At 37.9% G+C, this 144,179-nt stretch overlaps 8 protein-coding genes and 2 long non-coding RNA genes across 17 annotated transcripts; 7 read left to right on the top strand and 3 right to left on the bottom strand.

Annotated features, from left to right (window-relative positions):
- Positions 1 to 26,316: 26,316 nt before the first annotated feature.
- LOC144710998 (uncharacterized) lies at positions 26,317 to 44,944 on the top strand. The gene is made up of 14 exons (XM_078584889.1): positions 26,317 to 26,589; positions 28,865 to 28,955; positions 29,036 to 29,120; positions 29,285 to 29,369; positions 29,925 to 29,994; positions 31,448 to 31,517; positions 32,412 to 32,457; positions 32,533 to 32,782; positions 41,805 to 42,010; positions 42,098 to 42,172; positions 43,470 to 43,539; positions 43,634 to 43,714; positions 44,416 to 44,495; positions 44,584 to 44,944. Exons 1-14 carry the CDS (start codon positions 26,474 to 26,476, stop codon positions 44,660 to 44,662), a joined length of 1,404 nt encoding a protein of 467 aa, XP_078441015.1. The 5' UTR covers positions 26,317 to 26,473; the 3' UTR covers positions 44,663 to 44,944.
- Positions 44,945 to 55,015: 10,071 nt separating this feature from the next.
- On the top strand, positions 55,016 to 56,135 carry LOC144711227 (uncharacterized). The gene is made up of 2 exons (XR_013583504.1): positions 55,016 to 55,181; positions 55,846 to 56,135. It is a non-coding gene; the product is annotated as an uncharacterized LOC144711227 (long non-coding RNA).
- A 23-nt stretch (positions 56,136 to 56,158) lies between these two features.
- On the bottom strand, positions 56,159 to 65,015 carry LOC144711226 (nicotinamidase 1-like). 2 transcript variants are annotated; one of them, XR_013583503.1, is made up of 7 exons: positions 64,635 to 65,015; positions 64,460 to 64,557; positions 64,320 to 64,371; positions 57,265 to 59,792; positions 56,668 to 56,801; positions 56,426 to 56,575; positions 56,159 to 56,316 (listed from the first exon to the last, which is right to left on the bottom strand). XR_013583503.1 is itself a non-coding variant. In XM_078585157.1 (6 exons), exons 3-6 carry the CDS (start codon positions 64,360 to 64,362, stop codon positions 56,236 to 56,238), a joined length of 408 nt encoding a protein of 135 aa, XP_078441283.1. In that variant the 5' UTR covers positions 64,363 to 64,371; positions 64,460 to 64,557; positions 64,635 to 65,009; the 3' UTR covers positions 56,159 to 56,235. The 2 variants fall into 2 exon arrangements, 1 of the variants encoding a protein (XP_078441283.1); XM_078585157.1 differs by lacking the exon at positions 57,265 to 59,792 and having other exon boundaries at positions 64,635 to 65,009.
- A 5,503-nt stretch (positions 65,016 to 70,518) lies between these two features.
- LOC144711017 (uncharacterized) lies at positions 70,519 to 76,404 on the top strand. Its single transcript, XM_078584911.1, has 6 exons — positions 70,519 to 70,962; positions 71,070 to 71,187; positions 72,145 to 72,512; positions 74,499 to 74,615; positions 75,442 to 75,540; positions 76,106 to 76,404. The coding sequence occupies exons 1-6, from the start codon at positions 70,556 to 70,558 to the stop codon at positions 76,233 to 76,235; spliced, it is 1,239 nt and encodes a 412-aa protein (XP_078441037.1). The 5' UTR covers positions 70,519 to 70,555; the 3' UTR covers positions 76,236 to 76,404.
- Positions 76,405 to 77,859: 1,455 nt separating this feature from the next.
- On the bottom strand, positions 77,860 to 80,719 carry LOC144711018 (uncharacterized). Its single transcript, XM_078584912.1, has 4 exons — positions 80,489 to 80,719; positions 79,348 to 79,423; positions 78,225 to 78,397; positions 77,860 to 78,122 (listed from the first exon to the last, which is right to left on the bottom strand). Exons 1-4 carry the CDS (start codon positions 80,593 to 80,595, stop codon positions 78,038 to 78,040), a joined length of 441 nt encoding a protein of 146 aa, XP_078441038.1. The 5' UTR covers positions 80,596 to 80,719; the 3' UTR covers positions 77,860 to 78,037.
- A 15,344-nt stretch (positions 80,720 to 96,063) lies between these two features.
- LOC144711071 (protein PLANT CADMIUM RESISTANCE 2-like) lies at positions 96,064 to 97,581 on the top strand. Its single transcript, XM_078584994.1, has 4 exons — positions 96,064 to 96,221; positions 96,385 to 96,456; positions 96,871 to 97,083; positions 97,396 to 97,581. The coding sequence occupies exons 1-4, from the start codon at positions 96,101 to 96,103 to the stop codon at positions 97,473 to 97,475; spliced, it is 486 nt and encodes a 161-aa protein (XP_078441120.1). The 5' UTR covers positions 96,064 to 96,100; the 3' UTR covers positions 97,476 to 97,581.
- Positions 97,582 to 108,889: 11,308 nt separating this feature from the next.
- LOC144711152 (GDT1-like protein 5) lies at positions 108,890 to 114,368 on the bottom strand. The gene is made up of 12 exons (XM_078585076.1): positions 114,205 to 114,368; positions 113,704 to 113,772; positions 112,635 to 112,694; positions 112,485 to 112,532; positions 110,894 to 110,982; positions 110,761 to 110,797; positions 110,614 to 110,661; positions 110,125 to 110,193; positions 109,974 to 110,018; positions 109,830 to 109,891; positions 109,232 to 109,304; positions 108,890 to 109,133 (listed from the first exon to the last, which is right to left on the bottom strand). Exons 1-12 carry the CDS (start codon positions 114,223 to 114,225, stop codon positions 109,062 to 109,064), a joined length of 693 nt encoding a protein of 230 aa, XP_078441202.1. The 5' UTR covers positions 114,226 to 114,368; the 3' UTR covers positions 108,890 to 109,061.
- A 1,155-nt stretch (positions 114,369 to 115,523) lies between these two features.
- On the top strand, positions 115,524 to 117,005 carry LOC144711290 (uncharacterized). Its single transcript, XR_013583514.1, has 3 exons — positions 115,524 to 115,923; positions 116,529 to 116,631; positions 116,754 to 117,005. It is a non-coding gene; the product is annotated as an uncharacterized LOC144711290 (long non-coding RNA).
- A 7,480-nt stretch (positions 117,006 to 124,485) lies between these two features.
- Positions 124,486 to 131,283, top strand: LOC144711019 (putative metallophosphoesterase At3g03305). 7 transcript variants are annotated; one of them, XM_078584918.1, is made up of 8 exons: positions 124,510 to 124,564; positions 124,650 to 124,683; positions 125,490 to 125,779; positions 127,249 to 127,490; positions 127,975 to 129,441; positions 129,534 to 129,640; positions 130,232 to 130,732; positions 131,150 to 131,283. In XM_078584918.1, coding segments are annotated over exons 3-7 (2,097 nt in total). In that variant the 5' UTR covers positions 124,510 to 124,564; positions 124,650 to 124,683; positions 125,490 to 125,499; the 3' UTR covers positions 130,233 to 130,732; positions 131,150 to 131,283. The 7 variants fall into 7 exon arrangements, with proteins under 7 accessions (XP_078441046.1, XP_078441044.1, XP_078441043.1 ...); XM_078584920.1 differs by lacking the exon at positions 124,650 to 124,683 and having other exon boundaries at positions 124,486 to 124,564; XM_078584917.1 differs by having other exon boundaries at positions 124,532 to 124,683.
- Positions 131,284 to 139,053: 7,770 nt separating this feature from the next.
- LOC144711204 (thaumatin-like protein) lies at positions 139,054 to 142,647 on the top strand. The gene is made up of 2 exons (XM_078585135.1): positions 139,054 to 139,210; positions 141,814 to 142,647. Exons 1-2 carry the CDS (start codon positions 139,168 to 139,170, stop codon positions 142,506 to 142,508), a joined length of 738 nt encoding a protein of 245 aa, XP_078441261.1. The 5' UTR covers positions 139,054 to 139,167; the 3' UTR covers positions 142,509 to 142,647.
- The last annotated feature ends 1,532 nt before the right edge of the window (positions 142,648 to 144,179 follow it).

The following is a 144,179-nucleotide window of genomic DNA, read 5'->3' as shown; positions in this document are numbered from 1 at the left end:
CACATCTGCCCTTGGAATGTAAGGAACTAGGAGGGGTGTGTAGAGGCCCATGTTTTACTTCGCCTACTTGGCTGACACAATACTCTACACACGGATCCAGCTTGAGCCACATCGTGTTTCAAGGTGGGCCATGATAAGCTAGAAATAAGGGGTGACTTATCCAATTTTATTCCCTTATTGTTGTTGGTTTCAGCTTATACAATAAAATTTATAGAACTCTAACTCGAGATGTATAATGATAAAGTATAGGGATCGTCCAAGGGAAGGTAGTAAGGTAATTCAATTATTCATCCACTTGAATGATCTGACCCTAATTAGGGTTAATTTAATCTTGAATGAAGATCAAATTCCCTAATTATATGAAGAATTTAGAAAGGAGGGTAGAGGAGATGGGAATAATAGAAGAATTAAGGATCTCTAAATTGACTTCTTGGATCCAATGTAAAGGATCATATGAGTCAAGTAGAGGGGTTAAGAAGAATATTTAATGTTAATTTTTTTTGGTGGAACTGGACATCCAAACTAACTCACTACTTTTTTATCAACTTAATCTATTCTTACATACAAATTAATCATTTTATTTATTTATTTATTTTGTTCTTAGTGTGCAAATGGAACAGTTAGCTCAATTCAATAATCACAGTTCTTAATCCTAGTAAGGGGCTTTTACATGCGGCTCAAGCCAAGCGATTAAGAATTTTAGACTCAGATCAAGAAGAACACTAAAAAAATTCACTAAAAAATAATCTCAAATACACAAAAATTCAAATTCAAACACAATGAAGTAAAAAATAACAAATGCAGTTGATCTAGGTTGGTTCTACTCTCTGTCTTGCAGCTGTGAAAGAGATCCCTCCAGAATGACCTCCTCTACTCGAATTTCTGTTTTTATACTTAGGTTGAATGGTTAATATTATCATTTTACCCCTAATATAATTAATTATTTTTTATCCATAGATATAGGCTTGATCTAAATGATCCAACCAAATAGATAGAAAGAGGATTTCGAGACAAGCAAACCCATAAAATTTGAGTTCAATCTAACTTCAGGATTAAGAGTAATTAATACATGAATATTGACCAATCCTAGCCGGCAGATCAATATTTCATTTATTCAATGAATTATCAAAAAACTAACTTTGTGTCAATTTCTGATTGGCCAGTGAACTTAGTACAAAGGGTTGGCGACTCCTCACTTGGTGTTCCACGTACCCCCATTTGGAAATACTAAAATAACAAAACATGTGGCCATTTGCACTTACTTGTACATTTTTACCGACGACAGGCACTCAGGTGTCACCACATCACCTCCCATGTGTGCATATCTGTATTCACAACAAGGGTGGTGCACTTAACGCCCTCAAGCGATGCTGCTGCCAACTTCACAAAAGCCGTCGAATTTCCTTCCGACCGACGAGATTTTTCAACATGGTGCTGCTAACTCAATTTCTTGACTTTTTGCGCCAAAGTTCCTGCTATTATTCCCACACACAAACCGGTGCCACCCAAAAGTAATTAGAAATATGCCACTCCACCTCTCTCTCCTCCATATTTCCCTAAAAAAACCAGAGAAAATCCATATTAATTCTATCAGACCTTACAATTATTTTTATTGGACATTTACACCTGCAACGTGCGACCAAGAGCTGTTTTAAAGGTGTATTTGCAACCAAACTTTTTAAAAAAGTCCCTCCAACTTTAGAAGTTTCTTTAAACTCCTATTTTCCTTATAATCATATCAATTTTCTCTTTAAAAATTCATTTCTTTCTCAAATAAATTCCCCAAAAATTTAATAAAATGCTAGAAAAATCTAGAAAATTTAGTATTCCATTCCCACATTAATTAAAATTAAACATATTTTTTAAACCTGTCATTTCCATTTAAATAGAGTTATTCCAAGATTAAATACATTCCATAAAATCCTTAAATTAACAGAAAATTAGAATAAAATCAGAATTCACATGGAATAGTAATTAACATGTAAATATATGATAATAACCAAACTCTTTAAATGGATAAAATCGTGCAAATTACTTGAATTAAACAATGAATGCACGGTGTTATCAGGACAATAGAGCTGATTTTCTACAACTAATATGATATTGTCTTGTCTGAAGTGTCTATTGAGACTACTAGTGTGACGCTCCCATACCAAGAAATCTCATAGAGATGTTAGCGGATGCATAGCCGTCGACCAAGGAAGAGGTAGCCCTCGTTCAAGCGGTAATATTTGTATTTCAAATTAGGGCAGCCGGATAGAGCTTGTATAATGGGAGAGAAACCAGGTCATTAAAAATATCTTTCCTTTCCTTGCTCGAAACAAGTCACATTCGTGCTCATAGTGGTCAATGGATGACTTCTACGACTCAAATCATTACCCACCCTGTTCTCAATTCCCTTGTGCTTTAGGATGAATGTCGGACTGTATATACTTGACCAAACGGGTGTGACTCATATTCAACTTTTCTTGCAAATGAAGGTGTTGTAGGGCTAAATGGTCAGAGTATAGTACAAACTCCTAAGACAATAGATAACATTGCCAATGGCTTAAGGACTTGAAAGGGGCTTATAACTTATTATAAGTGGAATACTTTAGCTTGGTGTCATTAAAATTCTCACTGAATTATGCAACAATATGGTCTCTTCTCCTGGCTGTTTATATCTCCAATCCCCAACTTAGAGATATCACATGCAACCTCAAAGACTTGTTGGAAGTCTGGGAGTTTGAGGATGGGCACACAAGTCATCTTTTCTTTGATATCCTCAAAGGCCTTCCATGTGGCCTTTTGTCCACTCAAATTTATGCCCCTTCATACATCAATAAGTGGCACCATGATGGTGCTGAAATGAGCGACAAAACAACAATAGAATGCGAACAAACCATAAATACTATGGACTTCATACAAGTTCTTGGGAGTCAACTAGTTTAGACCTTAAAACACAAGAGCAACATTTCTGAAGATGGGCATATAACTTCTCTGCCCTAAGAGTCTTAGAAATTCTACAGAGATGCACGAGATGATTGACTTTTGACTTATTATAAACAAAATAAAGTCAAAGTATACAATGACAAAGTCCTCGATCTACGACCAAAGCACATGATTCATCAATCTATGGAAATTGCTAGGGGTGTTGGACAATCCAAAGTGCATTACTCTCCATCCACACAAGCCATAGTAGATCTTGAATGCAGTCTTCCACTCATCCCTAAGTCGGATCCTGACTTGATGATTGCCACTTATCAGATCAATTTTAAGAATATGGTATATCTCTCTTACGCCGTTTGCTTTGATAAGTCCTGGGGAGGACTGTATCATTCGTGCCATCCCCGAAGATCACTTGGTCCCTAAGTGGAAAGCTAGGGAATTGGCGCTTGATAACGTCGACATCCTCCCATGTAGCCTCAAAATTTGGTAAGCTTTTCCACTTGACCAGAACTTGCATTCTGTTCCGCGTAATTCTGTAGGATAAAACACACTCCGGGAATACCTGCCATTCCAAATCGTTAGAGAGGTTAGTAGGAATACCCATTGCTTGTTGACTGTCGCCAATAGCACGACGCGGCTTGGAGACGTGGAAAACTGGGTGTAATTTGGCTCCTTCAAGTGATTGTAATTTATAAGCCACTCGTCATATTTTCTTTAGGATTTTATACGGTCCAAAATACTTGGGTGACAGTTTCTCTTACGGACATTTAGCTAGGGATCGCATACGGTAAGGTCGAATCCTTAGATAAACTAGTTCTCCTTCTTCAAGCTGTACATCCCTTCTTTTTTTATCAGCTTGACCCTTCATGTATAGTTGACCTTTGGCCAATTGAGTTTTGAGAGAATCCAGAATTCGATCTCTCTCTCTTTTAAGAGATTGTCCAAAGAATCCAAGGGTGTTGTAGGGGTGCCATAGCGCAGCAATGGAGGCGGGTCTCAACCGTAAACTGCCTTAAAAGGGGTCATTTTAATTGCTGTATGATAGGAACTGTTATAACTTTACTCTGACCAAGATACCCACTTGTACCATTGCTTAGTATGGTCTGAACAAAAACATCGTAAGTAACATTCAAGTCCTCTGTTGGTAGCTTAAGTTTGTCCATCAGTCTCCGGATGATATGAGGAACTGAGGCGTAGAGTCGTTCCATGTAGTCTGTGGAACTCTTTCCAAAATGAACTGATAAACACACCGCCTCTGTCTGATATAATAGAACGTGGCACTCCATGCAACCGCACAATCTCCTTGACGAAAGTGAGCACTATATCTTGCGATGTAAATGGATGTTTAATAGCTACAAAATGAGCGTACTTACTTAGTCTATCAATGATTACCAATATACGATTGTATCCACTTGAAGTGGGTAACCCTTCTATAAAATCCATGGCGATATCTTCCCATATTTGGTCCGGTAGAGGTAGAGGTTGAAGCAACCCTACAGGGCTCAGTGTAGAATACTTATGTGTTTGACAGATATGACAAGCATAAACATATGACTTAATTCTCTTCTTCATTCCCTGCCAGTAGAATTGTTTTAGAATTCTTTTATAGTTTTCATGAATCACCCATGTCCTCCCACCTTGGAATCATGCATTTCCCTCATAATCGATGATATTAATGTTGAAGAACTTGTGATGACTAACCTTCCCTTATGGTACAAAAGATTGTGACGGATAGTATAATGCGGGTACCTTTTGGGAGCGCTGTTGACTGAGGTAATAATTCCCGATAGATACTCATCTTCTGCAATTTCCTTCTCTAGTTTGCATATGTCTAACTAGTGTGTTACCGACAAATTACTCAGCGCTAAAGCTAGCATGGAACGAGAGAGTGCATCTGCTACAACATTGTTCTTTTCTGCCTTATATCTGATTTCGAAGTTGTATCCAATCAGCTTTGAAACCCACTTGTGATATTGCTGAGGAATCCCCTTCTGGTCAATCAAAAACTTCAAGGCACACTGATCGGTTAGGATGTAGAACTTCTGAAAATAAAGGTAGTGCTTCCATTTCTGAATTTACCACACAACTGCTATGAGTTCTCTTTCATACGTCGACTTTCCCTGAGCGGTCTTGGATAATGCCTTACTAAAGAAAGCGATGGGATGTGAGTCTTGTTTAAGCATTGCCCCCACCCCAAAGCCTGATGCGTACGTTTCTACTAGGAAAGGTTTAGAAAAATTAGGGAGTTGTAGTACTTGTGTAGAAGCCATCGCGTGTTTCAAGGATTGAAATGCAGTGTATGTTTCTTGGTTCCATGTAAAGGCGTTCTTCTTTAACAGGGCTGTAAGCGGTTGGGCCTTGATCGCATAATGTTGGACAAACCTCCGGTAATAATTAGTCAGACCCAAAAAACCCTCTTAGTTGCTTGATGTTGCTCGGACATAATTGTTTTAATATGCTCTTCATGCTCAGTCTGATTCTTGCTGTAAATTAAGATGTCATCAAAGAAAACTAACACATAATGCCTCAGATATGGTTTGCAAACCGTGTTCATTAAGCCCTGGAAGGTGGCCGGAGCTGTAGATAATCCAAAAGGCATAACAAGAAATTTGAAGTGCCCTTGGTGAGTCCTGAATGCTGTCTTAAAGATATCATCTTCATGCATACGAATTTGATAGTATCCCGATTTTAAGTCCAGTTTGGAAAAAAATGTTGCTCCATGTAATTCTTCCAAAAGTTCATCTACAATGGGGATTGGGAAGCGATTAGGAACTGTGATTCTATTCAAGGCTCTATAGTCGATGCAAATTCTCCATCCCCCATCCCTCTTCCTGACCAACAGGACAGGACTCAAAAATGGACTGGTCGATGGTTGGATCACTTGGGTATCCAACAATTCTTGTATTATCTTTTCCATCTCATTCTTGTGGAGGTAAGACTACCTGTAGGGTCTGATGTTGATTGGAGATGACCCAGGCAGTAGATGTATTTGATGATCACAGTCTCTCTTAGGAGACAGGGTGATGCTAGGATTGTATACAGAAGGATAAAGAACCTTGAATTTATCAATAACTGGGGTAAGTTCGAGAGAAAGTACCGTGGATGTGTCGGGATTACTGATGCCATGCAGCCTTCTAAATTGTCGTTTGCTCCTAAAGATATCTTGAGGTGACAGAGGTCCCAGAAAATCTTGGGGCTTAAACTCCGGGTCAGCTTGAAGTACATACAGTCTATCTTGCCACAGGATTTTTAGTGTGAGCAACTTGTAGTTGGAATAAAACCAGTCGAGCGTCTTTAACCACATCACTCCCAGGATTATGTGATAACGTCCAAGGTGAAGAGGTAAGAAATCTTGAATAATGTCCATACTCTGGAGGTGAAGAGGAACGTTTAAGCAGACCCCTTGAGACGAACTTAGGTATCCATCCCCCATCATAACGTCGAATTGAGGGCCTGCATAGACTGGCAGGTTTAAGTGAGGAAGTATGGCTGAGTTAACGAAGTTATGGGTGGCGCCCCCATTGATCAAAACCATCACTCAAACTCCATTCATCATACCCCACATTTTAAGTGAACCAACGGAAGGTAGACCGGTAGCAGGTCTTAGATTTGTTCTGGCTAGGAACAATGCTCCTTGGGTAATCGGATCTTCGTCAGTTTGCATAGGGTCTTCATCAGGCTCTTCTGTGGGGAAGGGTTGATTGTCCCCATCTTGTACCAATATGAGGTTCAAATTCTTGAGACACCTGTGACCTGGAGTAAAATTTTCCTTGCAATAGTAGTAGAGACCCTTGTCTTTTCTTTGATGGTACTCTGTGTCTGTGATCTCCACATTTTGCCGGCGACTACTCCGTTCGGTAGGTGGAGTGTAATTTTGTCCTTGGGTTACTGAAGAGTGGCCTGTCCTGTGAGTAGGAGGTGGCTTAGTGTAGCTTGAGTGGGACTATGCGTCCTCCCCGTTGGCCTGAAGCTAGTAGGTTGGCCGGCTCCCATTGGTGCAAAGTTGGTCACATAGGGTGGAGGAGTTTGCCATGCCCGATATAGGATGCCCAGGTCTGATTCTGCACGATAGGGCCGATAACGTAGAACTTCAGTTCGGATTTCAGCTCTTAACCCTCTAAGGTAAGCACTTTGCTTAATTTCAGGAGTTATCATAGGTAGTTGAATGATACTGGCTTCAAACTCTGAACAGTAATCTTGTACCAACTCTCTTGATGAATCTCAAATAATTTCTGGTGCAGTACGTATGGAGACAATGTGTAGCGTCCATCGAAGAAATCTTTGAAATCTGCCCAAGAAATCATGCCAAAGTTTTCTTCTGTATGTATGAACCATGTGAGTGCAGCGTCGTCCAGATGCAAGGCAACCAAATGCAGTTTATCAGAATCAGCCATGGGGTGTAGCCTGAAGAACCTCTCCACACTCTTAAGCCAGGCGTCGGGTTGATACCCACTGAAGACGGGTAAGTCCCCTCGTTTAAAATGGCAGTCTAACTCCATGCTGATGGAAATATATGTGGCCGGCAAGCCAATCACACATTCCACATCTCGTTCCATATTCATTAATAGAACATATTCATTATAGTGCACGTGTGATGCGTATAATGAAGTCCATGAATACATGATCAGACTTAGTGAATTATGATGAGATCATAGTACGGAGATCACTCGTCTTTAAGCATGTGTTCTAAACATTTCTATTCAAAGGATACACGAGAAGGACATCGAAGTATCCGGATAGAATAGCACTATCTAGCCTCACTCATATGATGAGTATGGCCGGTCCCGTAGCCATTAGTGTGGCGACACTTAGGATAGATAGTGGGTGCTCTTTAATGAAAGAGTTCACTGAATTGATCTGTACGAATCCTTGAATGGTATTTTACCGAACTGTCAATCAGGTAGATTCACATCACGGTTGTGTAAGTGGTCCTTAGACCTGAGACACCAAAGACGTCTTGTGGACGGACGGTTGTACTTTGGCTATGGCCAACGAGTCTCTAATCATGGGATTCTAAACGGTCTTAGTTCGGGTGCATCAAGAAGTACACGAAGGCGATTGAGTGGTCAAGATGGGATCGTCCACCCTCGGTATAAGAGGTGACAGCTCAAGGAAGACGATGCAACGAAGTCCTTGGCCAAGGCAGTAAAATATCGGAGAAGAGTTCTCCGATGATTTTCGAATGCATCAGTACTAACTCGGATGACCGATTAGGGTTTGACAGTTGACCATACCCTAAGTCGTCCAAGGAGCGCCAAGTGGATGAGGGATTATACATACACGGTAACCGATGATGAACAGGTTCCATGAGTGAGTCGATACACACTCCTTTGTATCTTCTAGGACACGAGGTGTAGCTTGGCACCCCACATGTCGGAGTCTCGACCTATCGATTGGGTTAAATCGATCAGACATTAATTAATCTATATGATGATATAGTTAATTAATTTGGAAGGCCAATAAATATTATTAGGCCACTAGAGTCGTTAACTAGACTGATACATGGGCCTAGAGGGTCACACGCAAATGGTCTTTTGGACGTTGGAAGATATACTTAAGTTTTGGGGGTTTTTATGAAAAATACCCACTTAGTATAAATAGGGGAAGGCCCTGAATGAAATTCACCCATGCCAGAATTGTTCAGGGGCCTTTACCCTTCTTCTCCACTCTCCCCACACCCCCTCTCCATCCCTGATGTGATCAGGACGACGTAACGACGTCGACGGAGAAAGAACGGGGCTCGTCAACGAGAAGGAGGAGATCCGACATGTCGAGGACCGCGTGGATACGTCTAGAGGCTGCACACTTGAGCAGCTCGACTTGTCTCGCTCCGGGATCGAAGAAATCACGAATGAGATTCGTGCAAAGGTACCTCGCTTCAATGTTTTTGTTGATGCCGTTCGATTCGCAAAAGACTTTCGCTGCGCATCGTTTTAGATTTATTCATCCAAGTCAAGGCCCCTAGAACCCAACACATACGTCTTTTGGCTTGCTGTGGTTGGAGTGGATCTACTGCGGGGTCAATACACGGAGCCTTGTTCTTTAGATTGGTGCTGATATTCGATACCTCTTGCATCAAATGCTCTAATACATTGGTAACTCTAGCCTGGTTGTTGTCGACCTTGCTGGATAACGCTTTGAGTCGTTCTTCGAGTTCGGCCATGATCCGAGGATGGAATACTCTGATACCAGAAATGATAGAACCCGCAGGGATATCTACCGTAGAATGACCTCGCTAGGTCCTAGCGACTCTCCCGATAAAATGCGCAGCGATAGTTTGGACCTTAGCGTCCGGCAGCGCGACTCGACGAACACCCGAACATAGTGTAAGAACTATAACCACCAGATGATGCAATCTGTAGAGAAAAACAAAGAAACAGTAGTCTCTCATGTAAGAAGGAATCAACTAGAAGAACAGATAACTACAGGTGAGACCGGATTGGCTCCCTCCTCGCGTAGTCGATGGGATGAGTCAAATCAACTCCCCCTCTCTCCTCGAGAGAATCTCCTTGTAACAACTTCTGATCGAGTGCCTCCTTCCGCCTCTGTTGTTCCCCACTTTATTCTCTTCTGCTCTCGGTAGTACTCATTCGATTGGGCACTCAGACTCCACGCTGGCACGTGACGTGGCCTCTCTCTTACGCCGTTTGCTTTGATAAGTCCTGGGGAGGACTGTATCAATCTCTCCACATGTCAAACCTATGATCAATGTGGAATAGGAAATGCGTACTCGACTGTGATCTTGTTGATGTCTTGACTATTAACACACATGTGCCGAAACCTGCTTTCTCCTTTGGTGTCAGAAATGCAGGAATGGAAAATGGACTAAGGCTCTCGGTCAAAAAACCCCTATGTAGGAGGTATTGGACAAGTGCATGGAGCTTTTGATATTAAGTGGGATCCATGTAATAGTGTGGGAGGTTAGAGAGAGTTGCTATAGGGATTAAGTTGACGGTGTGTTGAATATCATGCATGGGTGGAAGATCATCAAGAAGCTCTTCGGGAAATATGTTAGTGAACTCCACCAGAAGCTTGGAGACTATCCTGGGGGCTATGGGGGCTCACACCAATGTAGCCATGTCACAATTCGAGATGATGACCACACATATAGGAAAGTCATTCTTCATTTCTCGGTTGAACTTCTTACCGTCAGATAATGTCAAAATTAGATAGGGCTTGTCATCCTTGGGGGCTCGAGGACCAAGCTCATAGGGATGTCACAAGATCTTCTTGCCCTTATGAACAAACAAACATGTATTTCTCCAACCAAAGAAGTGGATATTGATAACATGCAAATAAGAGCTAATAAAGTATTAAATTCATCATATTTTTGGGTTTTTAATGCTTTGAAACATTAATATTAATGCAGGTTATCTTGATTTTAGGTTAAAAGAAAGAATTCCTTAAATTTCAAGTTAAATAATACTTTTTAATAAATAATTAGGTCAATTTATACGTTGTAAATGTTTTTAAATGAATTTCAAAAGAAATTAAATGTTTAATTGATCTATTTATATAAATAAAAATAAAAGAAACAAGTTAAACGAATTTAGAATTAATAAAATCATTTTTAGGCATTAATAAACATTTTTTAGAATTTATTTTAATTTTTTTGTTAATAAATTTCTTTTTTTTATTTAAACTGTCCCTTATTGGGCCAGTTTTGGCGCTCACTGGGGTGTTACATGGCGCAGGGCATACGAGACCACCGAGCACCAATCAGCGCGCAGCTTGGTGCCTTTGATGCACAACACGCACATACGCAGCGCCGTGTGTGTCGCGCACCACACGTAGCTGCGCGCTGACCAATCGCGTGCGGATTAACTCGCTGCATGCGACGCATTGAGTTAAGCGCATGCACAACACTGGGCGGGTTTTCTACCGTGCAAAGTGGGTGCACATAGTATGGTGCGCACGAAATAAAACTTGGACAGGGCACCACAAAGGCGAATCGCACTGCATTGTACGCTATGCGTACACCGCGAAAAAGAGAAAAATAATAATGGAATTGGAAGAAACTGTTCTTCCGATTCCGTCACGATAAAAGAGGGGAAAATGAAATTTCATAGGTTTCTTGATTTTAAGCTCTAGGAAAGAAGGCTTAGCTTCCTGGAAGACTCAAGAGCGCCCTGGATGCATTTTAGAGCTCAAATTGGACCGGAATTTTGCAGACCATCGTTGTATTCGTCCCCAAATTGAAGCACCAATTCTTGGGAAATTCGGTCGTTCGTCGTGCGGGATTCATTCTAGTTGAGTCGAAATCATTCCTGGTAGCTCTAGGCTATTTTTGCTTTGATTTTTACACCTGATTTTGCACACAATTTAAGTGATTTTGAATTTCTGTTAACGTCGCTGTTTTCTCCTAAATTCCAATTTCAATCATTTTAATTCGTAAATTGACTTTGCCTTTAATTCAATTAGTATTCCTTAAGATTAAACTAACCATTTTGAATGCCATTTTGAAAGAAATCTCGGGTTAATTAGTTAATTCTGGTCCTTTATTTCTCAGATTAGCAAATCGTATTCACGATTTGCTAATTTAGGGCATCTTTGCAATTTCGAATTAATAAGGATAAAATAAAAATATTATAAAAAGATTTCTTAACATTCTAAATCCATGAGAAATAAATCAAATAAAATACAAAACACTAGAAAATATTACCTTAGGGTTTCTAGTCCATGAGAAATTTGGATAAATCCTTATAAAAAGATTGGTAATAACAATTGATCTCAATTTTTTTCTCCAAATCATTTTTATTTCACTAAAAAACCCAAAAACATAATTCAAACTGAATTAAGTTATTGGGTAAAATAAATAAGGAACACTAGTGATAGGTGTTGATTTGGAGCTTAATGATTTAAACAATTTAATAAAAAGTAATGCTAAAATTTCAAAAATCTAAGATCAATTGAATGCTCAAATAACCTAGTTAGGGGATTAGTTAGTAATTCTCATAAAGAATTGCTAACTAATCATGAAATCTGTTAAATCTGAGTAAAAAATTTTATCTGTTAAACCTAGAGTGCTACTCCCTAATTTGATAAAAATTGAATTTCCCTATCGCCTCCCTAGGGTTCGACCCCTTACTCAAGCATTAAGGGACAAACAAAGTTTAGTGATTAAGTTTGAAAAACCCTTAATAACGACATATAAACACGTAATTTTGAAATTATCAGTTATCATTTTAGAACCGAGGTCGAACCAGGATAATGCTCCCCCCACTTTCATGGGTAATGCATCACATAAGACCTCCTCCTCATAGAATTTCACCTTTAGAGATTATGCATCAAAACTTGATCAGGATGGATGTGGCGTCAATCCAAGAGACCCGATAGGGCCTTAGATGGTCAGCCATGGTGTTGAAGACAACATTAACAAAACTTCCACTATCAATAATTATCTTACACATCTTATCCCCAATCTTCACACAAGTATAGAAGATTTAGGTTCTCAATCTGCTATCAGCAGGAACAAGTCAGGCTAAGGTGCGACAAAATGATGTTGTCTACTGAAGTGAGTGAGCCTCTGAGTTGTTTAGAATGGATTCCTCAATGCCAAAGAAGCCTGATAGTTCTTTATGCTCTACTAAATCATCCACCACTGATTCCTCCAATATATACTCATCTTCTTAAAGTTTGGTATCCTATTTTTGAAGCTCAAGTTTGATGTCATCATACCTGAGGTGAAGAGTGAAAGAGGGACATTGGGCAGCACGATGACAACACCCTTGAAACTTGAAGCACACAACCCTTGATTGCGGTTCATGAGGCACCATAGTAGTTGGGGGACAGCGGGCCATCATGTGGGGAGGTTCATGGGGTTGGATGGTAGAGATAGAGTAGGTCCTGTTGTAAGGGTTGTGGTAGGGGATGATTTCCATTCAATGTGAGGGTTAGATAGTGGATACCCTCATTCAGGAGTAAGCTGAGAACGATGCGGGGATAAAGCTGGGTGGAAATTTCTCAATAGATGAGACTTTGGTGGCGTGTAATATTCGTGATGACTAATATATTTGGCACAACTCAAGGCCTCAACAACCTGATATGCCTGCTCTAGTGTGGCTACCTTGCGAACAAAATATTCAGTTCGCAAATAAGGAGTCAAACCAGTTTGAAAGAGAGAGACTGTCACCGGAGGGTTCTCTATAACTTTACACATTATGGAAAACTCTCCAAACCTATCTACATAATCAACTACCAACATGTTGTAGTGAGAGATCTAATGCCACTAATCATGCATGTCATCTAAGTAGGCTAGGGGAACACAGTTTTCCCTAACTTTATCCTTCATGGCCATCCATATCTTGATGGTTTTATCCTCCAGGTTCATTATGGATAATTCCACATTCTCCCAAGATATCTTGGCTTGGCCGCCTAATTTCATTTTGGCAAATTAGACTTTTTTGATTCTGGATCAATAATATACCTTGGCATCACTATGGGGGAGTGTGGCAACGGGGGGACCGTGACAAAGTGCAGCAGCACAATGGTGGGACACTATGGCAGAGTGTTTTGGCATGGCGGCAGGAGCAATGAGCGTTGGTATGTGAGGAAGGGTACTTCATCAAGGTTTCACACCCACAACGTTGCACTCGGCAACAACAAAGTCGACCACAACAATGGAGCGCAATGGCAACATGGCGTGGCAGCAGAGTGCGGTGGCACCTGAATGAGGAGACACCAAAGACACAAGGTTCCGTGTTGGCTACATTCCAGGGACAACAGAGCAACATGACCAGTCATTACAGGTGGCGGTGGATGTCCAAAAGTCCTCTAGAGATATAGATCCAGAAGGCAAGCAGGCAAAGGAGGAAGATGATATGTTTCATAGGGGTATATTTTAGAAAATAAACAAACATACGGTCTTTCTGCAATGGCCAACTCTGATGAGTACCCAACCTTGTCTCAACCAATGGGGAGATCGGGTCTGATTGAGTAAGTGGTGCACTAAGGTCATGGACCCCACCACGCATAACAAGTCGTAGATTAATTGGTGTCAAATTATAGTTTAAATTGGCTGGTCTCTCGTGTGTTAGGAATTATGTTATGTCCTTTAATCATTAGTCATCTTTGAGGATTGGGTAATGAGGGAAATAAGGAGAGGGAGAGAGGAAATGAGGGAGAAATTGTATTAAAGATAATTTTCTGAATTAAACTTTCTTGTCAAATTTATTACAGTTTTTAATCATTTTTTCCTCTTGATTCACTATAATGGACACCAATATGCAATTCTTCTAATTATTAGCTCAGATATGGAAATTTGTGATGCCATAATGGTCAATTAGTGGCCAGCTAGAAAGTTTTTAGTGCTCATAGCGACCTGGACTAATGAAAATAAGTCTGATTAAAATTAAAATAAATGTGATTGCAAAAAATAAGATGGAGGGCCAAGTGGTGACTCTAAATAATTTATCAACTTATTTTGTATTAAATGTCTTACAAGTCAAAAAGGGTGTGTGCACATGTTTGAAGCTACTATAGGGAGAAAGGGAAAATGCATTTAATGTCCTGCACAATAGGTGCTCCTACACATCACTGTAGTGAATTTTTAATGTTCCTTTTTTTTGTTACTTTTCATGTGGAGATATGTCACATCTTGGTTTATAGATCGAGGAAAACCTACCAATCCAAGACAATCATCACCCATGAATCTTTGGAAATTTAACAAAGTGAAACCCTAAAAGTGTTGTGGTGTCAGAAACATTAATTAGGAAAGAGAAATTAATATTAACTTAAATGCCCAGATTGCATGAAATTTAAACCTCAACATCTAAATCTGGGCATTATAGTAAGACATGGATTAATCATGATGAGAATGGCCTTCTATGCAATGTAATGGGTTAGTTTGGGTCTCAAACATCTAGATGAAGGAGATATTCGTTCCATGAAGGTTCTGAAGGTGGGACTTTTGGAGCAAATTCCTGGCTTTCTTTCAGAACATGTGTTCTCTACCTCTCCTAATCAGATCGGAGTTGAAGATTGGTAAACTGAACCATTCAACGCTAGGGTGTACATAGAAAGGAAGGTGTCACCCAATGAGTGGCATTGATAGTCTTACTTGAATGCTGGGGAGATCCAATGCTTTAGATATAGTCTCACTCATAGAAGAAGAGTATGCTTGCTAGCTTCAATATAAGTTGTGAAGTAACTACAAGAACTCCAGATTCTCTGCATGCATGGATGCTTTCGAGCACAAATGGAGGCTGGAGTCATAAACAGATTAGTTTGGATCCCTACCAATTCTGATCAACAATTTGGAGGTAAAACTAACATACAAGAATATTATATCATGGGCTTGAATCCCATTTCCTTGGGCACAGACTATTGTGTCATTGGTTCAAATCCACTGATAAGCAGGAAAGATAGCGGAGAGCAAGTCGGGTTGATTGTTTTTAAATGAAAGTAAATGGAGGGGCGACTTTAGGAGAGGAGAGGAGAAGAGTGGGTCATGCAGAAGAAACCATAAGGATTACTTTTCACATCCCCTACTGTGCACCAAGCGTGCTAATCCAAAAGGCCAAAAAAGGAAAAAAAATTGCGAGCAGCTTCTTTTTCTCCATTATTTCCTTCGATGCCCTCTATTTAAGACAAGACACCAAAGGGTGTCAAAAATATTTTTGAATTTGCTTCCAATGTTTATAGTTGATTCAAATAGATTGAGTTGTGAGAAGCAAATGATTGAGTAGAAGCAACTGAGAAGAGGATGATCATATCTTAATAGCAAAATGGCCATGGTCCTGGCAGAACATAGAAACTTAAACTTAGTGTCTCTATCTTACTTTGTTTCTTCTTCATCATCATTAAATGCATTACATTTATCTCCCCCTTTCACCAATCACTTTACCTTATATTTCATCACCTCTTAATGCCCTCCATATCACATTTCTTCAGCATTTCAATGTCACTAAACTTGCATAAATACTTCAATCCATTGATATGCTTTCCCATCTCATTTTCCATTCTCTCACCTCATCATCAACTTTTCAGCCCGGCCTACTTCTCTCTCGTTCTCATTCTCTCCCTAGATCAGTGTTTGGTTTTAGGGCCATGACTGACATAAAAATTGATGATTCATGATTCTGAATAAGAATAACAGAATCTTAACTGACCTCTAATCCCCTTAGCATGCTTCAGGTTCATAATCTCTTGGTTCCTCAACTGAGATGTGTTAAGATACTCAAATTTGCTGCCTTTAGGCGTATCTACTTGATCCCCAACATGTTAAATATCCTCATTCATCTCAATGATCCCTGTTATTGATCCATCATCATCATTACTCATTCAGATCACATCAGGAATGGAGAAAAATCAAGAAGATCAGGATGAAGAAGGATGGGCATCTTAATAACAAAAATTTTGCAAAAGTGAATTTTGTTCAGGGATTTATTCTATGTATACTTGACGATAATTTTTCATAAAACCCCTTGATTTTAAATATATCTTTGAACTCCAAAAAATTGTTTGTGTGATCCTTTTCATTCAGATATCAATTTAATTAATAACCCTAATGGTCCAAAAACATTTATTATGCAATATTAGTAATTAAGATATTAATCATTAATTAATAACTCATCAATTTAAGCTAATTGATAGGTTGATCATAGAACCCTGGGTTGCTTGGCTACACATTTTTCCCTATAAGATACAACGAAGTATATGTTGACTCTCTGATGGAACGTTACTATCATCGACAGTCCATTATTTAATTGACACTTCTAGAATGTCTTAGGGATTGGTCAATCAAACCCTAATTTTTCATCCCAGTTTGTACGATTAATTTGGGAAGTCATCATAGAACTCTATATAATAGGGAAGGTCATGGTCTCATGTTGGTCCAACTTTAGCTAAAAACATAGATATGGATTTTTATCAGCTCTTTATCATTTCATATTGCCTAGTCAAAATCATACTTAATGCTCAATTTCATGGTTTTTAACAGAAAATAAGACCTCAAAATTAATTTTGAAACATAAACGGGAAATTTAGTTCTGGAACCAATATACTAAATCAACCAAAATCTTAACATGAATTTCCAAGGAATAAGTCATAAAAGTGTTAAGGAAATCATATTATTCAAATTTGAATGGGTTCCAACACTAAAGTTTGTATCCTTTTCAACTTAATTAAATTTCTAATATTACACGAAAGATAATATATATGGACTGTTAGGAGATCAGAAATATGGGTTGCAACTAGGGAAATAGAGGGAGGGAGAGAGAGAGAGAGAGAGAGAAATGGGAAATATGTAAATGTGGATAAAGGGAGTGATTGATAGAGAAAGAGATAAAGTTAGAGAGGGTGAGAGTGTGAGGGCAAACAGGTTAGAACTAGAGTGGTAGAGATAGTGAGAGCAAAGGAGATAGAGTTAGAGAAGGGGTGATAAACAAGAAACTAGGCTAAAATATGTCATTAAGGCTCTGATTTATACACCAATATTTACATAATTTCATCATTTCATGGTAAATAAAGTAGTGGGGAGAGGGTGAGAGGGAAAGGGACAAAGTTATATAGGGAGAGAGAGTAAGAGGGAAAGAGATAAAGTTAGAGAGGGGTGATAAACCAGAAGCTAAGTTGAATATGCCATTAAGGCTCTGATTTATGCAATATTATATACAAGGTTTCCTTAGAACATGTGAAGGGTTGAATCCACAATAAGGTAATGAGAGAATAAATTTTGGTTAAACTACATTTTAGACTATTTTTACAAGTCTTTCTATGTTTTGGATGTGAAGACAAAAAAATGGTACAATGTTAAATACATTCTACTAATTTATATGAATTTTAGAAATCTGTTAGCATTTTTGGAGACATACATCAATTCACATTAATTGAATAACTTGTACTAGTCCTCTAACAGTAGGATATCAGGCATTTTGGGGCACTTACGAGCGTTAGCGTGTCGTCGAGTGGCAGAATTGGACAAAATGATGTAATTTTTTAATATGAGTAATTTGTTACTGTGGTTGGATGCACTGGAAAGCTTTTCTAGGATATTCACCTGAATGTATACCTAAATAAGAATGTGAGAAAATTTTGAATTAAACATACCTGAGATCAGGGAAACATCGTTGTCACTTCCCATAAGGATCGAGTGGTTCATAGAGGGAAATATATGAATGTAGAAACTAAAGGAGACGAAGTAAGAGAGGGAGATAGAGAGAGATTGAGAGAAGGAGAGTGAAAAAGAGATCTGGTTAGAGGAATAAACTGAGCGGATAAGATAGCAAGAGTGAAAATAGATAGAGAATGAGAGAGGGAGGTAGGAAGAGGCATAAGCAGAGAGAGACAAACATGAAAAAATACAGACAAAGAGAAACTGGTAGATAAAGAGGGAGGTAAAGAGAGACAGAGAGTGAGAGAGAGGGAGTGGGCAAGGAAGTCAGAGTGTAGGAAGGGAGAGAACAAGTGTGAGAGAGGGAGGGCGAGGGCAAAGGAGAGAGGGAGGGATGGAGAGTAAGAAAGAGAGATATCAGTTAGATAAAAGGATCAAGAAAGACAGATCCAATCAGAGATAAAACAAGAGATAATAAGAGACAAAGAGAAAAGATCTAGAGAGGGCATGAAAGAAAGAGCCAGATAAAGAGGGCACAGGTGAGGGTGTGAGTGAGAGTGAAAGTGAGTGCAGGGAGATGAGCTAGAGTGAGCATGAAATGTGTATATATATATATATATATAGAGAGAGAGAGAGAGAGAGAGAGAGAGAAATAGAGAGAGTATTTTGAGGGAGAGCAAGAGACTGAGAGAAATCAATAGAGGTAGAGATATAACACCATAGAGAAATAGACATAGAGAGTGAGAGAGGTAGAGAATGTATATAAAATAAATTTCTAAATTTAATAATAGTTATTTTCCTGTGGTCTTTTTTTTAGTGTGATGAATGAACCACAACATGACCAGATTTGATCCACCTTAAAAAGTTGGACTAATAGTCTTGGGTTTTTGTCTACCTGAACCTCGTTCAGACAAGGACGGCGCGTACAGTCTGATATTCCACTGGATTGACTATATACTTCACTGTACCATCTTTCTTGAGGTGTCTCCTCACATACTGAGGGTGGACGATCACATCTTTACCACTCAATCATTTTTTTAAACTTATTTCTGCTTAAGGTTCTATGATAGTTCCAATTCCATGAATATGAACTTAGGGTCAACGAACAATCGTGCATCTTAAAAGCCTAAAATTGGTGTGTTTTAATATGAGTTAATCATGTTGAAAGGATTTAGACATGCATTAATATTTATAAATTTTCCATTTTCAAAAAAAGAAATTTTAGAATAAGAAAGTTTTCGATCGACAAGGAGGAAGAGACTAAAATTTGAATTGTAATTTATGGTTCTAGGAGATAAAAAGTAAATACTCAATGTGAAAATACCTAACAGAGAAAGGATATTAAATGAAAGAAAGGGGTCAAGTGTTCTTAACATTCTACTGAAGATTCAGAACCCCAGAAATATATATGAGGAGAGTAAGAATGGTTATACCTTGATCCCCCTTGAAGGATCAAGATCTAAGAGAAGAAGAAAAGCGTTAGAAATTCTAACCCTTATTGATTTTTCCCCTCAGTTTGGGTGTTCAAGATCTTGAAGAGGAATTCAACCAAAAATGGACAGTAATAAGTAGATATCAGTCTATTGAGTCTAGACATGATCATATCAATGAGATAAAACTTATATAATTTTTCTGGAACTTTATTATGCACTGTTGTACTGCGGCGGTACACTACCTAAATAACCTATCATAGGGCATGAATATTTCACCCATGCATGGCATTTTGTCAAGGAACTATAAGACGATAAGAATGAAACAACAAACTCACCAGATTAATCCATGAAATGGAAGGAAAAATGACTTCAAAGCTTGTCGTGTTTTCCTGGCCGGGGAAACTTTGAAGCATTTTCCATCCTGTTGGTGCCATCATTTTAACAGCCCAACAAACAAGGACAAGATCAATAAGGGAATAAAGAGAATAAAAGGATGCAACTACCTTGAAAATTTCTGCTCAATCCAACGGCTGGATTGTGAGATATCAAGGTTTGAAATCTGGCAAATTCTAGTTTTCCATTAGTTGTCTCTTTCTCTCTGCCACTAACGGACTAGGTTTTTCACAGCTTGATTGGCCCAAAAAGGATGCACCTACAGAGAAAACATATAATTAGCTCATAATTGGTCGTTATACCCTTGCAAATTGCAAGGTCACAATGGTGTGGTGTGAAATTACTCTTTAATCCAATCATACACAAATAAGGTATTAAATTATTCCCTCACATAGAGTGTAATGACACAGAGTATTATATTTAATTCCAGAAAATAGAAATAAAGGATTTTCTAAATCTAAATATTTTGTTTACGAGTAAAAACTATATTATTAAGGAATATGTCATAAAGAAATTAACAGAAAATATGAAATAATATGATTTTAAACATCCAAAAAATTATTTAATGAATTGGAAAATTGGATTCAGCGAGAATAATATACCATACAAATGAGTAAAACCAAAGAGTCTGGAAAATTATAAATCATACTAAAATCTGTTTTGATCAATATAGTATCATGAAAATATATGCATTTTGATGCAGAAAATATATGTATGAAAATATATCATTCATAAATAAGATTATGAATGATATTTCCATATTAAATTTTCATGCTGTCAGCATCCATACGAAATCTTTGGTATCTCAAGTTTAAGAACCACTTATACAGTTGTATCGTAAATGTATCTAATTGAAAGTTTTACAATACTATAGAGAGGTTTATACAGAAAAATTAAATAAAATATTTCCACTAAAGAGCACCCCCTATGTATAATGAGTGTTTCCACAATCATTGGCTAGGTGAACAGTCATTATCATCATATTATCAAGACTAGATAATGCTATTTTATCACAATATTTTTGGGTTTTTTAAGTATATTTAAAATAACTATTAAACATATGATTACAGACTAGATATAAATATATCATTATCTCATCATAATTCACTTGGTCATCACATGTGATCCTGGTTTAATTATAAACATCACAAGTATAACATCTTACTATTTATTATATCGATTAATATTCAGAAATACTTGGAATGTGTGATTTACTTTTGCGCCACTGGTATTTCCATCAATTTCATCAATGTTATGTTTGGTTTTTGGTTAAAATATATTTTTTATGTGATTTATTCTAAATGTAAAATTTTTATTCATAACAATAATCATGTCAAAAAAACAAACAATGTGCTCATATACCCTCTTCTTATATCCAATGTTCTGTATTATCATGTAAAAGCCCTGCTATAATTAACCAAAATGATGATATAAATGGTGAAAGTAAAAAAAGATCAGCATAAGTTGGAAATATTAATTTTTGACTCCATTTAAATATAATAAAAAATGTATAGAGATTTGATAAAAGAAACATTTTTAATAGCATGTTTCAGTTCCTAAATTATGTGTGATTAGTGAAATCATATTTTGTAAATTAGTGTTTCTAAAATGTGATTTTGGTCGTGGTTTAGATGATTTTAAAATAACTGTTCTAGGTTGTTTTTTATGAATCATGTGGCTTTATAACTATGATTTCGTTCATGGTACATAGCTTAATCTATGCCATAATTTTCTGACTTTTCAGAGATTTTTTCCTTTTACAATGACACAAATCGGAGTGCAAAAGAGATTGAATGCAAGGGTTTTTGTTTGTTTACATCATTAGAAGATGAAGATATATATACATATTATCCTATATTACTCTAATCTATTTCTAGATAACCATTAAAATGACTATACTTAAAAATTGATTGGGAAAACATAGCATGTTGCCATATGAAAGATTTTGACCAGATACTGTCCGGTTATAATAAAGAGTTAGATGTGGACCTCACATCCACTTGTAAAGTTTCCTTGCATACTTTACTGGATAATTCTTAAGTTATACTACCTGGTATATGTAATTTATGTAACAACAACCTCCAAGTCCTGCTGACTCTCATTAAACAAATATCCCATTTTTTTTAGTACATTGATTCTGGATGGTATATTTATCCCTTAAAATATGTCATTTCACACATTTGTTGGTTATTTAGTGAAAATGTTGCCATATAACTTTCAGTGCAGTCCTTAGACTTCATAAATTTAAATGTTCTTTGTGTTTCTCTCAGATTTTCATATTTTCTGTATTCTTCATGTTTATCTGAAATGTTATTATACCCATTGCTCTTTAACATCCATTGCAGCACATAGGATTCATATATTTCTATAAATTCTTCGTGTTTCTCTCAGATTTTCTATGTTCTTCGTGTTTCTCTCAAATTTTATTATATTGGTTGCACTATTTCGTTCACTACAATCTGTAGGCTTCATAATTTTCAATGTTCTTCATGTTTCTCTCAGATTTTCTAATTTTCATATTTTCTGTGTTCTTCGTGTTTCCCTAAGATTTTTATATTTTCTGAAGTCTTCATAATTTGATATGTTCCTTGGGTTTCTCTGAGATTTTCGTATTTCTTAGTAATTTTATCTTATTTCATATTATACTTATGAGGAAAGATATTTCGCATTGAAGGATAAAGTCAAACGAAGATGTGATTGGTTGGTTCATCCAGCGGCCCACCTTTGCCCCCTGTTTTAATTAAAATAAATTAATGAAAATACTCTTTAATATATATATTTTGAAGATAAAGAGATAAAGACGACTGAGGAAGACAAAAACTCCAGTTGTAGAGAGAGAATAGAGAGAGAGAGAGAGAGGCGGGTGATCAAAGAACTTGTCTAGAGAGAGAGATAAGATCATAGTTATTATAGAAAAAATCTTCCAAGACTTAATTTTATTCAGGGTGGGAGATGTTTACGGATGGAGAGAGAGATGGATATGGAAGGGTGTGGAGAGACAGTTGTAGAGAGAGACATGTAAACATAAAACAAGTGTAGAGAGAGAGATAAGATCATAGTAATTACAGAAAAACTCTTGTAAGACTTGGTGATGAAAGAACTTATCTAGAGAGAGATAAGATCATAGTAATTACTGAAAAATGTAAGACTTGATTTTATTCAGAAAGGAAGATGTTTATGGGTGGAGAGAGAGATGAATGACTATACCTTGTAAAAATATTATGAAGATGAAGAAAGAAGTGGACGAGACAGTTGTAGAGAGAGACATGCAAAGATAAAGAAAGTGTAGAGAGAGAGTTAAAAACATAACAATTGTAGAAAAAAATCTTGGAAGACTTGATTTTAATGTGAAAGGAATAGAGAGAGAGATGAATGAATATCACATTATAAAATTATTCTATAGAAAGAAGAGAGAAGTGAAAGAGACACTTGCAGAGAGAGAAAGTATACAGATAGAAAGAAGGGTAGAAAGAGAGACAGGTAAAGATAGAGCAAGTCTGGAGAGAGAAATTGACAGGGGTAGAGAGAGACATTAGCACATAATAATAATAATAGAAAAAATCCTGTAAGACTTGATTTTAATGCGAGAGGGATAGAGAGAGAAATGGATAAGGGCGTAGAGAGAGACATCTAATAATATTACTTTTAAAAGTTTTGATGTTAGAGAGAAAAAGAAGCGAATGAGACAGTTTAGAGAGAGAAAGTATACAGACAAAAGAAGGGTAGAGAGAGAAAAACTGAAGTACAAAGAGATAGTTTAGAGAGAGAGCTTGAAAGGTGTAGAGAGAGAGAGGTAAACATAGCAGTTTACTACTTATAGAAAAATTCTTGAAAGACTTGATTTTATTCCGAAAGGAGATGTTTAGGGATAGAGAGAGAGATGAATAATGAAGGCCGTAGAGAGAGAGATGAAAGAATTTGACGTTGTATAATATTTTTAAGATAAAGAAAGAAGTGAAGGAGACAGTTTTAGAGAGAGAAAGTATACAGACACAGAGAAGGGCAGAGAGAGATAGGTATAGAAAGACCTAGTCTAGAGAGAGGCAAACGTAGTAATCTACTTATAAGTAATAAATCTCGAAAGACTCGATTTTAATGCGAAAGGGATATGTTTAGGGGTAGAGAGATTGATGGATAAGGCTGTAGAGAGAGAGATGAACGAATGTTACTTTTAAAAGTATTTTGACCGTAGAGAGAGAAAGAATTGAATGAGAGATTTGTAGAGAGAAATCTAGAGAGGAGAGGGGTAGAGAGAGAAAGTAGATGGACATGTAGAAGAGGTGAGAGAGATATGGTAGAAAGAGCCAGCCTAGAGAGAGAAGTTGAGAGAGGTAGAGCGAGAGTCGCAAACGTACCCATCTCATATATATAATTCTTGAGACTTGATGTTTAACGCGGTAGCGAGATATTTAGAGGTAGAGAGAGGTCACGAGAGACGTAGAAAGGTTTAGAGAGAGAGATGTAGAAACAGGGAAAGAAGGGTGTAGAGAGAAATAAAGATAAGGAGAGAGTCGGGTAAAGAAGGGTGTAGAAGGAGAGAGCGATAGAGAGAGATGGAGACAAATAGAGAAAGAGAGAGGGGGGGAAAGAAGGATACAGAAGAGAGAGAAACATGGAAAGAAGGATGTAGAGAGATAGAGAAACAGAGAAAGAAGGGTGTAGAGAGAGATAAAGATAGGGAGAGAGAGTCGGGGAAAGAAGGGTGTAGTAAGAGAGAGCGATAGAGAGAGATAGAGACAAATAAAGGAAGAGAGAGTGGGGGGAAAGAAGGATACAGAAGAGAGAGAAACAAGGAAAGAAGGGTGTAGAGAGAGATAGAGAAACAAGGAAAGAAGGGTGTAGAAAGAGATAGAGAAACAAGGAAAGAGGGGTGTAGAGAGAGATAGAGAAACAAGGAAAGAAGGGTGTAGAGAGAGATAGAAAAACAGGGAAAGAAGGGTGTAGAGAGAGATAGAGAAACAAGGAAAGAGGGGTGTAGAGAGAGATAGAGAAACAAGGAAAGAAGGGTGTAGAGAGAGATAGAGAAACAGGGAAAGAAGGGTGTAGAGAGAGATAGAGAAACAGGGAAAGAAGGGTGTAGAGAGAGATAGAAAAACAGGGAAAGAAGGGTGTAGAGAGAGAGATAAAGATAGGGAGAGAGTCGGGGAAAGAAGGGTGTAGTGAGAGAGAGAGAGAGACACATATAGAAAGAGAGAGACGGGGAAAGAAGGATACAGAAGAGAGAGAAACAGGGAAAGAAGGATGTAGAGAGAGAGAGAGATAAAGATAGAGATAGAGTCGGGGAGGAAAGGGTGTAGTAGAGGGATAATCAGGGGAAAAAGTATGAAGAGAGAGAGATAAAGATAGATATAGAGTGGGGGAAAGCAGGGTGTAAAGAGAGAAAGAGCTATATATAGAGATAAAGAGAAAGGGGAAAACAGGGTGTAGAGAGAGAAAGAGCCATATACAGAAAGAAATAGAAAGAGATTGAGAGATAGAAAGATTAGAGAGAGAGACAGGGAAATCAGGGAGATAGATAAAGACTAAAGAGACAAAGAGAGATACAAAGAGTTATAGAGAGAGACAGGGAAAGCAGGGAGATAGATAGAGAGATAAAGAGAAATAGAAAGAGTTATAGAGAGAGATAGGGAAAGCAGGGAGATAGAGAGATAAAGAGTGAGCTAGAGAAATAGAGATAGAAAGAGAGATAAAGAGAGAGCTAGAGAAATAGAGATAGAAAGAGAGATAAAGAGAAAGCCAGGGAGATAGAGATAGACAGTTATAGAGAGAAATACGGAAAGAAGGGAGATAGATTGAGAGATAAAGTGAGATCTAGAGAGATAGAGATATAGAGAGAGAGACAGGAAAGAAGGAAGCTAGAGAGATAGAGAGAGATAGAGAGAGGTATAGAGAGAGAAAATTAGAGCTAGAGAGAGCTACATCGAAATAGGGAAAGAAGAGAGCTAGATAGAAAGATAAAGAGAGAGCTGGAGAGATAGAGACAGATAGAGAGATAAAGAGAGAGCTAGAGAGATAGAGATATAGAGAGAGAGAGACAGGGAGCGAAGGAAGCTAGAGAGATGAGAGAGACAGAGAGAGTAAAGAGAGAGAAAATTAGAGCTAGAGAGAGCTACAGAGAGAGAGGGAAAGAAGAGAGCTAGATAGAGAGATGAAGAGAGAGCTAGAGAGACAGAGACATAGAGGATAAAGATAGAGCCAGAGAGATAGAGAGATACAGGGAGAGAAGGAAGCTAGATAGAGAGAGAAAGAGAGTCATAGAGAGAGAGAGAGAAAATGAGCGGTAGGGAGAGAGGTAATCTGGGAGAGCAGAGGGTATAGACACTAGACAGACGTTAGATAAGGATTAAGAGAGAGAAATATGGAGAAATAGGAGGGAGAGAGAAAGAGACAGGTAAAGAAGGGTGTAGAGAGATATATATATATAGAGAGAGAGATAAATAGATGGGGCTAGAGAGAGAGATAGCAGAGTAGTATCAGAAAAAAAAAACCGGGGGAGGGCTTAAATAGAGAATGAGAAGTGTCAGTTTCAGTACGATCGAAAGTATGAATTGTTCGAAGCTCGTCCGAGCAGAATTGCGATCGAGAGGAGGAGAAGATTGCGTGAGTGACAAGTAAAGAGAAGTAGAAGAGCAAATCTGCGCAATTGAGGACGCATTTTGAGCAGATTATGAGCTGGACAAGGGTTGCCGCGGCTGGCCAGGCGGCCACTGCGCACGCGCTGCTCCTCGTGTTCACTCTTCTCCTCGCTCTGAAGATTGATCGGAAGATCTATTATTCGTGGGGGTGAGATTTCCATGTACTTTGTTTTCATCTTCTCGGATGGCTTTTTTGCTTGTTTTCGGCCTGGGTTTTCAATTTACCCGCAAAAATATGAAATTGAGGATTCAGAATTGTGGTAGACGGTTTCAGTGATCTATTTGTAGCTTTGAGAATTGGGTTGGAATGTTTTATCCCTGGTTGTGAGTTTCTGTATTGGTTTTCATGTTCTCATTTATTGGTTTCGCGGGAATTCGGCTTAGTTTTTCAATTTTCCTAAATTTGTAAGTGAGAACCGAGATTCGTGGCTAACAAGTAAAGTGATCTATCTTTAGCTTTGAAATATGAGAATTGGATTGGAGTCTATTATCCCTGTTGGTGAGGTTCCTTTATAGGTTTCCCTGGAATTCGGCCTAGTTTTTCAATTTACCCGCCAAATACGAGATGGAGGATTCAGAATCTATTTGTAGCTTTGAAATTTGAGAATTGGGTTAGAATCTTTTATCCCTGGTGGTGAGGTTTCTGTATTGATAAGGATGTTCTCGTCAATTGTTTTGGCTGGATATCATTTTGGTTTTTCAATTTATTATTATTATTATTAAATATCACCAGCTAGTTTCGAATCAGGGTGCATTCTTCTCTGTTTGTACTAGAGTATGCATCAACGTGAGTTTCATGTAGGATAATTTTTTATTCCTCCATTTCTCTGTATGAAACGTATCAAAAGGGCGGACAAAATATATCCTACATCCATTCAGGCCTACCCTATTTGTATTTTTATCCATTAAAATTTGAATTTAATGAATTAGTTCATCAGTATTTGACTTAATTGGCTGAGAAGCTTCGAGGAGATTATTGTTGTCCATGCAAACATTTGGATAAGCAATATGCTAGACGGTTCTGAAAGCTCTAGGTGGTTGAAATGGATAAATTTATTGAAGGACAACATTAATTCCTGATTAAAAGAAAAATATCTTCATTTACCTCGTAGATGGAGATCATGTGATATGAAACAGCACGGACATGCATGGATACTGTATGAGAAATGTGTTTCATCTGCTGAACTTATCTTTCAGCTAACATACCCAAGTACCAAGCGTTATGATGTTGATAGTGTTTAAGAGCCGATATCTCTAAGGTTATGTGGTTATGATCGAGGCTATTTTACAGATAAAATATGAAAAATTATGTTTATCTGATAAGGTTCTCCGCAGAACATATCTTGAGAAAAAGAGAAGGAACCATCAGTCAGCACGTGTACCAGTCCACTCATGTGCTGATTCAAACACTTAGATGGCAGGAGCAGGAAGCCTAAAAATAAAGGGACAGGAGCTGTATTGTGGGGAGGGAAAAATCAGTTACAAGTAGGGAGCTGCGGATCAGGTTAGAAGGGGGAGATTCTCTCGTTTTTAGTGGAGGTAGGAGTCGATCTGACTCTTCTTGGTGTTCTGCATCTTTCATATCATATACTCCATTCTGGTCCACCGATTCTTTTACATGTACATCTGGATTTCATTCTCGATCTATACCTCTACTCTTGGAAATTCTTGACGACTTTGTATTTGGAATTTCGAACATGTTTCGATCCACCTAGGATCGTAACATTATCTTTCAAAACATCACACAACTCATTAGTTATTTATCAACTTTCTGAAAGGTTCTCAGACCACGATGAATCCACTGAGGTTATGATTTATCATTTTACTTTGTCAAAGAATGAGATTCAAGAAAAATGTTAAAGGTTCTCCGGTAATGCTAATCAATTATAATATCAGTGAGTCAATCTGGTAGAAACCTTGATGTAGGTCCCTATGGAAGAAAGCAAATCATGAATGAAGAACGAGAAAAGATAGAGAAAATGACAGGAAGGATAGATTGAGAAAAGGATGAGGAGAGAATGGAGCACTAGTGGTGTAGGTCAACATCAATGCATGTACTCCTCGAAGGGTCCATCGGCTGTACCAGTCTGTTCTCTCATCCTGATTGCCTCCTCCGAGTTCTCTTTTCTCTCTCCTCTTTCCCAGCTTCCGTAGCAGTTACTTTTTATTGCGTACCCTGCACAATGTTGGTGTTACATTTATTTATATGGTTGGAGAGCTTTTCAGCTGCAGATGCATGTTACAAGGCCAATTTAATTTAACCAGTGGACAAATGTTATGTTTAAATTTTATGTGGTCAAATGTTGTCCAAATATTTACATTCAGTAAGAATATTAGTTTATTAGGACTGTAAAATTTTATGAAAGGTATCAGCTGCAAACTACTTAGTTAATATTTTTTATTAATCTTTTTTATTTTTGTAGGGTGGTCTTTGCTCCTCTCTGGTTATTTCATGTTGTTGTTGCTCGTGGCCGGTTTTCACTCCCTGCACCAACATTACCTCATGGACGTAATGTATGGTTCATTATCTGTCTATAGTCTCGTTGAAGTAGTGACCTTTTGAAATATCAATTTTACTCTTGCATTATTTTCAGTGGGCCCCGTGTCATGCTGTTGTTGCAACACCATTGCTCATTGCGTTTGAACTGCTTCTTTGCATACATCTCGAGAGTTTTTATGGTAAGTATTATGAGGCTCTCAACGTGGAGAAGAATTCGAGAACAGCTCATATGTCCTTTTCTCTTTAGTGGAATTGATTTCCTATTTGATGTTGTCTTTTAAGTTGTATCATAATTTATCTAGCATTATATTTATATCTTATTAGTTTTGGTTTATTCCTTCAGCTTATGGTTACACTGCTGTAAACTTAAAGATTGTCTTTCTTCCCCTCCTAGCACTTGAGGTGATAATTCTTGTTGATAATTTCAGGTATGTTATTATTTTTGGTTTTCTGTTAATTTTCATATTTTTCCTTCTGTTTCTTGTGATGCTGTCATTCACATAATGCTTGACGTTACCCAAACTATGGGGAAATGATTTGGTATTTAAAAGGATAGTTGATGCCGCTTATCTATATGTTTCGAGAGATGAGAGTTTTTAATGTCATTTATTAAATTCTGATGATTGCCAGCTATAGACTTTATCTACGCATATCCAGGGATTGTCTTCAAATGTCACAATGCAAGTTGCCAAAAAAAGTACAATGACGCCCAGAAATATAGAGTGTTTCTGTTTGTCAGGTCTACAATTCTCGCACATAAGAGAATTAACAGAAGTTGACTTAAAAATAAAATGAATTTTGAAATTTGACTTCAAACAATTATCCACGCCCTTTAAAACATAAATTGACTAATATTGTGAATGCCGCATATGTTTTCTTCATATGCCGAAATCTTTGATTCATATGTTTTCTATTGTATTGAGTGTATCTTCTTTTCACTTGCTTTGCTCATATGCTCAATCAACCGCTGGTTTTATGGGCAGGATGTGCAGGGCTTTGATGCCAGGGGATGAAGAGAGCATGACAGATGAAGCTATATGGGAGACACTTCCTGTAAGCTTTATTTCAGTCACCCCTTGTCAATCTTTAACTGTGGCATTGTTAACCATAATGTCATATGCCGAAAGTGTAAATCTGTCATTGCACTTGTAGTTTGTTTTTACAAATAAACATGGGATGACTTCTAGATTTCTTCTTTTGTTCTTAGGAAGATCCAAAACTAGTGGGATTTGCTAGCAATAAAATATCCCCAGGGGTTACATTCACTCTTCTTACGGCTAGGGAGCAGTGTTCAAAAGATATAATGATATGCCTTTTGAACACCGCCAAATGACCTGTTTGCAGAATTGCGGACAAACATCAGTGACTCAACTTTCTCCAGGCAATATTAGTTTTTCAGAATACAATATTTACCCCATAGACGTAAAACGTTGTTTTGGTTATTTTTCTCTCATATATTTTCATATATTTTTCAAGATCTGATGATTTTATGGTCATGAGATTATAATTTTAAGTCTCAATTTGTATCTTCTCACCATTTTTCAGTTCTTAATTATTTCCGCCATAGGCCTGGGTTTATAATATAATCCTCAGGGAATAGAATACACATCAACCGTTCCTGAGGACATGGAAGTCATACGAAGCAACTTGTTTGCAAAGTAGGGCCTCCTTTGGAAGTAGCTGAATGAAATCTCTATTGATTTCTGTTCCCGGTTGTGCAAGAATAGGCCGAGGATGAAATAACATTCCAGTAAGCAGCTTTAAGGATTTAAATTGTTGGCACATCAACCAATTTAAAATTATGATATAAACTTTTCACTTATGATTTAGTGGTTGTCTCTATGTCTGTCTATCAGAGCAACTATGCAATCGTGATTTGTCTGCAAGGTGTCATCTGTTCGCAAAGTACATATCCTTCTTGGTTGGGGAGTTTGAATCTGAGCCAATCCTGAGAAGAAATCTGTATCCGCCATCCTTATATTTTTTCGGATCAAAATCCTCCATCCTTATATACCTTCGAGACAAATCAGAGTTGCATCTGGATTAGCCCTTTCTGGCGTTGGATCATAATGAGTACAACTTTAAGCTGTTGTGACCCTTCAGGATTCTTCCCCAATACGTTAGTGGTAACATTGCTCAATTTGCTTCACTTTACCTTGATTGTGAGCTTGTCAAAGAAGCTGGTATCTTGTGCGATATCTCTTCCAGCATGCCCTTGTGGATGCTGAGTAACTTCTGAAGAGACTTGTTATCTTCTGAATGGATGTCAATTCCGCAAGAACCTTGTCATTGACCATACAAATGCAGCAAGGACGTTCTCTGATACCAAATCAGAACTATCCTCACGAAATATAGAATATAATAACTGGTGTTGGGTAGGCTCATTCCCATCAGTACATCACAGTAGTTGCACTTTGATTTGAGATTAGTTTTGAAGTATTTCCTCTGTCTGTTAATTTGCAATAATATATTTTCACGCTAAATATTTTTCAGCTTTTTCTTGCAGCATTTTTGGATCGCTATTTCTATGGTCTTTCTTGTTGCTGCTACAATGTTCACTCTTCTGAAATTATGTGGTAATTTTTTATTAAATTTTTTTTACTCTTTTTGTCCATTATGAGCTTGCGTTGCGTCTCCGAAATATTAATTGGCTTGTTTGATTGGAGCGTGCTAGAAATCTAACCCTTTATTTAATTTTGTATCTATCAATTTGTAGCAAAGAGTTGAAAGTAAATTTTTTAGGAGAAAAGAGTTGAACGTGCTTTCTTACTCTTCATGGTTGCAGTCCAGTTTCTGTTTTGACTCTGGCTGTTATGCATGTCAGAAAGGGGCTGGTTAGTAAATTGTAATGTTACATCACATTAGGGTATAAGAGGGCTGCTAGAGTCGAACAGGCAATTCCTTAAATGTGGGGTTGATTTAACTTAAACATTTCTGGAAGAGTTGGTCATTAAAATTCTTATTCTAATCTGGTTACTGCTTATCTGATGCAACAGAGTTTCGGAGATAATTTTTCTCTATTTCTTAATGAATATTAGTCCATTTGGTTTGGACTGTTGTCTGACTTGGGCAATGTGAAATTAAAACTCGATTATGCTGACAAATAGTAAGTTGAAGTTGATCTTGGCAAAGGATGTGGGGCAGGAAAATTGAAGCGCTGAATAAGAACTCATTGTTTTTTATTTTATGGGTTTAATAAGATCAATTGCCAATGGCTATCTTTCTCATCTCCCTGCTGCCAAAAGAATGATGGAACGATCATGCCTGAACTTTGTCTTAATCTATTCGGGAAGTCCCTCATCATATTATCGTAGAAGTTTAGCAACAAAAGTAGTTCACGTCTGATTTTTAATGTTTTTAAATTCTGTGATAATTGAAGGACACAGATCCAATGATACCTTTATTGTCTAGTTTGGAACCACCAATCATTGCAAAGAACTTCAAATCATCATATGTTTCTTGTCTTGTAGGTGACGTTGGTGCCCTGGCCTGGTGGGATTTATTCATAAACTACGGGTATACTTCTTTATTTTTATAAGACCTTGATTAGTCCATACCTCGCTTCCTTAAATGATTCACTTTGTTGAACAGGATAGCAGAATGTTTTGGATTCCTAGTGTGCACCAAATGGTCGAATCCAATGATCCATCGGGACATGCTTCGAAGCGAACCATGTTCATCTTCTAGCACGATTAGATACCGTGAATGGAGCAGCGGTTTGGTTCTTCCTTCATTTGAAGATCCCCAACAAGAGAGAATGTGTGATTTAGCAGACATTGGGGGCCACATCATGAAGATTCCTTTCATAATCTTTCAGGTTATTCTGTGCATGCGTCTGGAGGTAAAAATTGTTTTCTTCAACTTTTTTATTTACCGCTTTATTGTTAGTGTCTGTCAATTTGGTATCCTCTTGATAAGATCCTGGGCGGGCCTTTGATAGATACTTCCACCAACAGACGAGAAATACTCCTGATTAAATCCAATAACCAAATATGGTATCAAATGTAGCTGATTAAACGTAACCAGAAATGTCCAACGAGCAATCCGGAGTCAAGAGGGAAGAAGAACATAAGAACTGAGATAGTATGGAAGGAGTAGAGAGACTTTCCGGATCGGATGTCGTCTCCTCTCCCTGAGCTGGAGAATCTCCGCTCCCGTCGAAAAGGCGTAACAACTTCTTGGAAAGTGATGCCTCTATTGAGCTCCCCCCACCTTTATTTATATGACTCAGCATTGGGTCTTCAGTTAGGGGCGGCATGTGCTGCTCCCCGGCACGTGTAAGGTCCAAAGTCCGTCTTTGCCTCTTTGTTCTCTGATAAGTCCTGATGGGGACTCTATCAGCCTTTTTATAACAATGTAATGTTTTTTCAAATAAACATTCAACTTTGAATTTCCAAAACAGTGTCTCACTGAGTCAGAGGTAAGACATGGACATAAAAAGAGAGAGAAGAAGGCGTGGAGAGGAGGGAGAGTGGGAGATGGGAAGATCATCGGCTCAGGGAGGTAATGACAAGTTGCCATCCAAGCAGGTAAGATCATCTATAAGACAAAGTTGGGCAGGGCAAGAGGTAGTTCACAAGTCTGATATCCGATCCCCCTTAAGTAAACTGATTTGGAGTGTTTTTGGCTGGATTTGCTGACTGGGCCAGTGTTTCTCATAAACACTGCCTGGGATCTCAATGACATTGTGAAACTTCCCAAGTGGCTTAAAAATGGGAGGTTCTTCCACTTCACTCGTAGTTGGAGGCTGTTGCTGGTGAAGCGATAGGAAAAATGGTCTCTTGGTTCTCCTGACTTTCCTATTTATCAAGAGACTAGCAGAGGTAGATAAAATGACTGCATTATCACCAATGGCTTTGTAAAATTTTGAAATGTGAAAAACAGGATAGATTCTGGCAGTGGCGAGAAGTTTAATTTTGTAAGCCACAGGGCCAATATTTTTGAGAATTTGGAAGACCTAAAAATTTAGGGGAAAGCTTTTTAGAAAGACTTATTTTTGAATGACATCATCCTGTATGGACGATTTTTCTAGTATATTTCAACCCCTCTTGAAATTCCACCATACAACGGTGTTTATCTGCTTAACTTTTCACAAGGGATTGAGCCTTGGATTATTGATCTTTCAGTTGCGATAGGATAGTGTCTCTTTCTTTTAACAGATTGTCTGAAGAATCAAGCGGGGTGGTGGTGATCCATGAAATCGAAGAGGCAGTGTATCTCTACTGTAAACAGTTTTAAAAGGAGTCATCTGAATGAAAGAGTGGAAGGAACTATTGTAGCTCTACTCTGCCCAAATGCAGCCATTTCACCCACTTCACCCACTTCATCGGGCATTCAAAGGAGAAACAGCGTGAATAACATTTAAGGATTATGTTACTTCCATTCATTTCTGGATGGTAAGATGAGCAAAGCATTAACGTTGTCCCCTCCAGTCTATGTGACTCTATCCAAAAATAGATGATAAAAATGCTATCCTTGTTCAGAAATGATTGGTGGAGGAATTCCATGCAGTCTAACTACCTTTTTGAGAAATACTTCAGCAATATCATTAGCTGAGAATGGGTGTTTGATGGCCAAAAAAAACCCATTTTTGGAATAAAATTGGGAAGAATCACCTGAGAACGGCGATGAACCCTGATGTTATTAAAATTATGGATATTAGTACAGTGGATGACCAGATTCTTCCCTCCCCCCTTGTTTCTTTTTTTAAACCAACATGAAACAAGACTCTCCACATCATGAATAACACTTGTTCATCTAGGATGTCCTTTAAGTTACCACATTAAGGTGTAGCCCTATGCCCGTAGCACCACAAGGATTCTTCCCCACTCCGTCCTCCTAGACGCACCTATCCTAAGGGAAGGTCTCGTTGAGGAGACATATACCCGTGTGATCTGTCAGCTAGCTCCATGGCTGGTCGGCTGTTGACCTAGCCGCCAGCCAGAACGAGAGAAAAGAACAAAAACATTCATACTTCATTACCAGGGTTTCTCTGGTGGGAGGGTGCGTGCGTGACTGCTGGGAGGGCACGTGGAACCCAATCATACAAGGTGCCTTATCCGACCAGCGTGTGTCAGATTTCATAGATATGCAACAATCCCTATTTCAGCTACGACCAGAAGACGGAGAACGAGATAGTTGGACATGGAAAAATGGCCCCTTCTCGGTCTAAAAGGCTTATTCGATGATCCGAGAGGGACAAGAGGAAGACATGGCACTAGTCAGCGCATGCAGGTTCATAGGGTGCCGAAAAGTCCCATTGAAAGTGCAGTTTTTTGGGTGGCTGCTAGCAAGGAAAAGATTAATGACAAGAGTCTTTCACAAAACGTTATATCCAGATACTTCGTCACAATGCGTGTTGTGTTTGAATGGGGAAGAAGATTGCAACAATCTTTTCTTTGAGTGCTCCTTTGCTTGCACAGTTTGGGCCAGTCAGTTACTCTCAAGGATGAAGGTGACATCTGAACAGGCCTTTTGGGATTCGGCACAGAATTACATGGGAAGAAGAAACAAGGAAGGGGGCCGAGCACTAGCGGTGTTGTGGACCATCTGGCTACATATATACGAGGGTTGTTCAGAGGTAGAAGGGCTTCTACCGATGAAGCTATTCATGAAGCAGATGGACTTAAGGCAGCATGGTCCTTGCGAGCGACGGGAAGTGAAGGGAGGTTTTGATGGTGATTGATAAGCGTGTAAAGGGCCTGTGAGGTCCTGGCAGGGGGTTCACCGATTCGTCGGGTGTTCATCCCTTGTTATAATTCAAAAAAAAAAACGGGGTTTCTCTGGTTTAAAACCGAGACACTTACACGTAAATGGGCCGGACCCATATAAATGCGCTAGCGGATTAGTGGGCCTCTTATGTCTGGGGCCCACATTTATAGATAAATAGAAAACAATAAACTAATCATAAGTGTAGGGACAATAGGGCTTCTGCTGACATGATCTAATGCAAGGCCCATATCGCATGGCTAAACTGGCACGCATAGAAAAAATGGGAGCAGTCTTCATCGCCCCTTGATCGCATAACGCATTCTACTGAGGAGTCCAGGAACATTTTCTTCGTGAGGGCCTTGGTCACTAGTTGCCGGCAAATCAACAACCATCCAAAAATTTGCACCTGTATGGGAACTTTTGGTTTCCATCGAATTCTCCGAGTGGTGATGGGTGTCCATTCCTTCGTAAATCCCTCTCTAATCTTCAAGTAGGCTTCCCAGACCAAAAAAGATGTGCCTCTCCACTTCAATCCATATTCTGTCTTCTTTAAAGGTGTGAGATGTACTAGTGAGAACACAATCGGGTCAACCACACTGTCTTGCTTGGACAGATTCTTATGCTTAGAAAATAAGCATACTTAGCCTGTCAATTAGTGCTAAGATTGCATTGTAACCCTCAGAAGCAGGTAGTCCTTAAATGAAAGCCAAAAAGATATCGGCCCAGAATTTGTAAGGAATATACAAGGGTTGTGATAAGGTTTCTCCAAGGACCTATCATGATACCAAGAGGTGATGGTGTCAACTCCCACGTGCGACTTTATCCCGCATGTGTAATAGTTGAATAAATTTTGGCTGGAGTTGTCCACCATATATAAAAGAGAGGAGCAATCGAGAAGAGAACATGATCTTTTTGAGGAAAGAAGCGGTTATGGATGGAAGCTGGGAGATCATCCTGGCCCAATGGTGAGGACTGATCCCGCTCGCCCTCTAAATTCTTCAAGACAAGGCCGATTCTTCGCTCACTCTTTCTTCCCAAATGATCTACTCCCAATCGTATTCTTGTAGAACGCTCAGACAGAAGTGATTCATCTACTCTGGTATTTTCTTGGATGCTTTGTTATTTTTAGGAATTCTGCCGATTCGGTTCTTGAGGACCAAACTCTTGGTCTTGGGATCTTATTTGAACTTGAGGATTAGTTGACATTATGGAAAGAAGCTCCCAAGAACATATCAGAGAAAGAAGAGAGGAAGGAACTTCAGACGTGAAACCCAGTAATCGATGTGTGTATTTGAATAAGACAAAGACGTGGGAAGGTGCCTATAAATAAAAAACCAGGGCCAAGAATCAGGCAGCAGAGATCCTTCAAACTGGACAGGAGCAGAGTCGACTCTGTGACTCTCTTCTTTTATGCCCATCTTACAATGTCAAGCGATACCTCAAGTGCGGGAGTTCTTTGAGCCCAAATTGGGGGATGGGGCAAGGTTCCATTTTTGGACTGATAATTGGTCTAACCAAGGCAGCATGAATTTGAAGTTCCCAAGACTATTTGCACTAGCGAGACACCCAGAGGCCAAAGTCAGTGAGTGTTGGGACGAGGCTTGGGTCCCTATATTGACAAGAGCCTTATCAGAGCCACGTTTTGAGGAGTTTTTGCGGATGCAAGAGTCACTTCTACCACTCAGCCCTTCAACTGAAAGTGGAGACGGTTGGACGTGGCGGGGGTCGGCTTTCTCAGGGAAAGAAGCATATTTGAAGATTAGAGGAGAAGCGAGGGATGATGTGACTATCAATAGGGCATGCCACAGGTTGATGAAGCTCAAAGTTCCACTGAAAGTGCGAATTTTCAGCTGGTTATTGCGGAGGCAGAGGCTGATCACACGGGTCTATCGGCGGAGATAGGCCCCCATGGATCCTGCAGACTGTCCTATGTGCGCTAGGGGGGAGGACTGCTCACACCTATTCTTCACGTGTCACTTCGCCCAGAGAGTCTGGGCATCGCAACAGGTACCGGATGTGAATGTCTCCTCGGATGAGGCCTTTGGACTTCAGTCATAGAAGGAAGACACAGAAGCGGAGTGGAATGGGGGCGGCTACTCGCAGTGCTCTGGGCGATATGGCTACATCAGAATGAAGTGGTGGTTAAAGGAAAGGCAGCTTCGGTAGTGGACGTTTCTCATGCCGTAGAGGCACTCGTGTATTTTTGGGTTGGAAGGGAAGGATAGTCCTTTTCTGGTGGGGTTTGTACAAAACATTTACAAGTTAATGATAGCGGGTTGGCCACCGGTTCCGGATGGCCTCCCATATTTTCTTCAAAAAAAAAAATGCCCATCTTACAATGTCATCAGCTATTCCACATCAGGAGAACTACTCTAGACGGAGCTCTGGTTCAATTTGACGTTGGGATTGGAATCCACTCAGGAATTACTCACAACATCTCGTGACAGACCTTATCACACTACGTTTATATCATAATTTCCTCTTTGTTCTCAAATCAAGATTATTGTTTTATCCAGTGCATAGGGCAGGATGGTTACAGGTTGTGAAAGATCAGCTGGAGACAGGGAGAAACCTTGTTTCTGACAGACGTGACAACCTGAAAAATGGGTTTTGATTCTTTGTTTCATACTCATGCCAATGAAATTGTTGCAAATCTCTTGCATGTCTTAAGAAATCACCCATGGACCCCCACATTATGTCGTGAAGCTCCTTCAAAAATGTTTGAAATGAGAGATGAAGAGTTGGGGATCACTAAACGGTTATTGCAGAAAAGTAGTTGATAATGAGGGCAATGTCCCCTTTAAGAGGCGAATGACTGTTTAACGGCTCAAAGTTCTGGATTATTCTTGATCTTCTGTTCCAGTGGGTAGTATTCTAGACAACGGGTAATGGAGTTATGATTTAGAGAAATAGCATCTGAAGATCTTGACAATGCTTCAGCTGCGAAATTATTTTAACTCAAATTCGAAACCCAAAAGTTTGGATATCCACTTGTGACATTGCTGAGGCACTTATTTCTGACTTTTAGGGAGTTTCAGATTGAACTGGTCTGTGTAGATAAAGAACTTCTTGAAAACCAAATAGTACTTCCATTCATGTACTGCCCATAACATGGCCATAAGCTCTTGTTCGGAGCCTGAGTTTGACTGTGCTGTACTTGGAAATAATTTGCTGAAATATGCTATCGGATGAGATCCTTGAATCAGGACCACTCTCACCCCATAAGCTGAAGAAAACCCTGCTCGATAGTTAATCCCTGGATATGATGGGACATTCAAGAAAATTCTCAGAAATGATCTCAAATAAATGTCTCTCAGCATCACATCAAATCAAGGACCACCTAGCATGGGTATTGACAATTTTATCGGCAGAATATGTGGGTTGCTCCCCTGTCTATCAACACCATGACCGGTCCCGGTCATGTATATTTTCCCACATTTTAAAGACCCTGAGGATAGGTCTGTGGACTAATCTGAGGTCACACATGCCGATTATAAAGCTCTTTCAGTGATCAGATCATCTAGTTCTTCTAGTGATTCGTGAGATTCATCTTCTTCCTGACATAGAATCAGATTTAAATTCCTCTTACATCAATGTTCTGAAGTGAAATGACTCTTATGGTAATAGCTTAACCCTTTGTCTTTCGTATGCTGAAATTCTGCATCAATGATTCTCAAGTTGTGGTGACTGGAACTTCTATCATTGTGGAATTTGACAGCTCATGGATGGTGAGTCGGCAGAGGAACTGCAAGGCCATCGATAAGATTATGGGATCGTTGAAAATCCAGATAATGATAATTTTTCCACGCTCTCAATAGAATGACCGAATTTCACTCAGCCCTAATAGAGAAATCCATCATCTCCTTTAGGCCGTAGGGTCTGCTTCTTAAAAGTTCAGTACAGGCCTCTGGCAATAAACCTTTGAGTGATGCACTTTCCTTGATCTCAGAGGCAAGAATAGGGAGCTGAGAAGGTATTGTTTCAGATTCAGTGCAGTATTCTTGAATGGATTTCCTTTGCTTGATCTCAATGAGACTCTGATGTAAGGATTGAGTTGACATATCATATTGGTCTATGAACTGAGTTTTCAAATGCACCTAAGTAGTCCTACAAAACTCTACTTTAGCATATGGAAACCACGTCAAGGCTGGCTAGTTGAAATGCAGCACAATAAGGTGTTGTTTGTCTTATCTGGTAAAAAATATTGCTGAAAGAAATGCTCCACAATTCTTTGCTAAGATTATGGCTGGCAACCACTGAAAATAGGTAGATCTCCACGTTTAAATCTAGATTCATGATCTAATCTCAGTTCTTGATTTTTTTAATGAGCCAGGATGCGAGGCAGATATGAATCGGCTTCCATATGAGTACAAACAGCTGATATAAAAGCATTGTTCTTCAAACAAGCCGATATGATGGCCACTTCGTCATTAGGTGTTCAAGAACATTGGTTGCCCTTTTCTGATCAGCTGCAAAATGCCCCTCCAGTTCTTATACTCTATTTCTCAAATTACTTCAGATGAATTTTCATAAATATATTATTCCGCCCTTCTCAAATCAAGAATCAGAAGAATTTTGTCCAAGAAATGTAAGCCAAACCTTGAGTTCACACCAGGAAGAGAACACAGGAAAGAGGGAGATGTAGAAAATACCTTGTAGATGGAGAGATCTGGTTGGGTTGCCCTCTTCTCCTCCAGAAGCTGAGAAGATTTCCCCTCTTACTTTCAAGTGTCACGTGCAAGCTCCGTCTCCTGTTGAGGTTGACACCTCCATCTTTTACTTGTATGATAGGTCCAGGGAAGGACCCCATCAGGATTCGGGTTGGACGTTTAGGACCGATGACCGGTTTGACTGGACCCAAACCAGGACTGAAGGTCCTCCGTTTGAGGGTGGACCTGTTGGTCGGGCAGGTTTAGGTTCGAGGGTCAAACTGGACCAGAACCGGAAGTAAATTATTAAATATTTATTCAATTTTTTTTGTAAAATTTGAGAAATTATAAAATCCAACTCATCAGAGAGTTTTCTATTGAGCTCAATGTAGCTGCCATACATCTGACCATATGTGGGCACCCACTTGATGTAGAGGAGTTTTTCTCCAAAGACAAACTGCAAGAACCCATTAGAACCTATTTCTCTATTGAATTTTCTTTTTTCTCTATTCACGACAGTTCATGGAGAAAGGGAGGTGTGGAGAAGGAAAGATCTAGAAAAGGAGATTGAGCGGGGGGAAGAAGGGAAGGGAGGCGAAGGGGCATTCATTAGCGGCGGTTCTAAAGCTCATTATGTGGATAATCAACATAACCATCAACATAAATTTTCTACTTTTTTGGGCATTGACTAGTCAACCTTAGTAAGGTTTAGGTCTTTGCTAAAAACCTGTACTGGAATGGGACTGTCAAACCCTAATCAGGATCATATCGTCTCTCCAACGCCACCATGACTTCATCTCGATGAGATAGAGTTCTCAAGAAGAAAACCTCTATGCATTCATATTTAGGACTGGTTCAAATATCTTTCTTACAGAATTGGGCTGGGGTCCATCATGAAGTGATAGAAGTCACATGACACTGCAAGTGAGCACTAGTGATACATTATATCAGAGTGGGCCACTTAATTAGGCGCACTCTGCTAAATCAAATAAACAGGATAAGTAAAGAAAGGAATAAAAAGGAACCACTTCAACAAGTCTATGTGTCAGGTAGCCAGCATCTGATGTTCATACAGCAGTATCTACAACTCCTTTGCGGGCCCCGTAGCACAGACTTCAATTTTCTGGATGACGTTATGAAAAAATGTTGTCTGGAGAAACATGCTGCCCTGGAAGCAAAAAATATAGGGCAAGAAAACACTAAAAAGCTCATCTCTGAGTCTCAGCTCTAGTTATAGAAAACATGAGAACCCTAGATCGAATACAGAGGCCCTTTTAAGCCCAATACTCTCACTTCAAACAGTGTTTGTTTTGAATTGAGGCTGTGTATCGTTATCACCTTCCTATATAATTATTTAAGTGGGTTTGTTCTGGAAAGGGTCTACGATTAAGGCTGAGATGAAGTGTTTTCGTTATCATCAATGTTTTCCCTTTTCCAATTGCCTTGTCGTTTCAGTTGAATATATCAGAAACTGAAACTCAGATATTTACTTTTTGATTCCAGGGGAGACCTGCATCAGCCCGGAATATTCCAATCCCTGTACTTTTTTCCCCATTATTTGTCTTACAAGGCGCTGGTGTCCTGTTTTCTATTTCAAGACTGGTGGAGAAGATTATAACTCTATTACACGGCGGCATGATGTCAGGAACGTTCTTTGCAATTTCTTCCAGAGTGAATCATTGCTTTTCATTTCTTCATCATGGCTCCAGGTGATTCAATTATAGAAAATTTATTTTGATTCTGCATTTTCTCTCTCTCATTCCATGTCTAAAAGTTTGTTTTCTTGATGGTGCTAGATTACTCGGATGGTGGTCGATTGACGAAGGAAGTAGAGAAGAGCAAGCAAGATTATTACAAGCCAGAGCCACAGGGTAAGTGTCTGAAACTATAAAAGGGTATAAAGAATGTTAAAATTTAAGAGGTGATGTTGCTGACAACGTTTGGATCCATGAATTATGATACCTGGTTTCTGTAACATTCTTTCCGCTTAATCCATGTATTCCAGACAAAATGAGCAATTTTACTCTAGTCAAACCTGGTAAGGAGCATACAGTGAGGGAGGGAATTGCTGAGGGTTGATGGTGGGAAGGAATATGATACGTTCTTGAACGTATCTATGCAATTTAACGAAACGAGAGATGATCTTGAATGTTTCTTTGACAATTCTTGAAGATGTAACTGTCTCCAAGAATTGTTCGATATGATAGGATTGAAAGAGGGGACGAGAGAGAGATAAAGAGCTCGCAACTCTGGCGTGGTTGATCACCTTCCCTTGGAGCAACGGCTTCGATTCCGCGGGACGGAACTGCGATGCCTGGGAGAGATATGAGAGGATAGGAAACAAGAGGAGGTAGGGTTAGAACGAGAGAGGGCAGGGAAAAAGAGGTAAGAGAGAATTCAGGGAAAGGTAGAGTGGCTTACGATGGAATTTCTTGATGCCTCTTGTTTCTTTTCCGTATGTATATATACATACGGGGAGGAAGCCTAACAGTTTGGGTCTAATTGGACTGGTAGAATGGCTTGGATGACTTACCGGGCCCCCGTCTGGCATAACAACGGCCCGGTAACATATCAGAATACTTTAACATCAATGCTTCTTGACCTCCCTCTGATTTTAACTTTGATTCCTGTCATGGTATTTCAGACATTTGTGCTCACAAGGAGAACTCTTGTCATTCCCCCTTCTTGTATGTTACCTTTAATTAATCAGGCCCCCCTTTAGAATGCCAGCCAATCAGCTTCAGTGTGAAGGGCCTGTCTGGTTACTTTCTCTCTAAAGGGGAAGCCCGTCATGCTGCCACACCATCTCCAGGCAGCCTCCACTCCTCTGATATCGCTTTCCCTTTCCCTCAGCAACATCTATATCACCATGTATCGTCTCCTGGTGACATCCCCTCTGTCATTAAACACTCACTTTCACCAGCCTCTCTGCTGTTCCTGTATCTTCCCCATGATAAGACCAAAGGTTATTTCTCCCATCTTAAGGGGGAGGACCTGAGATTTCTAAAGAGAAAACTTACCCCAATGATAAAAGCCAAATGCCACCGAAGGGATGCAATGGCAGAACTACTCTTCTCAAGGATTCAGAGTCTATAAGTTTGCCTTTTGAGAATACGTACATTCTCTCGTTTGTGTATTTATTTATAACCATATTGTGACCTTGAACAGGTACAATACATTTTGTGGTTATCCTCCTGAGGTTGTAAAGAAAATGCCTAAGAAGGATCTTACCGAAGAGGTCTGCTCGTTTAATATGATACATACTTTTAGTTCTCACTCAAAGTCGATTTATTACAATGAAATGATGACAAGTTTTTTGCTTTTGGCTTCAGATATGGAGATTACAAGCCGCCCTTGGTGAGCAGGCTGAAATCACCAAGTTCAGTCAAGAAGAGTATGAACGACTACAAAATGTACTTTCCCTCAATTTTATGGTCCTAAAATAATATTTGAATTTCATTATTGAAGTAGATTATCAGCTGCTGTTCATATTCTTTTATCAATGAAACTACTAGTGATTTGATGATGAACTTATTGTTTTTGCTGCCATTGCTATCTCCTTTCAAAAATCCTTTTAAAATCATTTAAATAATATAGACCCAGTGCACTTCAAAAAACATAGACCTGTATTATATTTTCTAAAAAACTAGTTGCTAAAATTTGTAGATTAATATCTATTTCCCATAGTTTTTTTTAGATAATTGCAATATTAGTGATTATTTCACATCCTTTAAAATGTCCTTTGATTATGAGCTTTGGGCTTCTTCTTGCAAATCATCTATCCTTTCCAAAGTTCCTGTAAAATCATTTAAATTGTAGACCTACTCCAGTTCTAAAGACAAATATGACTATTTTATTTCCCCAAGGTTATTGCAAAGTTCAGTTGACAGACTAACTGATGTTGTCTTGGCTTTTTGCAGATAAATGCACCATTAATTATTGTTTAATATTCTTCCTAAATTTCATTTGATGATGAGCTTGGGCTCCTCATTCCCTTCTTTCTTTTCCATCATTCTGGAATATCATTTGAATTGTAGACCGAGCCCACTTCTAAAACGAAAAATGAATATTATATTTCCTAGACCCTAACAAGTTCAATCACATTAATTTCCAGGAAAAGGTTTTATGCAGAGTATGTTTTGACGGGGAGATCTGCATGGTGCTTCTTCCATGCAGGCATCGAACTCTATGCAAGTAGGCATAATTCCCTCAGAAAGCTCAATTTCAGTTCACCATAATTTTTGTGAAAAATGGCATCATCTTTGGATTGTATTTTTCCCAGGGCTTGTGCAGAAAAGTGCAAGAAATGCCCCATCTGCAGAATAGCCATTGAGGAACGGATGCCCGTATATGATGTATAGTTCATCCGAACAAAGAAATCATGGGATAAGGATAAGTGTACAGAGGTAAGTATCAGCCAAAGATGCATTAATCGTGTTTATTTTTCTTTTCTTTTAACAGAAGGGTCTGTGGGTTTGTAAGCTTAATAGTTCATCCAAATACTGTACATAAATTGCAAACATTAGGTGCATTTAAATCGTCTGAGTCATTTCCGGCTCCTATTTTTTGTAAACGGGTAACATGGGCCAGACAATGTCAGGGATTTATTCTCCTTTGATATTCTTCATGTGTTCTAATGTCTATTCCCTGCTTCAACATCTCTTACTAAACTCAAACTATCTCTTGATTTAACTAACATTCGCTGTTTCTAATACACCTTAGAGTAGAATCTTCTTGGTAGAAGTATTTTTTGGTCACCTGATGTAGTTTGCCTCTGATTGGAGAGGGACTAAGAGATTAATCTTGCTCAAGTTTTTTCCCCTCTGACTTATAGTCATGTTTAATGAAATCAATGGTGTGGTTCTCCGGAGATACTGTGTGAATTCTCGAGGATTGGAGTACATGTGGTTGGATCAAAGTACATATAAAAATAAGGAAGATCATTGCAAGGCTTTGTCTCCTTCGGGATTGTTTTGCTCCTAAGCTAGAAGAGTCACATTAATTGTTCTCTATTCAGCTCGGCTCTGTATGACACTATTGCCAGCAGGTCACTGCATCCGAGGGTTTTCGGCACAACATGGATCCTGGTCTATTGTTTTTGTCTGCGATCGATCCGACCAAAAGGTCAAGTCAGCTTGGTTGACCAAACCCCGAATTTCGCTTTTGTTAGTTCAGATTAGTTGACACACTGTTCATGGTGGTCCAGACCGGAATGCCAATTCCAACTAGATTCAAGTATGGTGTATGAAGTTGGAGTTCCCCTCACTGATTTTATTGCTTGGATGAGAATTGCATATCCATCGGGTATCAACTGACATCTCCCATGCACAATGCCAATGTGAATAATGTCGTGCGAGATGAAATGGGTGGACTCAAACAGGAAACTCTATACCACAGGAAAATACTTTTTTTTGTATATAATGTAGACATTAGTGTGCAGCATCTTCCATGGCAGGAGGTAAGAGCATGTCCCATATCTCTAATACTTCATAAAATAATATTGATATTATCTCTAGGGTGGGGATAGTATCATTACAAATGGGATGAAATGTAGATGATAAGTATAAGAAAAAAATGAGGTAAAACAATTGGGACAGAACTTAGTTCTATGTCTATTAGGTAATTTCTAGAATGGACAAAGATAATAATCTTTTACGCCCACTTATGTTAAATACCGTTGATAAAATCCAGGGTTCCTACTTGAGGCCATGAACACGCATTTTTTTCTTCTTCAACTCTGCTTCCAATATGCTGAGGATGATCAATCAACCTATTATCGACATCTCTAATCCAAGAAATGATGAGGAACTCTATATGTTTCACTCTGCTCAACCATTTGATTCTATGAACTGAAAAGATACCGTTAAATAGAGAAAAGAAGATGAATAGAAGAGGAGAGGCCAACATAGAAACCCTCAAAATTTAAGCTCTAACTTCATGTGATTCAAAGCGTTTGGGACTGTGACTTGGTTGATCTTCAGTATTGCCTCCAAGCTCTGGACTAATTAGGAGTATTCTACTGGCCAAATGAATGAAATTTGTTGGATGTGTATGGTTTAACCTAGTGGTGGGCACAATGCTAAGAAACATGCATCAACCTTACCTATGGTCTGTTAATATTCAACATAACTGATAAATTACATGTGGCACTAATGGTGATCTCAAGATGTCACAATCTTATTCATTATTGTTCCATGATTTCTTGCATCTTTACCCATTAGCATTTAGATCATATTCCATGTGCTTATTAGCAAAGGCGTACTTTTGATTGATAAATTTTGTAATCCATTATGCCATGTACCTTGTTATAAATGCAGTTTGCAATGTGACATGCTATAAATTGGTTATGCACTTGATTATGTCAGGTATGTCATAAAATGGGTTATCCATTTTGTACAAATACATTGACATTTTGCTAAAAATTAGACTTAAAGGCCTATGAATGCCCTAATAAAGTATATGAAACATAAAGGTGGTTAGGGTTTATATAAAATGGCATCCCTTAAGTGAAAGTCCCTCCGCTCCGTGTCATCGGTGCAGTCCAGGGACAACAGAAGAGGAAAAAAGGAAGGCCATCAAGCCACATAGAGAACATTCATATTTTACTCCATGCATCATCAAAGTGATAAATGATTAAAATAAATAAATGATACAATTTTGTACATACAGGGATATTGATAAAAGGCCATCAGTCCAGGGATATTGATTGAAGCATTTCAATATTAACTTTTAATTATACCGAACTCTTCTGCTTGTTAATTCCTAGGATGTAGGGTAGCACAATCCCAGACAAGATGATCCCTGAATAATATGATACCAGACGAACAAGATAAGAAGTCCTAGATGTTTGATGAGATAAATAATGTTTAATCACCTTGGGATGCAACAAATCCTCAAGGGAGTTGAAAGGCCAAAAGCCCAAAATAATAATAATTTTATTATTTCAAATGAACCAAAATAATTGAGCTAATAACTTGGAAATAATAAGTAAAAGATTAAACTATAACATAATATGATACCAGACGAACAAGATAAGAAGTCCTAGATGTTTGATGAGATAAATAATGTTTAATCACCTTGGGATGCAACAAATCCTCAAGGGAGTTGAAAGGCCAAAAGCCCAAAATAATAACAATTTTATTATTTCAAATGAACCAAAATAATTGAGCTAATAACTTGGAAATAATAAGTAAAAGATTAAACTATAACATGATATGATACCAGACGAACAAGATAAGAAGTCCTAGATGTTTGATGAGATAAATAATGTTTAATCACCTTGGGATGCAACAAATCCTCAAGGGAGTTGAAAGGCCAAAAGCCCAAAATAATAATAATTTTATTATTTCAAATGAACCAAAATAATTGAGCTAATAACTTGGAAATAATAAGTAAAAGATTAAACTATAACATAATATGATACCAGACGAACAAGATAAGAAGTCCTAGATGTTTGATGAGATAAATAATGTTTAATCACCTTGGGATGCAACAAATCCTCAAGGGAGTTGAAAGGCCAAAAGCCCAAAATAATAATAATTTTATTATTTCAAATGAACCAAAATAATTGAGCTAATAACTTGGAAATAATAAGTAAAAGATTAAACTATAACATGATATGATACCAGACGAACAAGATAAGAAGTCCTAGATGTTTGATGAGATAAATAATGTTTAATCACCTTGGGATGCAACAAATCCTCAAGGGAGTTGAAAGGCCAAAAGCCCAAAATAATAATAATTTTATTATTTCAAATGAACCAAAATAATTGAGCTAATAACTTGGAAATAATAAGTAAAAGATTAAACTATAACATGATATGATACCAGACGAACAAGATAAGAAGTCCTAGATGTTTGATGAGATAAATAATGTTTAATCACCTTGGGATGCAACAAATCCTCAAGGGAGTTGAAAGGCCAAAAGCCCAAAATAATAATAATTTTATTATTTCAAATGAACCAAAATAATTGAGCTAATAACTTAGAAATAATAAGTAAAAGATTAAACTATAACATAATATGATACCAGACTAACAAGATAAGAAGTCCTAGATGTTTGATGAGATAAATAATGTTTAATCACCTTGGGATGCAACAAATCCTCAAGGGAGTTGAAAGGCCAAAAGCCCAAAATAATAATAATTTTATTATTTCAAATGAACCAAAATAATTGAGCTAATAACTTGGAAATAATAAGTAAAAGATTAAACTATAACATAATATGATACCAGACGAACAAGATAAGAAGTCCTAGATGTTTGATGAGATAAATAATGTTTAATCACCTTGGGATGCAACAAATCCTCAAGGGAGTTGAAAGGCCAAAAGCCCAAAATAATAATAATTTTATTATTTCAAATGAACCAAAATAATTGAGCTAATAACTTGGAAATAATAAGTAAAAGATTAAACTATAACATAATATGATACCAGACGAACAAGATAAGAAGTCCTAGATGTTTGATGAGATAAATATTGTTTAATCACCTTGGGATGCAACAAATCCTCAAGGGAGTTGAAAGGCCAAAAGCCCAAAATAATAATAATTTTATTATTTCAAATGAACCAAAATAATTGAGCTAATAACTTGGAAATAATAAGTAAAAGATTAAACTATAACATGATATGATACCAGACGAACAAGATAAGAAGTCCTAGATGTTTGATGAGATAAATAATGTTTAATCACCTTGGGATGCAACAAATCCTCAAGGGAGTTGAAAGGCCAAAAGCCCAAAATAATAATAATTTTATTATTTCAAATGAACCAAAATAATTGAGCTAATAACTTGGAAATAATAAGTAAAAGATTAAACTATAACATAATATGATACCAGACGAACAAGATAAGAAGTCCTAGATGTTTGATGAGATAAATAATGTTTAATCACCTTGGGATGCAACAAATCCTCAAGGGAGTTGAAAGGCCAAAAGCCCAAAATAATAATAATTTTATTATTTCAAATGAACCAAAATAATTGAGCTAATAACTTGGAAATAATAAGTAAAAGATTAAACTATAACATGATATGATACCAGACGAACAAGATAAGAAGTCCTAGATGTTTGATGAGATAAATAATGTTTAATCACCTTGGGATGCAACAAATCCTCAAGGGAGTTGAAAGGCCAAAAGCCCAAAATAATAATAATTTTATTATTTCAAATGAACCAAAATAATTGAGCTAATAACTTGAAATAATAAGTAAAAGATTAAACTATAACATAATATGATACCAGACGAACAAGATAAGAAGTCCTAGATGTTTGATGAGATAAATAATGTTTAATCACCTTGGGATGCAACAAATCCTCAAGGGAGTTGAAAGGCCAAAAGCCCAAAATAATAATAATTTTATTATTTCAAATGAACCAAAATAATTGAGCTAATAACTTGGAAATAATAAGTAAAAGATTAAACTATAACATGATATGATACCAGACTAACAAGATAAGAAGTCCTAGATGTTTGATGAGATAAATAATGTTTAATCACCTTGGGATGCAACAAATCCTCAAGGGAGTTGAAAGGCCAAAAGCCCAAAATAATAATAATTTTATTATTTCAAATGAACCAAAATAATTGAGCTAATAACTTGGAAATAATAAGTAAAAGATTAAACTATAACATGATATGATACCAGACGAACAAGATAAGAAGTCCTAGATGTTTGATGAGATAAATAATGTTTAATCACCTTGGGATGCAACAAATCCTCAAGGGAGTTGAAAGGCCAAAAGCCCAAAATAATAATAATTTTATTATTTCAAATGAACCAAAATAATTGAGCTAATAACTTGGAAATAATAAGTAAAAGATTAAACTATAACATAATATGATACCAGACGAACAAGATAAGAAGTCCTAGATGTTTGATGAGATAAATAATGTTTAATCACCTTGGGATGCAACAAATCCTCAAGGGAGTTGAAAGGCCAAAAGCCCAAAATAATAATAATTTTATTATTTCAAATGAACCAAAATAATTGAGCTAATAACTTGGAAATAATAAGTAAAAGATTAAACTATAACATAATATGATACCAGACGAACAAGATAAGAAGTCCTAGATGTTTGATGAGATAAATAATGTTTAATCACCTTGGGATGCAACAAATCCTCAAGGGAGTTGAAAGGCCAAAAGCCCAAAATAATAATAATTTTATTATTTCAAATGAACCAAAATAATTGAGCTAATAACTTGGAAATAATAAGTAAAAGATTAAACTATAACATAATATGATACCAGACGAACAAGATAAGAAGTCCTAGATGTTTGATGAGATAAATAATGTTTAATCACCTTGGGATGCAACAAATCCTCAAGGGAGTTGAAAGGCCAAAAGCCCAAAATAATAATAATTTTATTATTTCAAATGAACCAAAATAATTGAGCTAATAACTTGGAAATAATAAGTAAAAGATTAAACTATAACATGATATGATACCAGACTAACAAGAAAAGAAGTCCTAGATGTTTGATGAGATAAATAATGTTTAATCACCTTGGGATGCAACAAATCCTCAAGGGAGTTGAAAGGCCAAAAGCCCAAAATAATAATAATTTTATTATTTCAAATGAACCAAAATAATTGAGCTAATAACTTGGAAATAATAAGTAAAAGATTAAACTATAACATAATATGATACCCGACAAACACGATAAGCAGCCCTAGATGTTTCATGAGATAAATAATGTTTAATCACCTTGGGATGCAACAAATCCTCAAGGGAGTTGAAAGGCCAAAAGCCCAAAATAATAATAATTTTATTATTTCAAATGAACCAAAATAATTGAGCTAATAACTTGGAAATAATAAGTAAAAGATTAAACTATAACATGATATGATACCAGACGAACAAGATAAGAAGTCCTAGATGTTTGATGAGATAAATAATGTTTAATCACCTTGGGATGCAACAAATCCTCAAGGGAGTTGAAAGGCCAAAAGCCCAAAATAATAATAATTTTATTATTTCAAATGAACCAAAATAATTGAGCTAATAACTTGGAAATAATAAGTAAAAGATTAAACTATAACATAATATGATACCAGACGAACAAGATAAGAAGTCCTAGATGTTTGATGAGATAAATAATGTTTAATCACCTTGGGATGCAACAAATCCTCAAGGGAGTTGAAAGGCCAAAAGCCCAAAATAATAATAATTTTATTATTTCAAATGAACCAAAATAATTGAGCTAATAACTTGGAAATAATAAGTAAAAGATTAAACTATAACATGATATGATACCAGACTAACAAGATAAGAAGTCCTAGATGTTTGATGAGATAAATAATGTTTAATCACCTTGGGATGCAACAAATCCTCAAGGGAGTTGAAAGGCCAAAAGCCCAAAATAATAATAATTTTATTATTTCAAATGAACCAAAATAATTGAGCTAATAACTTGGAAATAATAAGTAAAAGATTAAACTATAACATAATATGATACCAGACGAACAAGATAAGAAGTCCTAGATGTTTGATGAGATAAATAATGTTTAATCACCTTGGGATGCAACAAATCCTCAAGGGAGTTGAAAGGCCAAAAGCCCAAAATAATAATAATTTTATTATTTCAAATGAACCAAAATAATTGAGCTAATAACTTGGAAATAATAAGTAAAAGATTAAACTATAACATGATATGATACCAGACGAACAAGATAAGAAGTCCTAGATGTTTGATGAGATAAATAATGTTTAATCACCTTGGGATGCAACAAATCCTCAAGGAGTTGAAAGGCCAAAAGCCCAAAATAATAATAATTTTATTATTTCAAATGAACCAAAATAATTGAGCTAATAACTTGGAAATAATAAGTAAAAGATTAAACTATAACATAATATGATACCAGACGAACAAGATAAGAAGTCCTAGATGTTTGATGAGATAAATAATGTTTAATCACCTTGGGATGCAACAAACTCAAGGGAGTTGAAAGGCCAAAAGCCCAAAATAATAATAATTTTATTATTTCAAATGAACCAAAATAATTGAGCTAATAACTTGGAAATAATAAGTAAAAGATTAAACTATAACATAATATGATACCAGACGAACAAGATAAGAAGTCCTAGATGTTTGATGAGATAAATAATGTTTAATCACCTTGGGATGCAACAAATCCTCAAGGGAGTTGAAAGGCCAAAAGCCCAAAATAATAATAATTTTATTATTTCAAATGAACCAAAATAATTGAGCTAATAACTTGGAAATAATAAGTAAAAGATTAAACTATAACATAATATGATACCAGACAACAAGATAAGAAGTCCTAGATGTTTGATGAGATAAATAATGTTTAATCACCTTGGGATGCAACAAATCCTCAAGGGAGTTGAAAGGCCAAAAGCCCAAAATAATAATAATTTTATTATTTCAAATGAACCAAAATAATTGAGCTAATAACTTGGAAATAATAAGTAAAAGATTAAACTATAACATAATATGATACCAGACGAACAAGATAAGAAGTCCTAGATGTTTGATGAGATAAATAATGTTTAATCACCTTGGGATGCAACAAATCCTCAAGGGAGTTGAAAGGCCAAAGCCCAAAATAATAATAATTTTATTATTTCAAATGAACCAAAATAATTGAGCTAATAACTTGGAAATAATAAGTAAAAGATTAAACTATAACATAATATGATACCAGACAACAAGATAAGAAGTCCTAGATGTTTGATGAGATAAATAATGTTTAATCACCTTGGGATGCAACAAATCCTCAAGGGAGTTGAAAGGCCAAAAGCCCAAAATAATAATAATTTTATTATTTCAAATGAACCAAAATAATTGAGCTAATAACTTGGAAATAATAAGTAAAAGATTAAACTATAACATAATATGATACCAGACAACAAGATAAGAAGTCCTAGATGTTTGATGAGATAAATAATGTTTAATCACCTTGGGATGCAACAAACTCAAGGGAGTTGAAAGGCCAAAAGCCCAAAATAATAATAATTTTATTATTTCAAATGAACCAAAATAATTGAGCTAATAACTTGGAAATAATAAGTAAAAGATTAAACTATAACATAATATGATACCAGACGAACAAGATAAGAAGTCCTAGATGTTTGATGAGATAAATAATGTTTAATCACCTTGGGATGCAACAAATCCTCAAGGGAGTTGAAAGGCCAAAAGCCCAAAATAATAATAATTTTATTATTTCAAATGAACCAAAATAATTGAGCTAATAACTTGGAAATAATAAGTAAAAGATTAAACTATAACATAATATGATACCAGACGAACAAGATAAGAAGTCCTAGATGTTTGATGAGATAAATAATGTTTAATCACCTTGGGATGCAACAAATCCTCAAGGAGTTGAAAGGCCAAAAGCCCAAAATAATAATAATTTTATTATTTCAAATGAACCAAAATAATTGAGCTAATAACTTGGAAATAATAAGTAAAAGATTAAACTATAACATAATATGATACCAGACGAACAAGATAAGAAGTCCTAGATGTTTGATGAGATAAATAATGTTTAATCACCTTGGGATGCAACAAATCCTCAAGGGAGTTGAAAGGCCAAAAGCCCAAAATAATAATAATTTTATTATTTCAAATGAACCAAAATAATTGAGCTAATAACTTGGAAATAATAAGTAAAAGATTAAACTATAACATAATATGATACCAGACGAACAAGATAAGAAGTCCTAGATGTTTGATGAGATAAATAATGTTTAATCACCTTGGGATGCAACAAATCCTCAAGGGAGTTGAAAGGCCAAAAGCCCAAAATAATAATAATTTTATTATTTCAAATGAACCAAAATAATTGAGCTAATAACTTGGAAATAATAAGTAAAAGATTAAACTATAACATAATATGATACCAGACGAACAAGATAAGAAGTCCTAGATGTTTGATGAGATAAATAATGTTTAATCACCTTGGGATGCAACAAATCCTCAAGGGAGTTGAAAGGCCAAAAGCCCAAAATAATAATAATTTTATTATTTCAAATGAACCAAAATAATTGAGCTAATAACTTGGAAATAATAAGTAAAAGATTAAACTATAACATAATATGATACCAGACGAACAAGATAAGAAGTCCTAGATGTTTGATGAGATAAATAATGTTTAATCACCTTGGGATGCAACAAATCCTCAAGGGAGTTGAAAGGCCAAAAGCCCAAAATAATAATAATTTTATTATTTCAAATGAACCAAAATAATTGAGCTAATAACTTGGAAATAATAAGTAAAAGATTAAACTATAACATATATTAGCTATCTCTATTTTTTATTTTACTTGTCATTCTGCAAACAACAATTATTTTGAATGATGTACATAAATCAATCTTGTATATACCGTTAGTTATCTTTGCATCTGGGTATATTATGGTCCTTTCTTCAATATATACGCATAAGATGGGTAAAGACATCCATCATTGCCGTGGATATTTCACAATCACAAGTTCTAAACAAATTTAGTCTATGATGATAAATGGTATAATCTCATTTACATATGCTATATGATGCAATATTTTTAGGCATGTGCTAATTAGGAAATATCAACCATTCCACGTCAGTAAGAGAGCAGATGAAAACAGAAGTCGAAACTAATAAAAAGAGTTTAATCAAAAAATATGTGTTGTAAGAACAAGTAATGATGTTTTTATGTGTGCCTCATAAGACTGATTTTTTTTACTGATTAGCATTGTGAGAATGCTATTTAATTTTTTCATAAATCTGAAAACCGAGTTGTAGGCTTGCGGCGATGGAGGCGTTGTCGACGGCCGTCGTCCGCCGGAACTGAGGGCTTCAAAATGTCTAAAGCCGCGCCAAACGCCGTCGCCGCCGCAGCTCAAGTCCGTCATCCCGAAAACGGAGGTCCGTTTTCTTCTACTTATTTTCACTGCCCAGACTGACTCGATCTCGAAATTTTCATCGTCGTTCTTGCCACTGATGAATCACGACGGATGAGTTACGATGACGGATGTTGGCGTTGGTACCGTCAACGTTAGATTTCTCTTGATTTCGCCATTCCGCCGTCGCCGATTTCATCGTGGGCTAAGAATTTTGAACTTGCCGGTTCCTTCGTTTGTCGTCAATGATGGTCGATGACGTTGACGGTCTGGTTGACGTGTGCTGCGCTGTTAACGGTAAGAACAAGGAATTCATGTACAGCGTCATCGTCATTGTTAATAATCTCGTCATCGCCGTCTAGATGAAATCGAATGGCGTGGAAGATGTTTGAACTTGCCGTTTCCATTGTTTGTCGTCAACGAATGGCGATGACGTTGACCATTCGGTTGACGTGTTCTGAGAAAATTGAGAAATGACGATCTACCGATGACGATAACTTCGTCATCGTCATCTGGATGAATTGAATGGAGAATTGAGAGAAATGCAGAACGATGGCGAATGGGAATCGTCATCTGTTCACCTTCGAGGACAAAAGATGATGAGTAACTCGTCATTGTTAAACTATTTCGTCCAGCCTTCTTCGCTGACTCAGAGTAGTGAACTCGAGTGGGTTGTCTTTTGTGTTCAGTCGCCGAAGAGGAGCCTGAAGAAAGGTGGGGACGTGGAGAAGAAGCTGGCGCAGGCGCAGGAACAGGTTAAGAAGGTGAGGGAGGAGTTGACCGTGGAGAATGAGAGACTGAAGGGGGAATTGGCGGCGGCGGAGGCAAAGCCGAGGGGCGCCGAAGAGGAGGCAGCGGCGGGCCGGACGAAGGTGGAATCTCCATTTACTTGTTCTTTATGTAAATCGATGCCGGCCTGTGGGGCTAATCTTGTTATCTCTATAAATATTTGTTCTTTATACAAGTCTCCGTTCTCCTCTCAACTAGTCCCACTCAAAAAGAGAAAGAGAAAGCAATATTTGATCTTATCAACACGCAAACATACAGAACATACAATTATTACGATGATGGTGGTAGAGCTAGTGGGAGAAGGAGACTCGGTGTGCTATCTTGGCTCCTCTTCCTTCGGCGATGTAGAGACCCACATGGTGCATCAGATCCTAAACATTCCAAAAACTACTACCCGTTAACCATGCTGTTGCGTGTTTATTTATCTAATCTTGGGCTTAATAAACAGGATTAGGATAGGGAGAGATGATTAGAATAGACCTGGGGATGGCCGGGGCCGAAGGTGGCGCAGCCTCTGAAGTAGACGACGATGTCCTCGAGCGGCGCCGCCAGGCCAACGTTGCACGCTGCCAGCGTCGTCGCGACGAAGTCGAGCACGCAAATGTCTGTGCAGATGCCCAACACCAGAATCTGTGAAACCCAACATATAAATAATTGACACCTTATATTACGATAATCTAAATAAATGACACCCTTATCGAGAAGAAAGATAGATATCTCACCACTTTAATCTGCTTGGTTTTCACCCATTCCGTGAACGCGTTCAAGTCGTCCTCCTTGTTCGATCCGATGAACCCGTCGATGCATGATTTTCGCCTCAGCGACACGTTCTCCGGCCCTTCCAGCCACTTCAACTCTGCGTTTCCATGGATGTTTACTAAGATGCATACATGGATGGATAGTTTCAAAGATGCATGGATGGATAGTCTCAAAGATGCATGGATGGATGGCTAGATTGTTACGAAGATGCGAGGATGGAACAAGCTAAAGGATTAGGATTTTATCTTCTCAAGCCCAATTCCCAAATTGCCAATCTGGGATAAAGCCAATAAAATTGGTAGGAGTTTTAAAACGAATTGTCCAGTCTCTCTGGCTTTAAGTTGGAAAGTTAATATCTATCCATTCAGCAAAGAAAAATTCAAATGAGAATTGTCAGCTGGATGCATCCCGTGTTACACAAGCATGTGCTAAGTTGTGAGGTAAAGATGAATCAAAATACTCTCATTTAAAGGATTCAGAATGGAGATGTATTCATTGTAGAATTTCAGAGTATTTATGCAATAAGATGGATGAAGAAATAGAAAAATAAAAAACATTACCTCTCTCTATTTGGCTTTAAAACAGTTGTCGATTTCATCTTTCCAGTAATCACTAACATGGGCCTGCAACTTCAAGACTTCATGGCTATCTTGAGAAAGGCGAGACTGCTCTTGAACTACCTACGTAATAGGTGTCGACGGAGTTGACCAGGAGACAATCAAACTGTTTTACACGTTCTGGCATTGTGCCATTGCTGCCCGCAACTAGAGCAAGTGACACCCCTCTGCTTCTTTTTACTTTGCAGCTGCTCTGCCATGCTTATGTAGCGCTTGTTCCCTATTTTGGGTCGTCCTTTGCAGCGAGCTTTCAAAGGATTTCTAACAATATCTTCCTCTAATTCAGATAACGCACGGTGCAATGTCTGTAGGTTTCTTTCAATAGTTTCACCCAAAACATTCATTGATGCCTTGTACAACTGAAATGTGCTCTTGGTTCCAATTGAACGGTGTAAAATGGGCTTCGTCAGAGCCGTTAGTTCAGACAGACGTTGATCTTCGGTCATTCCTTGTGTAGCCCTGACTTCAGAGCTGGGTCGCGTAGCCAGTGCAGTATCGATGAAGACAGACTGAATATCCACAGTTTCACAGACCTTTTTGCAGCGCCGATTAAACATTGAGACATGGCATGATAATATGTTATTGTGGCGAAAACAACACAGAATGTGTCTGCATACAATACTGAGCCAAATTGCCTTCCTACAGGAGCACGTACTTTGCTCAACGGAGCCAATGGATATCCTCACAACACGAAATTTGTTTGGAAAGTCTTTGTGACTGATCAGGAAATATCCCTCATCTTTGGAATCATCTACAACACAGGTATATGAAAGCGACATTCCTGATTCAGCTTTGAGAAGAACCTGGGCATAATTTGTCAGTATATGAAGAGCGTCATTAGTTAGAGGATCCATTGATGCTGGGGCAAACTTGGTGGAAAGCCTAGCTTGGGACAACTTCTCTCGCGATCGTGTTTCGACTGCATCGAAACCATCAATAATGCGCAATAGAGACGAATTCGACAATAACGCGGATTTGATCTGATAGTTGACCATCTCCTGGCGTTGCGAGAAGACACACCTGTGACGAAGTTGTTATGGGTGTAGGCGAATGCCCACTACTTCTTTTTTCCCTCGAGAACTCGAAGATACGATTCTGCCGCTTGCCATTTTGACTTCAATGTTGAAAATTCCATCTCGAATTCATCAACATCTTCAATGGAGCCGACCCTCCAGAAATCATTCATGAATCCGCTGAGATTGGCGCTCAAAGAGCTAGCTAGGACACCAGTGATATTCTGGAAAATGTGGAATCTGCACAGTAGATGGATTGTATTGGGCCAAATATCCTTAATAGCTCGGGCCAATTCCATATCGCCATCTATAAACAAGACGATGGGATCGAGATTCGTATATGATCAAAATTGTTGAAGAGCCCAAGATTAGGACTCAAATTGCTCATTGGACAAAAGACAACCAGCAGTCAATATTGTTAAACCGTGGTTATCGATCACTGTGAACAACACCAGAGGCATGCCAAAGCGATTCGTGTTGTATGTAGCATCGATTTCTAAAACATCTTTGAACTGCACATACTTCTCTTTACCATTAGGTGAAATCCAGAAAACTCTCACCAGGCGAAGTGTGTCATCGTTCAATTGGAAATCGAAGGACCAACCATGATTGGACTTCTCTTTCAATAATTTGACAAAGTCGTTAGTCTCGTGAGCTCTGCTAGAAGATATTTGTAACGAATTCTGAACGTCTCTTATTGTCCACGTAACTGCAACATCTCGGAAATGCTCCTGCTCTATCAATGTCTTGATTTGAGAGCAACTGAGCATGCCAAGTTCGTTGAACTCCAGCATTTTTGTTTTGACTTCGTCAGGAATGAAGCGATTTTGAGGCATTTGGGCTAATTCAACTTCAGTAAAAAGATCGTGATTGTGCTGATTATTTATCTGATACACTTCATATACACTTTAACCGCAGCTTAATTACGAATGGACATTGACATTTCAATTGCCTCTTCTCTCTTTGGAACTCTGTAGAAACTGAGGACTGCTTCGTTGATGCCTGACCACCGCGAAAACAAAGAAACCTAATGAATTTCAAGTGCTTGGAACTCTTCTGACCAAGGGGGGCAGTTGGCGTACTCGGTACGCTTCTCACGTGCTTGCTCGAGTGTTTCAAAGACATCTCCAACGGATACTTTCTGAATTTCTACAGAAGCCAAAATCAAGTTTCTACAACTGTTCAAACTCCTTAGAACACCACTAGATGATGCAGGCCAAGCATGAGCAATTGACGATTCGACGACAGGAGCAACATCTAATACTCCCGTGCCAGCACTTGCATCTTCAGATATCGTAGCAACCCCAACTTCAGCACCCTTCATTGCCGTTATTTGGCACTACAGTTAAGGGAACAAGAGTACAAAATGGGTATTACGATGGTTCAGTTCATGCTCTATCGAATGGTTGACAAAATACTGGCTTCTATCAAACGGAACAAAGTTGATCCATGTTTTATCTGTTACAAAACTTTCTGACTGTCAATACATATCATGTAGCATGGCATCAATGTAAATCCGCAAATCCACTTTCATGCTGCAAGTTTATGTAATGATACTTAATCATGTTTGCCTAAGATTGTAGCCCCATTTCACCAAATTTTTGTACTTGAAGAAAAAGGCGAGCAGGGTAAAGATACAAAGGCAAGAAAAGAAATTTTCAGACAAAGAATAAAAAACAGCACAAGGGAGGGCTCGATTTACAGATGAATGTATCTACAGTCTCCGTCAACTCAGTGAAATCAGCACTAAAGAAAGCATTCATACAAAGCAGTGTGAAAGAGCAGGCAAACATTTAAAGCAATGAAGCGGTAGTGTGCGCAATATTAACAGCGAAAGGGAGAAGGAGATAACTAGAGAGAGGGAGAAGGAGATAGTATTGACAGCGAAGATCGTCTAAGCAACCCCAGATATCCATAGCTAGATAGATAGACAGATAACTAGAGAGAGGGAGAAGGAGATGGTATTGACAGCAAAGATCATCTAAGCAAGAAGGTGAACCATATTTTTTCGGCAAAATATCGAGTCTCTGCCGAAGAAGGTGAACCAGACTCCACAAGTTTGCAGAAAATTTCTCCGGGTGAAGATGCCTCCTTGGAAATTCGAATGACGTAATTGACCACTACGGGTTCAGAGTAACCCATAAGCGACATCAGTTGATCTGACACCCACTCCTTCAACAGCTTATCATCTGATGCCATTTTTTCCTTTGGTTGCTGGCCTTCTCCGGTCACTTGAAGCAATTAGGGAGATCGTATCTCATTTAAAGCATAGGTCAAATATTCATATGAGTCGGGAGCAGAACCCTTATGATTCCACCATGAGAGGAATGCAACTGGAAAAATCGATCAGAAGAAGAGCCCCACTCGCTGCCCAGCGCTACCGAAGCTCTTCCCTCCCTTCTTTTGAAGGATGGTAGAAGTATCGATGTTGTGAATGAAGACAGTATCACTTCAGATTTATCTGTTATAACCAAGGTTTATCGGTTGATTCTCATAGTGGCATCACCCATATATGCAATATTCTGTCACATAGCTTTCCACCGTATACACAAAAAATGCAAGAACAATTGTAAGATTCATGCTTTCACACAGGATCAAACTCAGGTATGACCTGGACCAAGAAACAGCTACTGCCAGAGCCATAAATCAAAAGCGGGTGCCAACAACAAGCTGTCTGGTTGTCTGACTGCAAAGAAAACTAGAAAGAAGGTGGTGACTCCAGGTTGCCCAAGCAACGGAACGTTTTAACCCACACACATCAAGATAAACTCCCTCTCCTTTAACTTGGACACTTTTTCAAAAGATGTTTTGTTGGACCGCATCCTTTTATTGGTGGTAGTGAGCCACAAATTACAAGTGGCCCCACTGCCCGTCTTTTTGTCCTGTTTCTTTTGGTAAGTTCGGACCACCTAACTTTAGACTGTTGGGCCTGGCTGGCTTTCCTGTATTCTGGTTAAATACCAGAATGGTGCACGAGTGAACATGATTTTGTCTCTTTCTTTTCTACCCTAAATCTTGAGCATCATTTCCTCTGGAGAAGAGCTCGGTTTTTTCTGTCAGATACGTCTTTAATCTGAAGCTGCATTTTTGGGTCACATCAGAAGAAATCAAGTTCTTTCAAAAAGAATCAGAGGAAATAAAGTTGTAACTCATCCCTGAGTCTACCAAGTTAGTGACCTATCGTGTACCTAGAGTTCTCTTAGACTTTGCATGCTCAAAGCAGGAATAGGAGATACAAGAAGCGGAAATTTGTCCATCAATGATAGAGTGCTTGATTGGGTTCAGAAGACCAAAAGTATTATAATCCTCTTAAAAATTCAGGCTAATGATTACTGCTGGATCTCATATCAGCTTGCAACGGCCCAAGGTTAATATCTGATTACCAATGAAAGAATCAAAATTCCAAGATACTTACAGAGTCAAGAAGATGAGAGCTTTACTTACAGAGTCAGCATTTAAAAGCCTTCGGTCTGCAGCCCTTCTGCATCGGCCTTATCCTCTGAGCCCAGCACAAGAGATGGGCAAGGAAAATCACCAAGCCATTAGAATCCGGATACTTTCTCTCCCAATTTAGTATCCCCCAACTATGGTTAGGATCCCCAACCTTCGTCCAGCGGTAATTCAGTCTTTTGTCAATAGATAAGTGCCTTTTAAATATATGGAGCCCTTCAGAGGGCCACGAGTGCAGATCCAGGCCTGTTGTCATTAGGTTTCTTCTGTCTTCATCTCTACTTTTCTCTACCTTTTCCTTCCAAGAGCCTTCTTTGATAGGAATCTACCCCAAGATCTCTAACAGTAAGTAATTCTTATTATCTGATTGATCTTCCAACTTCTCTTTCTCTAGAAGAAAGACGATCCATTAACCGGCATGAATTTGAGACCTGGGATTGTACATATTTACCAAAGTCAAACATCTGCTTCTTTCTTTGTTCAGGTTACAGTGGGCAACCAACACCGTAACCCCTTCCCTACTGGACAAGGGAGCCTCTGAACCTGAAGGTTTGCGTGACATGGTACCTTGATATCATTGTCTGGTTCTTCAAAACACATTATTGCTAAATATTCTCAATAGAGTGATAATAAAAGTTCAAGAATAAGTCAGTGATCCTTTTGACCTCAAGAATGGCGAGAGTGTTGGATCGACTTTTACATTAATGTCATAGTTCAGACATCTCCTTAAGGTAGTATCATAGAGCCATCTACTTTGTTCATTAAAATTTATGTACAGCTGATGACATTTGCCTCTGATTTTTATGCGGTTAGTATATTGTTGACAATTCACCTCACTACCCCTTCTTCTAAGAGGCAGAGGATCAACGAGCAAAAGGTCTGTTAGAATCCGGTGACTGCTATGCATTAGCTGTTCCTCAGAAAAAAGAGGTAACAACATTAAAAGGATCAAATTTGTCTTGTTCCAGAGATCCATCAACAACAAGCATTCCTGTATTCTATCTTATCATAAGAGTATTATCCAACAATGTCTGTGGTCAACAAGAAATGGAGGTGAGATAGCGGAGATATATTCAGATGCGGATCACGATAGGTTTATTGCGGATAGGCAATCAACTTAAGGTTCCAATGAATTCATTGGAGGAAAAATTACGGAGTAGTTAAAATCAAAGGGTTGTAGCATGTTGCAGCGCAGAAGTAGAATTCAGGTCTACGGCCCATGGCATGTGTGAAGCTCTGCGGATCAAAGACTGTTAGAGGAGTTGAGACGATATTCTCAGAAAAGTATTAAGCTGTACTGTGAAAATCAGTCACCAATAGCCATTGCTCAGAATCCCCTTCGACACAACAGGACCATACACATCCATATAGATTATCAAATTATCCATAAAAATTGAAACTGAAGTTATTGAACCTGTGTTCATCAGATCAGCATGAAAGCCAGCTGACATCTTTATAAAGAAGCTACCAGGCCCACTGTTTTAGTACTTGGTGGCCAAGTTGGGCATCATTGATGTCAGCTAGTGACAGATTTCCTTGCCAGATACAACTTCCCCTGGAAGCACTTATGCTAGAGTTATTTACGAGCTAGGGTTCGAGGAAAACAACATTCTATTCTTCCTCACATGGTATGTCCCCATATTTCTAGGGTTACAAGTAGGAATGAAGATTATTTAGGATCCTAGAAGTTCTTGAGGATTCTAGAGGATTCAACTACAAGATCCAAGAAGATTTAGTGCCGGAATAAAAGAAAATTAAAACAAAGGATTCTTCTGCTATCAATTAATATCCAAAACCAACTTGCTGGGGTTGTCAGTCATGAGAGTTCTTATATTATTTTATGTTATGTTTATTGTGGGTCACGTATTACAAGTTTCACACACCTTTATTTTTATGTTATGTTGCAAGTGGACCACATTTGTATGAGTGGCCCACATGACTTACGTTTTAAATAACTTACTCACATGTGGAGAATAAGATACTTAGTAAAGTGGGTGTTGACCAATTTATATGCAAGGTGGTATTTAAACCAGCCTCAACCACAGATCAGAGTGAGCTCTAGACTGATCAACATTCAGAGGGAGTTTGCGGCGATTGTAGGAGAAAAGGGAAATAAAAAGGCTTCATCACTTCTGAGACAAACTTCTGGAAATAATGCGCAGGGTAACAGCTGCACATTTGTAACCTAGCAACATAAAACAAATTCACCCGCTCAGAAGAGCAAACCACAAAAAAGGCAGAAACGACAATTGCTCTTAACTCTTGCATCAAGTTGGAGCTGGTTTAAATACCATCATTACAAGTTAGTGGGCCAAAGCCCACTAATCTGGAGTCACTTATTCTCCCACTTGAGAATAAGTGACTAAAAGACAAGTCAGGTGAGTCACTTGTAAGTCATTGATAAGATCCTGAGGGTTCTTACCATGGAAGGTGGGAACATAGGCGGACAAGCAGTATGATCGTCGTCAGTAACTCAGGAGGTGGGAAGCAATTCATTGATAAGATTCACTTGTAAGTCATTGATAAGATTCTCACCGTCGTTGAGGATGGCAATGATCAGCATCAGGACGGTGAGCATAAAACCAAGCTGTAATATTCGGGAAATAAAATGAAAATCAGCATATTAACGATTATAAAAATCACGAAAGACCTTGTTCCTATGTTCACATGCTTACCACAATACGAATCGTGATGGAGACCGCGTAAATCTACAAGAGGAGAGAGCACTAAGCTTAAGCCCACTCTCCTGTGATTGTGGAAGCCAGAAACTCTCCTAAGAAATAAAAAAACAAACAACCCATGAAGAAAAAACGATGGAATATTGCCGGAGACAAATCGTTGGTGACGGACCTTCGTTCTTTCTCTTCACGGGATTCTGTGAACTGCCTTCCGCCACTTCCGCTCTCTGGGTCCTCCGAAGCAGCCAAGGAAGCCAGAGGATGGATCGATCAGGGAGGACGGCTCGAACGCCTTCACGGAATGGCCGTGGCGTTGGATTGTTTGCGGATTTGGATTGTATGCGCTGAAGGGGCTTTCCCGAGGATCGCCGGAATCTTGAAAATCTTGGAGGATCAAGAGAGATCGCCGGGAGGATCGCCGGAGGGTCGCCGGGAAGAGAGCTTGCCCCAAAGAAAATGAAAGGGGCGAGAGAGAGCTCGAAGGAAGAGGAGCGCCAAAAAAAATTTTGAAAAATGAGAAATGAGGGCAAGCCCGTGTTTTTTTTCCGACGTGTCCCGGTTGCCCGTGTAGCGGGGTCCTTGTGAGAATGCTATTTAAGTTTTTCATAAATCTGAAAACCTAGTTGTAGGCTTGGGTCAGTAAAATTCTTACCTAGTCAATTCTCAATTAAATATAAAGGTGAATTAGGATGAAAATACTCTCCATTTGGGAACTTTTTATCTCTGAGAGAACCAGGCAATATTTCCCAATCTTTTTCATTTCCTTTCATCATAAAAGTTCACATAGCGATCGTTATACGTGTATTCCTTTCATAAGTTGATAAGGGTTATAGCTTTAAACTTGACTAATGCTACAGTCTCCCTTTACATCATTTTAAGTAGGGAAGCCATGGAGAAGAGGAAAACCCACCTTCGTTTGTTGTCTTTTTAATTTAGATTAATAGTTCATTAAATATTTTGGGTTAACCTTTATAAATATTTTGCTTTAAATAATTTTATCTTTTAAGGAACACTTTTTAGAATTTGATTTCTTTCAAGTTCAAATTTATATTCTAATTAACTAATAAATTTGTAAATAGATTATATTTTTATGCATCTAAATAATTATTCCGGTACTTTTATAGTTTTAAATGTTACCATACAATCCAATTCTCCAAACATTTCTGAATTTTATGGAAGTTTTTTAACTTGTTCTCAAGATTTTTTCTAAATATATCCAGGAATATTTGCAATACACTATTGTATGGATCTGTCTATTGTATTAAACTATCTATCGATTTATACCTCCATCTATCTAAATATCTATCTATTTAGTTATCTATATATACCCATCTATCCATCCATCTATATATCTATCTGTCCATCCATCTGTCTGTTCAATGAGCATAATAACGAAACTTGCCCTTGTAAAAATAAGGGGTTTGCTTAACCATAAGTAAACAAGCTTGAGGTGTTCTCAATCGTCGAAGCCTCTAAAGCCTGAGGTGATCTCAATCGGAGATGCCTCTAGGTGTTCTCAATCAGTGAAGCCTCTGAGGTGTTCTCTATCGGCGAAGCCTCCATTGCCTTTGTTGAGGTGTTCTCAATCGGTGAAGCCTCCTTGGACTAAGCTGACGAGTTCTCAATCGGCGAAGACTCCAAGTAGTGAGCTTAGGATTTCTCAATCGGTGAAGCCTCACAGCCAATCCTTGCTCTCTCATTTATAATTTAAACTTTTATAATATAATATATTTAAACTTATTACCTTTTACTCTAACTCCTATATATATATATATATATCACGTATCCATCTGTGTATATATCTATCTGTCTATCCATCTATCTACCTTTTGAGATAAGAAGGTGCACTCACATGTGAAGCCACAGTCTAGAATCTCAGCTACTTGATGAAAGGTGATTCACGGGCAGCAACAAGTGAGGCAGTCTGAGACCAAGAACAAGATTATCTTGAGGACAATGAAGTCATCATTTAGGAGAAAGTACACTCAAGAAAATAGCACATCCTTCAGAAAAAAGTTTATGAACTTTTAGATACATCACGGAATGAAAAACGAGGAAGCTCTTTCATATAGTTTGAACAATATAAGAATACTAATGAGAGAGCTCTTCAACAATAAAAAAGATATGATTTATTTGTAAAAGAGTAAGTTTGAATTATAAGTTATAGACAAGAAGGCTAATAAAGGATGATTAATAAATTATCTTTCAACAATATTACAGGAATGTAGGTCAAAGAGCCCATAATTATGAACTGTTGGATTATTTCATGGTAAAAATAGTGGGATCAAAGTACGGCACCACCATTTGCAATGCTATTAGAGTACTGATCATGTGTTTGGACATCAAATTATCCAGAAGAAAAGCATTATCTAATCCTACTTACATGCTAAGTATGACTGATCTTGTTTGTGTGGAGACACTAAGGATAGATGGTAGGTGTCTTTGGAGAAAGAGTTCGTTGAATTTATCTATATGAATTCCTGAATGATATTATACCTAAATGTTAATCAAGTTGATTCATGTCACGGTTTTATAATTGATATGTTGACTTGAAACACCAAGGACATCTTGTGGATGGATAACTATACGTTGATTACAACTTACGAGTCTCTAACCATGGGATTCAAACAAGTCTTTGCTTGGAAATGTTCAGAAACACATGGAGTTGATTGAGTAGTCAAGACAGGATCACCTACCTTTGATATAAGAGGAGATTGAATAAAGGAAGATGATGCATAGTTTGACCAGGGTAATGAGGATATCGGAGAAGGCTTTCTCCAACAATCCCCATTACGCATCAGTACTAATTGATGATATATGGGTTTGACAATTTACCATAATTTAAGTCTTGGAGTCTCATCCGGATGAAATATTATAAATGTAAGTAACCGATGACAATAAATTTTCCACGAAAGAGTTCAAACATTACTATTTATCTTCCAGGACACGAGGTATAGTTTGGTAGGCCACAGGCTAGAAACTTAACCTATCAATTGGGTTAAACCAAACCTTAATTAATCAATATATATGTTGATATAATTAATTAATAAGGTTGGATAATAGTTGTTATTGGGCCACTAAATTAACTAGAATGATACATGGGCCAAAAGGGTTATACACATAAGATTATACATGCATTGATGGATGTAATTTTACTTAATGAATTTTAATGAAAAATCTTAAGTGAACTAAAAATTGAGAAGGGGACCAATTTTAGGCACCTAGGCCAGCCAGAGCTAAGCACACCCCAGAAGAGGGTCTTCATGGTGAGAGGATCTACAAGAGCTTCAAGAAGAGTTGGAGAAGAATACGTGGAGATCCACGAGCACCTTCATCGTGTGGATACTTTTAGAGGCCAAACATGTGAATGGCTCCATAAAAATCTCCAAGGGAGCGATTCAAAGGTGGAACAAGTTTCCCACAATGTACACATGATGTGTACTATTTTAGAGATCAATTTAGAATTGATCGTCATTTCTGTTCCTTGAAAAAATAGTTTTCTAGCCCTTCAATCAAATCATCAGAACCCAACAATACAATCTATAGAGAGTAGAAACCTATGCCCTCATGTTTTTGTAAGAATCATGTGAATTTATTAAATAAATAGGAAGTTTCTTTATTTCAACATTCAAATCCATGAGTTTCGTGCATATAAGATTGATCCAGTCAGAAACTAGAATAAATTGGTATTTCAAACTGACATATGATCAAGATCCTTTATTTATATAGTGTACTAGAAGATATATCAATTCAAATTTTATCATATCTATTGTTTCTCATTACTCTTCTCCCATGTAGTATGAAGACATTTATCATAAAACTTGGGAGGTCAAAAGACCTTTGGTTTTCCAGTCATTTAGACTATCTGATTCATGTCCACGTGTGAGCTCAACTCCCAATTGCTTGCTACTAAGTTTGATATTAAATCCTTAATACTTTAATCTCTATAAGAACCAAGCCCTCTTGCATAACTACATGGGTATTGGTTGTCTCTTGACACATTCATAGTTTATAAATGTTTTCTATTGATTTATTCCAGACTACATTCTCATACATAATAAATCATTAAAGTAGGTTTAGTTTCAAATTTACTGTCAATATTTTTTCTTTACTACCTATAGATCGGGCAAAACTTAATTTTTATATGTATTTTATATATATATTCCCTGAAGCAGTCTATTGGGTGTATGAAGGATAAGTCTACTGTTTTTTGAGATATAATATTGGAGAAGAGAATGGTACGCCAAGTGGGAAAGGATAAATAATATTAAAGCCTTGTATGCTTTTGTGAGTAAAAACTAAAATCATGAAACTGCTTAAGGCTATTTTATTCTATGGAATTTTGCATAGTCCTGTGGTATGTCCTATCCAAGTGATGTTTTAGTAGTCTAGAATAATGCAAAAATAAAATGATAAGGGATAAAGGATCAAAACTAAAGTATCTCTCTTGCGTATAGCATACTGTATTGCGAGAACTATATTCAGTCACAAAGGATGATCACTAACCTTTGTCATTCATGGATTCAATTTTAGAGATTTAGTAAATACCTTGATTGACTGTCACTTGATGAATATCACCTTACCCATGATCTACGTAAAACCTTACCCATGATCGGCCATCACTTGCGCTGATGTTCTCAAATCTAGAACACCCTTGGTGGAAGAGAGATATGGCCATCATGGCCACCATCATGTCATCTATGAGTGATGAAGTTTTATACGTCATTCAAAACTTTGTGACTGCCCAAGACGCATGGCACACACTCAACCATGAACTCTTCTCCAGCTCAAAGTCAAGAGTAATGGAGCTCCTGAATAGCCTCTTCAATTTATGATCAGGTACATAAAACCTAAATCACTCATTAAATAGACTCCTTCCACAAATCAAACTAAAAAAATTTAAAAAAAATTTAATTCGTGTTCACTAATTTGGAATTCTTCAAATTTCACACACTTAATTATCCCCAAGATCACGCACCAAACACAGACAGAAAAACCTCTCCAAAAAATCCAATAAATAGCAGAGAAAAGTCCAAAAACTGAATCATGATTGAAATACCCCTTCCACAAATTAAAATAAAACCAAGAGAACTCATCGAATAGATACTAAAAAATATGAATTAGTGTTCACTACATTTGTAATTCCTCAAAAATATTAAATATAATCATGCCCAACATCACACATCAAACACACACAGAAAAACCTCTCCAAAAAATCAGTTAAATTACAGAGAAAAGTCCGAAAAGAGAATCATGACTAAAATACCCCTTCCACAAATTAAACTAAAACCAAAAGAACTCATCGAATAGATACCAAAAAATATGAATTAGTGTTCACTAATTTGCAATTCCTCAAATTTCTTAAAATTTAATCATGCCCAAGATCACTCATCAAATAAAATCAGAAAAACCTCTCTAATCACAAAAAAACCAGTACATGGTAGAAATAAGTTCAAAATGCATCATGACTGAAATACTCCTTTCAGAAATTAAACTAAGACCATGTGAACTCATCAAATAGATAAGATAAAAATGTGATTTAATGCTCACTGATTTGCAATTCCTCAAATTTCTTATAATATAATCATGCTCAAGATCACTCAATAAATACGAACAGAAAAAACTCTGATCATAAAAGAGCAAATAAATAGTAGAACTAAGTTCACAAATGTATCATGACTGAGATACTCCTTCCAGAAACAAAACTAAAACCAAGAGCACTCATCAAATAGACAAGAAAAAAAATGTGATTTAATGTTCACTAATTTGCAATTCCTCAAATTTCTTAAAATATAATCATGCCCAAGATCACTCATCAAATGCAAACAGAAAAACCTCTCTGATCACAAAAAAAACCAATAAATACCAGAAAGAAGTTCACAAATGCATCATGACTGAGATATTCCTTCCAGAAACAAAACTAAAACCAAGCGAACTCATCAAATAGCTAAGAAAAAAATGTGAATTAGTGTTCACTAATTTGCAATTCTTCAGATTTAACCAACATTAAATAAACAAATACTACCACAAACCCTTCATAAACCCTTTCTCAAGTTAAGATAGGCCGCCACAGCAGAGCTCACCTCCATCACCATGGCCGCTTCCATGGTGCTACGTCTGAGCTCTTCCTGCCCACCATCCACTCTTCTTCTCTTTCGCAGCTTACCCACCAAAGCCTTCTCCTTGGCCATGGACTCTGCCCTTCTACGGCTCCCAACAGAGCTAAACCGAAGCTCCACCGCCATTTTTCTAAGGCGACGGAGCTTTTCAAGCGCCATTGAAGGCCGCCCTCGTCTCCTTAGCTTCTGTTCTAGCTCTACCCAGGTGGGTCTTGAAGAAAATGATGAGAAAAGCCCCCAACAACGGTGGCCCGAGTGGGATAACTTCCTCGAAATGCTCAAGAACAAGGGCCATTACGCGGAAGAAGCTGCGAATTCGGACTTCAACCGGCTGAAGAACGCTTGCCTTTCCTTTGCCAGAGAGCGATTTGATCTGCTCAGGTTCCGGGATTATCTCGTCTTCCCTTGTCTTTGATTTCTCAATTTAGCGGTTGAATTTTTTTTTTTTTTTTTGGTTTCCAGTTTCTGATCGATGATAAACTGCTCAGGTCGCTTCCTGTTGTTGATATACAAGCTATTGTGGAGTATGGATGTCCTACTGTTCATAGAAAGCCTACCAATTCAGGAAAGAGACTCCGAGCCTTCGTCTTGCTCAATGAAAGCGATGTAAGTGATTATAATTTGTTCCATCGATATGGGTAGAGAGAAATGGGCGGTAAACTTTAATCCTGATGTATTTGGGAGAAGCATGTTGAGTAACAATTAAATGATACAGAGAGATGAAGGTTGATGATCTAATAGATGTGATTTTCTTTAAAAAAGATCACATAGATGTGATGACTAACGGATTTATGTAATATGGAAGAGGGAGATGATCATGATGGTCGCATTTTGATATTCTTGATTTTCCAGTTTTTTTTTCACTTCTTGGGTCCATGTCGGTCGAATGGGAATATAAGTTTCTTATAATTGATCCCTTACGATGTGATTGAAGTTCTTGCTTTTTTAAGTCCTTGGAAGCCTTAGCGCACAGAATTCTTAAAGAGGGATAAATTGAGGAGGGAGAGAGAACCTTTGTTTGATATAGACTGAGACACTGAAAGAGAGAGGGGGAGCAAAACTGTGTGCATTAGAGAGAGAGGCAGAGAGATAGATAGATAGATAGAGAGATGGAGAAAGAAACTGTGTATGAGAGAGAGACGGAGAGAAATAAATTGAGAAAGAAGAAGATGGAAGGAGAAACTGTGCGTGTACAATAGAGAAAAATTGCAGAAGAGGAAGATGGAGAGAGAGACTGATTGTTTGAGAGAGATAAATTGCCAAAGATGAAGATGCAGAGAGAGACTCTGCGTGTGCTAGAGATAAACTGAGGAAGAGAGTGAGAAAAACTGTGAGAGAGGCAGAGAGGGAGAGAGAAACTTTGCGTGATAGTGAGAGATAGAGAGAGAGAGAGAGAGAGAGAGAGAGAGAGAGGGGGAGAGAGAGAGAGAGAGAGAGAGAGAGAGAGAGAGTCACAACTCAGGTTCGGATGACAAACGCAATGAGATGGAACCCAATCCATCATCAGTCACCCAGACTGACCCTGGAGCACACACGCATTATTGAATGGAAGGCCATTTTCAGGTTTGTGGGAGCTGCAGCCTGCGGGGCGCCTGCGACAGAGCTAATGCAAAACTAAACAATGAGGAAGGAGCCAGAACAGTTGATGTTATTCGAATCATTCTCTACTATGCAGTTGATCCAAATCTCCTCTTACGTTTCGACGCCTCTCAAAGACGCTCTATTGAAGGGTCCATCCGTGCGCTCCTCTCCAAGTTGACTGAATTAAGCGACACCCCAGTTGATACATCTCTTCTGGAAGAAGTTAAGGCGGCCCCACCTCAGGATCAACCACAAAAGTCAAAGATAAATTCAAAGTCAACTTTACGGAGCGGGTCCAGAGGTCGCTCTTTGGATGTGGAGATGAAGCGGGGAGACTGGGTATGCTCCAAGTAGGTTTGACTTTCATTTCTGAAATCCAGCTAAAATTTAATTTTCTTTTATTCATACGTTATTAATTTGTACAATTTTGAATGATTCAATTCTTGTTAGATGATGTTTACAATCCTGGGTTATAATTAGGATCCAGTGGGAAATTTGAATGGGAATGCTTCCAGAAATTTCTGAAAATAGAAATTTCATCCAAGAGCACAATCCAAGAGATGGATGGAATCGAGATTGGCCAGAGTAAAAGAGAAGAGATAGAAGAAACAAGAAATCCCTGCGAGAGTCAAGAGGATCTCTCTCCTTTGGCAGAAGCTGCCACTTCGTTCTTGAAACAAGAAATCCCCATGCCTGCCTCGCTTCTGCTTCGTTTATGTATAATAGATTTCCCTCTTGCCACTTCAGATATTCAGATCCACATGGGCCTGGTTGGTAACATGTGTTGGGTGGCGCCTTCTCTTTTTTTTGGCATGATAGGTTCTAGGGAAAACCTCATCAGATGATAGTGACTTTTTGTGCTATGCTCTGTGGCTTTCTATCCCTCTATAAGGGTTGGGAATCTAGTGTTTAGGTGAGTTTATATTTTCTCTCTTCATTGACTGTCCGCTGCCCTTTCCTTCTCCATCCTCTCTGCCTTCTCTCTCTAGGTTACGCATTCTATCTCCTTTTTTAGGTGTTCAACAAAGGTGCATGGTTCTTTATTTCTTATTTTACCCTTTTAGTTTCTTGACGCATTTTTTTAAAATGGTCTAGATTTCTTAGTTTTTTTTTATTTTTTATAAAACTTTATCTGCGTTATTCCTCTTTCCATTCTGTTACCAAAATGTGTTTTTTTTCCGATTTGGACATTTGATGAAGAAAGTTTCATTGTAAAATTAGAAAGTGTGCGTCAGAGAGAAAAAGGGAGACTGGAAGATGGAAGAGTCAGTGGAAGAAGATACAAGTAAACTGATACAACCTTGGTATCAAAGATGAATCTAATGCAATGAATTATCAATATCCAAATTGGGAATGTAGATCTTGACAACACAATTGACAGAATTAAGAGATAGACTGGAGTCGATCCCGACGGCTCCCCTTCCTGGGGAGCTCCTTCGTGATCTTGGCGGTCCTCCGCAAAGGCTGGACTCCTCCCTCCAAGTCGCACGGCAGGGCAGCGCTTGCAGCTCCTCCCTCCAGATCAGCTGTAACAGCTTCTTGCACAAGAAAACAATGTGTCCTCATACCTGGGTGTACCCCTTTATTTATAGATCCCGCTGGGGGGGGGTCACTTACGCTGGTCAACTGTCCGTTGACCAGATCTGAACCTCCTCCTTCCGTATGTCTTTGAATAGCGTCTATCATAAACTCATGAGAGGGAGAAGACGAGAACTAGAAGCAAAAGATTCAATGAGGATCACCCCTCAGGGATAACTTGTTTTTCGTCGAGACATAATTGGAGAATTCATCTTCATTCCCCCCCAAGATTTATGTTCAATAAATAGATATGAAAGTTTTAGAGGCTTGAATGACGAAAAATGCTCTTCCCTCTCAGGGTCTTAACCAAGTCCACTGTAATCGTTATGTATCATTATCATTCTGGCAAAGCCAAATGACCAGGATGATGATGACTCATCATCGTCATGGTCATCATAATGCTGGATGCCTAGAGATAATCAAGAGATAAAGAGAGTCAAAGGTAAGGAAAAAAAATTATAAAAGTTACATTCGAAATCCGTTGTTATTGTCATCTTCATCGTTCTTGTCATCCTTGCACAGAAAAATGATGAGGATGATGATGGCTCATCATCGTTCTCTCATCATGGACTTCAAGGATGCTGAACACCACACCCAACTTTGCATGAACAAGTTTTTAAAATTATTTCATCTGTGTCCTGATGAGGTTGAATCATTAGAGAATTATGCCATATTCAATCAGCAGAAAAAATGTTTGCTCGATATTTTAGATGTCAGAGTAACTGGGTAAAATGGGGTCTGATCTGTTTCGATCGCAGGTGCAATTTCTTGAACTTTTCCCGAAATTTAAAGTGCATGGAGTGCGGGTTTGATGGCCCCAAGAAAGTTGACTCATCTGAAGTCGAGATGAAGAAGGGCGACTGGACTTGCCCTGAGTACTTTTTCTCTCTTTATGTTTCGCTCATGTCCCATTCATTGTTTTAGTCATTCTTCTTCTTATCCTTCTTCTTCTCGTCGTGCATAGTGATGAAGGAAAGCAGCTGGATTTGCATAGAATACCTCCCCTCGTTTGCTGGATTTCTCTCCATCCATGGACTCGACCTTGTCCTGGCCAACCTTAGCATTGAAACCTCTCTGTTTCTACTTCTTTCTCCTCTTCTTTTCTACATGCTCCTGAGGATTAAAATACCAAAGGCTGAGCTTCCTGATTTCTCGCTATGTGTCTCTCTTTCTACATCTCCCTCCTATTCTCACATCAGCAACTCAGTCAGAGCATCCCAATTTCTCTCTCTCTCTCTCTCTCTCGCCTACTTTTCTCCTCTTCCTTCTCACATCTGCAACATAGGCTGATCATCCCAATTTCTCTCTTTCTAGCCACTTCTCTTTCCTCTCCCTTACCTCGCAGTTAGCTACTCATCATGAATATCCTCTCTTTCTCTTTAGGCTATCTAGCTTCTCTCCAACTCGTTGTCAACTACTTAGCCTGAATGTCCTAAAACCCTCCTCTCTCTCTCTAGACTCTCCATCCTCTCCTGCCACTCCCCATAATCAGTGACTTATCCTTTATATCCTTTTCTTTTCGAACCCACCTTACCCATGCTGCGCATGTCACCCAACACTTAAATGAACACAGAGTAATCTCTCTCGAGTTTGCTTCTCTCTGGTGCATCATCATCATCATCATCATCATCGTCGTCGTCGTCATCGTCATCATCGTTAAGTTTTATTCTTTGTTCCTCATCTCCATCATTGTTTTTTCAGGTGCCAGTTCATGAACTTTTCCCGTAACCGAGAATGCCGGCGCTGCCAACATGAGCGACCTCCCAGGGAGCTTAACCCTGGAGAGTGGGAGTGCCCCTCGTGAGATTACTTTAGGATTTTCGCTTTCATCATCATCATTTTCATAGTCTTTCTTTATCAGCATTATCATTATCATGATGTTCTTAACTTTCATCTTTCCATGGTCGCCATCTTTTTATGTCTTTTTCATCACCTTTCACTTGTAATTATCATCCCTCTTCATCCAATCTTTATTTCTTAGCATAATCTTCATCATGATTGTCATATTTGACTTCCTCATTGTTTTTATCGTATTCATCACCATCTTCTTTTTCTGTTTCTCATCCGCATAATCACTGTCACCATCTTCTTCTGAATGGTTTTACATACAATCATCATCATTATCACCAGCTTATTTTTCTGTTTCTTTAGCTGCTTCATCACCTTCATCATCTTCTCTTTCTTCATCTTTATCCTTGAATTTGTTTCAGCCTCAACCATGATCATCATTTTTTCGTCTGGCCTTTCCTGGCTAAAGTCTTATTTCATTACCTGGCTGTCGCTGTTGTCATCATCATCAGCATCCTTGTCCTTGTTATCATCATCGTCATTGTCATCATCATCATCATTGTTTGTGCCTCTGCAGGTGTGACTTCCTGAACTACAGGAGGAACATGACTTGCCTCAAATGCCGACATGAACGCCCCGAAGAGCTGCAGACTGCAGAGTCTGATTCCACTGGGCAGCACACATGGAAGAGGCCTGCTCTTCGCTGATAAACCTCGGCCTATTTCTGTGGTGGGCCATCGCTTCCATTATGACCTTCATATCAAGTTTATTTATGCTTAGGAAGTATTGTGTTCCAGAATTAAGATGATGAAATCAGGTTCTAGAGAGAGAAAATTTTGTACAGATGATTTTTTTCTTGTCAAGAATTTATTTAAATTAAGGAGTCAGAGAGGATAAGGTCTGTATCTATACATTGTGTGTGTGTGAGTGAGAGAGAGAGAGATCCCTCATTAGCCCATTATCTTTGTTCTCTTGGAAACTGTAGCAAATAAAGCTTATCAAATGAACAATTATTTATCATAATTTAATTCTGTAACCCAGTTTGACAGAGGGATATACGGAAATTTGTGTGGGGCCAATTTAATTTTGATAATTTTTTGTGAAAAAATGAGAAGAAAAAAAAAACGATGTTAGATATCAACGTGTAGTTGACAAACAAAAGGCAAGCAGTTCAGCTAAGTTATAATGTAATAAAAAAAAATCAAAATTATATAGCTCCTAGACCCATCAAAGTGAGATACCTCAAAGGTGCTGGATAACTTACCAAGAATATCTTGTAATAATGTAATCGAAGAATATTTCAATAATCATAAGTCAAATATGGAATCTTATAAAAAAAAATGAGGACCAACTGGGTGCCAGAGACAGCTCAAGTGCTTCCTGATTTCAAAGGGTTGCCTAGTTTTGGAGATGAGATGAGATAGTGGGTGCACACAACACTCTTACCAACAGTTCATACAACACTTGACATTGGTGGGTTAGAATGTTGTTGTTTGAGTTCATCTCAAATCCCTATATTTGAGATATACTTGCTGTGAGTAGAATTCATCTTGAGTAGGTCTCCTCTTCCTTTCATGTTTGCAATCATTTACTTTATTTCTTTAGATTTTTTCTCTTTACTTGGATCATTGAGGATAAATGAGAGGGTCTCCTCTGGGCAGATGCAACCCATGTCACCAAGATTTCAGAATAAGATGGAGGCTCTTCTGGATAGGAACAGGAAATGTGCATTATAATCAGGCTCTTCTGAATCTTCATGAGAATGAGTCTCATTGAGAGAGGCTCAATGACTTGAACAAGAGAATAATAAGAGATAGAATGGCTGAATCATCAAGCCACATAATTTTTTTTTTGAGTGGGTTTATGGTTTCTCCCATCAACGAAGTCACATTTATGTGTAATTAATGAACATATTTTGAGCCATGAAGAAACTTCTTTGAAGAGTCTTTGTCACAACTATAACAGTTTAAGAATTAAAATCACATCTCCAAGGAACGGGACATAAATGATAACATGCACTGCATGGCAAATCACAGGATTAATTTGTGATATATAGATCGAGATAAGTATACAGCATGTATGTTATCACTAATTTATCAGGACATCATGCACATAACTGTACGACATTTCTTTGACAAATTTAGTAAAAATGATATATTTCACACAATGACCCTAGTTTGAAGATCAAACAGTCCACTTATAATTCGATAGGCCATGAAAATTCGGCTTGATTAATTTTGATCTCGGCTCTAAATGATGTGAGGATGGACTACTCCCAAACAGTCTGCCTTTGAGTTGACTCGTCTAAAGAATTTAAAACACAGTAAAAAATGACATCGAATACCAACAGTATTGATCATTAAAGATGATTCCCAACATATATGTGCGTGTGTTTTTTCCAAGTTGGCATAGACTCGGTCATACTAGCAGACATTCAGTCAAGAGAGAGAGATGACTTATCTTCAGATGGATTGAGATCAGCACAAAATTCTCACAGAGGCAGCAAGCACTACAGGACACCGTCGATGAGAAGGCGGATTCCCAGTGAGGCAGTGCAGAGAAGCAGACCCACCAGTGCCAGAAAGTTGAGTCCCCTGCAACCACATCAGAGATCAGGCCTTCTCTCTCTAACTCCCTCTTTCTCTATCATTCTCTCTCTATCATTCTCTCTCTAACATTCTCTCTCTATGACTCACCCAATCTTGTTGCGGTTCTCAGGGACACCAGTGGAGTAGCCTGAGAAGTAGAAGAAGCGGGCGATGGTGTAGACCACCCCCAGCGAGGCGGCCAAGACGGGGTGTTGCAGGCCGCCAAGTACCAGCGTTGTCAAGAACACAGGCATGGCCTCAATTGAGTTCTGGTGCCCTCTCTGCACAAGAATAATAGCAAGAGGAAGAAGAAGCTGATGATCTAGAAGGATCTAGAAGAAGAGAAAACTAATAATGATGATAATAAAAATAAAAAGAATAGGAAGAGGAATCAGGTAAGGGGGAGAAACTAGAAGCATCTAGAAAGAGGAAAACAAATACTGATGAGAATTAGAAGAAAAAGAATAAGAAGAGGAAGGAGGAAAAGGAGGAGAAGCTACAAGCATCTAGAAGAAGAGGAAACTAATAATGATGATAATTAGAAAAAGAATAACAATAGAAAGGAGGAAAAGGAGGAGAAGCTAGAAACATCTAGAAAAAAGAAAACTAATAATGATGATAATTAGAAAGAGGAAAAGGAGAAGAACCTGGAAGCATCTAGAAGAACAGAGTAATGATAATGATAATTAAACGAAGATGAAGGAAAATGAGAGGAATCTAGAAGCATTTTGAAGAAGCGAATAATAATAATGATAGTTAGAAAAAGAAGAAGAAGAAGAAGAAAATGAAGACGAATAAGAATTAGAAGGAAAGGGAGGAGAATCTAATAGCATCTAGAAGAAGAGGATGATAACAATGATGATAATTAGAAGAAAAGCATTTTGAAGAAGAAGAAAAAAGGAGTATTTAGAGGCATCTAGAAAAAGAGAATAATAATAATTAGAAGAAGAAGGAAAAGGAGTATAATTTAGAAGCATTTAGAAGAAGAGAATAATAATAGTAATAATAATAACATCATAACAAAAAATAAGATTAATAAAAATGTATAAATAACTTAATAATATGAAGAAGAAGGAAGAGAAGAATCTAAAAGCATCTAGAAGAATGAGAAGAAGAAGAAGGTGGAATATCTAGAAGCATTTAGAAAAAGAAAATGGAGAAGAAGAAGGGAAGAATATAGAAGCATCCAGAAGAAAAGAAAAAGAAGAAGAAAGAGAAAGTGATAGCCCACCTGGATGCAATTGAAGAGCTTGGCATCCTTGTTCTCAGATTCAAGCGCGTACAGATTTGGGTATTGCACCTTGTACCTGTCATCATCATCACATCTTCCATCATTTTCATCATTTTAGAGAGAGATATAGAGATAAAAGGATAGATGGGTGTCGAGAGACAGAGAGATGCAAAGATACATGGGTATTGAGGCAGGATATACGTGGATAGAGAGAGAGAATAGATGGGTGGAGAGATAGATAGAGATAAGATGATACATGGGTGGAGAGATAGAAAGAAATAAAATGATACATGGGTGGAGAGATAGAAAGAAATAAAATGATACATGGGTGGATAGATAGATAGAGATAAGATGATACATGGGTGGAGAGATAGAAAGAATAAGATGATACTTGGGTGGGGAGATAGATAGAGATAAGATGATACATGGATGGAGAGATAGATAGAGATAAGATGACACATGGGTGGAGATATATATAGAAAATAAGATACATGGTTGGAAACATAGATATAGAAAATTAGATACATGGTAGAGCCATATAGAGACAGAAATAGAGATAGAGATAAAGATATGAGGATACATGAGTGGAGAGAAGGATACATGGGTGGAGAGTTAGATAAGGAGAGGACACATGGGTGGAGAGAAACAGAGATAGATACAAGATGATACATTGGTGTAGGATAGATAAAGATAAGAGGACACATGGGTGGAGAAAAATAGAGATAGATACAAGATGATACATGGGTGGAGAGAGAGATAAAGATAAGAGGACAAATAGGTGGGAAAAAAACAGAGATAGATACAAGATGATACATGGGTGGAGAGATAGATAAAGATAAGAAGATACATGGGTAGAGAAAAATAGAGATAGATACAAGATGATACATGGGTGGAGAGATAGATAAAGATAAGAGGATACATGGGTAGAGAAAAATAGAGATATATACAAGATGATACATGGGTGGAGAGATAAATAAAGACAAGAGGATACATGGGTAGAGAAAAATAGAGATAAAAGAGGATATATGGGCGGAGAGATAGACGAAGATAAGAGGATACATGGGTGGAGAGAGACATAGAGACATGGGTAGATGGAGAAGGGGATACATGGAGAGAGAGAGAGAGATAGAGAGAGATGGACCTTTTGCGGGCTCGGCCGACCTGAATGGCCATCCAGAAGTTGAGAAGAGCGTAGAGAAAGACGACGAGAGCAACGTAGCCAAACTCTCTGGGCAGCGCCGGCGCCATCGCTGCTTCTTTCTTCTTTCCCCTCAATCAACTTTCGATCTTTCTTCTGATGGTTATCCTACTCACCGTGGTTAGAGAGAGAAGAGGAAGAAGCTGGCCTTTGAAATGACAGATGGCCGCAAGAGAGAGAGAGAGACATATATATATATATATATATATATATATATAGAGAGAGAGAGAGAGAGAGAGAGAGAGAGAGAGAGAGAGAGAGGAGTGCATGGGTGGTACAAGTTACTAGAAAATGCTTAAAGTTTGCTGTTGAAAATCAATGGAAGGAAAAAGACCCATACTTTTGTTTGAATTTTCTTTTAAAGTATTAAAACCCAGAAAAATTTTAACAGTTGTTGCTATAGTGCAGGGACGCAGATGGGAAATTTTTTCTTCCCGGGGCAAAAAAATCGTCCCATGCAAGGGTATGGATGAAATTCGGGACGAAAATTTGTCCTAGGAACTACCAGACGGGATGGCTTTCGTCCCGTAGGACAAAAAAACCGTCCGTACGAACGAATCTAGACAAAAATTGCCGGATTCACATGTGACGGTTGAGATGTAGCCACGTGGCGTCGTTATGATAATCTGCATCAAAGTCACTGTATTTTTATGTGTGCAAACTGACGCCACCCAGAAATACTTGTACATATGTCCCTTTGCATTATTTCTCCTCTGTATTTCCCTAAAAAATTAGAAAAATCTATATTAATATATTATAAATATAAAATGGGTTTTTTTCCCGTCCGGGACGAGGGACAGGATGGTTTTCACCCCAGACGGGAAGAAAATTCGTCCCGGGAAGACTGGACAGGATAGTTTTCGTATCGTCGGAAAAAATATTTGCCCCATCCTTCGTCCCTGCACTGAATCCGGACGTTGGACGGGATGAAATTCGTCCCATCCCATCCATTGTCCACGCCCAGGATGACCTGGAACTATAGTCGTTGCTTGTTTGGCCCAAAAAAGAGAAGGGCTAGGGGGAAGCTGTTTCGGTTTTCAAACTACAAATGAAAATTAGAAATATGGCACGAAAGGCCCCAAGGGTAGTGGAGATCTTGGAAATTTTACTATCTTGTTGAAGCCCACAAAAGGTATTATAACTTTTAAGGCCAGCAATGTATGCCTGTGAACAAGGGCCACTGGTGCTGGCACTATAATGTTTCATAGAAAATATGTCTAATCAAATATCAAGATGGAGCATGTATACATGCAGAAGAGAGACTTTGAATGAGATTAATAGATTAATAGAGGTAATTTAAGTTTAAAGTTTAATCATGTTTAGTATGAACAAATTTTCTAGGTTGATGTCTGATTGGATGTAACACTAGACGAAAATTTACCTAATTTCATCTATCAAGAATAGGGTCGGGAAGAAATTTTTTGTTTGTTCGCGAACATGCGAATGAACGAACACAAACACGAACAGGAAAATTCAGACACGACATGTTTGCGAACGATTCACGAACTGACGAATTGTTCGCGAACAGGTGGCATTCCCTAGGTAATGTAATATAACTTATTATTTTTACACTAAAATAGAGAGAAAGAGAGGGAGGACGGGGATCTCCCTCTCTCTCTCCCTGGCCTCCTCTCCCTCCCTTCCTCACTCACTCACTCTCCCCCTTCCCTCTCCCGTGCCCCCTCTCTCTCTCTCCCTGAACCCCTTTCTACCGTTTGGCCCCCCCCCTCTCCCGTGCGGCCATGCCTCTCTCTCTCTCTCTCTCTCTCTCTCTCCCTCCCCGCTGCCCCCCTCCCAAAGAGTACCCCCCCTTTTCTTTATTAAATTTTTGTCCTGTTCATGTTTGTTCGCGAACGAACATGAACGAACCGCACACAAACACGGACATGATTTTTTGGTTGTTCGTTCGTCAATGAACAGTGTTCGTTCATTGACGAAACACGAACTTCCCTACCCGTCCAAGAATTAGAGAAGGTCCAAATGTGTGGGCGAATTGATTTTGCATGGTGGTGTGGTGCAGTGCGATTTTCACACTACACTTCACATCGAATATTCGCACACCGCGCCACACATCGCACAGGCCTCTGTGCGGTGCAAATGTGCGAATATTTGGTAGCATGCTCTCTCTCTCTCTCTCTCTCTCTCGGTCACTCTCTTTGCTTTCCCTCCCCTCTTCCTCTCGCTCTCTGTCGTTTTCTTCTGCTCTCCTTTGACCAAGTCCCTAGAGTGTCCTTGGTCAGACTGGCAGAGACCTCGAGCCGGCTGTCAGTCTGCGAGAACTTGACAAAAACTTGGATAAAGTACGCCAAGATCTACTGCAGGCGGAGACGATCGCTGTAGAGCAACTTGGTGAGCACGCCTCCAGTGAGGTCGCCGGAGATGTCCACTCCCCTGACCTTGCTCCCGCTCATCACTTGGCTCAACGCCGCCATGAGCACCTCCTTGAATATGAACTCCGCCATCTCCAAATCCAGGCACCTGTTCAAAATCCACTAAAGATGAGTTTGTGATCACAATTCACAACCCTTGTGAGTTTAGCCAGCTCACAAGCGGGTGAATGCGCTATTCACGCGTTGGCGATGGCGTCGAGCTCGATGTCGACGAGGATTTTGTCCAACTGGTGGCAGCCGGAATAGAATAATCACAATTTGTGTGATGTGCGGTGCCTTTTGTGCGAGCAAAAAATTGCAGATGGTGCTAATTTTTGCACCTCACGGCACGATCTTCTCTACCAAGCATCATATATCCATGACTCTTATTCTTTTCGTTGAATAGTTTCTTCAATGCCTCAGTTCTAACTTGAAAGCCCATCTAATATCAAAACTTTCTTATGTCTCTGTGGCTGTGCATGGTCATGCACCATTTATTGACCTATATTTTATTTTCTATGTATTTAAATATAGTTTGAAGATATTAATGAATGGCAAAGCAATCAAAATAATATTTTTAAATCCCCTATATTTTAAGTATTATGTTTTGAGTGTTTATTATTATATATTATTAATTATTAACTATTCCTAAAGTTAAATTATATTTAACATTATGGCTTTCCCAAATCTTACACCATGATATTAGCAGGCATGTTAATCATTTCAGTATGACATAAATATTCCCTCGTAGGATGGTCAAATTATAGGTATTATTTCAAATAAAGAGTTATGATAAAGTAATTTTGACTACTTAAAATATACATGTCTTAGCGCCATTTTATGAATCGTTCTATTAATATTATGTTTACTTTACTATACATTCCCATTTCATGCATTAATTCTTCAAAAGCTTAAACATGAACATTTCTTCTTGATAAAACTTTATCTAGTGCTTGAAGGCCATTTTTAGCTCATTTAGAAAATGTTTTGACATTATTATTTATTGTGGCATTAAGATTAAAGTGCATTAAATAAAAAAGAAGAAAATAAGAATAAACAAAAGGGGGGTTTTAGTGGCCAACTGAAGGAGGTAGCCTGCAGCACTCAAGCCAGCTGCCAACTGTCGAGCGCACAACAACAAGACTCAAGCTGACCAGCAGCCAGCGAGCACTGCTGCACAAGGTACCTCCCATCTCTGGTGCATTGAGGCCCATAGAAGGCCCAAACAAAGACCCTTAGAGAGGTCTCCACACACACGCAAGAGATGTTCAGTAATTTTTAAGGGTAAAGAAACTAGTCAATGATATAGTTATTTTTATTTTTTATTTCTACAATATGGGTTCAATGATGGCCTTTTAAAGTTTCAGATCCGCATTGGGCCGGGCCAAAAAGCCACAAAGCGATTTAGGCCCAACAGACTGTGATATTAAGAAATAAAAGAAGACATTATGGCTGGGCTTCAAACCAATCCGCCCCAAAGCCCATGTCATGTTTGGTCATTTTAAGTAAACGAACATGATTTCAGACGTTCAATCTTCTTAAGGAAGATTGGATTGTGAGATCTATTTTGTTGTAATTAATCATTTTTCTTGTTCTTTCAGGCTTCCTGATTGGCTGCGGTAAATGACGAGGATAAAGGGGCCCATAAAAGACTAATGACAAGGATGAATGATGATGGGATAGTTGACAGGGCGATTGACAAAGCCACTGACATGGCGAAGAGGGTACACCATTAAGAATGGGTCCATGTCTGTGATTTAATACATTCAAAAAGAGGATCAGACAGCCAAGGTATAGTCGCGTCCTTCTTTACCCTCGGTTGCCTTCCCCGTCAGCTGGCCAGCGAAGGCCAACAACGAGGGGACCTTAGAGCAATCCAACGTCTCTTGGAGAGCCATTGGGTCAATCCTGAAACATTAGAGGGTCAAGAGAACCTCTCTTGACCCTTTAAAGAGAAAATTTTAAGGTCCTAAGACCTATCTTACCACATGAGAAAAAGAACTGTGGGAGACCCTTTCAGCGGCAGAGCAAGCAACAAGAGGAGAGTGACACTTCTTCGACGACTCCAATTTCCTAGGACAGAGCTAGAGAGAGTCCAGAGAGATGAAGATCCATGCCAGCACAGAGGAGAAGAGCCAGGGTGGGCGCACACCAGGGTTTGGTGGCGGCGATCGGTGCCCCCACTCTTTGGTCTTCGAATCAGGGCAAATCTGGTAGGATCTCTACTTAATCTGATAGAAAGCACGTTGATGAGCATCATTGATTTTAATGAATTCAATTTGGAGAGAATATTGATTTCATTAGATTTTATGAATCAGTTTCGTTGCAGCAATTCATCGAGCACTTGGTTTGCGTTTCAGAATACTTCGCGATTTATCTAAGTTCCTGATTTTTTGTTATAAATAACATATAAAAAATACAGAAGAACTTTCTCTATGTCTTTTGGTCTCGAGCACCTGGTGTGCATTTGAGAATACTTAATCGATTTATCTAAGTTCCTTCCCAATTTTTTGTTATAAGTAACACATAAAAAATACATAAGAACTTTCTCTCTATCTTTCGGTCTCGTTGAGGCATTCTGCCGAACACCTCAGGGTATTGATAGGAATACCCTATTTCCCTTTAATTTTCTGCCATATATAAATTTTTATAATTATATAATAAATAATATATATAGATAATTCATATTCTAGTATTGTAATTGACCTATTAATCATATATACTCATTCTTAATTACTCTTACTAGTCCCTATACCTTATTTTATTCTCTCTCTATCTATCCATCTATCTAGCTAATTACTTATATTATAAACTAGATAATCTCTATTCTCTTACCCAACTCCTTTAAGCTTAAACTCTTAGGATAAATAAGTATTTTTAAATCATATTAATGTACATCTTAGTAAATGTATAATCCCTTACTTTTGTATTATATAGGTAATAATTCTTGTCTTTGTTTTGTTCTTGTCTTTCTTTTATTACTTCATAAGCAACAATATGCCTGAAAATAGAATGATATTATAGAATATGAAAAATTTTGTGATATTTTTCTGCACTATATTAATGAGCGTCCACAACATTCCCTTAGTGGGAGTCAGCATGGCACTAAGTGCTCACCTGCTTTAGATTTTTCCCTATTGATCATGGTAAGGACTTTCTTGGTATATGAAGAATGAGATAGAGTAAAATTTTAGGGATGTTATTGTAGATCAATCCCTAGAAAGTGGCAAGAAGGAATTGGGTAACTAACTCCAAAGGTGGATCCCAAAGCTTTTATGACTTCTTTTAGCCCCGAGATTTGAACCAAGGATGAATCAAGAGAGATGAAGATATAGACAGGAACACATCTCGAACCTTGAAAAAAATTTAAGATTTAGTTTGAGGGCCCCAAAAACCAAGGGATGATAAAAATTAGGCAAGTTTATGAAAATCAGTAATGAGGAGCCTTTTGGAGACCATAGATCAATTTTTGAGGCCACAAAATGACAGGGAGCTGTGAGAGAGGCAAAACCTAGAGATTGATTCAAGTAGATCATTTCATAGAGATCACCATGCAAGAGGTGTTAGAGACATCAAGTTTCTGAATCTCCCACCAATGGGATCACGCAAGAGATATCAAGATATGTAATGTGCTCATTTTTTAGACCAGGTTAAATGTTTCATGGTAACCAATATCTAGGGCTTAGCAGAATCAGTGTGCGCCAAGGTCAGCTTTGCGATGCCCAAATGACCATTATTGTGCAGACTGGCCCAAAACACCCACTTTAAGTCAATAAGCTTGTGGGTGTTGTGTGTAGAAAGTTGATAAAATAGCAATGTACTCATCAATCATGGCTTGATGCCAGAGGTGATGAGACACATTATGCAATGAAGGTACGTTTTTTATACAAGTTAAATGTTTCATGGTATCCAATACCTAGGGTTTGGCAGAATCAGTGTGCGACTAGGTCATCTTTGCAATGCTCAAATGACCATGACTGTGCAGACTGGCCCAAAACACCCACTTTAAGTCAATAACCTTGTGTGTGTTGTGTAGGAAGTTGATAAAAGAGTAATATACTCATTGATCATGGCTTGATGCTAGAGGTGATGAGAGACATTATGCAATGAAGGTGGGTTTTTAGGAAAGAGTAAAAGTTAAATGACAGGTGGGAGTGGAAGGTGTAATAGGAGTAAGGGCATAGAGATCAAACCATCAACGGAAATGACAGCGAGGTTTGGAGACTAGAGTGGAAACGGATAAGGAAAAGTGGACCTGGTGGTGTTGAAGGTGAGCTAACAAAAGATACATCTAGTAATGATAATTCATTAGCAGATGATGGAGGAAAACCAAGGATTATGGGTGCTAATGAGATGGAAGAAATGAGTGAATGATCAAGTGATCAAGTGATCAAGCAAAGTGAAACAGTTTTCATCAAAAACAACATCAGGAGAGATGAAGATGCAATCAGACATGAGGCGATACCACCTATAACCAAGATGATGTGCATTATAGCCCTTCATAACACTACTCCAAATGCTGACTGATCTTAATAATGTAAAACAAGACAGTTGTATAACAAAGAGAGCCAAACATTTTTTTAATAGTGTAGTCAAGTAAGGCAGAGCCAAATACCTCGACTGGGTTTTATTTTGCAGAATGGAAGAAGGTGGTCAATTTATGAGGAAAAAACCATGATGACTAATGCCTTGGGATTTGAGATGTTAATGGAGAGATTAATATTCTCCATCCCAATCTGATGGGGGACCATCTTGCCATCATCACGGAATGACGCGAACAGCCTCACCGAGCCGCTCCAGCAGATGCCCGCGACACGTAGTTCAAGTACTCCGCATAAGGATGAGCCGCACGTGTTTTCATTATGTCTTTGCTATTGTAATTTCTACGCTGAATTGTGGACAAGGCCTATCGTGTTTTGGGCTTCGTCCTTTTCGAACGTTTTATTTTTTTCGTCATTTTGAGAGAACTGATCGTCTAGAGTCGGTTCCCTCTTGTTACGGCCAATTGGGCATGCCTTCGACCCTATATAAAGGCCGGCATGCCCAAGAGGACAGATGGATTGAGATTGGAAAAATAAAGTGAAATTTCTTTTGAGTTTCTTGTTCTTAGTTTTCTTCTGGCCTTAGATAGCGCCTTAGAAATCGTTGATAGTTCAACAGTCAGAACGTGGATGACGTGCCCCCCCCCCCCCGTCAACCACAACCTTCTCCATGGATCGTTGCCCCACGTCCAGCCGTTCCACCATTTTCTCTTCATCAACAATTCAAGATTCCCCGTTCTTGAAAAGAAGGACGCCAAGAATCATCAAGATCGTTGTCTTTTGGAGCTTGGAGTTTGTCAGAGTCAATTCTTGGAGTTCTTGGTTCCCGGACGCCCAAGAATCTCCCACTCGCCGCCTGTAGGACCTCTTCTTCGATTTGCCGCTCGCACTGCACAACGACGAGCAGGCTACGACGGATTGATCTGGTCATCTACGGATGGATTGATCAGGCTACGACCAGATGGATTGATCTGGTCATCTACGGGCTCTGCTACGACTACGACGGGTTCTGACGTTCTCAGTTCTTTATTTCCTTTCATTATTCGTCAATTTACTTCCATGTGTCGAGAGTTAGGAACCCCTTGTTGATTCTTCTTAACACGATTTAGCGAGGGTATAGGTTTAAATCTTGTGGTAAAGCTCTAATAGCTTATTGAGGGAGTTTGGACGCCGACGGGTAGTACGACTACCTCATATCTTATGCGTCAAATTTGGTCCAAAGGGACTTTGGGAAGTTGATTTTTATGTAAATCAAACTTCACCAATTTAATAGGTCGTAAAGTCTGTTAGTTAATTCTTTGTACTCTGTCATTAATTCTTCAAAGTTGCATCATATCATCTAAATACTGCATGCATTCGTCAACTTCTGTGGTGTAATACGAGTCGATTGATCCCGGATGACAGCGTATTACATCACAATCAGACAGAAGGGCTTGAACTTTGAGATTGAATAGTTGTTTGAGTATGTGTTGGAGTTACACAATTGTCGAGAGCAGATCTATTTTCCTCTTCAAGGGATAAGTCCTGGTGTACCTGCTGTAAGTATCAATGAATGATACATAATAGTAAAATCCAAGTTAAGATGTAATGAGCTTCCACCCCCAAAGATGCTAATGAATCAGCTCAAACATTTTCAAAAATACATGATCAGGTAGAAAGAGAAAGGCAGTTGTTTAGCCTTATAAACATAGTATGATTTACAAATGTGCTCCCGAAGAAAGTAAATTAGGGGAATAACAAAATGTGGAAATAACAGTTTGGAAAATACAAGTGAGGAATGCCCTAATCTGTGGTGCCACACAACAGATAATGCCTGAACGTTGACGTATGATGCATGTGGTGGAGGATGCTGACATAAGAGATTGTCTCATGTTTCACCTTTGAGAATTGTTCCCTTGATGCTGTTATCCTTAACAGCATACATAGGGGTGAAAAGCAAAATAAATGGTTTTATCAAGCGTTAGTTTTACAGATAAAAGATTTCTTAATTTTCAGAATATGAAGTATGTTACGAAGAGCAAGATTTTCTAATGAGTGAGAAATCAAGCATTACCAGTTGAGGAGGTGTATATACCTGATCCATTGTAGAGTTGTGCTGGATAGAGCAGGAGCCACTGTCTTATGTTGTGTTGTGCTGCCATTATGGTAGAAATGGAAAGTGATGGTGACAAATTACTTGCAAGGGTTGTTGGTATTGTTGTATTTTAGTATAAGGTTTGAGGTCGCATCAAGAGACTTTTGAATGCCAGATTTGGGTGTCTAGTGCTTTTTCCATGTTGCCTTTGTCCGGGTCCTAACTGGTCAAAGCACACATCTGACATTGGTCAATTTGTGAGCACATATGGCATCTAGGGGAAACCTGCCTTGATGTCCTGAAGTTTGATGACCGCAACCACGACTTCATCCTCAACCTTAAGACCGAGATTTGTCTGCTCTCAGTTGTTTTTGATTTGACATTGGTGGAAGTTTCTATTCTTCTTCGGATTCACCAAAGACAAGCATGGTTTCTTCAGATCGTGGCATAGGAATAATGCTACAAAAAAGATATCAGAATGAACTTTAGACCGTGGCATAGGAAGCCTGATGTTTGGGCCCAAATCCTCAATTCAAGATGAACTTTAGAGTTTGCTCATTGATTGGGCATCCAACAGTTATGGAGCTTATTAATGAGCTCCATGACTCTTGATTGTAAGCTGAAGGATGTTTCATGATTCAATGTGTGCCACATTTTCCTGGTCGTCGCATAGTCTTAGACGATGAGTAGAGCTTTGTTGGTCATAGATGACATGATAATGGCCATGACTGCCATGTCTCTTTTTGACCACGGATCCCATGAGTATGAAAATACAGATACCAATGGTGGTTTCTAATCGGTAAAGTGCTTACCAAAACCTAAAGTGAAGACAGTCTTTTGCACACAACCATTCCATATTGGAATGGTTGAGTCACTTGTGTTTTATCCCAAATGGACGGATATGCTCGGTTACTCTCTTAGGTGACTTCATCCTTCTTCAAGGGTGATAAACTAATACTTACTTCAGAGTCAAGCTTCTCTTCAGGCTTGGATATGAGGTGATCTATTACCATGTTGAGAATTTGTGCAAGACAAGTTGAGACAACAAGAATCTGCAGCTGACATGGCCTTTGGACCCGTCGACGGACAAATCAGAAGGGGACAAGGAGGCTTGTGAGGAGCTAGTGGGGCGCTGAAGAGGTGCTGATGGGGCAAGAGGTGGGGTACACCATAAGAAGGGTCTCTCACAACCGTTGGACGTCTATAAAGAGGATCCGACAGCCAGGGGCAGTTCTGTCCATTCGTGCCCTATCCATCTGTGTCGCCTGCTGAAGACAGTTGTAGGCCAGCGATGGGGACTGCCAAGCTAGCTAATGGCCTGGGAGGACCCCCGAGGACATCCCCCTCCATCGGATGGCCTAAGGGACACCTCCCATGCCGTTAAAAAGGGCCGAGAGCCCTTAATTTCACTATCTCTCATCTCAGGAAAAAAAGGGACGATGGAGGACCCTCGCAGGTGACCCAAGAGCTGGTTTAGGTGCCGTAACACACCTCAACTGCTTAAAGGACTCTCGAGAAGATCACAAAGGTCATAGCATCATCGAGTCACACCCGGACGGAGGAAGAGAGCAGGGGAACCACTAAATCAGGGCTTAGCGATGGCAACTGGTGCCGCCACACCTGTTCTCTCAATCAGGGCGTTCGGTGAGATCTGAACATCATAGATAGATTCCTTATACATCCTTTTTTATCTTAGCGGAAAATTTTACAAAACATTTCGCCACATAGTACATTTCTAATTGATTTTGATTCGCGGATTTCGTCGAACACCTCGCGTGTTCGAGGAATATAATTTGATTTGCCTAAGTTCATATTTCCCAATCTTATAAATATAAAAAATAAGCATATCCCTCTTACCCAACTTCTTTTGGGTTGAACACCTCGCGGTCGTACGACAGAAATATCCCTTCTATCTTGTTTTACTTAAAAAATCTGAAACGACGCTTATCGAATTCAATTGGGCATTTCGTCGAACACTCGAGGGGCGTTCGACAGAAGTCCCTTCTTATCTTCTTTCTCTTCTATAAAAATCTATATAAAAATTCGTAAAAATCTTATAACATTTACACAATATCATTTCTCTCTTATTCGACCCTCCAATGGGCATTTGGTCGAACACTTCTCGGGTGTTCGATTAAATCACCCTTTTCTTCCCTTAAATTGAGCCTTAAACATATAAAAAAGGAATATAAAATGTATAAAAGATAAAATCTATCCTATTTGGATATTCTATAGGGCATTCTGTCGAACACCTTAAGGGCGTTCAACAGAACTGTCCCTTTTACTCCCTATTTGTTATTATAAGAATAAGTATAGAAATTATTATGACAGATATACTTTCTATATAGTAAATATTATAGCTATATAAGGTATGCTCCTCAACTATAGGCGATTATATACATATTTACTCCCTCATTGCCTCTAGTAGAACCCTTTATTCTATCTTAACTTCTCTCTATACTTATACTTGGTATATAATAGCTAAATAATTACTTAATATTCTCTCTTTACCTATCTTTCTTAGTATATAAAAAATACTACTCCACCCCTTCTATTCTATATGAATATATATATCTAGCTACTTATTCTTATTATTTACTCTTATCAAACTACTTATTCTTATTAAATTCTTACCTATCTTTTCACTAACTATATTATTATCCTTATTTAATATAATACCTAATATTCTTCCTTCTATACCTATCTTTTCAAACTAATATTCCCTATACTTTTAATTATTTAACTCTTCTTATTATCTTTAGTATTATTATTATGTATTACTAATAATCAGCTCAATTAATAACCAGCTCAATTTAACTCTTCTTATTATCTTTAGTATTATTATTATGTATTATTAATAATCAACCTTACTCACGCTATACACGAGTAAGTTTCTATACTTTATTAATTTTATTTGATTGTAGGCTGAATAAAATTACGACAATTAAAAAAAATAATTACATAATTTGGCTCCGTCACTGCCCATTAAGGAGGATTTTTCTATTCAGCTATGTCATCAAAGATCTAGAATAAAATAATAATTTACGAGAACTGATTTCTGTTGCAGACAATTATGGGATATTTAATTTACCTGCAGAATGGTATGGAATGTAGAGTAGGCAATGGATGTTAGAACACTAACCGTGCACCTGTTTTATGCCATGTTCCACTGTGGGTCTTCATTACTCTTCACAATAAGCTTCAACTATCTCCATGGAAAACAAAATGTATAATAGTTTTAGCAAAAATTGACCATACGACTATAATTAGTGGAAGACAAACCACTCTCGGCCATAAATAAAAAGTACTATTTGAGTGCATTTTACCTAATTAAAAATTCCCAGAAACTAATTTCTTGGCCAAAAAAATATGCCATTTGATAAAATATGAATAGGGCAACTTAAAGATGTGTTTCTGAATGTTTGAATTGTTGTAGATGAATGAGATTACTCTTCTTTACTCTTGATTTTATATGTCATAGGACATTTCTGTTATGTAATCATAATTTATAATGAAATTACTGTTTCCAAAAACTATGGACGTAAGGCTGGATTTTGCACCTCTATACTCCCCTCTTTATCTCTCTTGGAAATAAACCACTTATCATATCTTTCTACTCTCCTTTCGTTCTACTCCATTCAATGTGGTCTGAAAGCAAGTCTGACAGTAATTCATCATCCTGAAGTAACTTCTGTGTGGATAGCCAGAGACAAATAAAATGCATTTGACAAGAATGAAATTCTGACCTCATTATTTACGCATATTTATTCATCTTTGTGTGTCAGAATATTCAAAAAAATATTCAAAAAAATTCCAAATATTTTTGCAACTCAGAAAGTTAAGATGTGGGATATTTTTTACAAGTATGCAAAAACTAGGGTTTACAAATAAGCAAAAACTGGAAGCAAGGTGGATTTAAAAGAAGGCTGAATTAAGGTAAAAGGGACATGCTCAAACATGTCTTAGATGACAAGTAGAAGTTGTCCATTCTTGAAGAAACAAGATATAGAGCAACAGTCTTATAAGGAGTTTCTAAGAAAGGTATGAATATTTTTTATCATCCATCTTGAATAGTGAAGGACATTGTTACTTATATTAATATTTGGAAGAGAATTCAAGTATTCCATAATTGTAAAACTGGAATCTGCATTTTATTGTGTAATACTATAGTTTGTACTATTTGATCAAGTTTTAGTTTTACTTATGAAAAAAAGCAGTCGCTCAGGAGAGGATATAAAATAAGAAACTAAAAATCATTGAATCAAATATAAGGGAAAAATCATCAAAATTACATATTTACTAAAATATGATTTATTATAAAGAGGGTTTACATCCGAAACCAAAACATTTTGTCTCACTGACTTTATACATTTATAATATGCCCTTATTTTCGTTATTTATTTTTAATAATCTTTCTATATTTATTAATATAGAATTAGGTGAGAGTTGGATAAGCGTATGAACAAAAATATAAATAATATTTTTGTTTCTAAAATTTCAGATCAACTGGATCCAAACAAAATATTAAAATAACTAAATTTTCATTTAAATATCTGTACAAAAACTTTATCTAAACGTCAAATCAAGAGCATAAATGTATTCATAATACTACAATGTCCATTTGACAAGGATAAAAGTTTTGTTTCTGTTTAAGTGAAATAGAATTTCTTAGTTTGGAATTGCATTATTAAATTATCCATCAGAAATTAAAAGATCAATAAACTAAGAACATGAATGAAATAGATTATCATATATACAAATAAAAATGAATACTTTGACCAATAAATGAGCATGTTACCATTTTTATAATTCATTTATAACTTTATTCTTTAGAATCCCCCATATCCTTCCCAATGTAAATACTAAAATCCACCGGGGAAACTCGACAACCAGGTAAACCAACTAAAAATCTGGATCATACTTCTTAGTTTTATTTAAAAGTTTTATTTATTTTTTATTTTTTTCACATTTATCAACATGCATGACCGGAATTTTAATTTTTCTCAAGTTGTAAACCACTATGAAAGAACTTTTCATTTTACGTTAGGATTTTGGACGTACAAATTAGCCATTATTCTCTATTTGAACTGCTAAGTTTCTATGAACTATACCAATGGAGTATGTCTTTTCCTTCAGTCTCAGATAATAAAAATTAAAATAAAAAAAGGCATAGGAGATAAGTCAATGGGTAAATACAAAATAACATACTATTAATAAAGAGAATTGAAACGTACTAAATTGTGTTGATGAATACAAATTGTGCATGTTGAATATTTTTTGTTATTTTCATTTTTCAGATATTGATTTATCTCTTGATTGTATGTTAGTTTGTGTTGACTTGTGAGCTTGTCTATATTTGTTGAGATGTACCTATCAACCTCCAATGAGTAAGACAGGTGTGACCTAAAGTGTTGACTGTTTTCATTATTCAACTGGCCCCTTCAATGTGAATTACAGTGAGAAGTTAAGAATGGTTAAATGTCACTCAAGCTGATTCAGGGCATGCATTTAGTCGGTACATGCACAAGCTGAATAATAGTTTAGCTTCTTGAAAGATGTGTGGTTACGAGAAAATGAAAATCAATGTGTACATGTTTGTATGAGCATAAAAGGCTTGGTTGAAAGTGTGATATTTGGATGTAATATCGTCAAAGTAGAGCAGTGAAGCCAACTTGGTTGTAAATATGCAGTGAACAGTAAAAAATACGAAAATTTTATATTGTCACATTAGATAAAGAATTTGTACGACCTCTGTGCTGTACCACCTCTGCTATGAATTTGTACGAAAATTTTAATTTCTGTGAAATATCACAACATGTGTCTCCATAATCACGTAGGCTACTAGAGAGTTGATATATAATTTGCCACGCCAGATGGGCTACATAGAAACTAGTAGGATTAGTTAATGTAATAAATGCGAGGGAAACTAGTTTACTGTTCTTCATAATGGTTTTTTCAGTATAGATGTGATGTACCCATATGTGTGTACATTTTTTGAGAGAGAGGGGATATATATATATATATATATATGAAAATGTACATATATGTATATATATATGTGTGTGTGTGTGTGTGTGTGTGTATTCACAGAGCGAAAGAGAAGATGAGAGAGTGAGATAGAGTGAGAGAGAGATAGAGAGAAGTTGAAAGAGTCAGATTCAGGGGGTTAACTTCGGTTCAATAAAAATCCAGGTGCTGACTTGGGGTACGCTGCTGATTAATATAAAACAAGGAACCCTCAAATCCAAATAGAATTCCCTGTAGTTTCTTCAAAGAATCTACTGCTTATTTAAAGAAGAAAAAGCTGAACAAAATATTTTTATGGATTTTGCCGTGAAAAAGCCTCAATTGTAATCATAAGGCTACCAAACTTGAATAATACGAGCTGCAAGGCAACGGTGGGCGAGACTAAACGAAACCCAGTGCATGCCATCACTTTCCTGAAGATCACAACGAAGTCTCTGTTACAAACGTGACGATTACGACAACAAGCGCTCTCTTCCTTGTAAATACCCTTCATTCTCAAATCATTGAATAGATACAACAAAAAAACAGTATTATTTCTTCTTCCATGGCTTATCCTGCGAGCAAGGCTGAAGCTTATCCGCCCCCTCCGTTGGCACAAACTCAGGCCGTTCCCAAAGGAAGGTGGACAACCGGGCTTTGGGACTGCACTGACGACGTGGGCAACTGTAAGTTCTTTCCTTCTTTCTTCTTTCTTTCTTTCTTTTGTATGTTTCCAGATAAGTTTAACATACTCTGTTTGGTTTGAAGGACAAGTTTATAAGTGAATTGTATCTCAAGCGATGAAAGTACTCTAATTTACGCGATAATCTTGTTTTGGTCTCGTTTCAGGTTGCATCACCTGTTGGTGCCCATGCATCACTTTCGGTCAAATTGCCGAGATCCTCGACCGCGGTTCGACTTGTAAGTCCGCTTGTTTATCTTGAGATAGATAGATAGATAGATAGATAGATAGATAGATAGATAGATAGATAGATAGATAGATAGATAGATAGATAGATAGATAGATAGATAGATAGATAGATAGATAGATAGACAGACAGAGAGACAGACAGACAGACAGACAGACAGACAGACAGACAGACAGACAGACAGACAGACAGACAGACAGACAGACAGACAGACAGACAGACAGACAGATAGATAGATAGATAGATAGATAGATAGATAGATAGATAGACAGACAGATAGATAGATAGAGAGACAGACAGATAGATAGACAGACAGACAGATAGATAGAGGGATAGACAGATAGAGAGATAGATAGAGAGATAGACAGATAGATAAATCCCACCACTAATATTCAGTATTTTCTAGCCTGCGGAGCTAGCGGAGCTCTGTACGCGTTAATAGCAGCAGTGACCGGATGCGCATGTATATATTCATGCTTCTACCGTAAACGGCTGAGGTTTCAATACGATCTACCGGAGCAGCCCTGCGCAGATTTCTTCGTCCACTGCTTCTGTGAAGTCTGCTCTCTCTGCCAAGCTTACCGCGAGCTCAAGAACCGTGGTTTCGATCTTGATATTGGTCAGTCATATTCCACTTATTTCTTCTCCTTATTATCTGCTAAAAAATTCATCCTTGTCTCTCTGCCATTCGTTCGTCATCTTCTTATTCTCAATCTCAGCCAATGAAGTTATATCGAATGAACACAGTAGTTTCATTTTGATTTCCTCTCTCAACTTGTATTGCTTTGATGCATGAAGAGAATTATCAACACTTTCATTATGTGGAATTACTGATTGCTGAAAGATCTACTCGCAGGATGTAGAATATAATAGTAAAGCGGATAATTTGTTTTAGTTTCTGATGATTTTGGTATATTAAATCTACTTGCAGGATGGTACGCAAATGTAGAGAGGCAGACAGAGGGGGTCATGACACTTGCCCCAGTGACTGCCGGCATGACACGATATTGAGTTATCAGCCTGTTATTAAGTAATGTTCTACTGTGTGTCTTAGTAGTTTTGCAGACTAAGCTTCAGTTAAATAAAGAGTGCACCATGTCCAAGTTGGTTTTCCTCTTGATTTGTTTTAAGTGGTGAAGTTAGCTTGTGATTGATCTGCTGTACATGTGATTGTTTTAGAGTTTTAGCCAGAATTTACCATGCGGTCATAACTAGTCAAAGACGATCCAGGAGAAGAATGTTTTGTACATGTGTGAATCACCTGTTGGGTAATTTCCATGCAACACTTCCATACTTGAGCAATGTCATTCGTTGAATTGGTTTATGTGATCATCGTTTGGGTTTAGCCATGACTAGTGTGACGAAAGCTTCCTTGGTTGAAAAGTCATAAATATTTATAGCATTATTTTTTGCCTATACAGTAATTATATGCAATATTCTGTTAACATATATGTGTATACATTGTCAAAGAGGAATTCTTGGATTAATTTCTTAAAGACAGACAATTGTCTAAATCCATAAAAATGTATGTTACTAACTTATCATTTGTGGATCCCATTCAATGTGATTCTTTATCATAATGGGGTAATTAAAATACTTATAAATGAGTTTGGTGATTAACTTTGTATAAGTAGAAGTGAAGTCTATCTTAAGTTTAACTAATGGACCTCTTTAAGATATATGACAATGGGTTCAATCTTTTTCCTTGAATAAGTGCTAGGTACCTGGATCATAAGGTTGTTGACATTTATCCTAGAAAACCATTATACAAGTGAGCTCCAAAAAGTTACACTAGAGAAAGATGCAGGAAAGAGTTTGGAGAAAGGACAGGACATGATTTTTGTTGAATTATTTGGCATTGTATTCAATATGTATCATTTTTTAAAATTCAAAACATATGTTTCTAACATTTTATGAATTGGTATCTATTTTTGAATTATTTAATGGATTTTTACTTTCCGGTCTTCTGAAATCGGAGGAATAAAAATACAAATCATGATATCTGATGATCCAGACAATTTTAAGCTGAAATTTTGAGCATAGCTTTCTTTTTCTCGCCTCTTCCCATCCATATGGTTGTATTTATAAATAGAGGCTCGTATTTTTGTAAAAACTATCTTTAAGCTCACATCTTTCTACAGAGGAAGATTGTGAGAAAGTGAAGTTTTAAAGGTCCATTAAGTATGTTATTGGTGTTTTGAGTTCTTGGGGAAGATCAACAGAGAAGTGGAGAGGTTGATCTTCATCAGGAAAATGCATTGATCCTGGTAGAACATAGGGATCTAAGGTTAGTCTCGCTCCTTTCATTGGTTTCTCTCTTTCACATTCCTTTAGTTAGATCTCACAACCACCTATCCATTTTTCCATCACATCCATAGTTAGATAATTATCATTTCTTCTTCCACCATTCTGTTTCTCCATCATCCATCCACATCCACTCACTCATTTCATCCTCATATCTTCTTATTCAACTTCTACATCCATCGTCAGTTCACATCTTCATTTATCTCACTCCCTCCTTTAAATTTGATCTATCCACGTCCTCCAACCTATTCCTCATATTATTATTCATATCATATTTATTACACAACTATTATCACCCTCTCACCACCTCTTATTCATCAAATCACAACCCCTATTTTATACATATCTCCTCTCATCCCTCTCGAATCATCAAGTAAAGAGTATCAAACCCTAATATCCATTCCCTGTGGAGACAACCCTTGGTCATCACTTAGTATTCAAAAATTTTTATGAGTAAAGATTTATAAATTATTATATATCAACCCAAAATCAACAACAAATTAACACCCTAAACTTGAGTTCATCACTTCACACACAACCACTCATTTGTAAGTATAAAATTGATCCCTCTCGACCAGTCTCACTGATTCATGTCATCATGCACTACAAAGGTGCCATTGAAGGTAACTTAATTTAATTTAATTATTATTTAACATTGGAAATTTTGATAAATTAGGTTATATAGGGATTTTAATTTCTCATTATTCTAGAGTTATATTTTAATCTCCACAAATTTAATTGAACTTGATTAAACTTAATCCCTGAAAAATATATGAAATCCTTCAAAATTATTATATTTAAGTTGAGCCACTTATTCAGAATTTACTATATTTCTTCTTGTAACAAAAATTATAAATATTTTTATATGAATAATAATCCTCATATTAAAAAAGTAACCACTATTTCTAGTTTATCACTATTAGAGAAGATTTCTTTGACAAGACAAATCTTGGGAGTATCAAGGTGATGAGGGACTATAGATTCTTAGTTATCAAGGACAAAAAGATTACATAAGATATTCATCATATTCCTTGTATCTTCTAGAGTACTGCATAGCTTGGGATCATGGGCTCAAAAGCAACTTATTAATTTAGTTAAATCAATCCTTAATGACTTAATCTATATATTTATATATTATTAATTATGGTATCCACTAAAATATATTGGTCCACTATAGTCATCAACAAGACTAATGCATGCGCCTAGAGGATCACACACAAATGATTTTTTAGACGTCAGAAATTCACCCAGGCCAGAACTCTTCATGTTCCTTTCCCTCTTCTCCCTTCTCCCCTTGGCTTCATCCACACTCAATTTGATTAGAACATTATAATAATGGCAATATATTGACCACCTGAGATCATAAAGATAAATAATGAGATTTAGCGCGCCAAGGACCACATGGATGCATCTAGAGGCTCACACATGAACGACTCAACAGTTCTTACACAATGAAGTGATAGATTGCATATTATATCTATTAAGGTTATTAGGATTATGTCTTAAGTTTTCCATTATGTGAATCATTTAATTTTATACTCAATCACAACCACAAAATCCAAAAGGCATTATCATTAGTACTCATGCATCATTTAATCTTCGTGGACTTCTTGTCGCATCCAAGCTAAGAGTATTTGGATTACCATCAGTGGGAACTTATAGCTCATAGTCAAACATATAACCATCCATCCACAAGATGCCCTTGGTGTCTCAAGCCTAAGGACAACTTGTAAAACTTTGACATGAATAGACCTCATTAACAATAACATATAAAACCATCCAGGGATCCGTATGGATCAATTCCGTAAAGTTTTTTCATAAAAATTACCTATTATATATCATTGCTTATGGACATACGATCCAACATGATCATCATTTGAGTTTACCTGGATAGTACAATTCCATACGGATATTTTGATGGTCTTCAATAGTATCAAGTTTCAGAAGACAATACCATTATTCATCTACAATTTTGTTTTGAATAAGAATATCAAGAACTTGTTTAAAGACTATTATTCGTTGTTTTAAGATATCATCATAATTCAATTTGCCATCGCAGGTATTCAAGGACTTTATTATTGACATTACATTAGAATAATAATGAAGAAGAATTTATTTCAATGAACATAGTCAAGATAGAGGATTATGAGTGGCTTATAGGTCACATAAATCCATACCTATTATATTATGACTAAACCCCCGTAGATGTGGCCTGTAAAATTTAACTCTAAATCATATGGTTCGCTCCTTCTAAGAGATACTTAGGGCTTTCTCAGTTAAATAAATCATTCACTAGTTAATACATTCATATCTCTAGGACCATAAGAAATTGAAGGGGATTTTATGAGGTTTCTCTGGTATTGTCTCTTATTTTTTATTATGTGTTTTCTGTAATGATAATCACATATAGAAAGAAAATTAATATTTCAAAAAGATACTAGTTACTTTAGTAATAACATGCATATCTAGTTGTAAAGAAATTCAGAAAATTAGGATCCTAAGATGTGGTAATAAGAGGGATAGGTAAGGATCATAATATCATAAATATAAATTTATTTAAAGTATGGTGTATAGAATGTTAGTTATAGGTTATAATGATTGAAAATATGTATGGCCTCCAAGTCAATCGCACATTCCATTTTTTGCTTAATATTTAGTAATATAATATATTCATTATAATGCACGTGAGATGCTTATAATTCAGACCCATGAATAAATACAATGACTAAGTAAATTAAGATGAAATCGTAATAAGGTGATCACTAGTCTTTAAACATGTGTTCCAAACATCCCTTTTTGAGGGATACTTGATAAGAACATTAAAATATCCAGATAGAATAGCACTTTCTAGTGCCACTCATATGATCAGTATGGTCGATCCCATAGCCACTAATACGGATATATTAAGGGTGTATAATGGGTGTTATTTGGAAAAAGAGTTCAATGAATTGATCCCTATGAATCTCTGAGTGTTATTATACATATCTTCAATCATGTTGACTCATGTCACAGTTGTGTAAGTAGCCCTTACAACTGAGAAACCAAAGATGCATTGTGGATCAACAAATGTTTTTTAACTTTGACCTACAAGTCTCTTATCATGGGATTCCAAACCATTCTAGCTCAAATGCAACAAAAAGATCATGAAGGTGATTGTTTAGTCAAAGGCAACAACAATATGATATTATCCATCCTCCATATTAGAAGAGATTGACTCAATGAAGATTATGCAGTAAAATCCATATCCAAGGTAGTGTATTTATTGGAGAAGTTTTTTCTGGTGATTTCATCTCGCATCAATACTAACTAGAATGAAAAATTAGTGTTTGGCAATGAACCATATCCCAAGTCATTTGGGAATCTCATGCAGATGAGGGATTATACATATATGGTAACTAATGATGATAAAGGTTTCATTAGAGAGTTTATATGCTCCTTTCTATGTTATAGCTCACAAGGTGTAGCTTGTCGCTCACGACCTAGGAACTTAACATGTTGATTGGGTTTACTTGATCCTTGATTAATTAATCTATATGGTATACAGTTAATTAATAATTTTGGGCCAATAAATATTATTGGACCATTGAAGCTATTTATTAGACTGATACATGGGCCTTGAGGGCCACACACCCAAGATTGGTAGACATTTGTGAATATACTCAAAGTTTGGGACTTTTATTAATTATTCCCAAGGATGGCGAGTTTAAATAAAACTTTCCAACTGAGAAAATCAAATTCCTAGTAACCAATTTTATAAAAAGAATAGAATATCCGTCACTGTGAAAACCGTGTGGCTATGTGCAGAGGTCAAACATTTGAACGTCTTGAAGATGCTCAATCGAGAAACCAAGAAATCACATATTCGATCTGAGCAAAGGTGATGCTTTGGGTTTTTCTGCATTTTATTGGTTTTCAGATCCACTTTGATTTAATATTCTACTGCACAATTGAGTTCAGATCTTGTTGATCGAGCCCTGAAATTCACAACTATAATTTTTTACTCTTATTCTACGATTTGGTAAATAAGTGGTTTCAGGCCTCTATTTACAGTGAAGAGGGAACATGGGTGTTGGATACTGACTATTTTATCTGTTGCTAAATTACTTTGACTTACATCTTCTACAAATAATACTCTTGGTCATAATGATAAAATATTTGGAGTTTAACCTCTCAACTTTAATATGGTTTATCCAATATTATTTAAAGTACTCATATTTTTATGCCACAAAAAATTTCTCTAGCCCTGTCTGATTACAACCAACTCATTGGCTTGTGTGTTCCAAATAAATTCTGGTTATTTTCCTCGGCGTCCTGCTCTGTTGGTTTCTTCTAAACATTGACAACTCCACAATATTTTGATATTCGGAGCAAAAAATATATATAATGTGATATGACCGTTGGGGTCTCAAAGGTTGATATCCCTTATGGGTTAATGATCATTCTCTGCCACATGAAATCTATGAATCCAACAAACAAATAACCATAATAACTTTACACATTATAATGTTTAAGGATATTACAGATTAATGTTTTTAATAATGACAAATTTTGAATCCAATTAGATGCCACAGAAAGGTGACACAAAACTTGTATGTGAATTTGTATGTTTCATCTACTTATTCATTAAAGGAAATTAACTTATTTATTAGCAACACAAACAGTGAACAAACTTTCAAATCCAATATTAGGAAAAATGATATGATGATTTTTAAATTATAACTTTAGTTCCTTAAATTTCTTGAAACTATCTGTTACACTTGTAATTTCAAAAAATAACTTAGTTTTTCAATTGCTTGAATTTTTTTGGCAGTATCCTTAGAATGTACATTTGAGGTCTTCCTGTGTGGTTAGGCATTTGGGACTTGAGAAAAAACATCTCTGATATCCTTGAGATATCTTGGGTCATGTCAACATACCTACGATTTAAAAAATCTATAGTAGACCTGGGACATCACGGCTCATGGTTGTGCTCTTCAAGATGTATAAGGCATATTCAAAATTATTGAGATATTATAAATCACTGTTATCCTCTCGCGTTAAACATTATAATATATGTAGATCTTCCCATAAAATGCAATGATCTAAATATGTTATAAAAAATAGACTCTCATTAATAGACTTATCCTTCATGGTTTATTATTCCTAATAGCCAACACTCACATGAATCCTCCAATAACATTTGCATTATTATCTTCCCTTTATCATATTTCCATTTATAATTTTTTAATAATATCTCTTTATTATTCATAATTTTTTAAAATGAGAGAAGTGAAATTTTTTGTCCAAAATATGCACAACAATAACTTCCAAGATTTCATGTAATGAGATCCTATTCAAACACTAACATCAAAGTTGTTCGCATGTTCTTAGTGACCAAAATCATCTATATAAAGTTGCTAAAAATAAAATATAAAAAATGGACATGAAATATTTCATTTCAGGAGTTTTTTTCATATTTCATCTGAGTTCACTAATATGTTTGCATAAATTCTGCCAAAACATATGTTTTAGATTGAAAGTATTTGTGGAGCCTTTTTAGATCTAAAAGTGTATCTTAATTTCATCAGCTTGATGTATGTGTCATTGACCATGGTTCTCAACATAATAAACTATATTTTCATAAACATTAGTTTAAATCTAATGCATTTTTATTTAATAATATAAAGTAAAATAAACTGTTACCCTCGAATAAAATTAATATTTATTAAATTTTAGGATAGAAATTTTTATGGTAGGTCAAAAGTAAAGCATTTTATATCCATCTTCTAATTGTATTTTATACATGGTTTTTATAGTCTCCAATCGTATCCTAATTAGTTGTCTTACCTAGAACATCTCTCACAATCCTTTGTTGACACTCTTGATTGCAGAAGCCCCAACCCGTTAATTTAGCACAATTTTAATATTGTCAAAATTGTCCTCACGGGTCACAGAGTCAAAAAAACTACTTATAAACTTAGGATGACATGCATCTGGTGCTGCTCTCCATCTAAAAGTCTTCAGGCATTAGACTCTACATGGAGATTTTCTCTCCAATGGGTGAAAGAATCAGCTAGATATTGTGTTGACTTGAACTAGATATTTCAAAAATTATCTAGACATCAATATTAAGTTTAATATGTATCTCTTTACCTTATTGTTATATATGTGATATAATTTCTATTAAGTTTTAAAATTTAAAATTATAAACATAACTCTAATTATTTAATCAATTATAAGAATAAATTTCTATCAAAAGCACAACAATAATCAAAGAATATGAACTGTTGGACTATGTGTAAATATTTTGAGGTTCACTCTTGGCGGTCTAATAAATAGTTCTTCAAAAAAATATAATTTTTAGATTTTGATGATTGATATGTCCATGAGTTTTTGATTTGATGAAAGGACTAGCCAAATATTTGCAGTTAATATCTGTCATGGATCCATATTGTCGCTGGACTGAATAGGAGATTAGTACTTAGGGTCATCTTGCATATCTTGAAACCTATGCTTTATCAAACATAAAACAACTTAATCAACTTTTACAATAATATTCTGAATTTCTATATATTTTTAGTATTATTATGGAAATTTTTGATATCATATCAAAAAATTATATTTCAATATATTTATATATATACATATAACTTTTTGACATTAAATTCATGAAGAAATTATTTTTTCAAGTCACACTATATTTTTAATACTTGTATTGATTAACTATATGTGGAATTATTCAAGGTCTCTTTTAGGATTTTTTTAGGTTTCCAAAAATATTAATGCCATGCTGACAATGCGCCATATGGATCTAGGAGGTGAGATAAAATCAAACAGTCAAGAAAATCTCATCTTCAAATTGGGATATCTGATGATCTAGAAAAAATTTTAGGCTGAAATTATGAGTGTAGCTCTGTAGGTCTCTCTCTCTTCTATATCTTTCAGATGGTTTGATCCATAAGTAGACCCCTCTATCTATGTAAAAAAATACACTAAAATCAAGGCCATGTGAAGGAATTTGATTTCAAGATCCATCAAATTTTCATGGTGTTCTGAATCAATTGAAGTTGGAAAGCAAATAAGAGTTCGAGAGCCTCCCCTTCTGCCATAAATTTCCTTGATCTTGTTGGAATGTAAGGATTTACAGTGATTTTCTTTTACTTTCTGAGTTATCTTCTTCTTGACATCGTCCATCTATTCACATCTATCTATCTACTTCCACGCATTCGTATCCATACACTTACTAGTCACCAACCAACAGAGGCCAGTTAGACACATTATTTGCGACATATTTATTTATCCTATTTTCCATTCTTCTCATCTCTTCGCATCTCTTATTCTATAAAATATCTCTTCTCATCCCCAAATTTCCATTTAAAAATATATTCAATCCCTAATATATGGTTCTTGTGGAGACAACCCTTGCTCATCACTAACTAGCCAAATTATTTTATGAGTCAAGGTATCTAAATTTTTATTGAATAACTAAAATGACAAATTGAGTTCATCAGACCCCCGCTCCTGCATACCCATTCTGCTTCATGAAAAGTCTAATTGAATGTTTCCTAAAATTTATACAAATCATCACACTTCAGATAACCCAAGATAGACTCCCTAATTTTCAGAGTAATTGCTAATAAGTAGATCTCTCTCATTATTGTGCTTCTACTATTTGACTTGATACATTTCAGAATGAGAATGTAGCCTTTCCTATTATAATTAGTCCATTTACACTCTAAGTTATCGGTACTGTTCTCTTCATAGCGAACCTTAATTTCTTTCATTAATTTATACTGTAAAGCTCATATCTCAATATTCTATCTAGATGTCATATTTTAAAAGTAATAAAGTTTTTACATTTGAATTTTAAAACTAGATGTTCCCAATTTTATATCTACTACAATCTTAATTTTGTTGTATTTTTGTAATCATTATAATGATATATACTCTACCACTATGCATGATATCTTACCAATATATACTCTTTTGTACGATCAGATTTTTAATCGAAAAATACTTAAATGATTTTTTAATAGAGTTTCCTATTTATTAGTTTTACTTCTCATTTTCAGTCACTTTGATATTCATTTCTTTCTCACATGATTTCAATATTCCCAACCCAACATTCCTATTTTCCTTAATCCTTCACCTTATTTAAAAGTATAAATGTATAAAAGTGAAGATATTTCAAATATTATGTATGTACAGGTATATAACTGACCCTTGTGCAGGAAGCTAAATCCACTTTTTTTAAAAATAATTTCTGACCAAACCAGTATCTATCTCTTAACAGTTCCTGTATGTGAGAAAAGGAGCCCTGTATGGGCCTATGTAAGTGGGCCATTGGCCCACATCTCTCTCTCTCCCCCCCCTCTCCTCTCTCTTTCTCTCTCTCTCTCCTCTCTCTCCTCTCTCCTTCTCTCTCCCTCTCCCTCTCTCTCTCTCTATCTATCTATCTATCTATCTATCTATCTCTCTCTCCCTCTCTTTATGTATCTTCTTTTATATTTTTTTCTAACCTATGCGCACGTAGTCTTTTCTGCGCTCTTATTTCTCTCTCCTCTTCCTCTTCTTCCTCTCTCCTTCTACACTGTAAATGTGTATTAATACAGTAACCATCCTCTTGTTTGCATGTAAGAGTATATATATTTTATTTCATATACTTAAAATAAAATTGCGTGTAGATCCTTTGATATCTAGTTGATCACAGTCACATCTATCTATAGTGCTTTTGTCTTATAAGATCCATTTTACTTGGTACTTGACAGAAAAATTAGAAAACCTTTCAGGAGAGTATTGATAAATATTACACAGTAGGGCTTGGCGATCTGGATGAAGTTCGAGTAGTTCAGGTTTTTGGGGTGAAACAGAAGCCAGATTTTTATGTAGTTCAGGCTCTTATGCCACTTGGTCTGGTTTGTTTCATTATTCCCATTTAGCTGAATCATTGTAATCAGAATTAACCAAAGAAAAATGGGAGATAAAGCAAAGTTTTTTGAGAAGTTCAAGACACGAAAAATTGACTATACTAGGGAGATCCATTTTATTATATATATGTGAAGACTATGCTTAATAGTTTTAGAGATAAATACAGTCAAATTTAAGTGTGTTGGGACATTAGATATGCACTCATTATTTGATTGAATGAAACAAAAATTAATTCAATCCATTGGAAAAAATTATATTAAAAAATGTAAAAGACCCAAATCATCGAAGTTTCAATCAATCATCAGTGTCAGTAATGGAATGACGGAATTAACTATATCAATAGTCGTATATTATTTCTCCTAAGACTGAAAGTCAAATATCCATCATGAAAATAGATAATCCCAAATAATGTGAACTTAAAATGTATTGTTTCTATATCAGTACTACACTAGATCAATATAGTTTGTTCTTTTCTTTTGAGGGCCAAAGTTAAATATGCTCCACAAAAACAGATAATCACAAATAATGTGAACTTTAAAGATAGTATTTCTATATAAATACTGCACTAGATCAATAGTAGTTCAATATTTTCTTTGTGGGCCGAAGTCAAATATGCACTGCAAAAACAGATAATACCTAATAATTTGAACTTGTAAAGAGATAAATGTATTTTTTTCTATATCTATAATGCAATGGATCAATAGTAGTACATTCTTTTCTTTGAGGGCTAAAGTCAAACATGCACCTTGGAAAAAGATAATCTCAATTAACGTGAATTTTAGATTTATTTTTTCTGTATCAATACTGCACTAGACCTACACTACATCATTCTTTTCTTTTAGGGCCAAAGTCAAATATGCGCTACAAAAATAGATAATCACAAATAATGTGAACTTTAAATATATTGTTTATATATCAATTCTACACTAGATAAATAATACACAGAAGGCCAAAGTCAAATATGCGCCGCCAAAAAAGAAAAAATAGATAATCACAAATAATGTGAACTTGTAAATAGTTAAATATATGCCATAGGTAAATAGAAGTACATTATTTTCTCTGTGGCCCAAAGTCAAATACGCACCTCGAAAGCAGATAATCCCAAATAATGTTGAACTTTAGACATATTTTCTCTAATGCAATACTGCACTAGATCAGTAGAAGTCCAATCTTATCTTTGAGGGTCAAAGCCAAATATGTGACACGAAAACAGATAATCCCAAATAATCTGAAATTTTCAATAGATAAATATATGTTTTCTATATCAATTATGCTATAGATCAATAACAGTACATTCTTTTCTTTGAGGGCCAAAGTCAAATATGCAACTTGAAAACAGATAATCCCAAATAATGTGAACTTGGAGGAGAGAGACGAGGGCCAAGATCATGATACCGGGGATGATAGCAGAGACTGGATGCCAAACACAATGAAGAGAACCCCACTGGAGAGAGCCACCTTCACACCAAGATTACAATAAAAAAACACAATTCAAAGTTGAAGATTGAAAAAAGAATATTTTAAAAATATATTTGATAATATGTGAATTAGATTACCATTCTCTCTGATATTTGTGATGCCAGGCTCTTCCCTCCAACCACAGCTGCAGTGGTGCACAGTGCTTGGGCTCTGAAATTATTGAGAAAAATTGAAGCAGGGATAAAAATAATTATCCTATTTTTGCATGTATTATGGCAAAATTTTGATGAGATGGATGGATCATATTTATTTAAGATGGTATGTAGGGTTGGCTAACCGTGAAAAAATCGTCATCATCACCGTTAAATTTTGTCCTCATCGCCGATGTGCTGCTTAGAGAAATGATGATGACGAGTTCGTCATCAACATATTGATGATGATGATGGTGATGACATCATGAACTGTGTCATCTTAGCTGGGAAACGGATGGATGATGATGATGATGACGCTGATGACTCTTGAAACCAAATTATGATGACACATCAACAGATGGATAATGATGACAATGACGATGTCGGCTCTTGGAAACCAGGTTATGATGATGATTTGTCATCATCACTGTCATTATTGATGCTGCATCCCAAAGTATGACAAGCTTATTGGTCGAAATGTTAATTGATCAGCATTAAATCAAGATCTTTGCAGAGAGGTGGCATTTAGAAGACAGAAACTCACAATATCCCTCCAAGAACGACCCCCAGTGGGTTCTCATCAGCAGCCAGTCCAATTGTGGCAATCTGGAATTAATAATAAAAAATTATAAATAGAATCAAAATACTGAAATGCGGGAAATTTTAATTATCAGGATAATGGAAGAACCTGGCTTTTGTCACCCCACTCTCCAAAGAATGTTATTGAGAAGGCCTGACGAAAGTATCGCCCGTATGAAATTTAGGGGACAATGATGATGCAATCGAACGTCAATGAAATAAATTTCAACGAAATACAAAAGCTGCCCAACGATCCATACCTTCAGAAAGATGGGAGAGAAAAAGTGAAGAATGAATGGCCTCTGATCCTTCTTCAAGTCAGCATCATCCTGCCAATGTATGAATCATGAGGTAAAAACATTGGTGGGTTTATCAAACTTCCAGAAATAGATGTGGAGATTGAAGTTTATGTTCAAAAAAATAAATGTGATCCAAGTTTTCAATAAAAGTCACTGGCTCCACAAACCCAATCAACAGAGCCTATTTTAAAATCGTTTATTTGGAAATCGTCGTGTTTAACATATTTTTAGATTGATGAAAAGAATTCAAGATGGCTTAAAAAAATAAGCGTTACAAAAGCAATATACAGGAATCAAATGAATGAGGATTATATTCCCGCGCAAGGACACATCTGCAAAGTGAAAAGATCCAGGAGTGAAAGACAGCAAAATTCAACCTTAGATTAATATACAAGAAAAGGAGAAATAAAATAACTCATGCATAATTTCGGGAAGAAAGCAAAATTCAACCTTAGATTCTGATTTTGCTCTCACGTTGTTGGCCTTCCAGTCCGCATCCTATTTAAGGTGAAGGCAACAAAAAAAAAAAACGAATTTTTGTCAAGAAATTTGGGATGGGCATAAGGCATATTAGAGATTAAGTGGAGGTAAGTTCACCAGCTCAGCCTCAACTTCAGCTAACTCCTCTGCATCCCTACGCATTGTATGAAACATTATAAAATTCAAGTTATTCTCTAATGACAATGGCAAAAGAACAAACGAGAGGAGAAATTTATTTATATTCACATACCCATGTTCGGTAAAGCCCTCCCAAAGGGACCAAATTCCGAACCCGAAGAACAGTAAGGTTGTAATTGTATGTGTCCATTTGCGAGAAATCTAACTCGACCAGGGGAACAAAAATTATCAGAAAAACTGATACATTATTCATAAATATCCTACTGAGGAGGGAAAAGATGCAAGATGACGAGTCGGTTACAGGCACAGGGGCCCAAAGAAGCATGTGTGAAGAACCTATAAAAGAAGATGGAGCCGGAGCAATGACGGGATTGGCTATTTTCTTCAGGAACTGCCAGTAGGCGGTCGTGGAGCAACTCAGGGAGGAGCCTGCCGACCAGAGACGGGGAGAATTCAACCGGATTCTCCATTCATTCATCATCCCATTACTTTCAGCGATTGTTTTGTGTGAAGACAATTTCCTATTCTGATATATTTCCTTAAAATTCGAACGAATTGGGTCTTCATACAAATAGTCGAATAAAAAATTCAAGAAACCCCTAGGGATACAATCTACTGCACATTATCTACTAGTTAAATAAAGCGAGAAAAATAGAACACGTAAATCTAATTTAAAATAGTAATAATACTCTTTATAATTCATGTATAATTAAATGTGGATAATATGACTAATACTAACATAAAAGTCCATTGAATGTAAGATGACAGATAAGAATGGATATTTGATATTAGATAATGGACTATTGGCAAGCAGCAAATGCCTGTAGAAAATTTTCATCAACTATTGGTCATTAATCTCACACATCTGAGTCCCTTAATTTTTAAAATCTTATGGAAAACAGAAGATGAACACAAAGAGTGATGCAGGAATCAGGTTGGTTTTCTCGGCTTGATCAATATCTCAACAGCCTTTGAGTATTCCTTTTTCTTCAAGTACCATTCTAGCACAATTTAAAATGATAAAAAAGGAAATCTCTAACGTGGGCTAAGTGAACACAACTGAACACAAAACATAAAGCAAACCGGGTAAACCAATGATCTTGCTTGCATAACAATAAGAACCTAGGTTTTCCTATAAGGAGATGAAGACACACAAAGAGAGATATAAGGGAAACCAAGGTGTAACTTCACTCGTTATTTTATGCTGCCCTCCTAAGGGAGAGCTCCATATAATTAAAGTGAAAGGGGAAACCTACCCTGACAACAAAACAGCATTATGCCCAAAAACGGCTTAAGCGGCAAAAATATCTCTGCAGGATATAGGATCATATCACATAGTTGAATACCTGACATCAAAGCAAGGATCCCAAAAATGGGGGTTTTGGTTTTATTGTCATCTCCTGACTCCCCCGGCAGCAAGGTTCCACCTACCGTCCAGCTTTCTCTCTCTTTCCCTCTTCTCCCACGCCCCAAACATTAATTTAATTGGCAAATTGTGAGACATGCTTTGAGATGTTTCTTCCCTAGAATTTTATGTATTCCATACACTAGAGATACGTTTACCCTAAAAATATAGACTTTAAACAAGCCAAAAGCTAGAAATCTCATAAAAGCACAAAGATGATTAATTAAATACTAGTTTAAGAGAAGTCCATCATCATATGAACAAATAATTTTTTCTGTTCTATGATTTTTTAAGTTACCAGATTCGGTGCTGCCCAGCCAAATAAAACGGAAAGCGCAGTCATCACCTGAATCCAAAAGAAACATCGTGTTTTTTTTCACATCCGACATCTGCTAGGCAGATTAATGCAATGGAAGCAGGCAAGCCTGAACAATTACGGAAAACTCACAATCAGCGCTGACAGGCAACCCGATAGTACAAGTCTTCTTGGATGGCGCATTGCCAAGATCTTGCAAAAAATATAACCTCAGTGTCAACGACAAGTAAAATGGGTTTTGGAAAAAATCTTTTTTTCTGAAATATTGCATAAATTTTATTTATTCACCTCACCAGAGGCCAAGCCCAGTGTTTTACTGGTTTATTCAAAATTTTAAATAAATCAGAACAAACTGATGAGTAAATTCTGGTAGTTTCGATGAACTGGGACAAAATGTTTTCCCAAAAAGTGCATTACACATTACAAATTTTGGATTAGCATAATAATCACAGTTTTTATGCGAGGATATGGTTATTTCCTTCCCAGGAAATAACAAAGTCCGATCTTCTTCTTCACTTCCATTTACAATTTTGTTTTTTACTTTTTAATTGGTCAATAAAATTTCGTTCATTGATTCACTACGTGGTATCCGAAATCGGTCATTCATGGCCCTCTGACATTAGTTTTTCCCCTATCGGTGTATCGTACTCAAGAACTGACTTGAAACTTAGATTTTCTCCCCAGATTTCACGATGGATGGTTAGTAATGTGTGAACGAGATTTGGCGTCTCATAAAAATTTTCATTTCTACGTGAAATTTCCCAGCTTCAAAACCACCATCTATCTTTACTTAAACAGTAAATCAGTAATAAAACAGACCCATCAAAAGATAGCAGTATTTGACCGCGTATATGACTATTGTCTGTGGCTGGGCTGCCAAATTGAGAAATGATATATCATGACTAGTAGCCGATTGCAATTCCTAAACTTCTAATTTTAAGGCAGCCAGTAATGTAAGTGGCGGGTTTCTTGAAATTACGAACCAAAAGCCAGGTCATGGAAGAAAAACCAATCTCATACCAACAACTAAACACCGATCTACAAGCACTGCTAAATGCCTGACACAACAATTTAACCGTTTAATTTAAGCCTCTTTCTCATTTTCAAAAATCTCAAGAAGATAAACAAAAGATGTAGTGAAAAGTCGCACGTTGAGATATACAATAGCTAAATGCATAACCAAACGTTGAACTTCACTAACCGCGGCAGCAAAGAATGTTTTATCTCCGATTTCAGAGAGGACAGTCATGGCCAGCGACTTCGAGAAACCCTGGACAAAACCACCCGATTTCAAATATCCAATAGCCTAACGACGCAATCAGACACGTATTTATTTAAAAAAGAGGCAAAATTCTTATTCAGTGAGAGGAATTAACACGATGAAACTACACCTACAAGATGCATTGCTGATTCTGTACATCAACTTTAATAGACTGCACGGAAAAAACGAGAAAAAACGAGATACAAAGCAAAATTCGATCACTCCGATTAGCGATACACTCCAAAACCGCCCGATTTTCAATATTCAACGGCCAAATAACACAATTACGCACTCATTTGTCGAAAAAAAGAGTCAAAACTTCAGAGCAATGCGAGGAATCGACACGATGATGGAACACCTAGACGATGCATTGTAGATCCTGAAAATTCAATCCACAAAATCCTCGCGAAACAAATGAGATAAAATAGAAGATCCGCTCACCTCGATCAGCGATAGATCCATGATTACACACTGCAAAATCACGCCAACGAACGATTATTTCTCTGATTTTCTGTATATTTCGCCAAATCTATAATCAGCTCCAGAGTGCAATCTATAACAAACTTCTCCCTCTCTCTCTAACTTCTCTCTCTGCCCTGCATTATAGGGAATCGAAAGTCCACGGAACTCCACTTCTCAATAATACCATCATTAAATATTTTTAATCACAAAAAACACAAACCTTTTAATAAATTATTTCTCCTCTGGCGGAACGCACCTAAAAATCCAAAATTCATCACCAAAACCCCAAATATTTTAAGAAATTAATAATAAGAGGTCTTCAAAGCAACAGGATAATGTAAAGTTAAAAATAAATTCCTAAAAGTTATTTAAAAAATTATTTAACTTTTTGTGGATTCTGCTCTAGAAGAACACGCGCTGGGTATTTAACATTTTTACAGTAATGTAATATTGACAAAAAAAGAATATAAATCCCTGGACAGCTCCCACGATGACCAGAAACCCATAACTTTAAAGATAAGTAGAATAGTTTCAAAAAGGGGTTATATCACGGTGTGGCCCGAACTTTTTCGAAAATTCGAGTTACAGCCCTTACTTTTTTTTTGCCGCAACACAGCCCGAAGTCCCATTTGGTCCGCAGCCTGTGACGTGGTGTCTACGTGGCTGCCAGGTGGAGTTCCGGCGGAGTCCACCTAGGTGGATTCCACGTCACAGCGTGATTTGAAGAAAGAAAGATTTTAGCCCGCCCAATGTGAGTCACCCGGGAGAGAGCTGAGAAAGGTGACGAAGGAGAAGGAGACGGTGGAGAAGGAGGATGAAAGGGCGCGAGGGAGAAGGGGCTTCCGCGCTGATCAACGCCGTCGGCGCCGAAATCGTTGCGAGCACGCCCTCGCCCTCGCCCTCCTCGATCGGCTGAAGCGGCCGCCCTACTCTGTCGCGCCGACGGTCCTCACCTACAACACCGTCATCAACGCCTGCCCTCAGGCCACGGAGGTGCCCTAGGATAAAGAGGAGATGGGCGAGCTAAATTCATGCTCTTCCATACCCATTCGTTCATTTGCGCTTGCTGTTCTAGGGTTCATTGAAATTTGATCTTCAATTCTTCTTCCTCGCCGATTCTTTTTTGCTTTGATCCACGAGTGATGGTAGACTGCGGATTGACTGGATCTCAAATTTCAATCTCTCTCTCTGTAGAACTCTCGCATGAAGGAGAAGGGGGGGAAGAAGAATTCCGGCGGATCGGAGCATTGTCTTCAATTTGCCAAGAAATCAATTCTCCAAACGCAGCGAACTTGTTTTCATATGCTTTTTTTGTCAAATTCTGTTGGAAATTTGGTTTCTCGTGATTTGAATCAAGATTTATTTTAAGCAGTACAGTTATCCGGCGGATGGATCTGTTGATGAACAGATTCATCTTTGACTGTTTTGCTTCTTAGTTTGATTCGTCCTAGGTTTGACGCCTTCTTTCCGCGTCGCCTTTTCTCTTGGTAGATCTGTGCCTTTTCTCTTGCGGTCGTCATGGATTTAGGCTGCTTCAGGATTCAATTTCTTGCTTCTTTAATTGGTGGGTCTCTTTGCAGAGCAGATTCTTGTGAGGATTGAATTGTTGACCCCCCGGCTCCCTCTTGGCCTATGCTGCAAGATCTAATGGAAAGAAAGAAGAACATGACGGATCTATTAGCCGCCGGACGGAAGAAGGTTTTTCTTGCCCCAATTCCCTTTCATGTTGCTTTTTCATTGTTCCAAGCATCAGTTTCTTGCTCTTTACGGATATTTCATGCTATTTTTCTCATTTTTTATCCTCATTTCTATTCAGTTGCAGCAATATAGGCAAAATAAAGATCATAAATCTCCCATGGTTTGTCGAGCACCTTTGAAGATGTTGTTGCTAGAAATTACCTTGAGGAACGCCAAGCCCTCTAGAAGAAAGCAGAATCAATCAAAAAAGGAGAAACACCTCAGAATAACTTCTCCTGCCTTTCCCAGACGACTGATGATGTACATCTGATTCAGATTCTGAAATCTCATCTTTATTTGAGCAATGTCACTAAGGATTTTCTCCAGTCGCAGATTTCTGAGCTGGTCGATGAACGATAACTTAGTTCTGCTATTGAAATTTTACAGCCCCAGGATCTGGCCAAGGCGCATTACATTTGAACATTATTTTTCCTCCTACAGATGCGAACCTGCCTTTATTTTATTCTCTTTCATTTAACGCTTTTAGATATGCACCTATGTCGTTTGAGAATTTATTGAAAAACATATTTCAAATTTCCTATCTCGGTTGATACCGAAATTTTCAGGCAAGAAAAGCAAGTGAGTTGGCTGGATTCTGTGTTCCCCACAGATAAAAAACTCCAACGTAGGAGACTGAGTTCCCCACAGTCGGGCTGCATTCTGTGCCAGGTGAGACGAACAGCTATATTGCACCATGCGTTTACTATTAATAAACAGCATTTCAATAAAGTTAAACATTATTCTTGATTGGCAATTTGAATTTAAAATATGTTCTTGCTGGGTGAGAGCAGGGGACGGTGAAGGAGGCATTGAAATGACGGGGAGCATGCAGCTTATCAGCTTATCAGAGAGCTAATGACGGGGAGCATACAGCTCGACCATGCCTGGAGGTTGACCCATCACGGACCGGAGGTGGCCCGGAGGTGGACTGCTTGGCTCGACCCTGCCCACCCCCTTTGATGTGCCCCGGGCGTTCAATGACGCCATATCAATTTTGCCGACATCTCGCAAGCATGATGGATCACTTGTATCGAATTGTGAATGAGGACGTATCATTTTTGCAGACTTGTGAATTATATTCTGTTCTGTGACTCAATTTTGAGGTCGCGAGGAACATAATGAAATATGTTTTATTGGAAGACAATTTCTTGGTTTATTGGAGAATACGTACTATAAGTAGGCATGACACTAGCCGATTTAGTTCGTAAGAACCTATTTTTTTACTGTGAAAACATGGGCCACGACGAAGAAGAAGGGCGAACAGGAAGGACGAATATGTACCGAAATGCATGGATTAATCAACGGCGATTCAGAACCGCGAACATGAACGAGAATTCTGTGGAATTGGATAACAAAGTTTGTATCATCAACCAAGAACTGAATGCTGTTCTACAAATGTTTGTTTAGGGTGAGCGATTAATAAGCTTGAGCGCGTTGTGTTTCGTAGCCGAATTGCAACTTCACCGGCGATGGTCTTCGACAATTGACAGATATGTAGCTTCCTGAGATCCCTGCATGATTAGTGAAACAAGTTAATTGGTTAACGTTCGGAAAAAAACGATGACACATGTAAACAAAGTTAGACATAAAATTGAAACTCTACCTGGCCTTCAGTTTCCATTTTTGGTTGGGTACATGTCTTCCGATTATGCCCAACTTGGTGGCAGAGGGAGCACGTCATGTGCAGGCCTCTCCTCGACAATCTATGTACCATGGGTTCTTTCTCAGCGACGTCAATCCTCATCTTCAGCTTGGGCCTTCCAGGTTGTCTCCTCACAAGAGGAGGGAATACATAGCTCCCATCAACTTCACGCCATAGGTTTTTGCCATTCATTGGCGGGATACCATAAGTGTAAGCTAGTTTGTATACGTCTTTCTTGAACCATTCACTGACAAAAATGACGGGGTCCTCCTTGACCCAATGAATGCAACATATAACATGGGGGCATGTAATGCCCCTTAACTCCCAATATCCGCAACTACATGTTCTGTGAAATACATCGACCACAAACCTGCTTCCCAAGTCTGTGACCTCGAATTGATACTTCCCTACATGCCTAAGAGTGCATCTCCTAGACTTCTTTTTGTTCTCTTCGACCACCTCCCTTATCCGAGGGCATAACGTATCAGTTCTATTTGAAAACAACTCCCTTTTTTTTGCTACCCTCTGCATTACTACACCTCTGACTTCCTCTAGCATGTCGATGATTGGCTTAGACCTGGCCTGCATGATTTAGTTGTTGAAGCACTCGCAAATGTTGTTGTCGATCACCTCACACCTTCTGTCCTCATTAATGTACGCCTGCAAAACTTCTTTATACCTATATCTTGGAAGTCTTGCGCGGCTTGTGGGTTCACACTGCTCATCTCCCTCATCAGCCGTTGGAAATCTTCGTGCGTGGTGGCCTTCGCAGCTTTCCAGAATAAGTTCTTCAAAAATGCTGTGGAATGTCCTTTCTTCTTCCAATTCGCGTAGATATGCCGAGCACAATTCCTATGCTCCGCATTGGGCAATAAGGAGGACACTGCGTTCTCCAGTCCCTGCACAATGTTAGACGGTACACATCTATTAATGTACTACACGTGTTTGACAGCAAGCGATAAGAGTCCAAAGAAATAAATTAAGTACTTTTTGCTGATCGCCAATAATCTTCCAGCCATTTTCGTCCACCATTCCTAGATCATTCATCAGTAGCTGAATAAACCACGTCCACGAAGATTGATTTTCACCTTCAACTACCGCCCAGGCGATGGGGAACATTTGATTATTTCCGTCCTTGCCGACAACACTCAATAGTTGGCCTTTCAGTTTGGTCTTCAAAAAACATCCATCCATTCCAATGACTCGTCTACAGCCTTCAAGGAACCCTCTTGCTATCGAATCAAAACATATGTAGAGCCTCTTAAACCTAACCAAGGAATCTGGGGTCGCTCTATCGAGAACCAGCTCAAAAGTACCACGCCTATTTACCCTCTTTAACTCGGCAACATATGCAGGAAGCATGTGGTAATGGTCGTCCAATGTTCCTAGAAGCTTCGTGCGCGCCTCGGTTCTGGCTCTATAACATGTTTGTTTTGAAACAGTGATTCTAAACAGATCATTTATTTCCCGCATCATATCTGTCACCTTCATATCCAAATTTATTCGAATTTTCTCCAAGAAGTGTTTCGCAACCCAGTGATAATCAGCTTGGCTATTCCTCGGCGTCCTGCTGCACATATGAGTATCATTAAGCGTTTTCACAACAAACGCCTCTCTCCTAGCATCCAAACTAGCATATATCCTCCACGGACAGTTTCCCTTGCAGACGACCTCCACTTTCTGGTCACCGGACCTCAGAAAAGTGATGTTGAATCCGTTCCAAATAGCGCGGTCCTTCACAGCTGCCCTAAATTGCGACGCCGATTCAAACTTCATGCCCACTTGAAATATAAAACTCTCAATGGGGCATCTCAGATCATACGTATTGCCCCCTGTATCTGTACCTTCGATTTTCATCATCGTCATCGGTACCATCGGGGGTTAACATATCATCCTCTGAATCGTCATACTCGCTATGATCTACCAATTTGTCATTCCATTCCTCACTGGAATATTCTTCTGGTGCACTTAAATACACGTCACTTTCCTCAACTTCCTTACAGATATCATATTCTGAGTCATCATCGCTATTATACTCAAAACCGAATACCTTGCACTCGTCATCGGCCCTGTTAAGTGACGGATGGTAAATAGTAATAGAACATGCGTTAACACCATAAATTTTTGTCATGCAGGTTTTATAAAAAGATTATAGAACCCACAGACATATTTATAACTCTACAGAGAGTTCAACGCCAAAAAAAGTACACTACCAATTTTAAAAATAATTTGAATCATCAACGTGAAGAGGGTTAGTATCGCGATGTAAAAATATATCTCAAATAACATTGGAAATAATTAAAAATTAAAATTATAAGACGTGCAGGAAAAATAGAGATAATAAAATCTTACATTACTTGAATCCAAGCGTCCATTGTCGAAGAAGAGAAGAATGCTTAAAAGCGCAAAAAATAGATGACTATGATGAGAAGAGGACAACTCTTCATATTTTTCATAACAGAAAGCAAAACAAATTCAAAATAAATTAAATAGGGATCACACTTCTTGTTCTCACCAATAAGTATGAGAAAGAAACACCATATCCTCCGTGATCAATAGAGAAACACCAACATCTTTGTCATGAAAATAATCTTATTCATCCAAGAGATATAAAGAGAGAGAGAGAGAGAATAATGATACACATAGTAAGAGAGAATTGCACGAGTGAACTCAAAACATTTATCCCAAGCGAGAGAAAGGAAATGCGGGAGAGATAACTTATACGAATGCAAGAGAGAGAACGACACAAATTTTAAAAATAAACATGGTAAGATGAAAAGAAGAGAGAGAAAGTTAACTTTTACACCGAGTCAAAAAACGCAGCTCACCGTAAATATCATTTATGGCAGAGAGGAACTGAAATTTTGAAATGCCATTGTATGAGATGTTTAAACTGATAGAGAAAGTTACATGAGTGGAGTGTGAAAGTTCTACATGAAGGCAAAAATAACAGTCATAAATAATCTTCGATGAAGAGAGAGAGAGAGACTAAAATTATCCAAATGTCATTGAACAAGATGTCAAAACTGATAGAGAAATTTAAACGAATGTAGTCTGCAAGTTTTACACGGAGACAAAAAACAACAGCCCAAGCGACTCTTCATTTAAGAGAGATACTACAATTTCCCAATGTCTTGTTAATCAAAAGAGCAGCTCAAGGAAATCTTCCTTTAAGAGAGAAAGAGATCGTAAAATTTTCAACTGTCACTAAACAATATGTGAAAAATGAGAGAAAGCTGCAAGAATGGAGTTTGAAAGTTTTACATAGAGACAACCAAACAGCCCAAGGTAGTCTTCATTAAAGGGAGAGAGACTGCACAGCTTTCCAAATGTTACTGAACAGAATGCAAAAAATTAATAGCAGCCCTGGGTAATCTTTATTTAAGAGAGGGACAGAGAGAAGAACTTTCAAAAGTCATTGAACAAGATCTTAAAATTGACAGAGAAAGTTACATATGGGCTTCAAGAGAAAGAGAGAAGATCATCGGTATTTTGAGAAGCAGTAATGTATGTCCATCTGGAGAGAGAGAGAAAGAAACCCACATGTAGCTAAAGAATGCGGTAAACCATGAAATCTAGAGGGAGACACAGAAAGTTACATGAATCGAAGAGAGAGCAATAAAATATGGGCTTCAAGATAAAGATAGAAGATCATCGGTATTTTGAGAAGCAATAATGTATGTCCATCTAGAGAGAGAGAGAAAACAACCCACACGTAGCTAAAAAAGTAGTAAACCATGAAATCTAGAGAGAGATAGAGAAAGTTACATGAATGGAACAGAGAAACCCTACCTCGTGGAACTCCCGTAGCCAGGAGGAAGCTCGCAACGATTCCCGTAGCCAAGAAGAAGCCCCTTCTCCCTCGCGCCCTTTCTTCCTCCTCCACCGTCTCCTTCTCCTTCGTCGCCTTTCTCAGCTCTCTCCCGGGTGACTCACATTGGGCGGGCTAAAATCTTTCTTTCTTCAAATCGCGCTGTGACATGGAATCCACGTGGCTGCCACGTGGATTCCGCCTAGGTGGACTCCGCCGGAACTCCACCTGGCAGCCACGTAGACTCCACGTCATAGGCTGCGGACCAAATGGGACTTCGGGCTGTGTCGCGGCAAAAAAAAAGTAAGGGCTGTAACTCGAATTGTCGAAAAAGTTCGGGCCACACCGTGATATAACCCCTTTCAAAAATAATAAATTAATGAGAAACGCATAACTTTAAAATAAATTGAATATCTTCGAAAATAACAAATAATTGAGAAGGACATAACTTTAAAAGAGAATCGAATATTCTAAAAAATAACAAATAAATGAGAAACCCAAAACTTTGGAGAGGATAATTTATAAGTTAGTTCTCCTGGAGTAGAACGAGCGTCAGATATAATATAATAAATAGAACATTTTACAATAACCATACGTGTGAACAGGGAAATTTCGGTTATTTTTTAAGAGTTTTTGGAGGTTTGTATGATTAGCGATATTATAATATTATATTCTAATATGATAAGTCAAAAAATTTCTAAGAAAATTTGGGTTATTTCTTATGAGTTTTGGGTTTGTATAATTTATTCTATTATTTCTTCATTTTGTTTTATGATTCGTCTCTTTCTCTCTCTCCACGTGGGGTAGAGAGAGAAAGAGACAGATTCGTATATGAAATGACATAAAAAAGACAAATCTCTCTCTTTTATGTCAGTTAGATACGAATCCCTTTTTTTATGTCATTTCACATACGATCTCTCTCTCTCTACCCCACGTGGAGAGAGAGAAATATACGCATCATAATAGAATTTAAAAAAGCTTCTAAGAAATAATAGAACAAACTATACAAATTCAAAACTCATAAAAAATTACCCAGATTTTCTAAGAAATTATTTGACTTACCAGAATAGAATATAACATTTAAAAATTCAAGAATAAATTCTTAGCCAGACTCGAGCGGAAGACACAGTGGATATGTAAGATTTATTTAATGGAAAAAATATCGGTGAAAATTAGAAATACCTTGTTTTTTATTACTCCCCGACAGGAACAGTAAAATAGAAATATAATATAAAATTGAAATATTAAATTATTTATTAAAATAAAAAATAAATCCGTTTGCAGATCGCACGTGGCATTCGAACTCTCACGTGGTCATGTTTCTTTCTAGGAAAGAAAAGTAATAGAGATAGAAAGAGAAAGGCAAGGCCTAGAGCCTATCCACGTAGGATAGAGAGAGAAAGAGGCGTTTATCTCCATTTCTCTCTCTATCCTATGTGTACAAAGAGTCTAATCTAGGGGGAAAATATACGAGAATAGAAAAGTGTGTTATATCGAGATTCTTAATATCTTTTCTTTTCTTAAACTCTGGGCGTGGACGAGTGGAATCCGAGTGTAATTGGGATATATATACTCGCTCCACGCCTAAAAAACATTGAAAAACACTTCACTTAATAAATAAAAACCTCTTGGGTGGCGTCCAGGGCACGGATGGATCGGTCTACGGGCACAACCGTAGGGTTGGGCGTACCCGGCACCGTGTTTTTGCCAATTAAAATAAATAAATAAGTAAATAAAAAATGAGGAGCCGTATGAGGTGAAAATCTCATGTACGGTTCTATAGAGTGACAGTAAGGGTGACTTATCTGTCCACTTTTCCGAAGCTCGAGTACGGTCCGTGCGCCATTTTTCTTTTCTACCATGACGAATCAATTGAGTTAATGTAGGCATCTCGGATAACCTTCGAAACCTTCCCCCCAAAATACACTTGTTATAATTCTAATATAGGGGGAAAATATACGAGAATAGAAAAGTGTGTTATATCGAGATGTACCCCCTTGCATCATAGGCTAGAAGATACAGCTTATAAGAACAAAACAGGCTATAGAGCGAGGATTTTAACATAGGAGCAAAGCGTAACCTTCAAATTAGTGATCTTATACTGCAAAAACTTATACAATTGTGATGCTTCCCGTTTGTGAAATGCACTCATTTTCCTTCATGGTATCAGATCATCTAAACATGTTTTTTCTTTTCATTGTTTTGTGCTCTTTTGTTTTGGAACTCATGTTCATTCTCAGATCACCAACCCATTATTTTGTCACCCTTTTTCTTTTTTGTGCTAAATTTGGAGCATTTTATTCTCAGATGGAGAGCTCCTGTGAGTGCATCCATCAGAGACAAACAGCCATAGCTATGGATGTTGATCTGATGGAAACTCCAAAGATATATCCTGCATAAGTTTCTTAGGTCGGCGATGATGCAAAAAATGTATTTGAACTTCCTAAAATTCTTAATGTCTGGAAGCTAAAAGGTTAAAATAATTATGTAATGGGCTGTGTGAAATAATATTGATTGTTTCCAGGAAGCTGAAACACTTGTCTCATCAAACCCATCTGCTAATAACAGCCCCCCCCCCCCTCCCCCAATTGAAAGTTGTTTGGTTCGTAACTGGGACATAAATAAAACCAGTATGAATTTTATTTCTGGGTTTAGGTTAAAAACCATTAGGTTTGGTCATAATTGTTGGTCAAAGTTAACTTCATAATCTGTGAAAAATCAATTTAAAAAACTCCAGTTATAAAACTTTAGTTCAGTTTTAAAAATTTTCATTGATCAACTAAACTTGAAAAAAAAATTACTCCCCGTTTTTGTTAAATCCGCCTATTACTATTTTGATGTCAATTAATACTAAGTTTTTGAAAAGTTATTTACAATAAAATTTTATACAAAGATTTACAGTAAAGTTTTGAAAACTTAGTGTAAAAATACATCTATAATAACAAACACAACATATAATACATGAAACATTCGGTTTTTTTGATGTTCTGTATTGATATTGAATTTAATAGAAATGTAGTCAAAGAAATATTAAATAGAGTTATTCTCTTATCAGACTATACTTGTTCAAATAAATTATTCATCCTCCCTTCCTAGTATCTCTGGCGATTTTCGGAAGATGAATCAGAAAAAGGGATAAGCGATCTTCGGTGAGTTTAATCCCCGGAAATCTCAAAGTTTTGCTTATACTTCCAAAGATTGATGACGGATTTTGCTCTGCTGTTCTTCGTGGAGGTTTAAAAGGGCAGAAAATTCAATCCGTCTGCAGGTTATCGTTAATTTTCCTTCTTGAGCTGATCATTCCATTTGAATCGTTGCTTATTTTTGCCGTCTACGACGATGATGAATCATGATTGTCGTCATCTCTGATGAAGCCATCGTTGTCATTTTCTTCATTTGATCGTTCATCGTTGTCGTCGTCATAGCTATCCGTCCGCTGAACAGCGGAAGATTTTCAGTGAAGGTTTAGCGTTAATTGCAGCAAAGATGATAATTAGGCGTGCTTGTCGTTGTCATGGCATCACCAATAGATCATGCTAAAAACGGATGATGATGACGATGACAACGACGATGACGGCAAATTCACCATCTTCTGTCAACCCTGGATGACAGATTCATCATCTTCGTCTCTTACACTGCGGAATATCGACTAAACCGGATCTTGTTACTGTTCCTCACGGCAATTCCCAACCCTAATTCATCATGCTTGTCATTGTCATCATCATCCATCCATCTGTTGAAATTGTCGCTAATAGATTATGCCAAAAACAGATGATGACGAGGATGACAGCAACGATGATGACCAATTCTTCATCTTCTTCTCTTTGACTGTGGAATATCGTATAAACCGGATATTGTTACTGTTCCTCACGGCAAACCGTAACCCTAATTCACCATGCTTGTCATTGTCATCAAATCCATCAATCTGTTGAAATTATCGCCAACAGATCGTGCTAAAAACGTATGATGATGACAAATTCATCATCTTCGTCTCCTAGACTGTGGGATATTGAATAAACCAGATCTTGTTACTGTTCTTCACGGAAAACCCTAACCCTAATTTACCATGCTCAGCACGGTGCCGATGGGGGGCAGTCGTCTACTCCTGATGCTACTCACGATGATAGTCGGTTTCGTCGTTCTCATTCCCAGCAGCAATCGAGGATTTTGTATTGCAAAAATGGAAACTTTGATCTCCAGAGAGTTCTTCCCCATGAATGATGACTTGGCGTGGATCGTCCAAGTCTCTGATCTTCACATCAGCGAGTATCATCATGATCGCGCGGGAGATCTTGATCGATTGCTCGCCCCCGCTCTGCGAGTTATTCAGCCATCCCTCGTCATCATCTCTGGCGATCTTACTGGTATGAAAATTATTGCATGATTTGGATTCATCCATTGACCTTTGTTTTGATCTCTTGCCATTGGTTTGCTCCTCCATTGTTCTTGATCGATGACTTGATCCTGCATACATTTCTGTACAGTAAGGATGAATTTTGAGCGGCGCTTCGTTCTAAAGTTTTGACATTGCGGAGAATTTGTTGCCAAGCTGGATCATTAGCTCACTTTATTGTGCGGGTTATGAAAAACTGTGTGATGATTAGTGTTAAGCATGAAGTAGACGATGATGATGAGCATGAGGATGATGTATCATCATTTTCGTCCTCGCCAGGTTTCTAAGATCCATGATTGTCATTGTTTTTGTCACCATCATCATCATTATGGTCAACATCGTCATCATTATTTGTCATTCATCATCGTCCGCCCATATTAAGGGATGACAATGAGATGGCAAAAGTTGTCAGCCAGCCACGAAAGAGGGGGAAGGTTTTTGGTGTTGGGTTCTGGGTTAATATGAACGACAACGATGATGGTGATACATCATCATCATCATCATCCACTATCCTAGAATTATCATCGCCATCCATCCATCCTACCATCAATCTGCTGAAGTCATTGATGCAATCATCATTCATTTTAAGCCAAACATGGATGACGATGGCAATGATGATGGAAAATTTGTTTGGGTTCAGTTTAGACGAAGATGATGATGGTGATGACCATGCCACCATGGTGATGATGAATCAAGAATGTCTAGGTCATCTGATCTCCGTACGCCATTATTTTCATCGTTGTTATTATCCATTTGTTGACGACAAATCCTTGTTATCATTTGTCATCATTATTGTCATCTCCATGCGTTCTTTTTGAGGGACGGAGATGACGATGATGAATTTTCACCTGTCTGCTTGAATAACGGTTGCAGTTAAGCAATATGTTGAGGAAAAGAAATCTCACCAATTCTTTTGAAAAAATCTTTTTTTTTTTTTGAACAATCTTTTGAAAAAATCTTCATCAAGCCAAGAACAATCTGATTTTAAGAACACCGGTCACTTATGAATGTGTCATCTGGTTGTCAACGCAACGGAAATGAGAAGTACTCTTTTATATTAACCCTTCCCTTTCTCTCCGATCAAGTTTTGGTGAATAAGTTCAATTTGCCTTTTTCTTATTCAATTTAATGGTTGCTTATTTTCCTTGAAAAAATATTTTTTGGACGAATTGGCAGCACATGAAGGAATTTATTGAGCCAGTCTCTGTTTCACTTGATAATTAACTAGGAAAATTAAGCTAATTTTCAGAGTGCTGGAGTTAAACCAGTTTGTCCGCTCCCATGAGCTATAAACAAGCTGGCTATGCGTTCTGTAACCTTTTATATATTTTTCACATTATTTTTGACTTTCCGTTATTCAAGCTGAAATCATTCAGAATTGGGTATGTCTCCTTCCATACGGAAGAACGATTATTTTTTTCTTGTTTATTATGGAATCAGATGCGAAAAATAAGGAAGGGACAAGCACGAGCCAAAACGAGTTTGAATGGATACAATACAGAAAAAGCATGGATATCGTAATGAAAAAGGCTGGAATTTCGGAGAAAATAGTGTTTGACATAAGAGGCAACCACGATAAGTATGGAGTCCCCTGCGCTGGCCATAAATTGGATTTCTTCTCTGTTTTTAGTACAAGCGCGAGGATGAACAGGACTGGTGCCATTCAGAGCATATCCCTTGAGGTAAGATTAAACATAGTGTTTTTTCCTTGAAAAATTATATTGTTCTTTCTTTTATTTTATGATTAGAAATTGAATGTTCTTTAGACCGTTATCTATACTCACTATTTTCTAGCTCTTTCCATAAACCGTCATCATTATTCTTTCAAAAAAAATATAATCTTGGTTTAATTTCGATTTTTTCATTACTATTTATAATATTTAATTTTTTTAATCTTCAGTTTTAATGATTATGTTCCCAAAACAGAGAAAATAAGGATAAAGATTCATTGTCTAATGAAGCTCAATGAAGGTGCGGAGATCGCTCAAATTACTTGATAAGTCTCAGTTCATAGAAGGAGAACAATTGATTGTTTCCAGAAAAAAGCTCCCCCTATTACTTGATAAAATTTTATCCATTATTTTTCCTCTGAATTTTTAACTTATTTCGATCAAGGACCCTTGAGCCTCCATGGATATGGGTATTGATGATATAAGGGATTTACAGGGAAAAGAATGGGCGTACATGTTCCTCGGAATCGACGATTCAATGGCCGTTGGATTGCGTGGACCCTCTAACGTATTTGGCCATCCATCAGACAAGTTGCTGCAAGCTCTAGATTCAGAGCTTTGTTATTGGGACGCCATTCCTTCAAAACTTACAAGAAAAGTCGTCTTTGGCCACTTCCCTCTCTCCTTTACAACATCTTCTCCGACTACCAAAATTCGATATGATGATGTACTATCAAAGAGATCAGTATCAGCCTATCTCTGTGGGCATCTCCATGCCATGTCCAACAGCAAGCTGTGGAGGCAGCATGGGGCCAAAGGGGTCAGTGATTCTGAGATAAATAAAAGAACCCAGTTTTGGGAGTGGGAGCTCGGCGACTGGAAAGGTAACAGGCTAATGAGAATCCTGGCCATTGATCGCGGGGATGTGTCGTTTGTAGATATCAATCTCCGTCGGCAGCTTAAAGACGACGACTTCTTGACTACAGTCCTTATCACTTATCCTGTTGACTCTAGAAGCATGTCTCGGAAGCAAGACGAGCGCTCTGTGAGGAACGACGTCAATGCTCTTGTTTTTTCTCGCATCTTGATTTCCAATGTAACTGCCAGAGTGTACGACTCGTTGAAGGGGTACATGATAGTGGAGGAGATCGCTCTGCAGCGTGCATCTGAGTCTCGCTCATCTCACCCGCTATTCACCGCCAAATGGCTGGCCGAGAGCTACAAGAGCCCGCTTCCTGACCGATACTTTATACAAGTTTCTACTGTTGATGGCGAGGGAAGGGAGACGAAGACCGAAATGAGGCCATTCTCAGTTGAAGGGAGATGTGCTCCATTGCCCATATCATGGGCAGCTTATTTCCTCCTCCATGTCTCTTGGGAAGTTCTCTATGCATTTCTCCTGTGGAGCAATGTCGTCTTTCTCACTGCTCTTCTGCTTCTCCCAAAGCTGTTGAAGCATTTCAGAGGGATAAGAAAGCCACGTCAGCCCTGGGCTCTGTCACTCTCTCTCTCTTCTTCTTCCATCTGGGGAAATTTGTGGTCTCGGTTGTGTTGGTTCCTCATAGAGGGCTCTAGGAACGGTTTTCTGTGGCCATGCATGGGTTTATATGTGCTGTATTTACTCTCATTCTCGTGGTTTAGAGTGAAGGCTGCATCTGAGCAGGGAGACTTTGGGAAAATGTCTCCCTTTGGATGGATGATTGAGTCTTCGGGCTGCCAGGTTGAGAGAGATAAAGTCGGTGTGCCTGATGTGATGAATATTTCATTGCCTTTCATGTACTTCGTTGTTGCTCCTTTGTTCCTCTTAATTTATGCCCTGTTTGCGGAAAGATCGTTGTTCTACATGAAGAAACCTTCTGAGGGAAAACATGAATCTGATGCCTTGAGAGTTACTTCTCGGAAAAGATGGGGAAGAAGGGGGATATTGCTGTCTTGTTTTGTCCTTGCTTATTCATACATTAAGGTACTTGCCATTTTTTAAATATTATTTCCAATTTTCGAGTTTAAAATATTTTGGTCTTCATGAATATAAGAATTTATTTATCTTTGACCCAGATCTTTTTCTTCCTTGGGAGGGCTTATGGATTTAGGGAAATCGCTCTGTCTCCTGCAGTGTGTTGGGGACCGCCAATCTTGCTGGCGACTGCTATTTACCTTAGCTGGTAACATCTGAGCTTTAAATTTTGTTCGAACCTTGTCTTTCCCATTTATTTCAATAATTTAATTAAAAATTTTACAGTATCTAAAGAGAAAAGGTTACGGTATCTAAAGAGAATCAGGAGTGACTAAGTTTATCGGTGAAACATTTGGATAAAAGTAATTAGAATTGGTCCTGAGGAGCTTGAGACAAGCTAGATCGTTGACTTATAAATGTTGGCATTAGGAAAGGGGACGATCTTTTAAACAATTTAATTAGATCTTTTACAGGAAATTAAAAACTGATACATGCTTATGAAAAGTTGTTATATTGGTAAGGCATGCCGTGCTCATTAAGCTTTAGACTTTTCCCGCCTTCGGTCTTTGAAGTTCTGGCAAACATCTAAATTTTGTTCCTATGACATCCCAAATATCAGCATCAAAAAATGTTTTACCTTCATTTACAAAAGTAACTCGTCTACGGAGACTTCCAATGAAAAAGAGTGAATCCAGATGGATACTGAAGGGATTTGCATCAGACCTGGAATTTTAGTGTTTTTATTTATGTGTTCCTTTTCCATATCTTTAAATTGAATTTATTAAAATTTATTGTCCAGACCCAACTGGATTCTTCCCTAAGTGACTCTGCAAAGACAGTCGCCACTTGCCTTTCTCAGCAGATCCAAGAATGAAATCCCCAGGTCCATGTTCGATGGGGTACTCATTCAGGAACAGTCCTACTCAAGAAAGATGTTTATAACTTTTTGAAGAACGTCTTGTCCTATTTTATGAACCCGATGGCTTGCTTTTCTTTGGCCGAGTTCCCTTCATCAGTGTCAAGACGAAATAATCTTGGTACCATGGACCTGAAAGCAGCTCTTCAGAATAAAGCATTAGCAACTTTCATGCCAATTTAACAAGTTGATACTATGTTCTTTTGAAGAACATACAATCGGCGAACCAAGAAAAGGAGAAGAAAGGCAAGGGACCCTATGAATAAAACTCATTGGAAGATAGAGTACGCTTTCTTTTAAAGAAGTCATCTGCTCCGGTTTAGGCAACGCAGGCAGAGGCTGGAGAGCAGGAGAAGGCGATACGATCCCCATCATATCTTTGAGGTATTTTTATGTGCATGTTTTTCCATTTAAATGGGACAGCCCTTCTATTAGGATGCCAGCCAAGAACACTTAATTGTCTCATTTCCTGTTCTTTCTTTTCTTTATCTCGGTCTCCTTTCTAATCTCCTCTCTCTCTCCCCTTCATTCTCTCTACTCGACAGGTAAAGAGAATTCATTTGGAATTATTAGTAACCTTGGTCGTTGTTCGATCCTTCTTGTTTTCTTGTCTTCTTCTTTCCGTCCCTGTTGGGTTATTTTTAGATTTTCAACCAATAATCGTTGATGGTTACTCAGCATCTTACTGACCACATTTTTAAAAAAAAAAAAAATCTTACTGATCAGATCCAACATTCAAGATATATTTTGACATTTGGTCTGCCATTCCAACTTCAAAAAAGGATATTTGCTTTCACGCAGAATCGTCTCCCATATTACACATAGGGACTATCACAGACTGACTGGAGATCGGCCACGCCGGACGAAACTGCGACCATCGGACTGCTTTTTTAGAATTATCATAGCGTATTTATAAAGTTCTATTTTATACACTCTATTTTTCTCTCTCTCCCTCCCTCTCTCTCTCAATTTATCTCTATTTTTCTCAATATTCATCTCTCTTGCTCTCTCTTTCTCTATAATTCTCTTTCTTGCTTTCTCCCTCACTCAATCTCTCTCTTTTCCTCTCTGCCTCTCTCTCTCATCCTATCTAACTCTATCTATTTCCCTCTCTCCCCGTAGCTCTATCTATTTCCCTCCGGGTCTCTCCCTTTCTTAATCTTCCACTCTCTCTCCATCGCTCTATCTATGTTCCAAACTTTACTTCCCTCTCTATCTACCTCTCCCTCTCTCAATTAGACATGGTTGTTCTATTCTGTTCATTTGAAGCAAACAAAAAATTCACACAAAAGAACCGCACAGGGCCTTGTTCTTTGTTCTGTTCTTTTTTTTAAAAAAAAGCGAACAAAATTCGAACATTCTCATAAATTCGCACAGTCAGCACAATTCGAGAATAAAATTCGTACAAAGCGAACAAAAGAACCGCACATGAGTCTGTGCGATGTTATGTTCGAATTCGTTTTTGTTCTGTTTGGAAAACCGAACAGAACGAACAATTCGCACAAATTCACACAGAACGACCATGTCTATTCTCAATCTCACTCTTGCTCTATCTCTTTCCCTTTCTCTATCTATCTCTCCTCTCAATCTCACTCTCTCTCTCACTCTCTAACTCTCTCGCTCTCTCTTGATCTATCCACCTCTCTGTCTTTCACTCACTCTCTCTCTGGCTTTATCAATCCCTCTCTCTTTCCCTGTCTCTCTCTCTCTTCAACTCTATCTCCTTCCCTGCCTAACTCTCTCTTTCCATCTCACTATCTCCCCCTTTAACTCTATACCTTTCCCTCTCTCAATCTCTCTGTCTCTCTCTTTCCCTTTCACTCTCTTCATCTCTCCATCTCTCTAACTTCTCTCCATATCTAAGTATATTTTTTCCCGTCCCCTCTCTCCCCCTTATAACTCCATATATTTCCTTCTCCTCTAAAAGTCTCCACCTTTCTCTCTCTTTCTCTCTCTCTCATTCTTTCTCTCTCTTTCCCTCTATCCACATCTACAGCTCACACCATGTATACTCATGCCGTGCAAAGGCATATGCGCATGCACTGAGGCACGATGACGATGCATGGATCGGGCCGCGCAAAGACATAGTTTAGATGGTTACTCATACCCAATCTAAAATATTTCAGACTCCAATAAAATTCTGTCATGGAAGAATGAAGAATGGATAGAGAATGCAGAGAGGATGAAGACACTAGAGACTGGAGAGTACCCACCTCTTCAAATTTAGTTAATTCAAGATGGGTACAAACAGTTTGTAGCATGGGAGTCAAGCCATATTTTTATTTTTCCTTTATTTTGGGTCTTCAGATCTGTTTTCGATTTGATATTCCACTGTGCAATCAGTTCAGATTGTGTCGATTGAAGCCCCAAAATTCCCCTATAAGGTTGAGAATCAAATATTGCTTTATGACCTAGCCTCTGCTGCTAATATTCCACCAAAGTGAAAATACTCCTCTTTGTCTTCTTTGGCCATCAAGACCTTTCTATAACATATCCACTTCAATGGCCTTTCTAGTGGCTGCTCACTTAAGTGATTTCTCCTATATAAGATTTTTTATTCAATATGGCCCTAAAACAAATTCAATGAAAATGATTAAATTTTCTTATTCTCTGGTACCTAGTCCTACGTCATAAATATATCATCACTTCTGAATGAGGGAAAGTACGAAAACATATTTTTAGAATTCTAGCCAAGTTTTACCTCAAAATTACTAGAAGTAACCAGTAAATTAAATGACTTAACATATGTATTACGTATTCATTTTTAATCTCTAATTTAGGTTTGGAGATGATATTCTTAATTTCCTGGATAAATGTAGATAAAGTGCATAATATGTTTTCTTTTAATTATTTAAAATTTAAATTAAAGGTTTTACTATGCATGGATGACATTATCAAATGTCCCAACTGATACCAAACCATTGTTCATATCTTCTCCTCCTCTCCTTATTATTTCTTAGTCCGTTATTGTTTAATCCATACTAAGCGTTCAAATTTTTGTACAATATTAATTTATGTAAAGTAATTGCGATTGAAACCATATCTAACTGACTTTCCTCAAATATTGGAATGGCACATTGCTACTTATAACAAAAGTGAGAATGTATTTCAAACTTGATTGAACCTTGGCTGCCTTACTGTACACCATGTTATACATGAAACCAAATATGCAGTATCTCCAAGATTAATATATAAATATTTATATATGGGGCATATGAGATTGAGGTAAATTTAGATCATTTATATTCTCCTGAAGCTCTGCACTTCAACTGAAATATTTAGTTTGCCACACAAGTCCTTATCCCTAAATCCAAATAGTGATAATAAATACAAATTATCCCTAAATCCAAATAGTGACCATATGATATCCAAATTCAAATACTAATTAAAAGCTTAAACTACATTATCCCTATGTAATAAGATTTATGGAATTTAATTTTTTTAAGGCCCAATTAACAAATACCATATGATGGTGATGATACCTCTCTGATTTAGAATATTTGGATATTTCTGTGACTATTTGCATTGATATGTTGTTATAGTTCATATGAAATCGTTGATTAAAATGTATAATCTTTAAATATCTTTCTAAAAATCAGTAACCTTTTCAATGGTGAGACAATGATTGTCTTTTGAGATGTTGCCATAATAACAAGGGTTTTGATGAAAATTTTGGATTGGATGATGCATGGATGGATTAGGCTGGGTATTGAATAAAAAACCACTAGATGGAAGATTGTATGATATCAATCTTCTTTAAGTAAGAAAACTTGAAATAATGGGGAATCAGGAATATGATCTAAGGTGTTATGTACAATTATAACCCATAAATATTACATACCCTTAGACTCGTCCATTTGTACTACTTATAGAACTCGATCTAATGTGTATTCATGTCATCACAATAGGCGTGATTTCTTTGATCAGGATTAATTTGTAGGACCTATATTTGAGGCCCTCCAGCTTCTAACACACATATACTCTAATAATCATGATACTAATTTGATAATTAGCATGCTATCAAAGGTCATGTCACATTTTATCCAAAATAGTAAAATGTATTTTGAAGGTTGATTGAAACCAAACATGAATTATCTCATAGAATAATATATGTTAGCCTTCAACAAAATTGTACACTTCAACAAATGCATTGTGTAGGCCACACAATTTTGTATCCCAAACCCAAATGCTGATTATATAAAAAAGTTAAGTAAAAGATGAAAATATTAAACTAGTATCTCCCTCCGGAATAAGATTTATGAGTTTAATTTGGGGTTGAATAATATATCAAAAAATACGTCATTTGATGATGATGGATCTCCCTGATTTGAGAATATTTGGTTATGTATGTTAATTTTTACCTCTTTATATATTGTTGCAGTTCAGATTACATTATTTATTACAATAGATAATATAAAATTGGTAAAAATCATTTAACTTTCTCACGGTGAGTTCAAGGTTTTATGTAGATATTTTCGTGCCAAATCATGGGGGTTGTAACAAAATTTTTAGATTGGATGGAGCATTTATTGATTAGGAAAGGGATGTGATAAAAATACTAGATGTAAGATTGTATGAGGTTAATCTCCTGCAAGTGATAAAGTTTGAAAAAATTTTGGGGCTTAATCTAATAATTGAAGGTGTTATGTATGATTTTACTCGAAATAATCTAATGATCAAAGACCCTTGAATCTTCCATTGTAACGCCTATATAACTCAGTCAAATGCACAGTTGTTTCATTACAGTGGGGCATGGTTTCTTGGATTAGGGTTTATTCTAGAGTAGCTGGGTTTTGAGGCATTCCAACTTCCAAACGTATGTAAACATTACTTCTCGGAAGCAAAATCACAAACATCTATTCTTAAAATGAAGTCATAAATTCTTTCACATTAGGCTTTCCGGTGATGTCAAATATTTCCATATCTAGTGGACAAGGGTGACTAGCTATACCCACAGTAATTTATCTTTTAAAATAAATCAATTGGCTTTTAGTGAACATAATAAATCATGGAAAGCCTGATGTTTGAGTTGCCAATGAATCTAGGAAATATAAAAAATTTATTTTCCATTTTATAATAACCTCATAAGAAATTGATCATACACTTGACATTTTTGGAGAAAGATATCTCAGAGGAAAGGCTCTTTGAGATTTATCAGCATCATAATGTCAATGTTATTGATTCTTGATTCCTTAGTTTTGAGATTAAGCAAAAACATGGGTTGACTAAAAGATTTCTTGCTCTAACATATCCCATCGAGTTGGCTTAATTGTTTATGATTAGGAAATGGCAACACCGAAATTTGTTTTATTTCATAAATGAAATATTTAAGAACCCCATGATGATTGGATTTTGTTATCCTTTTTTCACATTTGGAAGGTAGGGACTATTATGAAAGCAAAAATTCAAACAATATCATCCATCATAGTGTTAGTGATCATATAGTTTTATTAAAAGGCCTGACTTAATATCAACTCATTTTGTGGTATTAAATCGGATTTAGAAAAAGGAGAACCATGTAGAATATTATTGTTCTTAGGTGGATTAGATATTAGCCAAACATAATGTAAGACATCATGCCTATATTCTTATCCACTTTTCACTTTTTTAGTTCATTCTTGATTGATTCATACCTATTTTAAAAAACTGCATGATATGAATTGATTAACACATGACATCCGATTTATTCCTGATTAGTTAATTGATCACACCTCTTGGTATACATCATTATCACTGGAGAACCATGTTGTGAAAATGGCTTGAATCCTGACTACATGAATATCAACATTGTTGTAGTTAGAATCAAATTCATCGTGATGGAATCTTGCCACATATTTAATATTGCTACACTTTGGTATAAAAAATATAATAGATGAAATATTTTGAATTAAGTGACATTGTGATGAGCATTATCCTTAGATTTTCACATCAGTCAAATGTGAGGAGATCACTTCCTACCATCTGATTATCAGACTTTCACATGAGTTTTCTCGTTGACTCATGATCTGGGAAAATTTATGTTTTAACAAAAAATTAGAGGAAATCCTTTCAAATGTGCTATTTCTTAACTTTTGTATATCCTTGTTGTGACAATGAAAAGGCAAAGTCCATTAAAAAAATTATCAACACATCTAATTTGTCAGTTGTCCTCCATTTCTGTTTTTTTTCTTATTTCCAGGAATCTGTAAATGGTTTTATACGAATGCAAGTTTATTAAGGGAATTAATATAAAAATCTACCCTGGCCTACAAAGCTCCACTGAAGGCACGTGACCCAGAGCAGAATATATTCTCTCTCTCTCTCTAAATGCCACTCTCTCTCTCTAAGGAACGTGTGATCAAGTCAGTAACTCTCAACTCAACCAGCAGAATAGTTTGGCTCCACAACGCAGTCCACGTTACTGCTAGATGACAAGACCTCTCTCTCTCTTCCCATTCACTCTCTCCTCTCTCTATCTCTATCATTACATTCACTCTCTTCCCTCTCTATCTCTATCATCCCACTCACTCTCTTGTCTCCTCTCTTCTCTCTCTCTCTCAATCATCCCATTCACTCTCTTCTCTCTCTCTCTCTAGATACCTACAAAACGCTGTCCACGTTACTGCTACATAACAATACATAACAAGCCATCTCTCTCTGTCATCCCATTCACTCTCTTCTCCTTCTCTTAATTTCTCTCTCTCTCTCTCTCTAAATATCTGCACAACGCGGGCCACGTTACTGCTAAATAACAAGCACTCTCTGTCATCCCATCCACTTTCTTCTCTCCCTCTCTTCTCTCTCATCCTATTCACTCTCTTCTCTCCATCTCTTCTCTCTCTCCCTGTCATCCCATTCACTCTCTTCTCTCCCTTTCTCGCTCTGCCATCCTATTCACTCTCTTTTCTCTCATCCTATTCACTCTATTCTCTCCCTCTCTTCTTTCTCTCTCTACCATTCCATTCTCTGTCTTCTCTCCCTCTCTCTCTCTCTCTACCATCCATTCTCTTTCTTCTCTCTCTACCATCCATTCTCTCTCTTCTCTCCCTCTCTACCATCCATTCTCTTTCTTCTCTCTCTACCATCCATTCTCTTTCTTCTCTCTCTACCATCCATTCTCTCTCTTCTCTCCCTCTCTACCATCCCATTGACCCATTCTCTCTCTTCTCTTCTCTCTCTCTCTACCATCCCATTCTCTCTCTTCTCTCTCGCTGTACCATCCCATTCTCTCTCCTCTCTCCCTCGTACCATCCCATTCTCTCTCTTCTCTCCCTCTCTCTACCATCCCACTCTCTCTTCTCTCCCTCTCTCTCTACCATCCCACTCTCTCTTCTCTCTCTCTACCATCCATTCTCTCTCTTCTCTCTCTCTGTCCCCCCCCATTCTCTCTCTTCTCTCCCTCTCTCTACCATCCCACTCTCTCTCTTCTCTCCCTCTCTCTCTACCATCTCACTCTCTCTCTCTCTCTCTCTCTCTTTTCTCTCCCTCTCTCTCTCTCTCTACCATCTCACTCTCTCTCTCTCTCTCTTTTCTCTCCCTCTATCTACCATCTCACTCTCTCTCTTCTCTCCCTCTCTCTACCATCTCACTCTCTCTCTTCTTTCCCTCTCTCTACCATCTCACTCTCTCTCTTCTCTCCCTCTCTCTACCATCTCACTCTCTCTCTTCTCTCCCTCTCTCTACCATTCCACTCTCTCTTCTCTCTCTCTGTACCATCCATTCTCTCTCTTCTCTCTCTCTGTACCATCCATTCTCTCTCTTCTCTCTCTCTACCATCCATTCTCTCTCTTCTCTCTCTCTGTACCATCCATTCTCTCTCTCCTCTCCCTCTCTCTACCATTCCACTCTCTCTTCTCTCCTCTCTCTCTACCATCCCACTCTGTCTTTTCTCTCCTCTCTCTCTACCATCCCATTCTGTCTCTTCTCTCCTCGCTCTCTACCATCTCACTCTCTCTCTGTCATCCTATTCACTCTCTTTTCTCATCTCTCCTTTCTCTCTCTGACATCCCATTGACTCTCTTCTCTCCCTCTCATCTTTATCTCTCTGTCATCCCATTCATTCTCTTCTATCCCTTTCTCTCTCTGACATCTCATTCACTCTCTTCTCTCCCTCTCTTCTTTCTCTCTCTACCATCCCAATCTCTCTTCTCTCCCTCTCTCCATCTTCCCATTCTCTCTTCTCTTCCTCTCTCTAACATCCCATTCTCTCTTCTCTTCCTCTCTCTACCATCCCACTCTCTCGTCTCTCCCTCTCTCTCTAGTCTCTACCATCCCACTCTCTCGTCTCTCCCTCTCTCTCTAGTCTCTATCATCCCATTCTCTCTCTTCTCTCTCTCTCTCTACCATCCTACTCTCTCTCTCTTCTCTCCCTCTCTCTCTAGTCTCTACCATCCCATTCTATCTCTTCTCTCCCCTCTCTCTAGTCTCTACCATCCCATTCTCTCTCTTCTCTCCCCTCTCTCTAGTCTCTACCATCCCATTCTCTCTCTTCTCTCCCCTCTCTCTAGTCTCTACCATCCCATTCTCTCTCTTCTCTCCCCTCTCTCTAGTCTCTACCATCCATTCTCTCCCCTCTCTCTATCTAGATATCCGCACAACGCGGTCCACGTTACTGCAAGATGACAAGCCCTCTCTCTGTCATTCAGTTCACTCTCTTCTATCTCTCTTCTCTCTATCTCTCTCTAGATATCAGAACAAGTTTGTAGATGTACTGTCCTGAGGCCCATGCCAGTCAATTGCTTTCCCATTTCCCGAGGCATTTACTACCACAATCTCTCCACCCATTTTTATACTTCGTCCCCTCCTCTCATCCACCATCTCTCTGCCCTCCGCTCTGCGCGATGGCCTTCTTCCCCGGCTTCCTCTTCTTCTTCTTCCTCCAAGGTACGTTTTCTCTCTCATCCCCTCTCTCTCTCTCTCTCTCTCTCCTCTCTTCTCTCTCTCTATGGACTTCCTCTTCTCTCTAAAAACTTCAGCAGCGTACATGCTCGGCATTCTCTCTCTCTCTCTCTATGGAGGTTCCCCTTCTCTCTAAAAACTTCAGCTGCTTACAAGCGCGGCATTCTCTCTCTCTCTCTCTAACTCTCTCACTTTCTATAGAGTTTCCCCTTCTCTCTAAGAACTTCAGCTGCTTTCTATGGAGTTTTCTCATTTTGCCGCATGACTTCCTCTTCTCTCTAAAAACTTCAGCAGCTTACATGCTCGGCATTCTCTCTCTCTCTCTCCAACTCTCTCTGTCTGTGATTCTGTGTTGCCGTCTTCCTTTCTCTGTATCTCTCTTGGCATTGTGGTCTCTCTCTGTTTCCCTCTCTATCTATGGAGTTTCCTGATATTGCCGGTTTCTTACTTTTCTCTCTCTCTCTCTATCTATGGGTTCTCTCTTTCTCTCTCTATTTCTCAAACTTGTTCTATCTACCACCCCGGCATCTCTCTCTCCAAGGAGATTTTTTTACCATTTCTGCTCTCTTTCTCTCTCTAAATTTCATCCTCAAGCCTCCTCTATCATTTTGACATGCCTCTCAGTATCCCTTGCTATATCTCTCTCACCATCTTCTTCCTCAAACGATTAACATCATTCTCTCATCTCTCTCTCTCTCTGTATCTTTATATTTATTTTTATCCATTTTTGGATCTCTGTCTGCCATTCCCAACTTCTCCATCTTCACTTCAGTTCTCTCTCTCCGCTGCTTCTCTCCTATCATGTTCTTTTTCGTCTCTCTCTCTAACCCCCTTCCATCCATCTCTCTCTCCTCCCCCCTCTCCCATCTTGTCCTCAATCAAATCATTTCAACTCTGCTCCTCTGCCTCCTCATATCTCTCTCTCTCCATCCCATCCCACCCGCTTCCTCTCTCTGCCATCCGCCTCCCTCCTTCAAACCACTCTCTCTCTCTCTAAATATCTGTCTCTCTATTTGGTTCATCTCTGTCTTTCTGTCTCTATTGACTTTTTTATCTCTCTCTACCTTTCTCTATATCCCTCTCTGCCATGTCTCATCCATCTATCATTCATCTTTTTCTCTAACCCCCTCCCATCTAGCCTTCTCCCATCATCACCGTCCAACTTCACATGGTCATGATCATCATCAATTTCATCATCATACTCATCATCATCATCTCCCTCCTCTTTCAACAACCGTTTGTCATCTACGTCATTTCTCTCCCTAACTCTGTCATCTGTAGCTACCCTTATCTCATCATCAACTTCCTTTTGCTCTCCCTCTCTGACTTCCATCATCATCAATTTCATCATCTTTCTCTCTAACTCCATCCTTTAAATCATCATTATCATCTAAATCTCTACAGCCACCCTGCTCCCATCATCAACTTCCTGTTGCACTCTCTCTGACCCCCATCAGCATCAATTATATCATCCTTCTCTCTAACCTCACTCCCTTTCTCATCATCATCATCATCATTCTACTCTTAGTCTCTTACCGCCCCCATCTATCCACTCATCATCATATCATTATCCTTCTCTCTAACCCCACCCCCTATCCCATCATCATCTTCCTACTGACCTCTCTCTTACCCTCATCAGCAGTGGTATTGTCATCATCTTCCTACTGCTCTCTCTCTCTCTCTAAATCCCTTCAGAACTATCATCATCATTCTACTCTCAGATCGGCCCATTTCCTATCCCCTCATCATAATCATCATCCTTCTCTCTAATTCACCCCTTATCTCATCATCATCATTCTACTCTTTGACCAGCCCACCCTCTCATCTAACCCCCATCAGAATCAGTGTCCTCGGTATCATCATCATCATCTCTCTCCTATCTAAACACCCCCCATCAGAATCAGTATCAGTACATCACTAGTAAGAGTATCCCTATAATCATCATCATCTTCATCGACTCTCTCTCATCTCGGTCGCTACCGTATATCACTAGTAACAGTATCCTCACCATCGCCCCTTTAATCATCATCATCATCATCTCTCCCTCATCTCAGTCGCGACCGTATATCACGAGTAACAGTATCCTGACTGACTATCGTCCCTATAATCATTTTCATCATCTCTCTCTCATCTCAGTCGCAACTTCACGAGTAACAGTATCCTCACCGTCGTCCCTATAGTCATCATCATCATCTCTCTCTCATCTCAGTCGCGACCGTTTATCACAAGTAACAGTATCCTGACTGACTACCGTCCGTATAATCATCATCATAATCTCTCTCTTCTCAGTAGCGACCGTATATCACGAGTAACAGTATCCTCACCATCGTCCCTATAATCATCATCATCTCTCTCTCATCTCAGTCGCGACCGTTTATCACGGGTAACAGTATCCTGACTGACTACCGTCCCTATAACCATCATCATCTTCATCACCTCTCTCTCATCTCAGTCGCGACCCTATATCACGACTAACAGTATCCTGACTGACTATCCTCCCTATAATCATCCAACAGTATCCTGACTGACTAATGACTGTCGTCCCTATAATCATCATCATCATGATCATCATCTCTCTCTCATCTCAGCCGCGGCGGGAGCGGAGCAGAGCCAGGGGCGGACCCTGACCCTCTACAACGCCTGCGCCCACACGGTCTGGCCGGGCCTGCAGCCCGGCGCGGGCCACCCCATCCTCGCCGCGGGCGGCTTCGAGCTCGCCCCGGGCCACTCCCGCTCGCTCGCCCTCCCCGCGGCCTGGTCCGGCCGGGTCTGGCCCCGCCTCGACTGCACCTTCGACCGAGCCGGCCTCGGTCGCTGCGCCTCCGCCGACTGCGCCGCCGGCCTGCGCTGCGCCGGCGCCGGCGGCGTCCCCCCCGCCACCCTCGCCGAGCTCACCCTCGGCCCGACCCAAGACTTCTACGACGTCAGCCTCGTCGACGGCTACAACCTCGGCCTAGCCATCGAGCCCGTCCGGCCCGCCGGCTCGGGCCGCTGCGCGCGCGCCGGGTGCGCTGCCGACCTGAACCGGCGCTGCCCGGCGGGCCTGGCGGTCCGCGCCGCGGGCCAGGTGGTGGGCTGCCGTAGCGCTTGCTCGGCCTTCGGGTCGGACCGGTTCTGCTGCACGGGGAGCTTCGGCGGTCCGCAGAACTGCCGGCCGACGTCCTACTCGAAGATGTTCAAGGATGCCTGCCCCACGGCTTACTCCTACGCTTACGACGATCCTTCCAGCATCTTGACTTGCACTGGCGCGGATTATCTCGTCACCTTCTGCCCCCACTCTTGAATCTTTGATCCTTTGTTTGGCTTGCATGGTAGTGCATGCATGGGCCTGTGTTGGGTTTTGTTTCTTTTCTTGTTTTGGGTTTTGTAAGGCGACTATAGATGTTGGATTATATATATATATATATATATATTTATAGAGAGAGAGATGATGTCATGGTTATGTTGTTGACGATGGAGGGAGATTGGCATCTTTCTCTGGATTGTATGGTGTTTTGCATGCATGGTCTGATGGTGATGGTGCAGGCATTGGTACCCGTTGGGTTTTTTTTTTGGGTATTGTAAGGAGACTATAGATGTTTTATTATATATATTCATACATAGAGATGGTAAATTGGTTATGTTGCTGAGATGGAGAGAGAAAGAGGTCAGTCTCTGGATCTGGATTGTATGATGATGATGATGGAGTAGGGTTGTGGGACTTTGGGCTGCGTGTTTTAGATGGTGATGTGAGGATGGTGCGTGAATGGTACCTGCTAGTTTCTTTTTTTTTGGGTTTTTAAAGGATACTTAAGATATTTTATTATATGTCTTTGCGAAAGAGAGAGAGTTGGGATCATGTTTTTGTTGTTCAGGATGGAGATAGAAAGCTATTTATCCCTGGATTGGATGGTGTTAATGTTGGAGTAGATTTGTGTGCCTTAGGGATGTGTGTTAGATGGTGGTGTGAAGATGGTGACTGAATGGTACCAGTTAGTTTCTTTTTTTCGGTTTCAAAATGAGACTATATATGTTTTATTATATATATTTATAGCGAGAGAGATGGTATCAAGTTTTTGCTGTTAAGGATGGAGAGAGAAAGAGGTTTACCTCTGGATTGGATGATGGTGATGATGGAGAAGAGTTGTGTGTTAGATGGTGGTGTGAAGATGGTGACTGAATGGTGCTCCATGTTGTTTTATTATAGATTTTTTATTGTATATCGATAGAGGGAGATGGTATCATGTTTTGTTGTTAAGGATGGAGAGAGAAAGAGGTTAAACTCTGGATTGGATGATGGTGATGATGTGGACGATGATGATGGCGAAGAAGGGCTGTGTGACTTTTGGTTGTCTTTAGACGATGTTGTGAGGATGATGCGTGAATGATGTGGACGTCGTTAGTTTTTCTTTTTTGGGTTTTGTTATGATACTATATATATTTTGTTATTGATACGAACCTAGTTGGTTCGTATCGGGAGAAGACGGGAAGGGGAGAGAGAGGGCGCCGGGATGGACGTCGGCGTGCCGGGATGGACTACAGCAGGTGGGGGCAGGCGGAGTGGATGTCGCCTATGTGAGGGGTCCGGCGGAATGGACGTCGCCGGAGGGAGCCAGACTCATTCTTGATGATACTTCTTCGCCCCCCTAAAGGGAGGGCTGCTCTATTTAAAGGGATTAAAAAAGGTCCAAATGACCTAAATGCCCCTATTGGGCTAATTGATGAAAGAGACTTAGATACGTCGGGGTCGTATCAGTTATACACATATGGAGGGACATAGATGTTATCATGTTTTGGTTGTTAGAAATGGAGAGAGAAAGATGTTTACCTCTCTGAAATTTTTACCTCTGGATTGGATGATGATAATGATGGTAAAGAGAGAGATGGGTTTAGATGGTCGTGTGAGGATGGTGCGTGCATGGTATGGGAGTTATGTTTGTTTTTTTAAAAAAATTATAAGTAGAAATATTATCAT

The sequence above is a fragment of the Wolffia australiana genome, chromosome 13, assembly GCF_029677425.1.
Source record: "Wolffia australiana isolate 7733 chromosome 13, ASM2967742v1".
NCBI classification, from domain to species: Eukaryota; Viridiplantae; Streptophyta; class Magnoliopsida; order Alismatales; family Araceae; genus Wolffia; species Wolffia australiana.
The sequence above is the reverse complement of the archived record's forward strand: the minus strand, read 5'-3'. Positions and strand labels throughout refer to the sequence as shown.

Coding starts and splice junctions, on each gene's coding strand:
- LOC144710998 (XM_078584889.1), top strand. CDS start 26,474: ATGAGCTGGACAAGGGTTGCCGCGGCTGGCCAGGCGGCCACTGCGCAC. Junction 28,956..29,035: donor CATTACCTCATGGACGTAAT/GTATGGTTCATT, acceptor CATTATTTTCAG/TGGGCCCCGTGTCATGCTGT. Junction 29,370..29,924: donor ATTCTTGTTGATAATTTCAG/GTATGTTATTAT, acceptor TTTTATGGGCAG/GATGTGCAGGGCTTTGATGC.
- LOC144711226 (XM_078585157.1), bottom strand. CDS start 64,362: ATGCTCACCGTCCTGATGCTGATCATTGCCATCCTCAACGACG. Junction 56,576..56,667: donor AAACCAAGCAGATTAAAGTG/GTGAGATATCTA, acceptor TGGGTTTCACAG/ATTCTGGTGTTGGGCATCTG. Junction 56,317..56,425: donor TCGGCCCCGGCCATCCCCAG/GTCTATTCTAAT, acceptor TGGAATGTTTAG/GATCTGATGCACCATGTGGG.
- LOC144711017 (XM_078584911.1), top strand. CDS start 70,556: ATGGCCGCTTCCATGGTGCTACGTCTGAGCTCTTCCTGCCCACCATCC. Junction 71,188..72,144: donor TCTTGCTCAATGAAAGCGAT/GTAAGTGATTAT, acceptor GGCCATTTTCAG/GTTTGTGGGAGCTGCAGCCT. Junction 75,541..76,105: donor GGAGAGTGGGAGTGCCCCTC/GTGAGATTACTT, acceptor GTGCCTCTGCAG/GTGTGACTTCCTGAACTACA.
- LOC144711018 (XM_078584912.1), bottom strand. CDS start 80,595: ATGGCGCCGGCGCTGCCCAGAGAGTTTGGCTACGTTGCTCTCGTCGTC. Junction 79,424..80,488: donor GTCGGCCGAGCCCGCAAAAG/GTCCATCTCTCT, acceptor TGATGATGACAG/GTACAAGGTGCAATACCCAA. Junction 78,123..78,224: donor GAGAACCGCAACAAGATTGG/GTGAGTCATAGA, acceptor ATGTGGTTGCAG/GGGACTCAACTTTCTGGCAC.
- LOC144711071 (XM_078584994.1), top strand. CDS start 96,101: ATGGCTTATCCTGCGAGCAAGGCTGAAGCTTATCCGCCCCCTCCGTTG. Junction 96,222..96,384: donor CACTGACGACGTGGGCAACT/GTAAGTTCTTTC, acceptor GTCTCGTTTCAG/GTTGCATCACCTGTTGGTGC. Junction 97,084..97,395: donor TGGTTTCGATCTTGATATTG/GTCAGTCATATT, acceptor ATCTACTTGCAG/GATGGTACGCAAATGTAGAG.
- LOC144711152 (XM_078585076.1), bottom strand. CDS start 114,225: ATGGATCTATCGCTGATCGAG. Junction 109,892..109,973: donor AGTGGGGTGACAAAAGCCAG/GTTCTTCCATTA, acceptor TATTAATTCCAG/ATTGCCACAATTGGACTGGC. Junction 109,305..109,829: donor GTCGTTCTTGGAGGGATATT/GTGAGTTTCTGT, acceptor CAATAATTTCAG/AGCCCAAGCACTGTGCACCA.
- LOC144711019 (XM_078584916.1), top strand. CDS start 125,482: ATGCTCAGCACGGTGCCGATGGGGGGCAGTCGTCTACTCCTGATGCTA. Junction 125,780..127,248: donor CATCTCTGGCGATCTTACTG/GTATGAAAATTA, acceptor TTATGGAATCAG/ATGCGAAAAATAAGGAAGGG. Junction 127,491..127,974: donor TTCAGAGCATATCCCTTGAG/GTAAGATTAAAC, acceptor AGGGATTTACAG/GGAAAAGAATGGGCGTACAT.
- LOC144711204 (XM_078585135.1), top strand. CDS start 139,168: ATGGCCTTCTTCCCCGGCTTCCTCTTCTTCTTCTTCCTCCAAG. Junction 139,211..141,813: donor CTTCTTCTTCTTCCTCCAAG/GTACGTTTTCTC, acceptor CTCTCATCTCAG/CCGCGGCGGGAGCGGAGCAG.